Here is a 143737-nt window from a genome sequence, read left to right on the forward strand (position 1 = left end):
ATTTTATAACAAGTTCACAGAAACAGCTGTCCTTCACTTAAGTAGTCTGTAAAGAAATTTTCTTCCATGCCCTTTCGCTAAATCTTATCCGTTTTGGTGTCAGGAGGGATAAAAATATCCTTAACACAAGCCACTCTTTTCTGTAACCATCTTTGGCACAGGCAGAAAGGTTTGGGTTGGGAGCTGGAGCCTTGGCCCTGTCCGCAATCAACACCAACAACCACCTCCTCCGAGACCGAGCTCGTGCCCAGTGCTTGGAGGAGGCTGAGCAGTGCCTCTGCCCCTCTGACTCGATGCTTAGGTACGAGTAAGACATCCCCTCCACCATGACACAGTGCTGAGACCCCAAGCCATGCTCAGTGGCACCTTCTCATCGCCCCGGCGAGGCACCAGTTACATCACTGGTGCCCAGGGAGGCACCGCAACATCTCTGGGAGGGGCTGGTCCTGCCCCGGGCATGCAGATCTGCCAGAGACTCTTCAGCTTTTCCTTACGATTCCGTGTTGCTGACGGCTGTCACATTCCCTGGCCAATCCCCCACTGCTCTTGCTGTACAAACAGCCAGAGCCCAAACACCAACTGCAGTGGGCACGCAGGGAATCCCCCGCGTGTCCACCTCCCTGCAGCAGTCCCCGTACTCGCTGCCTGCTGGCAGAGGCAACACCCAGGAACTTCTCTTTGAGCTGTAGACCAGTAATGACTTGCAGTGTTCCTTCCCCAGTCCGCACACCGGAGCTCCCGGAGGTTGCTCCGGGATGGGTCTCTGGAGCAGAGTGCAGGATTTCTCCCAGCACGGAGCACGCCGAGCTTGCTGCTGGGGAAAGCGACGGGCAAAGAAAATTAAAAAGATGAGCCAATACAGAGTAATAGTATGTTTGTAAGAAAATTAAAGATTTGCTCTTCAGCTGTTCCACGCTGGAGTTAGGAGACAGCTGGCAAATGGGAACGATTGGAAATGATGGAATAGATCAAATTATTTAAACGAGAAAAAAAGAAATTCGCTCTAGCCTGGCCCAGCACGTTGACAAAGCAGCTCCCGGTCCGCGGCACGGGCAGCCCTTTGTCTCTGTCACCGAGGTCATTAAACTCCCGGCTGCGGAGCGCGGGCCGGGCGCCCGCCGCGGTACCGCCGCTGCAGCGGCCCCAGCCCCGGCCCCGGCCCCAAAACCCCTGCCCCGCCTTGCCCGGCATCCGCCGGCGGGGACGCCGGGAACCCCGGGGTCGTAAAGGACCCCCGAGAGCTTGAGGGACACCGGGCACCCCGCGATCTGCGGGACAGGGGCCCGTCGGGGGCAGAGGGAACAGGAGCACCCGGCGCTGCCGGGACCCCCGGAACCCCCGCGCCACCGCCCCGCGCCCCGCGGTGCCCGCCGAGGGTCCCCTTCGCCTCCCGCCCCGCGCCCGCCGCCGGCGCTGCCCTCGCCCCGGGGGAGCGGGCGGGTGCCGGTGCGTGCCGGGCTGTGTGTCGGGGTGTCAGCGGTGTGTCAGTGTGTCGGGGTGTGTGTCGGGGTGTGTGTCGGGGGTGTGTGTCAGGGGGTGTGAGTGTGTCGGTGTGTGCACGCTCCACTCCGGGGCTTTGCGCGAGCCGCGCATCAGCGGTAGGAGGGGACAGAGCCGCTCCTGGGGCGCACCGGCAGCCCCGGCTCCGCAGGTGCCGCCCGACCGGCACCGGCATCGCACGGCTCGGCCCGGCTCGGCTCGGCCCGGCGCGGAATAAACGGCCGGAGCTGTGGGCTCGGCGCGGCTGCCGCGGGACGGGCCGGCGCGGCCGCTCTAAGATGTGCCATGAGCCGCCCGGCCCCGGCGCCGAGCGGCCGCTCCGCCTGAGCCCCGGGCAGCAGCCGCCCGCGTCCCCGCTGCCCCTGGGGCCGTAGGGCCGCGCCGGCCCGCGCCCTCCCCAACGATGCCCCATCTCTGGCCGGCGCTTTGCCGCGTCCTCTGGGAATACTGGGCAGCGCTCCTGGTCGGCGGCTTCTGGGGACAGAGCTCGCACGGGATGCCGCATGTCATCCGGATCGGTAAGGGCCGGCGGCGGCGGGAGAACTTCGGGGCCGGGGCGGAGAACGCGCTGCCCCGGGGCCGCGGCGGGGGATGCGGTACCGGGGCTGCGGGATGCGCTGTCCGATACCGGGGCGGAGGTTCCCCCGGCGAAGGATGCCCTGGCCGGGGCTGGGGACGCTTCGCCTGGTGCCGGGGCGGAAGGTGCCGGCGGCGAGGCGGGGGCTGTGTCCCAGAACGGATCGGGCAGCGCTCTCGGTGCGAGCAGCCGCCCCGGGCACGGTGCGAGGGGGGTGCTGGGCACCTTGCGACGAGGAGAGGAGAATGCTGTACCTCCGGAGAGTGGGGTGCTGATTCCCCGGAGAAGGGGAATGCTTTGCTCCCGGAGAGGACGAATGCTTTGCCTCTGGAGAGGGAGGATGCTGAACCCCCAAAGACGAGGGATGCCGAGCACCCAGAGAGGGGGGATGTTGATTCCCTGGAGAAGGATGATTTTTGGTCACAGAGATGGGGGATGCCGAGCCCCCGGAGCGGGGGGATGCTGAGCTTGTGACGAGGAGGGCTGCGGTACCCGGTGTGAGGAGGGGTGTTGAGCCTGCTGCAATAGGGTGCTGTGCAGAGGTGCTTTGACCCAGGGCTGAATGTGCCCAGCACAAGGGACAGACAGCCCGGGGGGGGCCCACGGCACAGAGTCCCACTGCCTGGAGGATGCCAGTGGACTGGCTCCACTGCAGCTGTTGCTTAAAACCAGGAGTGTTTCATTAAATTGCTGAGGTTCTGGGGAAAATTAATTTTTAATAATGTTACATAAAGTAATTGCACAGATAACATCCTGGGAATGAGTCTGCGATCTTTCTTTTTCTAATTAAACGAGATACTTGTTTTAATCATGTCATGTAAAGAACAGCGCTGATTTCTGTTACATCCCATGCACTTTGCCATTGGTACACATTCCTAGGGATTTGCTGTCTGCCCACTAAAAATTACAAGGACGTGTTTACCTGCCTTTTCAGGGTTCAAATTTTAACTCAGAGAAACCAGTGAAAACTGAATGGATTTGTGAATATTTTAAACTGGAAAAAATGGGTCTTACTTATCCCAGTGCAACTGCACAGCAGCAATATGAAAGCCAGAAAGAGAAAAATGCCGGTCCTGAGGGACAGGTGCTTTTTGAAGTGAAACACTGTCACCTCCAGCACGGCTTGGAGTGGCTGCATGGCCCAGAGTGTCTCATGGACAAGGGCTTGGTTCCTGCAGTGTGAGCATCTGGTCTCCCCCAGACTTCTGTGAATGGGGCGCTCCAGGCAGATGTTGTCCCGTGTACATCGTAGTGCCAGAAATATTGGTGGAAAAGGTTAATGGATCTGCCTCCGGGGCCTTGGGCCCTGGCGGCTGATGAACTTTCACTAGAGCCAAGCTTCTTAGTATGCTCAGCCTCCGCCTGGAACAGCTGGAAATGTTTTGTGCCACAGAAACCCACTCCCAGGAAGGCTCCGTTGCTGCTGACAGGGCGCGCTGGTCCCGCTGCAGGAGCGGAGAGGAGGCGTCCTACTGTGTGAGCCCCCGCCTCGTCTGTCACCAGCCTGTTCCCACCAAGAGCACCGCAGTGCTGTGGCGGAGTTTCCCTTCCCGACAGGTCCCAGGGCTCCGATCCCCATCGTGACCGTGAGCCGTGAGCGGGGGGGCTGTCGCAGCTGGGCTGCTGGGCTGGCAGCTCCTCCTGCTTTCGGCTTGGCAGCAGCGGGCCTGATTCTTGGTGGGCAGAGCCGGCTGCTGGCAGGCTGGCCCTCCGAGGAGGCGGGCGAGGGGCAGCTGCAGCTGTGGCAGATGCTCGCGGGGGAACGGGCTGAGGCCGCTGGGGCTGGCGGGTGCTGAGACTCCCGGGAATACTCGCGTGGCTCATGGGGGGGGATATTCAGGCTCTGGAGTGTCCCTGGGGTTCTGTGGAGATGTTTAGTCTCTCAGTGCCTCAGTTGTCCTGAAAATGGATTTTCTAGGCAAGGCTCAAAGCAATTGCACGAAAGGACATAGTCCTCAACGCAGAGACTGCTGCCAGCCCTCCACGGAAGCGCTTGGGTCTGCTGCAGCTCTGCTCCCCTTCACCGGGCAGGCGGGTGGGCAGGCAGGAAGGCAGGGATGGAGGCAGGCAGGGGGGGTGGAGGCAGGCGGGCAGGAAGGGAGGAAGGGCTGCCCGCTGCAGGAGCACACTGCCAGCACTGCCGTGCCTTCTCTCTTTACCTGCTGAGAAATCCCACAAGTCAGCCCCTCATCGAGCTACCTTCTTGATCATTTAAATAAGAAAAGTAAAATATAAGAAAAAGGCTTTAATCGGGGCTGCAGGGAGATCTATGTTTACCTTCTCTCTCAGCTAAAGCTGGCATCATTTTGTGACCTCTTTTTCAGCCCACTGGAAAACTGCAGCTTCTTGCCCTGCATTAATTTGTGCAAAGCTGCCCTGGCTTTCAAGTAATTATTTTAATTATTAGGTTATGCCAAGAAGTGGAGAAAACGTAACTAACTGTTGGTTTAGCACTGAAAATCAAACCAGAGAGAAAGCAGGTAACTTCTCAAAGCTCTCTTTTTTTTCCCTGTGAAGCTGACTATTAAAATAAATACAGGGAGAGATATCTAAGAAAGGGAAAGAAAAGCCAAAAGCGCTCTTTCTCTCACCAGTAAAATATAAATATTTAATCTACACATCTAAACATAATCTATACATGCACTCGTACAAAGAAAATCTGTGCCTTGTTACTGGATGGGTTTTTAAAGCAGGAGTTTGTAGCTGAAGCTTATTCAACAGCTGCTCGGTTATTACGCAATCTGTTAAATATTTGAAAATGCCGTATCAGAAACACCATCCAGAGCTGCTCCAAGTGCTCAATTCAGCTCCGAGTTACTCCGGAATAGAGACAGATAAGGGCAGTGGTGTGAGGAGCTGCCCCGTGTTTACACCCGCTGACGGAGCCTGCGCTGCCGCCAGTCCTCACTGCGGCTGAGCTCCGGGAGATTACACCTGGTATGACGAGCTGCACGGAGCAGCTGAGTTCTTGCAATATCGTGCCCCTCGTATCTAGAAGCAGTGAGAGCGAGGTGATTACGGGACCGTAGAGAGCCCATTTGCCTAACCTTTCACTTGGATTAAAAAGCGGTAGTAGCACCCTTCAACGCGACAGACGAGAGCTTGATGCCATTTTGCAGAGCTGATGGCACCGTCCCTAACAAAGCAGGGCGGGATGACTGGAATCAGTGGCGCAGGTGGAGCAGGACTGGCGGCTCCAGCAGACCCATTCCAGCCACCTCTGCTTTGCTGAAGCATCCTCAGAAATTACTCCGAGTGACTATTTTGACGGATGATGTGTTAGTGAGACACACGTGCGGATCAGATGGCAATGGGTTGAGATCAGTAAATTGTAAAGGACAGACAGACCCCCGACACCAGCCAGGCAATGGAAGCTGGATGCGGGGATTCCCGGGTGGGTTTGCACTCAGGTGCTGCTGAGAAGGTGACACCGCTGCCATCACTGCCCTTGGCCACCTACTGCTGCCAGGAGTGCAGCTGATGTGGTGCCTGCCCCCCCCGTGGGCAGGAGGACAGGAGGGTCCCAGCCCACCCTGCCCTGCCCTTGGGTCATCCCAACCCCAGCTGTGTGCTCACCTTGCCTCTCTGCAGGAGGAGTGTGCTGGGCCAGGGAATGGGCTCATTTTCCTTGCTACATTTTAAAAGGCATCTCCTCCACTTTTGTGCCAGGTTTTTTACTAAGGTTCTATTCCTGCTGATATTTGTGGCAATAATCCCGCCTCAAGCATGTCTGACAGTCCCACTGCTGTATCTCTGTAGTCGCTGTGAGCAGGATCAGTCTTCAGCAAAGCTTTTAAACAAACAACCCCGCATGAGGAATTTATCGGATTTTATTTCTTGTAGTGTCTTTCTAAGCTGTATTTGTGTAGAGAAGGGGTCAGAGCATTGATTGTTTGTATGATTTGCAAGTAACACAGAAAATACAATCAAATTGGAGTCTGTGTGAGAAAAATATCATTGATTATTTTATATAAATGCATAGAAAACAAATTCTGTGGATAATTATCCTGCTCTATGTGATTGACTTTTCTGAGGCTTATTATGCCTGTCAGGAATTTTATTTTGAAACCACCTTCCCACACTCTGCAAATGAAGTTGTATTTTTAAAAATAAAGGCAGAAACAGGCTTTTCCAGGCTTAAAAGGCAGCACCCAGGGGCTGGGAGCTGCACAGCCATGGGGACATGAATGCTGGAGTGGGAATCCTCAGAAAGGCAGCTCAAGGGTTTTTCTGCTCAGCTCGTGCCTGGTGACCAGAGTGGCTAGTGTTCTTTGGGGAGGCTGGCAGGATGGCACAGCGTTGGATGACACCAGGGTGTTTTTAAATCACTCTATTGCCCTTGTAGCTTCTCCTGCATTCCCTTGGGCATTTCTGTGACCATGCACCCACTGCTCAAGCATTTAATGGTTGATAAAGTTATTTCAGGTCATGAGACGTTTTGTGTGTCAGATAACACATTCTGGTAATTTCAGCAGGATAGGAGGGCGGCAGTGTAAATTGTTTGGTGGTAAATTAATTCTGAATACATTTGAATAACAATGTTAACTCTTTATCGCAGAATAGTCCAATTATTTGATCTTGGCATTCTCTTGAGAACTTCATACAGGAAATGAAGATCAAACCACAAACCAGGAGAGAATAGACTCTCATTTATCACAAGGCAGGAGAGACACCAAACCAGGCAGTTCAGTGCTGGGCTGCTGCCTCGGGGCACATGGACAGCCCTCGGGCTGGAGGCAGCAGGGTGTGTGCACAGCTTGAGGGGTGAAGGAGCCTTGGGTGGGCTTGTTGTGTGAGGAGAGAGGTGGATGCACATACTTGGCACCACGACACACTGACACACCCTGGGACACACTGACACACACTGGGGCACTCTGACACACCCTGGGACACACTGACACACACTGGGGCACTCTGACACACCCTGGGGCACACTGATACACACTGGGCACACTGATACACCCTGGGGCACTCTGACACACCCTGGGGCACACTGATACACACTGGGCACACTGATACACCCTGGGGCACTCTGACACACCCTGGGGCACTCTGACACACAGTGGGACACACTGACACACCCTGGGCACACTGACACCCCCTGGGGCACACTGATACACACTGGGACACACTGGCACACCCTGGGCACACTGACACACCCTGGGCACACTGACACACCCTGGGACACACTGATACACACGGGGACACACTGACACACGCGTCTGTGGCATGGGAGCTGCCTCTTGTGCTGCAGTGTCATGTCTGGTTTTATCACCAGCAGGTGCAAATCCACCTCTATGAACTTAATCTCTCCATCTCTGATGTTTTTATTAATGAAACTAAGCAGCGGTTGCTGTTAGGAAAAGATTCCTGTGAAGCCTGCACGGCGCAGCCACGCACGGAGCGACACTAAAGCCATTCTGTCTCCAGCAAAGCTGGGTCCCTTTTTTCCCGGAAAACGAAGTGCTCCTTGGGTACAGAGGAGCAGTTTCCCTGAGCTAGCACTCCTAAAGGAAGTTCGGCTTTCCCGCCTGTCGCGACATGCCGCTGGCGCCCGGCCGGGCCCCGCATCGGCAGAGGGCACTGCCCCGCCACCCTCCTCCCGGGCCAGCCTTCAGCACGGATCTCCCGGCACTTGCCAGCAGAGCTGCGATGCTGGAGTCTCTCCTGGAGACACGGTATCAAATACGCTGTTTGCAGCCGGCATTAAGCCTCCTAATCCAGTGTAATGTGCGTCTCCACCAGTTTCGCCGTCTCCTTCCCCTCCTTTTGGCTGCAGCTTTAACGCGATGCTTTTCCCTTTGCGCACCAGAAGACGGGCGTGGAAGTCTCTGGGAAAGGCAGATAGCGAGTTGAAAGCACCAGAACCATGGGCGAGGTGGGATAGAGGCAAATGTTGAGAAGAACTGAGGGCGGAAAGAGAGGATAAGAACTGCTCTACGGCGGTGCTGCTGGAGGGAATAGATGTGGAACAGGAGAGCTGTGCCTCTTGGATATTCCAGCTCCGTTTGCCAGGCAGGGATTGCTGCAGTTTGGGCTGATGCAGAGGGGATTCAGATGGGATGGGGGTTCATGCATTGATACATTGATTTGTGTTATTAACAGCGAAAACAGGGATAATCTGCTGCCATTTACCACTTGTAATAAAGACTAAAATAGATGCAGGTCCTTAGCACAATCGAGAGCTCTTAAAGCAGGTGGAGGGCTCAGCTCATTGCTTTGTCTTTGCTCCTCCACCAGCTTTTCTTTGTGGTTGCCTTTGTTAACCCCTTCTGCCTCCTCTCATCCCCTCGCTGTGCTGCCCCCAGGGAACCCACAGCTTCACTGCTCAGGTTTGCACTAGGAGACTCTCACCATGTCAGTGTTACCTGGGTCCTTGTGCTTTTAATCTGCAGTGAGACACTGAGCATGAATACACAAATAGGGATGTGACTGCTCTGTTATTTCTGGCAGGGAGGATCATCAGGGAAACGTCGTTCAGCTGCAAACGGCTGAGGAGAGCGTGGGGTACCCCTGCGTCAGAGGCAACCCCAGCGCTGCTCTGAGCTTCCCCCACACTGCTCAGCTCTGCAGCACCGGCAGGAAGAGAGGGAAGCAGACACCAGCCGTTGGTGAGAACGGCCACCACACTGTATCTGTATTATTTAATATTTCAGTCCAGGGACCTCGTTAGACTTTGGCTTTTTCGCTGTGCCCCAGCCAACAAGCAGCACCCCTCTGTGTGGGGTCAGATTCATAGAATAAAAATCAGAACTGGGAAGTAGTAAGGGAGCAACCGGCACATTCTGTATCAGCTTGTTGTGCCTGGGACATTCAGCACAGCAGTGTGACCTGGAAAGCAGCAGGAAGGACTGGGCTTCCAAAGGCATGGACCATGTGAGTAGGTTCAGAGAAGTTTTTAAGCAGACAGATAAACCAGCTAATACCAAAGGCACAAAACAAAGACTTAAAATTACATAAGTGTTCAGATAAGTGCTTGAATTTGGGCCTTGCACTTTGCTCATCATTCTGGAAATGGCACTGGGGATCCCCTCTGAGGGTACCCAGCTCCCCTGGGACTGGAGCACTCACTGTTAAACAGGCTTTTGAGACAGATTTCCATTTCTTCCTTGGCTCCTGCAAGCAGCAGCTTTAGGAGCAGCAGTGGTGTCCCTGCAGCAGCTCGGTGGAAATGGTGGTTCCTACCTCCAGTAAGGACTGGGATGAGGCCATTGACTGCTCTGACAGAGGCCACTGGGCACTCATCAGCTGGTAATGACATCTGATGGCTACAGCGTGTCTTTTGTTCAGACTGGGGACTTGGAGGTGAACAGACCAGATCTCTGAACTCACCAGCTCCCAGGTGAGTAGGAACGTACGTCATTCCTAAAATTACAGAGCTGGTACTGCAGAATCCAAACTCGATTAGAGACGTGGAAGTGTACGGTGAGAGAACCAGCATCGCCGTGGGCGACTTCCCCCCACTCTAATGAATAGACGGCTGTCAGCTCATACTTTTCTCCCAGGATGAAGCAGTAAATAAAATCTGGTATAACCCACAAATTTAGCTGAGTTATGGCTGTCTATTGGGACTGAAGTGTTAGACTTGTTGGTTAGTTTTGCACTGAATTCAAAGCACTCTGAGCGAAGTCACAGCAGTGATTTTAAATTCCACCCCCTGTGAGACACCATGCCTGCCTGGGCACATGGGCTGAGGGGGCTTTTTCCTGGCTGCAGCAGAAGTTTTGTCTTGGGAGCAGGGTGGATTTTGTTCTGAATGGAGCAAACAGCCACAGCACCTGCTCAGCAGAGGATACGAGGCTGGATGTCATAGAATCCCAGAATGGTTTGGGTTGGAAGGGACATCAAAGCTCATCTCATTCCACCCCCCTGCCATGGGCAGGGACACTTTCCACTAGACCAGGTTGATCTAAGCCCTGTCCAGCCTGGCCTTGGACACTTCCAGGGATGGGGCTGATGTATCCCTGCGGGTCTGTCAGATCACCCTGCCCACTGCTGGCACGCTGCACTCTGCAGAAACGGCCCCTTGGCCACACGAGGGAGGTTCCCTTCCTGGAGAGCCTTGGGAAAGACACCAGTCCTTTAGCACAGCAGAACTCCAGGATGATGTTCTTTGATTGGATGTGCAGCAAGAGGTACATCATGATTAACCTTAAAAGCTTAAGCTTCTTCTTTGCCTGTGTGAGATAGACTTATAATATTTTCTCTTTCTTTTTTAATGCTGGATTCTTAGTGCAGACAGCGATTTATTGAATAATCAATCTCCTTATCTATGTAATACAGTCAGGTGATCCATCAATGCCAGATAATCAATCCAGCTCAGGATTTTAAGTGTATATAAGTATACTTGTATATATATGTTCCTCCTGCACTGTTGTCAGGCCAAGTAATGTCTCCCTTTCTGTGCTCCTTTTCCAGTGACTTTTGTTTATGGTGTGTAAAAGAAACCCCCGATGTTATATTACACCTTGTAAGTTTTACGGTACTTGAGAGGTTTATGCGCTATGAATGTAAAGGGCAATGCAATAACGCAAAGGGCAGTGAGACATTTTTAAGCGCAGAAGGATATACACGGAGCTGAGGAGATAAATCTGGGCGGATAATCGTCCCACTGTGTCTCTCCTATTTATGAGAGGAAAAGACATTCACTGCAAATCATGCTTCAGGTCACTTGTGCCCTGGTCTCTGCTCTGCGCTGCATTATTGGCTGCTTTAACTGCTCTCAATCTGCTTTGGGATCTCTGCCCTGGTTCAGAGCTCTGTCCAGGCCCAGTGGAGGGGGATCAGCCCAGGTGTGATGTGATTCCCCATCACCTGGGTGGTACATTGGTCTTGTGCAGCTCAAGGACTGGGGTGCATGGAAGATGATGTGTCTGTCCTCCGTGAGTTGGGAAAGGGCTGAGCTAGAGAAAGAACCGTAGGAGGAAGGAAGAGGAGTCACATTTGCCAAGTCTGAAGCTTATGGGTGGTTAACTGGGGAAGAGGAGCCTGGGTGCAGCCTCCCACAGTCTGGGTGTTCGCTGCTGGAGTTTGGGCTGCGCAGGAAACTGTTCCAAGAATAGGTCTGGGAACTTCAGCAAACACTGCTCATAGGAGGAGAGGAACTTCTCGGGGCAGTTTGCTCTTGTTAGATTTCTGAAACAATCAAGCCATGAATCCCTCTCAAATGTGAATATTCAGAATTCAGCATTTGCAATTAGCAGTAGAATTGGAGACAAAATGCCATTACTTTCAGAGGTCAAGATAAGTTGTATACAAAGGTCATTGTTCCATATGCTTCATTCAAAATCCAATTTGTTTTGTGGGCTCATGATGGCAGAAACACTGATGATTTTGCTATTGCCACATGTTCGGTACTTTCTGTGCAGGAAAAGATTTTGCCTTAATTACTTTCAGTTTTAACTGTCTGGCACAGAGTCAGGACTTTGCTGATTTGAACCATCTCATCAGAAGTTGAGAACCTAACTGAGACTGGAAACCTCGTGATGTAGCAGAGCCCCTTGGAGTTCCCAGGAGCAGGAGCTGATGGCCGGTGTCCTGTTTCCCATCATGACAGCAGCTCTCCAGAAAGTCCCTGCGATGGGAGGAGGGGAGAAGAAGCTGCAGGAGAATCCTCTGAATCCATGTCCCTCCCATCCAAACAGTTCTGCAGATCCCAGCACCTCCTGCAGCTCCAGGTGCCATCACTGGTGCCATTTGTTTCAGCAGTAATGTCCATTACCATTTTAAGCTGAACCAGGGACCTGTAAAAAGGAGGTTCTTGGTTTAAATCTCTGGTCTATAAAATCTTAAAGACCCGCTCTTCCTTTATGGGGAAAGAAAACCATTTTCTTCCTCATTTTATGCACTTTTCTTCTTGCGAATTTTTATTTCTGCAAAAGCAATTTTTGTCATCTTTGCTTAGACAAAATTCAAAGCAAGACCCTGGATGTTTTGCTTCAGGGTGGTGTCTCATCTTGGCTCACAATATTTGAATGGAAACAGGATCTGTAGTTTTCTTTCCTATTCATCTACATCACAGCAAAAGGGCTGTCCGGGATGGGTGTTGCAAGATCTTAGATAAAGCTGATAATATTTTTTGAAATGTAGGGCTTGCCCCTGCACAGTTTACCAAATTCCCTTTAGGTTAAAATTTCTAATGAAGTGTTGAATAGAGGGAATGTTCAATTCTTTGAGCAGCTACCTTCTACCCTGTGGTGTATTCCAATAGCCAGAACTGACTTTGGATGTGTGCCCATCTATCTACAAAGGATCAGTTAAAAAAATAGTTAGAGCCATCTTTACTTAATTTTCTTAGATAATAATGCAGTGGTTTCTATTTGAGGAACGTTTTCTCTTCTGCAGTGTAACTTTATCTATGAAATGTGGCAATTTCAATTGCTGGTTCCATTTCCTCCAGCTGGAGGGAGAGCAATGGCACACAGCACCCGGAATCCAGCCTGAGCTGCAGATCCCCCCTCTTTACACCACGGATTTGCATTTACTTTTAGAATTTTTCAGAGGCAATTCGCACCTAGTTGACTGTCACTCACTTTCCTTCTCTCTCTTACTCCAAGGATCACACACACACACACGCTTGGTGTGAAGAAACAACTCATCCTTATGGATGAGCCACAACCAAACCCCACGATCCTTCCTCAGGGCTGAACCTGGCAGGTGTGACCTGCCCTGGAGTGCTCCCTAAACATCAGCCCCAGGCCCCTGGCACAGCCACTCCCTCTATCACTTTCATCTCAGATGCTGAACTCCCCTCCTCATCCCCAGGCCTCAAAAGAGGGAAGAGATGATCACAGTTGAAATCCTGAACAAGCTGTACTTCCTGGTATTTTAAGAAAATTCTGAATTTTAAGAAAATTCGGGGTTTCCTCAGCAGCTGGATGGCATTTTTGCTTATCACCAGTGCTTGGGAACAGAATGCTCAGAATGTTCCTGGCTTCCTAAAGATCCTGTGAGATGCCACCAGGCTGGGTGACAGCAGTGGTGACACTGATCACCCACACCGACCTCACCACCACAGGCACAGGAGTTTACACGGAAGTTTCCCCCCAGCCTGGTGACCATCGATATTTAATGCTGGCCCAGGCACCTGGTCTCTATATTCTGTTATTAAGGTCATTCCATGTGCTTACACGACTCTTTGTGCTTTGTGAGTGTTTGTGGGGAAACCAATTTCCATATGAATTATGGAAGTTGATACCAACAGGGCTGTAATTCGTAAATTGTTCTGACAGCAACATTTTGTAACAGAACACAGAGAAACCAGGGTAATAAAACTTGCCATTAAGGGAGTGGACTTGTGAGTCCTAGAAAGAATTCTTGTCCAAGGATTATTTATGATCATTGCACACCAAAATGTGTTTTTGCATTTTTATTGCTGGCAAATTACTTGTAAACCCACCAGGGAGCTAATGATTTTTCCTCCGAGGCCATGCAACTTCGTTTTGGTTTATATATATCCATTTCTGCGACCAGTTAAGCCGTCACTTTTGATTTATAATAACAATAATTATTTCAAAATAGCCCGGGTGTTAAAGGGTTAACTGTCCTTTTACTCCAGCTGTCAAAATCTACAGGACAGTGATTCCAGAGGAGAATGGCTGGTGGTGCCTGGGCAGGTTTTCCCTGGATCACTGTAATGGTGCTAACTACCTCTAATGGAGAGCACCGATTATTTATGTTCTTCTGCAGCTTCTCATTAATTTTTCAGAGCACCTGCTTGAAGAGTTCCGACTTCTTGGCTTCTTCACTAGTGTTACCTGTTCAACAGTGTGGAGCAGTGGAGGTGACACTTCAGCAAGGAGCATTTCAGTTCAGGCTGCTTTACAGGAGCAGGAAGCTCCAGGCAAGAATGTGGGAGCAGGGGCAAGATTTTGGTGAGGTTTTAGTCTCCCCAGAGGGGCTGGCTGGTGCAGGGGCTCAGTGCCCCGAGCCTGCCCAGGATTCCCATCGCCCAGGGCCGGTTGCCAGTGCTGAGCTGTCCTGGACACCCTCCGGGGTAGTACAGCTGTCCCAGCCCCCAGCACACAGTGGCTTTTCCAGCCCCGCATCACTGAGGGGTCCCTGTGCCCAGAGCCTCCGGTGCAGCCATCACTGCTCCTGCTCCCACCCTGTCAGCCTGAGCTCAGCTGTGCCACCCGTTATGTCCTGTCCCCCAAATGCCATGGGTGCCTCCGTGCCACTTTACAGGACAGCAGCTTTTGCCCACTCCCTCCTCGGGATGCTCCGGTCATTCACAGCAGGAACACCCCGGCTGCAGGGAGCAGCAGGGAGCTCAAAATCAGCCTTACAAAGTTTAACGGAGCCCTAAATCATTCCTTGCCATGGGTGATGACACCTCTTTTTTGTGATGTGCAACCTTGGACAGACTTTCCTGGTGCAACAGAGGCAAGAGATGCCTCCAAGGATCACTCAGTGGTGCTCATCCACCGTTGTCATTCCAGCTGGCATTCCCTGGGAACAAGTAGCAAATGGATGGAGATGTTTGTTAGGTTTTGGGGGTCATGGAATGTTTGTACTTTCATTACCAAAGTCAGTAATGACTAATTGCATTTTTGATCGTAACAGAGGAGTTTGTTAGAGCCACATTTCCTTTATGGATTTTCAAAGCCTTATTTTTAGAGAAATATTTTTTGATCTATTGTTGGCTCCTGTTCTGCTCTATTACAGACTCCCTGCATGACTTTGAACAAATGACTTTGCTCTTCTGTGCCTTAATTCTGTACTTGTAAAATAGGGCTGAGCAGACTCCCAGCTTCTCTGGGCTGTGGGAATGGGTACGGTTTAAAGCCTGCAGATGTCAGTAGCCGAGCTTGCCACACCCAGCAGGATCTTTGAGGCAGAACAAACAGATATGAGCAGCCACAACCCTATTACCAGTGAAATACTGAGATTATAACCCGGGACTCTCTGACTGGAGCAATTCTGGGAAAAATGAGAATATCCTAAATACACTTAACTGCTTATTTAATGTAGATTTTAGAAGTTATTTATCGAAATTTAGCAACTGTTTACTCAATCTGGGACTGGAAAGCCTTTAAAACATACTCTTAATAATCCCTTCGTATTTAACTAATGTACAATAGCGTGTGCTATTACATCGCAATTACATCCTATTTGAGACACTTAATTAAAAGGGAGGCTGTAATAAGCTCCCGATGGTTTGGCTCCTCAGCCAGACCCACACGATGGAGGATTTTGCCTGTCAGCGGGTGCCAAACGCATCCCGGAATGACACGGTGGCAGCGTGGAGCCGGTCCCTGTGGGGCTGGGGCTGCGTGGGACTGGGTCTGCGTGGGGCTGGGTCTGTGTGGGGCTGGGGCTGCGTGGGGCTGGGGCTGTGTGAGACCAGTCCATGAGGGGCTGGGTCTGCGTGGGGCTGGGTCTGCGTGGGGCTGGGGCTGTGTGGGGCTGGGGCTGCGTGGGGCTGGGGCTGCGTGGGGCTGGGGCTGTGTGGGGCTGGGGCTGTGTGGGGCTGGTCCATTCGGGGCTGGGTCTGTGTGGGGCTGGATCTGCGTGAGGCTGGTCCATTTGGGGCTGGATCTGTGTGGGGCCGGTCCATTTGGGGCTGGGTCTCTGTGGGGCTGGATCTATGTGGGGCTGGGTCTGTGTGGGGCTGGGTCTGCGTGGGGCTGGGTCTGTGTGGAGCCGGTCCATGTGGGGCTGGGTCTGTGTGGGGCTGGGTCTGCGTGGGGCTGGGTCTGTGTGGGGCTGGTCCATGTGGGGCTGGGTCCGTGTGGGGCTGGATCAGCAGGGTGGTGACCCAAGAGGGCTCTCAGGCCTTGAGGATCGCTCCTATTCCAGATGGGATGGCTTCAATCCCGGGATGCTCTGGGAGAGAGGCTGGGCCACGTTTAGTTTATGCTTCTCGATTCCAGAGCTCCCCAGGACTGGAATGTCACTGCAAGGTCTAGGGTGCTCTTCAGAAGCAGCTGCCCATCACAGCAGCTCTGGCTTCATCGCTGCCATGGGAATCGGCACCAGCCCCTTCCCTGCAGGGGCCCCCTCCAGCTTTGGCCAGAAGTTCTGATGTGGAGGAGCAGCCTTGGAAGGTGCACCAAGGCCGAAATGCTGCATGGTGTTTGTGGGAACCCTGGAAACCCTGCACTGCTGCCTCCCTGCTGGGTGTCTGAGCAGCACATGGTCTGCCCTGCTCTGCCCTGGTCTCTCCCAGAGCTGGGAATCATAAATCTGGCACACAGTGCCATGCTGGTATGATAATCCTGCTCTGTGCCAGGCTGTCACAGGCAGGCTCCATGGAAGAGCTCTCGGACATCTGTCTGCAGCCAGCTGCTTGCCATCCCACCAAGTGACTGCTCTGCCTTTCTCAAATAAAAAATAATAATCCAAGCCCCCTTTAATTCTGTTTGAAATCAGAATTGACAACAGCTTTGTGCTCGCTCAATGGCAGGATATGAAATTAATTTGTATAAGTGATTTTTTTGCTTTTAATTTATCAGCCTGAGGTTCAAAACCAAGGAACACGGGGAGGCATGAGGAATGCCTGAATCTTTCAGGGGTGGAGCTTGTTTATCCAAGTGCTTAAATATTGCTCTTAATTGTGTGGCTGATCCTACATTATAGGGAAAGGAAGGCAGGATAAGAGATCCTTCTGCTCCCTGGGTCACTGTCCAGGCCCTCACTGTGGTGCCTGTGCAGCCCCTCAGGGGTAGCGAACCCCAGAGCAAACCAAACACTTATCCTACAGAGAACTGATAAAACAAGTACAGAGAGATCTGTGTGTGGCAGCTCTTTGGGTTTTGCAGGGGATTTCAAGGCCAGCCCGGGTTTATGAGCTGCCCATGAACCCAGTGCACAGAGTCTCATAAAAATCCCATTTTCCCCTCTCAGCTCTGCAGCTGTATTTAGTTTGCAGTCTAAGTCTAATAAGAGGATCAACGGAGGTTTTGGCAGGGAATGGTGCCAGTCCTGAGAGCGGTGACCGACGCAGCCACATATTGGCTGCAGAAGGGAAATTCGGGGTAGCAGCCCTTCCCTCCCAGCCATGGGCCAGAGGAAGCTGTTCCCTGGGATTTTGGCTAGGAAAGGAAGGATGCTTCAAAGTGAAAGGGAAACAGAAACCTCGGTGTGGTTTTTGTTGTTCCAACTGCTTTAAATGATGTTTAGATTTCATGTATCGGTAATTACAAACACTTGGGTGGTATTTAATGCCAGCCACTGATGGATGCACTATAATCCTATAGAGAGAGAACACGTTTGTTTTCTGAGGCTAACTCCATACAATCTGTTATTGTGTGATGTTGAATACTTTGAGGGTTGGTGCCTTTCAGTGTTGAGCATAAAAGCCAGGCCTCCCCGACAATAACCTCCATTAATCAGGCTTCCCCAGTCCGCAAGCCTCGGAGACTGCGATGTCTTCTTTGTACACCAAAGCTTGCCGGGATTCCACAGTGAAAAACCTCCCACCGATCTCCTGCTCTTTCATTTTTCCTTTATTTGGTTTAAATGGGAAAATATCCTCCCAGTACAGCTCCCACTGCTTTAGCTGCATCGCCACACATTTCTTTTAAGCTAACCGACAGCTTATGGTGAGAAGGAGAAGCAGCTGCAACTTGCTGGGAGCACGGAAACTTCACTTCCAGAGGATTCAGCTCCTTTTGTTTTCTACAAGAGCTGTTGAGTGCTCAGAGCTTTAAAAAATACGGCCACTCATTCAGGCTCCTGAAACATGGATTCAGGGGAGAGGTGTTCTGCAGGCTTTCCAGAGAGCTGGAAGCAGGAATGAAGATCCTCCAGAGCCCCACTGTCTGCTGTACTTGGCTACATTTCCACAAACTCCCATGGGAACTGAAATTTTGGTGCTTCAGCTCAAGTTTTCATCTCTGTTGGAGTCCTCAGCTGTGCTGTTCGATATGTCCCAAGCTCCCCAACTCCTCTGAGCGAATGGGAATGACAAAATGCAGGATCACTCCAAAGGGAGCCTGCTTTTATTTATGAGCTGAAGTCTGCCGGGGCTTTCAGAGCCACGTCCCGAGTGGAATCACTGCAGTGGCAGGGCCGGGCTGAGCTGGGACAGCAGCTGTGCACTGAAGGGAATGGGAATTCTGGGCGAGAGGGAGCAGGACCACAGGGCTGGGGAAGGAGGCGTTGGTCACCTGGCTGAGAAAGGGGGTTTGAGGAGAGCAGACGGTGCCCCAGGGCGGCTCGTCCTTCTTCTCTTGGGCAGCTCCAGTGGGGGTGTGCAGCGTCCCAGCTTGGCCACCAGAGCACAGCCAAGCCCCTGCGGTCAGCCAGCTGGCCACATTCCTTCAGAGCAGGAGAGGAGATGGGTTTGGGGTGCTCCTTGGGGAGAAGTGCCCTCCACAGTGATTTAAAGCACTTTGGAAAAAGCCAAAACAAGCAAGAAAAGCCAACCAAACTTGGACTGCAGCTGGACACTTTGGTCTTGAGCAGTGTGTAACCTTGACCTCATCCAAGCTGTATTTTCCTCCTGAAGTCAGTCCCTGCCTGTCCTTGAGGGGCAGTTTCTCAATGGAGAAAAGACTCCTCTGAGCTGCCAGCCAAAATAAACCTAATTGTTGCATTGTGTCTGAGCAACTCTGAAAGTTGCCAGTAACAGCTATCTCAGACCATCAAAATCAACATAATTTTAGTCTTAATTGCTAAGTATTGCTGTAGAAAGACTGGTTGTCTTTCTGCTCCAAGTCTTCACAGTTGCTCTCCCAGGTTTCAAGATGCAGCGAAAGTTTTTGGGCTGGTTTTTTTTTTCACACTACGTTTCAAATGCTTCATTGTCAAACTGGTTAAAAGCCCTTATTTATAAAACGTGTGCGTCTCTTTCAGCTTAACTGAAAAGGCATTAAAATAACTGCAGCTGTGGAAAGAATAATTACAGCGAGATTTTGTCAAGGACTCTCTTGTCTGATGTTGCCATCTGTGACATGGTGAATGCAAAGATCATTTGAAACATAGGCGGTTAATGTAGAGAATAATTTCAGAGCTTTCGATATTTATGGTAAATTATTTAACTTTATTGTTTGGTTTTATGGCCTCATTATTCCGTGTCGTAAGGATCTCTGCTTTTTGTGTTGTTCTGCACTTCAATTTCCACTTTGTGAAGAAAAGTACCCTGCAGTAAAAGTAACATTTCACACATTTCAGAAATGTTTCAAGGAGACATCATACTAATCAGATTATTTTCATGCACCTAAATATCATCCTTGATGCCTTTTAAAAAAAAATCTGCAGAGAAAGATCTTATTGACCAGGTGTTAATAGTCAGTCCTTCAGGCATGGGCAGTGACAGGGGCTGCTAAACACCACATTGTTGCATTAATTTTCTTCTGTCTCTTAGAATATTGTTTCTGAGACTCCCTCTGAGAGGACATTGCTGCATTATTTCCTTCAACAACCCCCGACCGGCCGAATTAGGAACAGACTGTCGCACTGGAAATGAGTAATTGGCTGCCAGAGACACAGAAAAGGGGACTTGGCTTCCCTGAGACTGGCTGCTCTGTACACAGGGCTCACGCTGGAGCCAAGTTCATGTGCTCGTTAGTCAAATGAGGGCAGGCTGAGGGGTGCCTCCTGCGTGGGCACTGCTTGGCTCCCCGTGCTCCTCTGGCTGTGTGGGCTCCCATGTCCCCTGCACGTCCTGCCCCTTATGGAGGTGGGGGAAACACCCGTGGGAGTTTCCCTCGTATGCCCAGGGTGCAACTCCCCCCACTCAGCTCTGAGCATGGTGTGAGCAGCTGTTTCCAAGGAGGGTGACTCCAGGAGACTGCGATGGGGTGAGGGTCACCCTGGGTACAGCGCCCACTGCGCCTGTTCCTCGCTGGGGCTCCTTACTGCAAACCACCCCCTCAGCCTTACTGGGTAGTCCAGGGAATGGTGCTGCTCACAGAGGATGAGGTTTACTCCTTCTGGGGAACCTAACGTGGCTCCATCTGAAAAGCATCCACCAGCACTTCCCTCGGAGGGGCCGCACAGCACGCCTTTAACGGCACTGTGAAGCACAGCAAGTGCCTCCATCAGCCTTCCCTGCTCTTGAAGTGCTTCCACAAGCCCAAGGATACCTGACACAGCCCAGCAGAAGTATTTTGTCTGATGTGAACTTTTCAGTGGGATTGTCTTTCTGACAGCTGAGGGCAGCAGCTCCATTGTGTGGTGGCTGTCCTGGGCAGCCACTTTGTAGAATGAGGAACAGAGTTTGGGAGGGATTAGGAGCCACCTGTCTGTCCCTGCAGAAGAGTCTCTTCCCACCAGCCTGCCTTCTGCACCGACTGTGTGTGCCCTCTGCAGCTGTGCAACATCTGGATCTCTGTCTGGCTCTGTCCATGCTAAGGAGGCAGGGGCACCACAGCCAGAACACGAGAACAGCTCCACCTTCTCCATGGACCGCTGGGGAGGGGCACGGCTGCACTGGGAAGAGGCACAGCTGCTCCAGCCAGGAGCTTTGCCCTGCAGATACATGTTTGTCTCCAGGAGATTATTGTGGGCAGATCTGGAAACCATCTGAGGGGGCTGAAATGCTGCAGGAGATGGGAGGGGAAAGTCAGGAGCTCGGGGTGCATAGATGTGCAGCAGCAAGTGTGCAGAAACTTGAGCTCAGTGCAGCCAACAGGGCAGAGGAGGCAAATCCAGTTGCTGTGGGCCTACTACAAAGGGATCTAAATTGGGAACAAATGTGTAGGTCAGGGGCTAGTAGATAAGAAATCAGGTAACATTTATTTTCCTATCCATAATACAGACCTGAGGCAATTCCCTGTTTGCCCTCAGCCATCCAGGGGCACAAGAACCCCTCAGGAGGTTCTCCTGAGCGTCACTTCCCACCTCAGGCTGTACAGAAGGCTTTGCCACATTTAGCTCAATCTTTCACATTTCTGTACCTAAAATTAGACAGTGTGCTCCATCCCTGCACTCCTGGAGTTCCCAGCTCTAGGGAGGTCGATGTGCAAACGTCTGCATGCACATGAAGAAATATTTAAAGAACAACATTTGCAGACCCCTGGAAGCCAGACACTGCCAGGTGTTCCTTTATTTAGTGGAAAAGTGAGTTTGTGTACGCAGGTGGTTTATGCTTTTTAGTAAATTTTGGTAATTTGTCTATCCCTGGTAACTTGCTTTGCAAAACAATGCAGCTGATTTCAGAAACAAATGAAGCAAATGGATTCAGAACTGTGCAGCTGATAAAACACAGGCAGTAGTCAGGACAAAACGGTTCCCCACTAGCAACTTTTCCTTCCCTCTGAGCAGCAATAGTTTCTAAGCAGTAGCATCTCAGAGAGTGAGAGTTCCCTGTCCAGCTCAGCCCCAGGTGGAACAGGAACCTGGTCCTGCAGGGCTCAAGTCTCACCAGGATGGGGGGTAGGAGCCAAAAAACACCAGCGGGAACAGGAAAACTCCGGAGCTCCAAGACAACCTCAGGTATTGACAGCAGGAGCATCATCTTTGGGATTCCTGAAAGACTGACTGTTTTAGTGATGGGAATGTAAAGGCCCCAGAAATCTCTCCATGCAGTGACGTCATCCAGTGGGATTTCTCTTGCTCTGCATTGTTCAGGGCATGCGAGGCAAAAGCCTTCCCCCTTTGCCAGCAGTTCTTTGGACAGATGGACACAGAAGCCAGGAGCCAGCCATGGTTCCTCACCCTGAAAGGCTCTTTCCTGCAGCCTCATGGTTTGTGTATATAAGAAAAGCCTGTGCAGGGTTTGCTTTGGCCCTGAGGAGGTGGAGCAGGAGGGACAATGGTGAATGCAGGCACCAGGTGAAGCACATGGTGACGAGGGCCAAGTTGGCTCTGTCCAACTGCTGCACGTAGGAGGCAAGGTCAGAAACTTTCCTACACCCTCCTTTTGCATCCTGAACTGAGGTTTGTTTGCAGCCACTGTCTCAGCCCATGAGGTACCACTGGCTGGTTTTGACACGATCCCGTTTAAAGCTCTGAGAGGCAAAGCCTTTCTCCAGGGATCCCAGAGCCGCGGGTCTCTGCCAGCAGCATCGACTCCCTTTGTCCATACGTTTCTTTTCCCCGTGCACAAAGGCACAGATGGCCAAGCCCTGGAGACAGGCACCCGAGGTTTGCAAGGGCACGTGCGCGCTGGGTGTGCGTGTGAATGCACACTTGTCTGAGCAGAGCCCGGAGCCTGCGCTGGCTGCTGCCACTGCAAAAGGAACTACCCAAAGCGCCAGACCTGGTGCTGTGCTGGTGCTGGCCCACAGGGAGTCCTGCAGCTCAGTACAGCTGCAGTGAACGGTGTGTGCAGAAATCTCTGTGTGTGGTAGCCAATACTCATCGCACGCACTGAGGTCCTTGGACCTGAAAAACAGATATTAGGAAAAAGCTTCTGCTCTGCCATTCCTGGATGTGGCTACACCAGGCCTGCTGTCATCAACACTGAAGGAGGTTAAAAATTTCAGGTACTTCTGTTCTCTCTGAGTGTGACTTTGTAGCTTGACACAATGGGAGCTGGTAGGGCAATGGAATCAGACAGCTCTGAAACAGCCCTTGGAATACCAGCTGGCCAAAGTGAAGCTCTACACCACATCCATCTGCAGCGGGGCAGTGGAACAGAGAGGTGCAGGAGGACATCCGTGCCACCTGTGGGCTCACGTTCTGCCTGTGGACATTTACAGCAGGAGCGCAGGGGATGAGCAGGACAGTGCTGCCAAAACAACACATGGACACAGGACTGTGCCACCTCTGCCTTCCTGGCCCAGCTGCTGCACAGCCCTCACACATGGACAGAATTCCCAATGCTACACCACAGTCAGGGAATGCATGCCAGCAGAAACTGGGGCTGCCAGCCCAGTTACCACCAAAAACAGGCAGGAAAAACTCTGCACTCGCTCGTAAGCAAAGAGTCCTCATGCTCTTTGGTTTCTTTTCCTCTGGCTCTCATACTTGTTAACTCAAATTAACATTCATAATGCAGAAGCCATTGGAACATGCCTTCCAGACTCACAGCCATTCCTGTTATGGTCAGGATTAATCACATGGGATAATTAGAGTATTAAAAGAAATAATTATAACATTATGACTCTAATAACCAAATTCATGGATATTAGCTTCTGAGAAAAGACAAATAGAGGAACCAGAGAAGTTTCGATGGATGCCTCTAGCTGCATTTTTTTACTTTGCATTTTTGACTTAAAATTCCCAAACATCTCCCACACTGAGACAACTCCCTGTAATCTGAAAGGGCAAGGTAGGGTTGGGGGCAAGAGGGGCTCCTGCAGAATGCCCACAATGTTTGCTGCTGCAGAAAGCTGAGCACCCCAGGACCAGGGAGTGGTGAGGACCCTGACTGCCCCTGCACCAAAAAGCCCCAGGGCTGGGCATCCAGGAGGGGAGACAGAGTTGCTGGAATGGTGGAGCTGGTACCTACAGAAAGATTTGCTTGTGTGGCAGTGCCAGTGCTCCTGCTCTGCTCTCCAGCTCCACCACCTCCTGCCAGCTAGGAAACGCTTGGCAGGTCCGGCTGGAGGCCAGGTCCAAGCTCAGCCAGCTCAGCTCCATGGGACACCAGGCTCTGGCAGCATCTCCTGGCCGCAGGCATTACCTCCTCTGAGAAAATGGAGATTTCCTCTGCCTCAAGGATGTGATTATCGTATCTGACAGAGCCCTGAGTGCAGCCAGGCTTAGCTTGTCCTACAGGACAGCTGCTGTCCTCCAGGGATCCAAACCCTGGTGGTCAGGGCTCCTCGGAGCCCAGGAGGTTTCTGTGGCTCTAATGTATGCTCAGTCTCTCTCCTATATTCTGTGTCGTGCTACAGAGGAATAAATGAATTCATTAAAGAATTACGCAATTGCAAATGTTTAAAAATACCAAGTACGTACATTTCTGAGAGCCTACACAGCACAGCCCTGCGAGGGGCTGGATGGGGATTGGCACATGTCCTCAGGGAAGGGAAGGGAACGGAAAGTGCTGCTGGGAATGCAAACTCGGGTGCTCAGTGCTCTGCAAACACTCAGCACAGGCAGGGCACTAAAAATGCAGAGAAATCTAAAATACACAGACTAAGCAATGTCATCTTTTCAACAAGCGATATTAATTCTAGATAATAAATTGGGATTTTTATCATATGATTCCTGGATGATTTAGAGTACAGCCAGATTTATATTAATATTGAATATTTCTTCTCTCAGGAGACAAAAGAGACAGTTCCTTTTGGTACCTGGAAGCAGTTCTCAAGATCTGGGGAAGGAATCATCTCAGTGTGAACTACTACTAAGCCATACTCCATATATAACCTGGTATCTCCATTTGCAGTCTACATATGCCAGTCAAAGTTTTAGTATCGCTCAGTTCCAAAAAGAGACAAGACTTGGGGAGCAGTTACACATCAGAGCATGCTGCACATGTCCAGGCTCCCACGGGCCCTGGCACTCTGTGCCACACACGCCATGTCCCTGCACACACTGGCTCAGTGCACACCCCTGCAACAGCCTCGGCTTTGTAGTGATGTGCCATTCTTCAGTCCCCTGCCTGAAGAATACATTACACCACTTTAATTCCAGATTTTCTTCATAACATTAAAGGATTAGAATTTTTTGCAGAGTTCTGACAAAGCAGTCAAAATCCAGTTGCAAATGCTCTGCTGTTTATTGATAGCTCCATAATACAGGCGAGGTAGGATGCCAGACAGCTGCATTTCCTGGCATTTAAAAAGAATTCACTGTAATGTATTGTAATGCATTAGCATAATAATTGGTAAGCATTCGCAGATGAATAGTTTACTGACTGATAGATTTTGTACAGAAACTGTGAAGGTTACATGGAGGGTGAAAACATTTCACTGTGTCAATGAACATACTTAATTTTTCTGGAAGTGCTATTTAAATTGTGCGGCGCTGGGACATTAGCATAACAAAGACACAACGCACGAGTTTGTGCCGTAATAGGGAACACTGCCCTGCCGGGCTGCGGCAGGTGACCCGTGAAAGATGGGGCTCGGGGTCTTCCCAAACCCGGCCGCCGGCACGGTCAGAGGCGCGGCTGCAGCTGCGGCTCCTCCTGTCCCTCCACTTCTCCCTCCTGTCCCAGCCCTTCTCCCTCCTGTCCCAGCCCTTCTCCCTCCTGTCCCTCCACTTCTCCCTCCTGTCCCAGCCCTTCTCCCTCCTGTCCTTCCACGTCTCCCTCCTGTCCCAGCCTTTCTCCCTCAGGTCCCAGCACTTGTCCCTCCTGTCCCTCCACTTCTCCCTCCTGTCCTTCCACTTCTCCCTCCTGTCCCAGCGCTTGTCCCTCCTGTCCCAGCCCTTCTCCCTCCTGTCCCAGCCCTTTTCCTCCTGTCCCTGTGCAGCTCCTCTCCTCACCAGCACGGGTCAGCTCCCCCCCTCTTTGCTCTACCGGGTGACAGCGTTTGGGTCCTCGTTCGCTCCAAGTCTGACGAGCAGTGGCTGACGGAGCTGGGGGTGGGCTCAGCCTGGAGAAGAAGAGGCTCGAGGGGATCTTCTCACTCTCTAAAACTCCCTGGCAGGAGGGTGGGGCCAGGTGGGGATCAGCCTCTGCTCCCAGGGAACAGGGACAGGACGAGTGGAAACGGCCTCAAGTTGTGCCAGGGGAGGCTCAGGTTGGACATCAGCAGGAATTTCTCCATGGTAAGGGTGGTCTGGCCTTGGAAGGGGCTGCCCAGGGAGGTCTGGAGTCCCCATCCTGGAGGTGTCCAAGGAAGGCCTGGACGTGGCACTGAGTGCTCTGGGTTGGGTGACAAGATGGGGATCGGACACAGGTTGGACTCGATGCTCTTGGAGGTCTTTTCCAACCTCAGCCATTCTGGGATTCTGTACTGGTACGTGGCAGTGGGCTGGGCAGCGCTCCGTGCTCAGCAGCCGCCCGTGGTCCTGACCCCTCTCCCTGTGGGTCACCACAGCTCCTCTCCCATGTCCCCAGAGCCACCAAAACTTCATTCTCCAGAGCTGAGCTGTGGAGCCCTAGAGTAGGGCAGATGCAGGACCAAGCAGAGCAGGGGAAGGTGAGCAGCACCAGGAGGGTTGGGCTCAGGGGAAGAGGAAAGATGCAGAGAAGCAGCTTTTAAATATACATGAAGTGTCGTGTGTGTGTGTGTGTGTGTGTGTGTGTGTGTGTGTGTGTGTGTGTCTGGGTTGTTCCTGTCCAGGTACAGCGCCCTGCTAATGGACAAAATGTCATCCCAGATTGGGAGATCTTGAAAGGCTTGCACTGACTCCCAAGTTTTTCTAGGTCTTCTGAGGTCTTGGGCATGAACAGACATCACCTGGATCCCCTGGAGAAATGCACATCTCTGAATAATTCACAGCCTTTGGCTGCTGCCTCAATCTCCCCCCTGTTGTACCACAGACTATCACAGTGACAACTCTGCAATTAACTCTGAGAAAACCAAAAAGCCAATTGGAAGGGACAGAGCTGAATTTTTTTGACAGAAAGTTTACGGAAAGCATTTTAAATCAGATTTTCATTTGCCATTATATATGTTAATCCCACTGCCATTTAGAATAAATTGGGGAAAACAGATGCGAGGAGGAATGAGATATTCCAGCATGGGAGAAGACAAAGATTTCATCTCCACTGGCACCAGGTGGTGGGAGATCCAAAAAATCTTCTTCATCACAACCATCTGACCTGTAGTTTCTACGAGAAGCAAGCAGATTTTAAGTGTTTTAAGATTTCATCTGAAAGCCTCGTGGACAGGTAGAGTTGTACAAGTACCTCATGAACTGTGGTACAGTTCAGTGCATTTCAGTGCAGGAAGTTCCTATGGCATATGGGAGGGGGGAAGGTGCAAACAGGATTTGTACTTGATTTCAACATTTTTCATCAACAAGATGCCTTTCTGCAAATTTTTAAAGCCACCCTAAAACATGAAACACATGGGATATAAATAACGGATTAAGAAAATCTTCCTAGAGGTAAGAAGATGTATTTGCTGGAAAAGGTTCCTTACTTGAGAGCAGGAATATTTAGGATTCTGAGGAAAGCAAGCCACTGATGAGGAGTCCACAGACAGACACCTCCATCCCAACCAGACCCTTTTGTGCCTTCCCTCGAAAAATGCAGAACAAACAATTAAACAGCTCTTCCTCTTGGTATTTTAACTGTGAATCTTCTTCCTGATGAGCCGTACACAAACATGACCCGTTTGACTCCCTGAGTCTAACTGGAAATAAGGAAATGGAAATGCAGTTTATAGTAACAGATTTCTTCTGAGTTTGCAGCTGCAATGTGTTTCATTAACACTTCTGCAGCAATTTGCACTATTAGGGACACATTTGCTTCCAGTTAGAAGAGAGAAAACGTACCACTGTGGAGTGCAAGGATGGTGTCACCAGCCGCTGCCTCCATGGGCTCCAGCGGGCCAGGGAAGCTGTGGGATGGAGGTCTCTTGGGACACACGTCATCACTGTAGTCCCTCAGCATCACCAAACAGGGCAAGAACCCCACAGGACAGGTTTGACACACCCAGGCCTGGTGTGGGATGGAGGTGACAGTGGGTCCCACAGGCGCACACTTCAGCACAGAGTTATTTTTGGGCAACATTTTGAGAGGCGTGTCAATAATTACACTGAGGGGAAATAGAATTTTTCTCATTCTTTCTTCCACATTTTCTCTTCTGTAGTATACCACTGTCACTGCTTCACATTTCTTAATAATTTCACTACATTTTTAATGTGAGGGAAGAAGAAAAAACACCTTCCCCAGAACACTCCAGAGGAGCACTGCTCCAAATCCCATCTCTCACTGCCTGGACACAAGACCTGACGCTGTTGTGCTCTAGCAAGGCAGCACCAGAGGAACCTCGGGCTCCTTCTGTTCAGTAAAGATTTCCAAGGAGTTCAGACACCAGCAGGAACAGGGCAGGATCTTTTGGGCTGCTTGGCGCTGCTGCCTCGGCCTTGGCCCTGCCTGTGGCATTAAGTGATGCAATATAAATAATTATACTTAATGCTGCACATCACATTTTAAAAGAAAGGGTGTGATATCGTGAGATGGTTTGTAACAGAATGTGCTAGTTTGAAAACAAACCAGTGGGAGGCACTAAGTCAGAATAACAATTTAATGGAAATTAAAGAAAAGGAAAAGAAAGTAAAAGAAAACACTGACAGAGTCAAGATACAGCCCGAGTCCCTGTTGGGCAGGGTGGTGGTAGCAGTCTGGTGGAATGGTGGCTGCAATCCTCTGAAGCCGTGATCCTGTAGTAGAAGGGGTCTGCTCTTCCTCAGAAAGTCCAGCAGTGGCTGTGTAGCTCCTGTCCTCTGGAAATCCAGTGGGAAGGTTGTCTCTGGTGTTCAGAGTCCCAGATTATATCCAGGATGGGATGCTTTGTTCCTCCCCCTGGGCGGAGCATCTCACAATGGGGTAATGAGTCATGAGGCCAAGTGTTGATTAGGCTCATTAACAGCAGATAGTCCGGAGGGAGTTATCTGGGAGTCATTAACAGAAGATAGTCCGGAGGGAGTTATCTGGGAGTCATCAACAGCAGATAGTCCGGAGGGAGTTATCTCTGAGTCATGGGCAGGACAATGATGGGCCATTAACAGCAAGATGGTCTGGGGGGAGGAGGCAAGGAAACACTGCCCCTCCTGATTTCAACAGCTCATGAGGATGGTGATAGAATACACTGCAACCCAGGACACAGAAACACTCCCTTGTTCCTGGATAGAACTTCCAGCGAAGGCATGAAATTCGCTTGCCAGGAAGGGATGGAGGCAACTGAGGGCTCTGGGGGAAACTGGGGCCTTCCCAAGGGGCATGAGGTCTTGCAGTTTGCTTGAGAATAGCTATAAAATGGTATTTTTTAGCTGAGGACTGGGTTTTCCATTTGGCTTGACGGCAAATGGAAAAGAAGCAAAAGCACATGGCCAAAGGGAGTCTCAGTGTGCTGGGCGGGAGCGCAGGATGGCTCAGGATGCGTTAAGGGACTGCAACTTCAGAGGGAAAAACACATCCTGACACCAAACGCTCATTAAATTTTACTTCTGATTCTTTAAAGGAAATCTATTATTTATTTCTGTTCAGATATATTTAATAATTAGCATGAAGAGAAAGCTAGCAGCAGATGGGGACATTCCTGGGGACAATTTCAGTGCTGAATGTTTCATGATGTACAAATGTAACTCGCAGCCCTTTGCTTCAGACAGAAGGGGGTTTGTAGAAAATGTGGGAGGTGGCAATATTTTTTTTAAATGCTGTTTGTTTAGCAAATAAATTGTACTTTATTAAAACCACAAATTTTTAAGTCGTCCTGAGGAGTATGTTAAAATCCATGTTAACATCTTCATGTTTTACACTAGATAAAAGCAGATCATTCCTGCAAATGAAAATGATGCTAATCCCTGGATAATGCAGACAAAATCCTGAGTTCAGCTGCGAGTGGGTTTGCCTGTGACAGCAGCACTTCCTCCTCTCAGGAAATCCCTGTGATTTCAGGAGAGTTGGCACTTCTGCTAATTTTAAACACGAAGCTCATAGTATTTTGCATTCAGATGAAGACCCCTGGGGGGGTGGTCTCTGCTTCAGGCTGGGCTCATCATTCCTGAACAGAAAATATGATTCCAATAATTTTTATTAGAAGAGGGTGGACCTTGCAGAATCAAGCTTCAGTAAAGATGTGTGAATGGTCCCCAAACCTAGAAAAACCACTATTATCAGTCCATTGCTTCAGAGTTACTGGGGAATGACACAGAAAGGGAGCTGATCCTCCTCTTTGTGTTTGGATCTGGAATGATGAGGAAATTCCCGGTGATAATTGTGACATTACAAAGAAGAAAGGGAGCATTCTGCAATGCTCATCCTTTCGAGGCCAGTGGGGCACAGGGGACCACGGACTCTGCTCTTAATGAGCTGCTGTCCAGGGGCCGAAAGCTGAAAGCTCGTTCTTGCCTTTGTTGCTTTGGGTGCCTTGCTGAAAGTATCAATGGCCATGGAGGATGACAACGTGCCCATCTGGCCACAGGGAGCTCTGCAGGGCCAGGAGAGGGATGAACTGGCCAGTCTGGCTCCTGTGTGGACATGGGTTCCCCTGTCACTGGTGGTGGCTGCACCAGGCAGACATCAGCTGCTGACTCTCCCAGCCCAGAGCACATTAGCACCCTGAACATGGGTCTGAAACCCCACTGAGCAATTACCCCAAGGCTGATCAGATCTCCAGCACACTTTTTCAGGAATATACATGCTGTCTCCCTCAAAATTTAACAGACTTTCCTCCCTCCCCTTTAGTATTAAAAATCCTCTCCAATTTGAATTGTTGAAGTTTGAATTCTGTCAGTGTTGTAAATATACTTTGCCAAACCCACTGATGGTCTGTAACTGCAAAGGATACAAATGCTCCAGGAGCTCTGACCCCTCCCAGAAGTGCTACAGCTGGGACAGGAGAACAGGTCTGGGGGATCCTGGGTGCTCCTGCAGGATCTGTCTGGTGCTGGGAGCAGGGTCTCTGGTCCCTGGCTGCAGACAGACTCCCTGAGTGGCACCCAAGAGGTGGCAGCATTGGCAGGCCTGCCCAGGGCACATCACTGCCATGTGCCACGCTGGCTGGGGGTGAGTTAGTGCCCTCAGCACTGAGAACATCCTAGAAAGGCAAGAGTGTGGACGCTGGGAAGTTGTATCGATGTTGGATGCTCCACACAACACACTTGGCTGCCCCCATATATATTGAGTAATAAATGCCCCCTTGGTAGGAGGAGACGGTATTTCATTGCAAAAGTAAAAAATAATAACGAGGGAAAGTGCTATCTCAGCTTGCTGCATAAACAGCTCAAATAAGCAATATGCAGGCATATCATTTGGAACCCAGATTAATAATTTCTGTTCTGAGTGGTGGTAGCTGGCCTGATTTATTGCGGTGATGGTGTTACGGCCTCAGACTTTATTGTCCTTTAAATTATACTGCAGTCTATACAGGAGGCAGACAGGGATCTAAATCAAGTGTTATTGCCTGTAAATTTGGAAACAAATAGTAGTTTTCCCCCCTTTAAATCACTGAGTTTGTGTGTTTTATAAGGTGAACGTTACGACTTTTTATGGGACCGAAGTTTTTGTTTCCCTGCCTCTCTCTCCCAGCGCATGGAGCCCATCCCCGGCCCTGGGGGATTCACAGCCACTGCAGCTCTGCCTTTCCCTTCATGGCAGGAGGGGCTGAGTTCCACGCCTTCGGGATTTCTGCTCAAGGAGGTGCTTTTTATCCAACTCAAAGCCACATGCCTACCTTGGGGTGGCCAGTGGGGTGCTCCTTCTCGCGGGTGGCAGGGACCCAACCTCAGCACCCATGTGCATTAATATTAATACTGATTTTGCATAAAGCAGATCCACTGTGGGTGCCCGCTGGCAGGGTGAAAATCCTGAGCTCCAGGTGCTTGGGGATGGAGCAGCCCAGTGAGGAGGTAACTGGGAAGCCGGTGGGTGAAGCTGTGCCCTCCACAAGCCATCGGTCCTGCGGGCAGCTGCTGAGCCACAATTCACTCACAGGCACTGGTGGCTGCTTGTGGTTTTGCCATCTCACACCTGGATGTTGGCTCAGGCTCTCTTTCTGCCCAGCCCTCGGTCCTGCTCAGTGCATTCAGAGTGTCCCTGTTTGTGCTCCCTGGGGGCACAGAGCAGAGGCATGGTGGCTCTGGAGCACCGAGGGCAAAGACAGGGACCACCCACAGCAGAGCCACCAGAGAGATGGTCCCTACTTCCAGCACAGGGACAGGGACAGCGAGAGGCTCTGACAGCAAAAGGACCCTGTCACAGAGGGGCCCTACAAACCCAGGCAAAAGGCAGCCGTGGCTGTGAAGAGCTTTTGGGGTTGTAAATAGGTGAGGGAGAGGAAGGAGGGAGAGGGAAAGAGAGAGAGGGTGGGAGCCTTGTGATGCAGATGGAGGGAAGAGTGGCTGGAGTGTGGTTACCAAGGGATAGCATATGGCACATTACGAATCCCTCTTTCTTCAGGCTTCCCAAAGCACAGCATTCCAGCTCTCAGTTCAGCACAGAGGGACCTGGGCAGATCTCTCCTTACCCACCCAGGGACTGAGGGACCTCTGCTCTGTCCTGCGTGGCAGAAGCCTTGGACAGTTACAGGGAACAGGCAGGGCAGGGACACTCGGAGTCCCCAGCCTGTGGTGGGAGCCACGGGCAGAGGATTCAGAGCGTTTTCACACATCACTTATGGCTGTGATGCTGCTTGCAGACCTGGTGATGATGTATTAGCCTGGCCTCCTCTCAGGCAAGAAGAAAAATGGGGTAGGCAAAATGTTTCTGTATCTGTAGGCTTGGAACAAATCACTTTTATGTTACCAGAGCAGCTGTAACCATTAGGGAATCCTGATGGCCTGAAAGAGCTGCTAAAGGAAACATTCCCGAGCTCCTGTGACACTTCAGAGGAGATGCTGGGTGTGACCATGGGCCAGCCAGGGCGCTGGGGACCCTGTGGCCATCCCTTGAGGTCACTGCCTGGCACCAGCACTGCTGGGGCAGGAGATGAGGGGAGATCCCCCCGCTGAGCAAAGCAGGGCAGCACCACGGTTTGTTTGCTCACCCACCTGCCATAGCCCCATCTGACATCTGCTCTCCCAGCCCACCTCCACTGCCAAACAGCTCCTGGCAGAGCTGCCAGACACAGCCCTGGCACCCCCTCCCTGGCACACGGGAGTGAGGACATCCCTGTGTGGGGAAGGGAGGCAGGAGGGATGGGATTCCTGTGCCTGATGCCTCCAGATGATCTTCAGCTCCCAGCCCCTGCAGCAAAGCCATCCCGGGTCAGGGGCTGCCAGAGGAGCCACGCAGGGAGGAGAATCCGTCCGGGTGAGCTGCACCCTCCCCTTCCCAGTGCACTGGTTTCATTAACAAACAGATCTGTAGTAATGCCTCTCCTATTCAGCACAGCACCAGCCAAAGCCTTGCATATAAATAAACATGAGGAAAGACTTCTACCACATCTGCATATTTCAGTTGAGCAAAGGTCTGAGTTACACACGGAATGAAATGGCCTTAAACTGCAACAAGCAGGCTAAAATCCTGCTCAGTGACCCTTCCTGATCTCTTCAGTGCTCAGTGCCCTCATGGCAGAGAAACAACTGTACCTGAATATGTAAATTTCCTGAGACTTCTCCTGGTACTCATTGCTCCTGCCATAATTTCAGGCAATTCAGCAGCTTCTCACCCATGCTGTGCTTTAGCTGAGAAGCAGATCCAGAGCGCTGAGCATCCCCCCCGTGAGCTGAGCCACATGCAGAGGCAGTACAGGCAGTTGGCCTGCTGTTCTGTGTTCTGAAGTGGAGATCTGTACTCAAGAGCTGCAAAAAAGGTGTAAGATGCCACCTTTCCAAGGCGTCAGTGTCCTACGCTGTCCTTACACAGGCAAAAACAATGCTAAGAGGCCCCAGGCCTTGGATGCGGCTGCCAGTGCCTTACCTCCCCTCATCTGCCTCTTTGTTCAGGCCCTCACAACGATGACACAGACACTATCAAGGCTGAACTTGAGATAATAGCCAAGTTTTGAGCCCCTGCTTTTTGAGTGGGTTCATAAATTCAGCATCACATGATTTATTTTTTCCTTTTGAGATCTATAAAAAGCAGAGTGCACCGTGCCCCAGCAGGGCATGGGCACCAGAATGGTGCCATTGTGAGAGCAATCTCCCCTGGCTCCTACTTTTAAACAACCTCCTGGAGTCCCTTCTGCCCACGTTCTGGTGAAAGCACTCCACAGCTTAACAGGTTTGACATTTTCATTTCTGTTTTCCTTGAAATCCTTAACATCATCTGATTGAGCATTACAGCGTGTTTGCATCCTGTTGCCTGCGAATATCTATCACAAGCCCTCACACTGGAAGCACGAGGTGTGAGGCTGTGACAGAGATGTCCTGATGAAGTGAATGATGGCAGATGAGCTGCTGCACCCCCCTCTCCGAGCTGTTCTCTCCTCACAGACCATTCTGTAGATCATTTGCTCTCTGGCTAATGGCTCCTGGCAGGTAGCACAAGAGCCTGTTTTTATTTCATGAGTGCTCCGAGGCTGCTGCCCGGGCTCCTGGGCTCTGTTCTGCCAGGAACACAACTTTTCACTTTTCCTCCATCAGCTGCTGCTGCAAGGGCATTACAGGCCCTGTGCTGCTTTGTGTTACCCCTCAGCATCTCACCCGTGGGTACAAGCAGTCGGGGGGTGAAACGCAGCCTCCACCAAGTCATCCCTGCAGTGTCAGGAGATGGAGCCCATCCCAGCCAGCCTCACTGCTGGGAGCTCCCGACGAAAGAGCTGCTGTTCTGTTATTAATACCCCATATATCTACATATTCAGAGATTAGCAACCTGCTCCTCACAGCTCCTCTCAGGTCTTGTCCCACAACTCTGAAACACCCTGTTCCACGAGCCCAAGTCTGCAGCTGTAACAGACCCAGCTGTGGGGTGAGGGGAGCTCGGCTGCCTCCTGCCACTGGAGACCCATGTGGCAGCCACAGCGCTGCTCCTGCGCCTCCCCAGCCCAACACCTGCCCAAAGGGACTGCCAGGTCGGGGGCCGAAACAGCACCCAGGTGCCTTCAGAGTTGCACCTCGTACCCCAGCCCTCATCTCCCCCATAGAGCCTGTTCTGCTCCCCCTCTGCCCTCAGCTTCAGCAAATCTATCCCAGACAAAGCCAGGGCTACAGAGTCCCTGGCAAGCAAGAAGCTTTTCCAAGCCCCATTATGTGTTCAAAGGTGCTGGACATTAGAAGGACTGTGTCCCTTTCATTGCATAGCAACTAATCCTGCCAAAATTATGATGATCATTGCCACAATTTCAGAGCTGTGGGAGTCTCCCCTGGAACAGCAGCACAGCAGAGGAGCAAACAGACCATCCTGTGTCACCAGGGACAGGTCAGTGCTCCCTTCACGGGATGTCTGGTCTGTGTGCCAACACATCCAAGGGATCCATTCACCCTTGATCTGCATTTCCTTTAACTTCTCATCTCGTGAGCAGAGATTCAGATCTGGGTGTTCTGCCAGCCTTTGCTTCGGTGACCTGCCATGCCCTCAGTGTAGGGGTTTATACATGGGCAGCCCTGGCAGAGATGGCACCTCAATGGCTGCACCCCCTTTTTCTTCCATTTACTTGGGGGCCCAAAGCATGGCAGGGCTCAAAAGACCCCCAGTGTCACGGCAGCACGCTATCATCTCTGGGAGCGTGATTATAGCCAGTACTGAAAATTGCACAAAATACCTCCCCAATGATGAAGATTGCAGGGAGGCTGGAAAATTACCTTTTTCATTATGTCTTAAAAACACTGCAATCTCAGCCTGTGTCTGAGATTCCAGGAACTGGTGTGTTGTTCAGAACAGCGCTGCTGGAGTGGGCTTGCAGAGAGCAAAGCAAATGGAGCCTTCTCTCAGCCAGGTACATCAGGACCCCTGTGACTGCTGGTTTTAAATCCCAGTACTCTGAATTTTCCATGGTTGTTGAAAGCTTTCTGCAGCTCCCACTAAACGGCAGGAAATGCTGGAGGAGGTTTAAAAGAGGAGAAATTGGATCCCCACAGATGCTTTTGCAGGCTCTCAGAGGTGCTCCACTGCCCTCCACTAACCCAAGGCTGGGGCTGGAGAGGACCCAGGGGACAGGACTCCGTTGGAGAAAGCACAGGGAGGAGTCTCACAGCTGGTGGCTCCTTGCTGGGTCTGTGTCCCCTCCAGGCTGCAGAGCACTGGGAATCATGCAGAGTGGTGGGATCATGCAGCAGTTCCTCCAGCAGTGCAGATGAAAGGACCCATAATTCCCATTAGCAAAAACCCTCTTGTGCCAAGTGGCAGGAGGACACACACTGAGGTGGGAGCATTGTGCTGCCAGCCCGTGGGTGCTCCATGCACTGTCCCTCCTCCCCTGAGTCAGGATCTGGCAGCAGCTCTGCCAGCTGCCTCCTCCCCATCCTCGGGGCTGCCTGCTCCATGGGCATGGGGCAAATGTGTTCTGTGGACTCCATCCAGGCACGGGCAGAGCACGGATGTGGGTTGATCAGACACCCATGAGGGTGGACACAGCTCAATCCCTGTCTGGCTAAAGGAAGAACCTGCTCAAAACTGTCTGGATAATGTGCTTCAGAGCCCCAGAGACAACTACTTCTTTGTGCCAGCCAAGGAGCTCTACTGCCCTGAGCTGTGTTTGGGCTCTGGAGTGAAGGATAGGCACACAGGGAGAAGACCTTGCCCACAGGGAGTTCCCTGCAGTGCAGCACCCAGGTTCTGTTGTTTAAACATCGCTGTGTCACTGCAGAGGCTCCGGGGGCTGAGATGCCGCTCATCCAGCTGGTGAATCTTTCTCAGTAACTTTCTGGTCCTGCACAGCTGCTCACACAGCACTGGCACCACCGCCCCAGCCAGCAGCTCCCAGGACACTGCAGCCCCCCAGCCTCGGGGAATGTACCAGAATGTGGAGATACATTTTCTTCAGCAAATCAGAGAGGAAGGGAGCTTTGGCTGGGAGCCCTCCCTGGCTCATGGCTGAATGGGAGCCAACAATGAAATTAAAAGGCAGAAACAAACCACAGAAAGCATTGTTGAGGAAAAGGAAAAGTAGCAAATTGGTAACAATAAAGATAAAGGAGAAGTAAAAAATTGATAAAATCTAAAGGCATCCTGATAGAATATCCATGGTCAGCCATGCAGAGGAGAACAGGTGAAACCCTATGAAACATTACTGAACTGATAGAACATTATTAGAGGAATATGATGTAATTGTTGTCACCAGTGCAGAGGGACCCAGAAGAATATTCAAACAGATTTCCTGATCTTTACATGGAAAGAAAAGCAGCATGTAGTGGCACTGAGGGAAGCTGAAGTGCATTCCTCCCTTTCTCCCTGTGGGCATTGGAGAGAGAGCCCAGACTGCGGTTTCAAGGAGAGGCTAAAAGCCCAACAGGTGCCCTGAGGCCTGGGTGATGGCCAGGAGCAGCTCTGGGTGCAAGGGCTGATTCCAACAAAATGTGTAAGATCTGGGGAGCTCAAGGAGCTGGGAAAGAGCGGTGTGAAGGAGAGGAGAGCAGGATGAACCCGTTAATGTAGGCTTGGCAGAGCTGATGGGAAAGTCAATGACTGAAGCGTTTAGCAGTAGTGTAATGCTGCTCCGCACATTTCCATGGAAAACAGTTGTCAAATAAATCTGACTTCGCTCTCTGATGAGGTTTGGGATTTGGGTGATACAGCCTCTCTTATCCAGTGTTGGAGTTTAGTATTAGAATGAGCCTGGAACAGGCGAGTGGCATAAATCAGTGTGAGAAGCCATTTGGGAGGATGGTGAAAGGCACAGAAACTGCTGAGGTGCACCTGGTGGGGCCTGTAAGGGGCAGTTTGGCGTTTCTTGCTTTCCTGTCTAATTTTAGGGGAGAAAAAAATCACTGTATGACTAACTCTGAAGCCTCCCTAGAAATGACATCGCCTTGGAGGGGTCCATGGTACGGGTGGAGAGTTCACACAATTCTGGGAGCAAGGGATGACGTCTCTGGTTTCTACAGTGGGAAGAAAGTGCCAGCACCAACCACGGCTTTGGACACCAGAATGAGAAATTGTATTCTGGAAGAAAAGGCACTCAAGGGCTATTTCTTCTCCACTTTATGTGGTTTAATCATTCTTCCCCCCACCCCAACCGTTCCCATCGCTGGGAAGCAACACGTCCTACGTGTCCCTGCACCAAGAACTCCAAACAATGCGCCGTCTTTAGCGGACTGTGAACAAAACAGGAGCAGCACATTTGTGAAGCATTTACTGGTGCTGCTATAAAAAGCACTTCCCATGAAGTGTGCTAGTGTGGCACAGCTGCTCGGGTCACCACTGGTGCTCCAGACACACTTCCTCTGCCTGAATCAATTTTTTGTGTCATTTTTAGCATCCAGTGAATCTTATTTCTTGCAGCAGTATAATAGTAGGGCACTAAATAATCGCATTAGGGGAGGTGAGAACAGATGCATCTTGTTTTTGAAAACATTATTTCCAATTGAATCAGCCTGGCAAATTCATGCTCAGATATTCTGTGCTGTAGGGACACTTAATAATAAAAGTTCCTTTTACTTGCTTTTCCAAGGCACAAATCTAATACATGACTGTCAAACTCTGGTCACTATTGAATTTGCACTGGCTTTTTTCCTGGCTATCAAAAGCAACAAAAGTGGCCCAACTTGAGTGATTCGTGGCTGTTCGGAAGAGCTGGAGTTCCCCTCTCAGCCACACACAGGCGTGCACATCTGCACATAGTTTAGAAGGCTTCAAATTGGTTTATAGAAGTCAAACTCTTCCAGGACAAGGGCAAGAACCCAGGAGAGGGTTGCTGCCAGACCTCCCAAGGGATGAGGGTCCTGGCTGGCGGTGGGAAGGATCAGACAGCGAGCGGTGGCTCTGGGCTGGGCAGCACCCAGCGGGACCTGGCACTGCTCACCAGGCCACCCACTGGGCTTCTGCTGGCTGGGACCAGCCTCAGTCCCTACAGGGCCAAGTGGTTTCTCCTTCTGCCAGAATGAAGTAAATACCGTCCCCCTGGCTGGAGGCACAAGTGGAAAGGCCCATCTCAGAGTAACACGCATAAAAAGCCTTTTTTAGGCGAGTTTCTGAAGACGCGGCATTTGAAGTCGGCGTCTCCGATTAGTCCCGTGGCAGCTGAGCACCTGTGATTACGTGCTTTCATTAGATTTTTGTGTTAATTGAAAATGCTTTTGAAAGCCATGGAGTGTTGTTGTGCTGCAGCCTCAGTGACCTCAGCAAGGTCTGAAAAAATGAGCTTTTTCCTTTGAAGCACCCAGGGAAGAGAAGTCTGGCGCCAAGATGCTCAGAAAATTTGTTCTATTATTATTTTAGGAGCAGAACAAACAGATTTGGCATCAGCAGCAGAGAGCCTGGCCTCGGTCAGTGTTTCTTGCCTGGGCTTTTTCCATTCCCACAGGATCCTGCACAGGCATCTCCCAGCACTGCCAAATGTTGAGGGGCTCCAGGTACCCAGAGAGGCACCACAGCTGCCTCAGTTCGGGACAAGTTCTGACTGGAGCTGAAAGGACTTTGGAAAGGAGATGTCCTCCCTCATTTTCCCTGGCTGGAGAACTGCAGTGAGTCAAGCTTGCTGAGAGTGATTCAAGCTTGCTGAGAGTGATTCAAGGCTGGGTTTTACCCTCTCAAACACCTGCATTTCCTTCTTAGTTAGTGGGATCCATCCAAAAAGTACTCAACAAAGACACGGGGTTTCATGCAGAAATCAAGTAAAAGCTATCGTACAATTTTGCTCTGATGGGAGGCAAATACAGAGTAATTTGGGATGAATTTTCCTTTAAGTTTCTTCAGAATGAAACCTGAAATGGCAAGGAACAGGAGGGAAATTGCTCCTCTGTATCCCTGGGAGCTGAAATTGCTGAGTACTGCAGAGTTTCGCCAAATCCCCTTATTCAGGACACACTCTTGCAGCATTGGTAGACGGGACAGGACTGAGATTTGAGAATGTCACAAGCAGCACGATGAGCAGGCAGGGGCTCTTTTCTATCCACCATGTGCACAACAACCCTGGTAGGCATGACATTTTCAAATATTTTCAATGTAAAACTCATTCTTTTAAATGAATCTGCTTGCCATGTACATGCCATGCAGATAGATAAGGGATAAAATGTTCAACAAAGGTAATTCTTCATCATGTGAGCTCCTACCGTCACAGAAAACCTGCAGCTGAGCAAATTAAATCTATGCAGGCCCCAGAAATACCTATTTGGTCATCCAGTAGAGCAGAGAACATGCACTGGGCAACTTTCGAGGAGTTCAGCCTTCTGTATGTCATGAGGTGACACGATCAGGGGTCGGTGGCCATTCCTTCAGCACATTTCCACACTGTCTAGCAGACAACTGTCTGACTCTGAGTCAGCACAACAAAGTTTCTCCTTCCTTGAGAGGAGCACCTGAGCACCAGCGTGGGAAGGCTGTGGTAGATACTGGGACGTGCTTTCTCCAGGTCAAGGTTGTGGTGGGATCTACGTCCCTGACAGGGTTGGGAAGCAAAGCTCATCTGGCCTTCGGTCACTTCTGACGGCACTGTCCTGGGGCAGAAGGTCCCTCCAACACCCCACACACAACATGCATCAGCAGGGCATTTTAAAGCATGCACTTTAAAAATTAAGACACAAAAGTGCCTGCAAATCTAAGATACCCTGTACCACGTACATGTCCGTGGAGTTTGAGAACAGGCTCAATAAATAATGGAGCATCTGTTTGCAAGAAGCAGACAAAGGGAATAATCAGGCCTGTACTTATTTTTATATCATAATTCAGTGCCGGAGTGTGAGTGTCTGTGGCTGGACTCCTGATCAGCAGCAGACAGGCAGGACGCGGTGACCAGCTGGTGCTGCTGGCACGGCTGCCTGCGCTGCAGCAGGGCTGGAGCCCGGCGGGACGGAGCGGGACAGGAGGGAAAACCGCAGCGATTCCGTGGGACAGGAGGGAAAACCGCAGCGATTCCGTGGGACAGGAGGGGAGGGGCAGCCACTGAGTCACAGCCCTGGAGCACAACGCGTTCACCTCGATCACCGCGTCGCTGTGACGCTCCACGGGTGGTGGTGGACCCCGCAGTGCTGTACCCCACACCAAGGTACCCCGCAGTGCTGTACCCCGCAGTGCTGTACCCCACAGTGCTGCACCCCACAGTGCTGTACCCCACACCAAGGTACCCCACAGTGCTGTACCCCACACCAAGGTACCCCACACCAAGGTACCCCACACTGCTGTACCCCACACTGCTGTACCCGACACGGCTGTACCCCACAGTGCTGTACCCCACAGTGCTGTACCCAACATGGCTGTACCCCACACCAAGGTACCCCGCAGTGCTGTACCCCACAGTGCTGTACCCCACAGTGCTGTACCCCGCAGTGCTGTACCCCACACTGCTGTATCCCACACTGCTGTACCCCACACCAAGGTACCCCACACCAAGGTACCCCGCAGTGCTGTACCCCACACGGCTGTACCCCGCACTGCTGTACCCCACAGTGCTGTACCCCGCAGTGCGGTACCCCACACCAAGGTACCCCACAGTGCTGTACCCCACAGTGCTGTACCCCACACGGCTGTACCCCACAGTGCTGTATCCCACACTGCTGTACCCCACATGGCTGTACCCCGCACCACTGTATCCCACACTGCTATACCCCATAGTGCTGTACCCCACACGGCTGTACTCACACCGCTGTACCCCACAGTGCTGTACTTGCACCGCTGTACCCCACACGGCTGTACTCACACCACTGTACCCCACACCACTGTACCCCACACGGCTGTACTCACACCGCTGTACCCCACAGTGCTGTACTTGCACCGCTGTACCCCACACTGCTGTACCCCACACCACTGTACCCCACACTGCTGTACCCCACACTGCTGTGCCCACACTTGGCCCCGAGCCGTGCCACTGCTCACAGCCCCTCCACACTGAGGGCCGGAAGGAAGGCACACAGGACACTAAAGAACCGGGAAAGCAAAGTCCTGCCAAAGAGAAGAAAAACGACCCAAATATATGTGACAAGTAGTGTTTGAATAGGAAACAGTGTCTCGCTGAACTCTGCACATAAAATGAGTGGAGAGAGTGGAAAATGTCTGAAGCAATTTGCAGGAGTTTATTGAATCCCCACAGGGAGCTCCAGATGGTTTGTGTGGCCAGTGTGGCATTTGTTGCTCATGCAAAAGCTGCCCCTGAGTTTTCAGGAGCATTGGTGATGGCAACAGTGTTTGCTTTCCTCTCTCCCTCTCCCCACAGACACGGGGGTTCTCTCCCCACAGAAGCCCTACGGGGCCCCTCTGTCCTCCCCTCTGTCACCACCAGCACTGGACAAGAGGGACGTGTTGTCCCTGTGCAGCACACGGGTGTTTCTCCCCCGTTCCCATGTTCTTTGGGAGTCAGAGGCTCATCCTCAGACCTGCCCTTCTGTTTTTTACAATGCTTAAAGATGTTTTTGTGGGGTCTATAATGAGACAATCTGTTGTCATCAGGCTGTTCCAATGGGTTTGTAGGCATATTAATGCTCTGGCACAGCATTTCCTCGGGGGATGAGATCCGTAGGGCTGCTCCTGACTGCTGTCACAGCTTCCTGTGACAAAACCACTACACGTACAAGCCTCCATCCTGTCCCCACAGTTCTAATACTGCATCACCCACGAGTTTAAAAGCATCAGGTTTAAACCTACAAGATTCCCACACAGTCCTGTCACGTACAGTACAGCCATCCCCTGCAAATCCTTCCCTGGGCTCCATTTCCATGGTCTCTCAACCTCAGGTTGGAGTACCAGAGCCAGACATTCAGCTGGTGGAGAGCAAACGACTTCCAGGATCAGGGGAAGCAGCAGCTCTGGGGCAGCCTGTGGCTTTGCAAACCACCTCTGAGGCAGAGAGAAGTCCTGAATAAATTATACATCCAAGCTATTCTTTCCTTCCAGTTTCTGATCAGCCCCCGCCATATGCTCTGCTCTCACTGCACTCTACCTAAAGTAGGAAAAAAAGTATTTGAGGTTTGTTTTCAGTTGTGAATTTTTAATTGGACTATAAATTCCACTTTGTTGTGTTCTAGAATGTTATTTTTATTTTCCAATAGAATTGTCTCTTCTTTGATGAGGGCAGAGATTTATTACCCAATTTCCATCTTTATGTCTCCCTTTCGGTCTGTTGTTTTAGCTGTTTCCTACTTATATGGACAATCCCTTTTCCCCATCTTTTTATAGCTGAATTTCCTCAAGTCCTTGTTTCTGTATTACTCATTAATACTCACTTCTTTTACCCAGTCTCCTCAGGATTCATCCTGGATCCATCCACAGACCTACATTTCCATTTTATATCTTCTTGAGGATGTCTCTGAGCTTTCCATAATTAGAGAAGATACTGTCATTGAGCAGTGTGATGTTATAGTGATTTTATGGCCATGTTTATGCTCTGTCCCCCTGCCCAAAGCCTGTACAGAATTACTGAAAAGCCATTGCATGTGTTTTTTACACACCCATGGAGAATGCCACATCACAACCTTCAGGCCAGCCTCTGGTTCTTGGTAGGTGAAGCCACAGCCTCTTGTCCAGGACCCTGTCAGGAGGCTGCACCAGTAACTGGTGTTTTAACTGAGTTTGTGCAATAGAAGGAAAATAGAGCCACCGTTAATTTAAGCACAAATACCTTGTAACCTGCTAATTAAACCAACTCCCCAGTGCTTTGCCCTAAAATGCCTCCTCATTTTTAGGCACAGGCAGCACGGCAGTAGGGACACAAGTAGGACACAGCTGTGCCCTGGCAGAGGGGTCTCCTGGCTTGGACACTCCCACCCCAGTGTGGGGTGGGCATGGAGACCTCGAGTACCTGCTCTGCACACCTGGAGAGCTGAACTGCCCCAGTGCCACTGATGCCTTTTCCTGGTCTTAAAATCAAGAGTCACACACGGTTAGAAGGGGAAAAAGGGATTTTACCTTGGTATTTATTTTAAGGATCCTTAGGTGTATAGGTCCAGGTCATTTGCATCGAGATGCACCCTGCTGAGTCTATCCATGTCTCTGTTCTTCTGTCTGACCCCCTCCCCAACATTGGGTATAACATTATAGGTGTTACTAATTAGCAGATCCATCAAAGATTCCCCAATGAGAGGCTCAAGTGAGCCCCCCTCCCCAAGGAGCCTTCCCCTGGATGGTTCTATCTGAGTTTACAGAATGTGTTCTGGAGAGCACCTTGGGCTCTGGGGCACACTGATCCCTGGCTACGAAGCTTCTAAAATGTTGAGTCTTTTAGCTTGACAAACAAGTCCAAGAATGGAGGCAAAAAGCACTGGGAATACAGAAGTTGTAAAAAGGTATAACAGGGGTATAAAAGAAAAGGCAAAAATCTTCATGGCATCACCAAGGGCATGGCTTTGCCTGGTCCCAAAGAGCACAGCAAAACCCAACCAGGGACAAAGCCCAGCACATATTGGATGCTGGCCATGCTGTAGCCAAAATCCAGGCCAGGGTGGGCCTGGTGTGGTGAGGTGACTCTGAGAGGGCAATTCAGGTTTTAATTCCAACCCCTGCGCTGGCTACGGGGCTCAGTTTCTGACCTTTCTGCACGGGATTGCCATGTTTATCTAAGCAAAGCCTTTTTTTGCTTCTAAACTAAAGAACCAACCCACATCCTTCACTATTATTTTAGTCTATTTATACAAAGTGTAGCTCTGTGCAGACTTGAAAGGTCACAGGAAAACCTAGGGAGTGGATTGGCCGCATCAGTTCTAATACTGCTGTGACACTGGGAGGATTCCTAGTATTAAGCCAGGAAAAGGCACAGTTATTAGTATCTGATTCCACTTTAAAAATGAAAATTTGCAGAAAGATTCAGAAGAGAGAAAAGTCTCCCCCCTTCCTCTGGAAAAGTGTTTCCAGTGGGGGTGGGTGAGCAGCAAGAGGAGGAGAGAAGTTCAGGAAGGCATTTGTGTTTATCCCTTTAACTCCACAGACAACTCCCATGTTCTTCTGTGACCTTTCACTTACACTCCTCCCGCAGAGCCAGACCTTTGTGTGTATTTATTTCAGCATTTCAAAGCAGGGATTATTCAAAGAACACCCAAGGAAAAATTAAGTTTCTTACATTCATGCAATATACCCCGTAAGAACGTGTTTCAAATTTGCCAGCAAAATATACTTGAGCAAGATCAACAACCCCTGCTTGGATGAGTTCTGGGAGGGAAAGATAAAAACAACATTATTAACAATAAAATCTACAAAGGACAAAGCAACACCTCAGCACACACATGGCGGCACTGATGACTGTGGCCCTTCCTCAGCTCACACCCCATAGCCGTGACTGCCCACCCCTCTGAGCCAAGCCACCAGCCCATGGGGACATGTCTTGGCATCCCCAGCAGAGCCATGAGTGGGGCAGGGGAGCCGCAACATCCTCAGCAGCCAAAGCCACATGTGTGACACAGGAGCTGTGGCATCCTTGGTGGCCAAAGCCACCTGCCCCCGAACCACCGTGCCCCCTGTAGCACCAAGGTGAGCCTTGAACTGTGAGTGCTGCCAGCCATCCCTCCACTAAGGGATAAAGGAATGAGGGTGGGGTTATCTCTGACCAACTCCAATATTCACCCTTCCTGTGGATTCTATTGACCGGCTGCAATTGCCAGAGAGATCAACCTGGCTGCTCCTGGGCTTTGTGTCTGGACTGCTCTACTGGAGGAAATAAAGAGTCGTGGGGTTCCTTAGGTGAGGGGAGAAGGGAAAGATGAAACTCACGTCTGAAACCCACGTCTGAAACCCATCCAGTTGTTTTAGCAGCATGTTAATGAATGAAGTTCAGAGCAGCTCTTGCGAGCAAAGGAAGCCCAGCTGGAATAAACAGTTCTGCATGCTAATCCAGTCAGGGTTTCTGTCTTCATCTCCAAGGGGACTGCGGGATCATTACTGCATTAAGGCTCAGCTAAACAAAGCCGGAGGAACAGAGGTTAAAGCTGTGGGATTTTTGGTTTCATCAAGCCTGACATCTCTTAGATAACACATCATTTTCATCTCCATTTGAAAGCGTTAATAAAAATTTGTTAGTTCAGCATGAATGCTTTCGGAAGAACCTCCCAAATCCACAAAACTGAACAGAGAGCTCAAATGCACTGAAATTAACTCCTGTTTATTGGGGTAGAAGCATTTTATTACTGCAGGATGGGAAAGGATCACGCCTGGAGCTCCAGACAGCACTTTCTGCTTCATACCTGCCAGGAAGGAGAGGATCCCCACTGAGCCAGGGTACCCAAACTCACTGCTGATCTTGAGCAAAGAATCATCTTCCTGGGCCTTAATCCTACTGCCTGCAAGCTCTAAAAGTCACATCCCTTCTCCCCTTGCCTTTTAGCTGGTGTCTGGTTTTTCTCTTTGCACTATAAAGCTGGAGAACTCTCTTTCTACTACAAAGCCGAGCGAAGCACTAAGTGGGTTAGGTTATCCCAACTCATTGTCTGGTGAGATGTGACTTAGGTCAGGCCTTGAAGTATTTCCATAAACAGTATTTAAGAAGTAAAATAATTCACACTGAATTTCTTGCAAGTATTTGCCTGAGAGGGACCTGAGCAAAGCCTGGAGATCCACAGTGCTCCCCGCTCCAGGGAAGGCAAGGTCACCTCCATGGCTGGGGCATCCCCATAACTGCCACTCTCCTGCTCCAAAGACAAGGGCAGCAGTGAGGGGTGCAAGGACAGACCCCCATCTCACTTTATGGTTTAGTTTCAGATCTCTTCTGCATTGTTTCTATATTTCAGCAACAAGGCCCACCATAGGAGCAGGAACACCACCACTGACTCCCAGTGCTGCCTCATATATCCTCATTATTACAGCCCCAAGATGTTGATTTTAGCTAAGGGAATCCCACAAAGCCAGAGAACTGCACACACTCACCCTGGCAGAGTAGCCAAGGTGAATAGCAGCTGTAGGAGAGCAAAGCTCAGGGCAAGAGGATGCAACTTGAAACCCCTGTGCCCCCTGTCCAGCCCCCTTGCTGGAGTTTTACTGAGACTCTTGTGTTTGCAGCAGCTTAATTCTGGATTTTGCAGAGGACAAGTGGCAGTGACCCGACACTTCATCTAATCAGATTCACGTGCTGTTGCCCAGCACAGTCCCACTTACTGCTGGGCCAGAAGATGCTAGAAGCATCTTTTCCAAATAGCCTTTAAATATATTATAACCTATAAAATATATTATATTTATATAATATATATATATTAATATATTAATATATTAATTATATATATTAATATATATATAATATATATATTTAAATATATTATAGCCTATAAATATATAAATATATATAACGCCTCAAGAAGAAAGTGCTGCATAAACCAGCGGCTCGGCACTGCAGCAGGGGGTGTCTGCAGCATCCTCTCCACATTTGCTTTCACATGGACTGTTCTACTTATTAATTTTGGGTTTTGTCACTTAACTCTGAAACTGAAGATATTACTCAAGTTCTGCAGTAGTCACCTGTAAATGAGAGGTAAAGTCAGGGACACTCCCTGATTCCAATCCATGTCCAGGCACGGAGCAGTGACCCCCATGGGGCTGTTCCCTGGCTGCTCATCCCACACACGGGAGGAAGAGGAGGAGGATTGTTTTGCCCAACTTCATGTGGTTTCCCCCCAGACAATCTGCTTACTGTACAGCTCTTGTGAGAGGAGGATGCCAGCTCGTGTTCACTGATTTATAAATAGGGTGGGAAATAGGAACTCTTCACTCCTCAGTTTTCCTGTCAGAAATCTTTTCCTTCAATATGCTTTTTAATTAAAGTCAAATTCAGCTCAACTGCATGCTCAGCTCCTTTTGCATCTCCCACTCACCAGTATCCCTTTTTCCCAAACTTCTTCAAACCATTCTTCCACTGAATTCATGCTACTCCCAGTTTACAGCTCCCAGTTTACACCATTACAAAGGAGATACTGACACACCTAAAATATAAGAAATGGCAGAAAAAACCCTATTCCAGAACAAAAAGAAGTTTCACTTCAGTCAGTAGATCCATTAACCCTTCCAGAGACCTGCCTGCTCCCTGGAGCAGTTTGCTCATTGGTGCTAACGAGGCATGAGTTATTGCTCATGTTTATGATAGGGCGATGTATCCCATTAATTAGCTCTGCATGAATCAATGGAAGCCACTGAACACATAATCCTTGGTAATTCATAACACCGGAGCAGAGGAAACACTGTCCTTAGCGTTAAATAAACAGTGATCATGATGATGAATCTCAGAATTCCACAAAACATCGAGGCTCCGGGGTTGGTGTGAGCAGTTACAGGGTCAGGTCAGTGCAGAGCTGCCAGTGGCACAGTGACATCCACTGTCCCGAGTGACAGGCGGGTGTGAGAAGCCCTGCACAATGACTAACACCCAGTTTTAACGGGGTTTGGATCTCTTAATAAAGTTTTCCTCTTCCACCTCCTGTAGAATTGGAATGTTTCTCTAATTCCCCCTTTTCTGATGTACCAATTAATAATTTACCCATTTTAATTTGTGATTCACTGTGTTTAGCCATAATAATGAATATTCAGCCTCATTAGCAGATACTTGGTTCAGTTTCTACTGAGACACTCAGCTCTGTCAGTGTGGCAGTGGGATCACTGGCAATGGGATCACTCTGGCAGTGGCATTATTGGCAATGGGATCACTCTGGCAGTGGGATCATTGGCAATGGGATCACTGGCAGTGGGATCACTGGCAATGGGATCACTCTGGCAGTGGCATTATTGGCAATGGGATCATTGGCAGTGGGATCACTGGCAGTGGATCCCTCTGGAAGTGGCATTATTGGCAATGGGATCACTTTGGCAGTGGGATCACTGGCAATGGGATCACTCTGGCAATGGGATCACTGGCAATGGGATCACTCTGGCAGTGGCATTATTGGCAATGGGATCACTCTGGCAATGGGATCATTGGCAATGGGATCACTCTGGCAGTGGGATCTGGCAATGGGATCACTCTGGCAGTGGGATCACTGGCAATGGGATCACTGGCAATGGGATCACTGGCAATGGGATCATTGGCAATGGGATCACTCTGGCAGTGGCATTATTGGCAATGGGATCACTCTGGCAATGGGATCACTGGCAATGGGATCATTGGCAATGGGATCACTCTGGCAGTGGATCCCTTTGGCAGTGGGCTCACTGGCAGTAGGTCCCTCTGATAGTGGGATCACCCTTTGGAGCAGTGGCCCCCAGTTCTGTGCAGGAACACGGCGCCCATGGCACTGACGCGGTGCCCATGGCACATGGTGCTCGTCACCTCTCCAGAGCAGGGTGCCCACAGTGGGGTCTTGCCCTCCCCAGAGCTCAGCATGGGGCAGCTGAAGCCCCAGATGGTGTTCGGGTTTGGTCCCCTCCCATGGCACAATCCAAAGCCCTTTTCCCGTGGGAGCAGAGCTCAGCACAGATGGGATCAGGACCCCGTTCTGCTGTGAACACCCAGCTCTGCAAGGGCACGTGCCAAGCCCTGACCCTGGGCAAAGAGGCAGGAGCAGGATAAACCCACACCCAGGGCAGGCTGGCAGCAGGGCTGGGAGCAGGCAGGGCACCCAGCACGGTGACTGGGAGCCACGGCCACACTCCCTGAGGCCAGCACAGCGACGTGCTCAGCCCATGGCGCCAGCACAGCCCCACGCCAGCTGCTCCTCCGTGGGCAGCCTGTTCCTCTGTGAGACAGAACAGGCTTTTAATAGCTGGTTTTGATCATTTAGGGAATGTGGAACTCCTTTGGAGCCGTGCTGCTGGGCAGGTCCAGCACGTCCCTTCGCATCCCCTGCTCTGTGTGTGGCTGTTTGTAAACCAAGAGTACAGATGACAGGAAAATAATGAAAGCATTTTTCAGAGCAGATCCTTTTGTCGTTCCCTTTTTTCCTTTCATTCTCCGGAATAAAGTGGTGCTTTTAAGCCAGCAAATCTTTCAGCTGTAATTACCCTGGGCATTCAGAATTGAAAATTAAGAAATTGGGGGGAGGGTTAAAACAAAGGGAGGGAAAATAATAATTCATAAAATATATTGAAGATTGTAGGTTTACAAAATGCCCTCCCCAGACAGATCTTTCCCACCATAAAAGATATCAGTTAAGGTAGATTGGGAAGGAATTTGTAAAAAATTGTGAGCTTTTATTCTCAGCAAGTCCCAGGGTAGGCCCCTGTGCTGCCCCCACCTCCTGTGCCCAGCAACCGCCACATCCTGGCAAAGTCTGGTTTTTCCCTCTGCTTAACAACATTAAAACATTAAAATAGGAAGAGGAAAAGGCAGAATCGGTCTCTGAATCTCCCAATTACACCTTTGGCTGCCCCAAGCACCAGCAGCAGGGGCAGGTCAATCCTGCAGAGCCCCACGCTCCCTCTGCATCCCGCACTTCCTGGAGACCTGTTGAAATCTATTACAGACCTTTGATCTCTTTCTACAGAAAGGATTTTCTGAGGAGAGGAGATGGGATTAAGCAGAAACAATTTTCCCAGGGCACGCTGTGGGTTTTTTTTTCCTTCCCTGCTTTCATTTAAACAGAAGATGCCAACAGCAAAGATCCTGACAAGGATTTGGGACTGTCAGCTCCTGAATGGAATCTATTCCATCAGTCAAATTTAGCATCTATCAGGAGCAAATACTCAGCATGTGGCACGAAAATCTTGTAAAATGGAACTGCTAAATATTTAGGGCAGATGACAAACAATATGTCATAATATTTGCAGAACTGCATTTGCCATTCAATGCATCGTCTTAGTCAAGGCTCCAATTTTTGGAAGCATCAATGCAAGAGTGAGAAACAAGCAGTTGACTGTCGGTGTTTGGCTACACTGTGGATGGAAAACAGCATTTAATGTAGGTTTCTTAAGTCTAATATATGCTACATGCCAGGTAGGTATTAACATCTATTAGCTGGGTCTTAGCAATGAATATTGGAGAAGAATTTAATTAACATACAATAATAATTGGCATTTTCATTCAGTTTGGCAGGTCTGTGTGCAGCCAATGGGCTCTCCCAGTGCGGAGCTCAGAGATTTGCAAAATCCAGTTTACCTGAGAAGGCAATTTTTTTTTTTCCCAAATAAGTGGTTTTGGTTTCCAGCACCCTGTATTCAGTTCACAGTGAATTTTCACAAATGAACCAGTTGGATCCAGTTTGCACTGGGATAAATGGGAAAAACAGTCACCTGCTCAATGGGAGTGTGGCTGGGTGGGGAGCCCCAAACGGGGGAATGTGTGCAGGGGGACACGGGGCCAGCCCTCAGCTCTCCAGCACATAGTAAAGAGAAATCCAGAGTATTTTATTATCCTGCAGGCTTTGTTAGAAGCTGGTCACTCCTGGCACAATCTGGGATTTATGTTTCAGTGTGGCCTCACTCCCTGCTCCATACCTGGCCCAAGCCGTGCCCCGATGCACACCCCAGATCCCTCCACAGGGCAGTGAAACACCACAGAAAATACACTCAGCCCTGTAGTACAGATCTGCAATAATCTGAAGCTTTCAAATCCTTTTCCCCCCCATATATTACAGTGTAACACGTGATCTCAGCCCAAAGCACTGCCATAGAAGTGACATTTGAGTGTGCCTGATTTATCCAGCCATCAGTGATTCCCAGCACACATCTGCTGAGTTTAGACTGTTTCAGTGAGGTTTTGGGGAGGAGGGGCCCATTGCTCAGAGCAGGAGGGCAGGGGTAGGTGTGGGGGAGCCTGGGGCTGATGGCACAGTCCAGTCCAGCTGCCCCTCCTGGCAGTGAGGTGGCAGAGAGTGGAGGCTGGAAGTGACACCACGGTTTAATTCTGTGCCTGTGGCAGCTCACACACAAATGTGAACTGGTAAATAATCCCAGGGAGCCCAGATACCTGGTGAGGTGTCCCACAGTGATAACAAGACAAGCACAAGTAGCCCAAAGCTGCCAGATCCCCCTTTTGCAGAGAAATAAACCACTCAGAGCCTGTGGGAGCCTTTCCCAGCCAGTGCTGAGGGCAACAGTGGGATTGGGGGTCACTGGGAGATCTGCCCCTAGGGGAGGTCTCAGGCTGCAACTTCACAGTCACTTTGGGAGATTTGCATTTCCTGAGCTGAATATTGGGTAAATTAAAAGTTTTGTGGCATTTTCCTTGCCTTTATCTTGATGGGAATCTGTTCCTCTGAGAGTATGATGCTGCTTTCTTTTTTTAAATTAATTGAGCCTGCTTAAAAAAAAAAAAAAAAAGCCCATTTCATTTTAATCATGTATTATGCAAATTAGAAATTTAAATATCATTAAGAAATCTGTTGCTAACTTAATTTATTTCTGCTGTAGCACCACTGAAGGCTTTTGATCTCAGATTAGCGCTTTGATCCACTCCTTTGGTCGGGGTTACGCTCTGCCACTGCGGTAAACGCTCTTCCTCAGATGTCAAACGTGCAACACCAGAACAGCTTGTTCAAAGCATGGCAGAGGAAACGCTGCCAATTAGGCCAAACGAGGAGGGCTTGCAATGAGGAGAAGTTTGCTTCTAGGAGTCACAGCCTGTTCTGCCATGCCCTGGCCATGCCCTGGCCCATGGGGACGAGCAGAGCCAGTGTCCAGCCGAGGATGCAACAGGTCATCCCTAGGAGCAGTGACAAACCTTTCCAGACCTTCCCTATCTACTGTTCATTAAAAACACAACCCGCCATGTTCCATTAATTCCTCGTTTAGTGCCAGTAAAGTGCTGATACATACATTTTAGCTCCAGTGGTTTTAATCAGTTAATTTAACCAGAAGCATTAATAATGTATTGCTTTGCCACTTGACTGCTCATCTGTTAAGCAGCTTATACATAGAAGAATGTCACCCCCTGTGACATGAAGTGCCTAATTCAGAGCAAATGAAATAGGATTTTGCATATTCAATACCAGAATGAGAAAAGAAGGAGACACCGTCTCCTGGGAATGGATCAACCTGCTGTGATGGGATTTCTGTCCTGGCAGGCGGGAATTCCCTCCTCGCGGGACACACTCACACTTTGCGTATCTGATTTTCTGGTTGAATTCATTTTCTTGGCATTACTCAGCAAGTACCTGGCTCTTCCTCCTGCTGCACCATGTGGTGGAATCAGAGGCACTGGGAATGTATCTCTGTCCATCAGCTCCTCTACGAGCCACCGTGGGGTCTCAGGGACACCCCCAGAGTGACCAGTGTGGGGGCTGTGGCAGGGTGGTGACAGCGGGACTGTTCCCACTCAGGTTTGGTCCCATGATGCAGAGTCACAGCAGCTGAAATAGAAATGTTCCTGGTCACGTTTGAGGGTGTCTGGGGACAGCAAGCTCCTGGACGCTGTGGGGATCAGCCACCCCACTGTGCCTGTCCCTCCTCTGAGCTCACGGGGGATTCAGGCTCCATGTCCTGCCTCTTGGAAGGGTGCTGGGGAGCAAATCCAGTCAGGTGTGCTGGAGAGTTCAGGAACGCCCAAACCCAAGCCCACAGGGGCTGTGCACAGCCCCTGCTTGGCTCCATCTCTCTGTAGGGTATCGTGGACCCAGGGAAAGCTCAAGGATGATCAGGTGTGTCATGGGCTTCATCAGCCCATGGAGGCAGCATGAAACTGGGGTCCTCAGAAAAAACCAGGTGGAAATGCCTTGGACCTGAGAGCCAAGGAAGCTGCCAGGGTGGGAGCAGCTCAGGGACAGGCTGGTGCCTTTGTAAGAGACACACAATGAACGCAGGCAGAGTGTGAGCGTAAGTGATCCAGACACGCCGGCTCGGAGGTTAATCCTCTCCCTGTGTTGCAGGCAGATCCCGCTCCTGGGTTTTTAGCAATCAGCACCCAGAGCGAGGAGCTCCCGTGGGCAGGGCCAGCTCAGCCCCCGGGCCGCCGAGCCCCGCGCAGGGGCTCTCTTGCGTGATGCGTGTTGATGAAGCCTGAAATTGCTTTGGATCCGTGGCTGTGCTGCATCACATTAAGCAGTGCCATGCTGAAGTGACAGGGCCAGTGCATGATCAGCAGCAGTTGAAGGGGACAAGGACTCAGATCCTGCCGCTCTGTCAAAACCAAGAACCCACTGACAGACCACGGGAATTATTTTCAGCTCCTTCCCAGAAGGTTTGTTTCAATCAGTTTTCAAGTTGTGCTTACTGCCTTGGCATGGAGCGGCTCCGTGGTCCTGCTGCAGGGCACATCCCAGGATGCTGCCATCTGGCATGTAGGGCTGGATGGGAGCCTGTGGAGGGCTGGGGCACGGGGACCCACTGCACCTCTCTGTCGGCAAGGGCTTCCCAGGAGTAACAAGGGCTCTGGTAGGGTGGGAGCCCCCAGCGCTCCTGCTTTCCTCACTCATCAGTTTATAGGGTGGGTTTGTTTCTGTTTCAGGAGCAGCTGGCATCGACACCAGACCTGGGGCTCCGCTCCATGCCAGGCTGAGCACAGGACCAGCTCCTTGGAGCATGCTCGCAGAGCATTTCACAGTAGCAGCTCCTTGGAGGAAGGTGCAAAGAGAGACCTCGGAATAAATCTGTCATTGCTTTCCCTTTTTGTTTTGCTGATATTTATTACCTTCTGGATTTTGCTGCTCTCACTGCATCCTTGTTATTGCACCTGAGACTCTCACAGTCCACCAGGATGGGCAAGCTCTGGGTGTTGAAGCCCCATTCCCAACCTCGTGCTCCAGGGAACTTTTTTTCACTTCCCAGCAGTGTTATCTCATTTCTCTATATAATGCTGCTGTATAAACAGCAGCTCTCAGGGGACTTGGGCCATGACAGTGAGATTCTCCCCACTGGACTTGTCAGCCAAGCAGCAGTGTCGTTCTCCAAGCCTTCCCAGGGAGGCAGCTCTGTGAGGAAGACTCTCCACAGATTCTCCATTCTCTGCCTCAGGGACCTGTGGAGCAGCATCCTGCAGGAACAGGCACTCAGTTCTGTGTACCTCTCCTGATCAGCCCATTTGCTAATACTGTCCCCAAAACAGTGTGATTTGTCCTCAGAAGAGGGCAAATCCCATGCCTCAGAAGGCAAGAGGAAAAACATTTTATAACCTCAGAGAAAAAAACCACAAAAAATACAGCTCTGGGCATGGAAGGGCTGTGAGAGGGAACGGGAGCTCCCGTGTCCCTGCGGAGCTCCGCTGGCTCCATCCTCGGTAAGAGCTGTCTCAAACCAGGTATTCCTTCCCGGATGTCACACGGAAAGAGGCTGTCAGAGCTGTCTAAATGTGTGAACAACACTGTCAGCGGGGGAGAGAAAAGTGTTATCAGAAATAGTTGTTCTTCAAAGCTAAATAACTCCATGATTTATAAGGAGTAAAAGATAAGAGATCACACCACACGCTGAGGGCTGCTGGAATTTTCTTTCTGAGAATGAAGCTGTTTGTTTTGGTAAAAAGCAAAAGAAGGGAGAAATGAAAACCTAAAATACATTCTCCTTCTTGACTTAGCTCTTGACAAAGCTAAAAATAACTGCGCTGGCACTGAGCCCATGCAGCCACGTTCTGGGATCACTGGAGTAGTGGAGGATGGTTCCCAGCTCATTGTCCAGGTGTCTTTCCAGCTCCATTCTGGGGCCATTCCCAAGGTCTTCCAGCACCACCCCTGGGGACAGAGGAATGCAGTGCAGCTTTGCTGGATGCAAACAGACCTGGGCCTGTTCTGATTGTCATCAAAAGGATTTTAGGTGTTCTGTGGGATCCGGGTTTTACCCTGAAGAGAGGCTCAAGTTCTGCTACTCCGAGTGAGACCCTCTGTGGTTTTCAGCCAAACTTCCCCTTGTGCCAGGCCAGGCTCCTTCTGCCAGCCTGGTCCCACTATTGCTCCTCTGGTCTAGATCCAAAGGGAGTTTCAGGCATTTGCTCTGGAATCTCATTTCAGATTTTGGAAACTCCTCACCTTAGCAGCAATGTCGAGGTCATCAAATAAAATAACATAAACCAGTCAGACATGAAGTTGATTGTAATTAGTGTGTTTTCCCATATGCTGGTTGACACTCTCCAGAGAGCAATTAGTCTGCTTTAAGAGTAAAAGACAACTGAATAATTATTTAACCTGCCTGGGATTGATTTTAAAATCCAAGAAGTCAGATATAATAATGGATGACTTCATAAAAAACTATGGAAAAGTAAGCCATAAGGGTTGAAAGCCTTCATCAACAGCTTGAGTGAGGCATCTCCTACAAGGCTGACTCCAGTCCCAGATCCCACTGCACCAAAGGCGCTACAAACTTGCATAAAAAGAGGGTTTCCAGGGAAAAATATCTGTGCAAACAAAGTCTACCTGAATTGATAAACTTCAGCATGGGTTGAACAGCACATGGCGCTGCAGTGGGGAGTCCACAGGCTCTATTGACTGGTCAAGGAACAGCATAGATAAATCAGGCAGCTAATCCTCTCACGAACCTCAGGAGGATGTCACAAAGCATGACAGACTTTGTCACGGCCATCTTTTATCTCTCTGCCAAGCAATGGGAGGGAAAGAAAGAAGGAATGAGAAGCTGAGACCTGCACAGACAGGAAATAGTGGGAAAGGCCATGAGCACCACAGAGCATCCAGTGATCTCCAAGGCACTGGAACTAGCTTCCAAAATAGGGCAGAGGTTTAGGGAGGGACAGCAACACTAAAGGAGCTTTAGTTTTCCTCTCTTGGGTGGGATTTGTTGACAGGTGGTGTATAAAAGTGGAGACTGTTTTGTTGTGGACTTTCACACCCAATGACTCTTGTTTGTGAGTGAAGCCAGATGAGGTTTCTGCCCAAAGCCCACGTGAGATCACTTGCAGTGGAGCTACCCACAACTGCCCAGCCCTCAGAGGCAGATTGCCCAGCCCTGCTCCTTCATCTCTCCTGCTGAGGGTTGCAGGGGACCCCTGGGGTCCCCCAGCCAGGCCATCAGCCAGCTGATGTCACATCTCTCGTGCTCTCAATACCACGAGCTGAGCGCCTCCATTTTGCTCAAATGGAAGAACTGCAACAATTATTTTCATAATTAGCTGGCTTTGCAAATTAATGCCAGTTATGCTGTGTAATCATGATGAAGATTATGCATTAATCAGCTGTTTCAAGCTAGTTATTAGGCTCTTTAAATAATGATGGGAATGAACGTCTCTGAAGGAGCAGCACAGCAGCCAAGAGGGACGGGAGTGTGGGATGTGAGGATCCGACGGGATGCGCGGTGCCAGCAGTGCAGATCTCACATCAGCTGCTCCCAGTCTCCCCAGTTTTGGAGCAAAGACCAGGCTGGGGCATGTGGTGGCTGCCCACAGCATGCTGGCAGCTGTGGGAGATTCCCAGTGTCCCAGTGTATTCCTGGTGTGCTCCCAGCAATGGGAAATACACAGAAATGCATCCCTTCTGCCTGTCAGCTCTCTCATCGCCTGGCCCTGAACTCAAGGTACTGGGTGGCTGCACAGAAAATTCTTTCCTGTCAAAAAGCCTATTATATCCAACTATATATAGCTGGATGTCTGGAATGGGAATTTATTTAGGATCAAACACCAATAATCCACATACCCAGCCCCTCTATACTCTCTCATAATAAGACATGCTCCAGCGCAACTCTGAAAGTGCTGGGCTGGGAGAAAGCCTAATGCTAGCTAGTGGATAATCAATGTAACATGAATCAGTTATCACTTCAGTAAAAACAAAAAATCCCTTTCTAAACAGTCTGGACAGTGAAGCTTTGAACAGAAAGACAGGGGTGAATCTCAGACTCACTTTAGTTTTGTTTATTGTGTCTGATGTATATGAACCTTCTTCTGCCCTAAGAAACTTAAATTGAGCTGCTAGCATGTGCAAACTTTGATGTGGATGAATAATTTTTCTTTGCACCAGTCAAAACCCAAATGTTTTGGCATAATCCAGTGAGAATGGCACGTGGACAATTCTGCTACACTCCTGCCTACGCTGTTCAGCATTCTGGATTGAAAACCTGCCCATGAGTGACTGGCTGAAAATCACGTGAGACTGAAATGATGCTCCAGAATGAGCATTCAGCCTCTTTTTCTTTATTCTTCTGCCTATTACCAAAATTAGCACCGAGTTCAGTGTTTTTTTCTAGCAGAGACATGCAGGGAACAGCTCAAACTTTTTTTATGTCTATGAATGTAAATTAATTCCCACACTCAATTCACAACTGGGGACACGGATGCACAAAGACTGCAGAGGAAGAGGAGGAAAGGGACTTGTCACGATGAAGGGGAACAGAAAGTCAGAGGCCTTTTGCAAGTCCTTCTGCTTCTTTGCTGAGAACATCTCTGACCATCACTCCTGTGCTTCCTCCACTCCATGGCTCTGGTCACATTCCTGGGAGGACACCCAGAGCACGGCCGTCAGCAAAGCTGTCAGCGTGTCTCTGGCCAAACTGGCACTCCTGGCTAACACCAAACTGCCACAAAACTATAGAAAATGTGCTCTGGCTGCTGGAGAAGGATTCATGGCATTGCCTGAAAGCCAGGGGGGCTGAGACATCTGTTGTCTACAACAAAACATTTGAAGACTATCTTAAATTGAAGAGGAAGATTTTCCTTCTGCTAATGAACCCTGAGACCATCTGTTACCAATTGTACTTGCTTATCTCACTCATCCATTAATTATTTTGGTTTACTTTTGAATAAGATAGAGCAAGGTTTGTGTCTTTCTGTGGTTCTGCGAGGGGCACGGGATGGCTCCTGCATCTCAGAGACGAGGACACATCGTTACATAACCCACGCCTGCACCAAGTCACTCCAGTTAGCGTGGCTGTCAGTGGGAACTGAGGACAAGACTCACAAACACGGAGCCAAGAAGCCCAGCGATGCTGTGACATGAGCTTGTTGCCCTTGGGGAGGTGTAATGGCATTAACAACTTTTGGACACAGGAAAGCTGCATCCGAGACATGCATTACTGAGCAGAGGAGCTGTAGGGTAGGCAAATCCAGAAGTCTCTGCTGGCCTGAATTAAGAACATGGAGAACTAAACATGAGGAACAATAAAACAGGAGAAGGGGACTGAAAATGGCACTAAAAATAGCCAGCAGCAGCACTGCCGTGCCTGTCTCTTGTGCGAGGACCAGAGGTGGGTGATGAGGCAGGAGGATTTCAAGAGGAGGGCAGTGCCAGTTTTGTACCCAGTAACTCCTCAGAGCACAGACCTGGAGCCTCCCTGCAGCTGGGCAATAAGCCTGTCCACTTCCCAAGGTCTGGTCCTATAGTTTTATGGGAAGCCACTTATCTGGCTCATAAAAATATTCCAAGACTTTAAACTGCCTCTTATTGCCCCACAAAGCTGCCATCCTGAACATTCTCAGGTACATCAGGATATAAGAAAAACCCAAGTCCTCATGTCTTCATTTCAGTACAGGACAGGTCCTCAAGCAAGCCCTGCTCCACCTGCAAACGTTCCAAGAGTTTTCTCATCCTTGCTGCATAAGTTTATGAAACAAACTGCAGCTCAAAGGTGGATTTTTTTTATCTTGCAGGAGGAATCTTTGAGTACGCAGATGGCCCCAACCCGCAGGTGATGAGTGCCGAGGAACATGCCTTCCGATTCTCCGCCAACATCATTAACAGGAACAGAACTTTGCTGCCCAACACAACCCTAACCTATGATATCCAGAGGATACACTTCCACGACAGCTTTGAAGCAACTAAGAAAGGTAAGAGCAGAGCAAACTTCTGAGCAGCTTTGTGGCCATTTGTTCAGCGTAAGAAAGGTCTGGTTTCCAGACCAGCAGCTTGTTCTGTCCTGCTCTCACCAGTGATCTGGATGAGAACTCCTGCTGGAGCTGACCTTCCACAGGCATTTTAATACAAGGGGAACAACTGCCTTTTTTCCCTCTGAAAACCTCACAAAACTCCTTTCAGCGTTTGCTCTAATCCTGAGCGAAGGTCTGGAGGCCATGCCTGTGTTTGTGTCACTGTATCCCTGGCAGTGTTCACATCCATCGCATGGATGTTCTGTTCTCTTAATAACAGTCACTTTTGATTACTGGATAACAGCAGCACACTTGAATTGCCGAAGGGGAGGGACTGCACAGCAAAGGCTGCGAGCTGGTGACCTGCAGGCTTGTGGAGTTTGATTCTGGTTGGGGAGAAAGGAAACCTGCTGCCTGAGCTGGCTGCTGCTGGAGGGACATCACCAGGAGGGAGCTACCTGCTCCCAGCCAGCCCAGTGACCCCCTGGCCATTTTCAAATGGTTTTGTGCTGGTGGCTCCCTCAGAGGAGCCTGGGACTCCTCTGTGCCTCTACCCACTGGTCCAGACCCAGCTGGCATAACTCCTCCTCCCTCTGTGCCTCCTCACTGCTGTAATTAACCAGTATCTGTGCTGGGTCAGTGCCCAGAAGTGTCTGTCTACCCACTGCCCCAGCCCAGGGCAAGCAGCAGGGCTGTGCCTAGGGCTGCCTCACACTCAGCCCCCCAAGGCTTTGCTGACAACTTCCCTCCCTTCCCCCTCCAGCCTGTGACCAGCTCGCTCTGGGGGTCGTTGCAATATTTGGACCTTCCCAAGGCTCCTGCACCAATGCAGTCCAGTCTATCTGCAATGCCCTGGAAGTCCCCCACATACAGCTCCGATGGAAGCACCACCCTTTGGATAACAAGGACACTTTCTATGTCAACCTGTATCCTGATTATGCTTCCCTGAGCCACGCCATCCTGGACCTTGTGCAGTATCTGAAATGGAGGTCAGCCACGGTGGTGTACGATGACAGCACAGGTGGGTAAAGGAGGGGTTAAAGAAGGAATCCTGGAGATTTTCTGGTTTGGGTCTCTTTGGGAACTTTCCCAATGAACCCTCTCAGGAGCCAAATGATGCCCCCGTGCAGTGACAGGTTCCCAGGAGTTCTGAATGGTGCTGTGGGAGGCCCTGGGATCTTTCTCAGCATTTCATTCACAAAGCTCTCAGAAAGTGGGGAAGCCCTGGCTCCATGAGCTGGCAAAGGGTCATGGGGGGGTTCATTGACATGGGGTGACCATCTCATCCTGGCTGTTTTGGGACTGTGGTGCCCCTCTGCACCAGAAAAGCCCCTGTCTGCAGTGGCCATGGAGGGAGCAGTTCCCAGCTAAAACCAAAAGCAGTTCTGGAAAGTTTGTTGTTTTCTGGATAATTCTGTAACACAGAGCTGGCAAAGTTCTTCATGTAAGGAAATCTGTTGATGGTTAAACAAAGCAAAGCACTGCACAGCGCTAGATATAGACCCCCCAAAAAACAAAAGCCACATTGGATAGCCTGTCCAACCTAATTTCACTAAACCAAATGGTTTCTTTAGGGAAGGGCTGATGAGAACACAGTTTGACATTCCTGTTTTGCAAATGTGGGTCACAGTATGTTCCCTTCGTGGCATATTCTAATGTGTTTCTTCTACTATGCAGAGGGACACACTTCTCCCCTTTGCAATAGGCATCTGCTGACATTCTCCTTGCAACACCAGATTCCAGTAATTCCTGTTCAGCTGCATCCACCAGGGCTCTTTGCCTTGCACAGGAAACAGGAATGAATTCTGAGGGTAGTAGGAAGTTACGAGTTGTGATTAAGTGACCGTTACGATCTACGCGACTCATAAATCCAAGCGCATAGTCACTTTTTCCTTTTGCTGCTGTGCCTGGTAAATATGCAGATTTTAATTTGTTGTGTAGCTGATTATCATATCCTGTCCTTTCTCAAGGGCACATCTGCTTAAGAAAATTTTTTTGTGATCCCAGAAGTGTCAGAGGTTAGGACCAACCTGCTGTTCTCCCCTTCCTACCTAGTGCAGGGATCCCATCCAGCTCTACTGGCTGCAGCAGTGGCAGGGAAGCACCAGGAAAAGCCATTCTGCCCTAGAACAGCTGTTCTGGGGTTAATGGTTGATGTGTGACACCTTGGCTTTGATACCCTTTAGCAATGGCCATTTGAGGGAGGGAGGGAGGGAGGGAAGGAGGTCCTGGTCTCATTCCATGGGGAACATGAGGTGCTGTGGCCCAGCCTGTGGGGAAGGCAGAGCTGTAACACTGTGGGTTTGTCTCTATGTGACACCTGAAGGCCTCATACGGCTGCAGGAGCTCATCATGGCCCCGTCCCGCTACAACATCCGCCTGAAGATCCGCCAGCTCCCGCTGGACACCGACGATGCCCGGCCGCTGCTCAAGGAGATGAAGCGGGGCAGGGAATTTCGCATCATCTTCGACTGCAGCCACCTGATGGCAGCTCAGATCCTCAAGCAGGTGAGCAGGGACGAGGGGGAAAGCAAAGTGGCTGCCGTGGAGCCCATGGGTGTGGGGTGGCCCCACACTGGGGTGCAGCTTTCCCTTGGGCCACAATCCACAGCCACACTAAAAGCTACGGCATGCCCATCCTTCAAGGACACTGTTGGATTTCTACAGAAAATGGAGTTTTCACAGAAAAACTGGAAGTACCAAACAGTGGCTGTGGGTAAGAACGAACAAATGGTACAGGAGGAGAAGGGGCGGTGCCGAATGCAGCGCCAGGCCCAGGCTGGTGCTTGACGATTCTGTGCCTTTCCCTGCAGCTGCACAGCCCCAGCCTTCTTCCCTCTTCCCTCTTCCCTCTTCCCTCTTCCCTCTTCCCTCTTCCCTCTTCCCTCTTCCCCCTCCATCCAGATTGGTACCTGTGGCTCTCCCAGCCAGGCCCAGCCAGGAGGGACGGCATCCTCTGTCCTTTCCCCAGCACCGTCTGCAATTCTTGGACTTTAAGCCAGATGTCAGTGATTTTCCATTCATTTAGGCTCTGTCCTTTCTTCCTCCACAAGTTCCTCCACTGGCATTCTTGCTGCTCACCCCAGCTCCTCCTCATTCCCAAGTGCCTTTGGGTTTCAGGGTCAATATGAGGCAGAGGAAAAGGCTCTCACAGAGCTGCTAAAAACCAGCCAGTGGAAGTGTTGCTCCTATCAGCTCAGCACAACACCACCACACAGATTAAATAAATCCCTGAAGGGATGAGAAACTGAGCACAAGGCAAGAGCCTTCTCCTGCAGCCTGCTTGATGCAAAATGAAGGGAAATGCTCAGAGAACTTGGAAAGCCTGGGAGGGATTATTACAGGAAGCAATAGAAGGAGCTCATTGTCTCCTGCCAGTTATTTTCCCGTGCTGGTTGTGTTTGGTGCTGCTCACTTATTATGCAGTTTATTATAGTTTATTGTGCCATCTGCTCAGCTCATCACCACCAGTGCAGTGAGGAAGATGGAGGAGAGGGGGGACTAGGGGAGACAAGTCTCTCTAAGTCTTTCTGGCTGGGTTTGTCTGTGTGTCGGGGTTTTGTCAGGACCCGAAGCCGTGGATTTCAGCTTAGCAATATAACACAGTGTATTTTTACTCAGGGAAATACTGTGAAGTATTTTCAGAGTCTGGGGAGTTGCACAAACCCAAACCACTGGCCTGGCCACTCTGGTGTGTAACATCAGGCAGGCTCAGAGCAGTGCACCACAACCTGCAGGTCGCCTGCATCTGCTGAAGATTAAGAAGCTTAGAAACTTTATATTTTCCTCACTTTTCTACCTGTAGGTAGAAATGCATGTCTAGAGGTGCCACCTTCATTTGTGAAACAGCTCTTTTCCACTCAAAGTACGAGCTAGGCAAAGCCATCTCCTGGAGGAGGGGAGTCTGCTTCCCTGAGCAGTGGTAGAAAAACAGTGCACAGAACAAATAATGGACTGCAAAAAAAACCACCAGGGAGGAAGGCCCAGACTTCTTTTTATGCCAGAATCAGTAATATTCATATTTTATTGCTGTTATGTGCCTTTTGTAACATTTTGATCACTACACCAGCCAGCTCTGCAGACATTTGGCTGGACAGAGTCGAGTCTCTTGGCCCTGCTGCCACCCCCATGCAGCCTCGTGGATGGCAACAAAGTTCTCACAAGACTTGTGCTAAAATTTCCCCTCCTTCACACTGATTTTCATTGCACATCTTCAGATAACACAGAAGGTTTGAGCACCTACAGCCTGTGCTGGCTGAGGCACCTCTGACTGAGCAGTGCACACACCATCATGCCAGTCAGGATCTTGCTCCCCAGGGATTCAAGGTTCCATGCTCCCACAGCACACCTCTGATCATTTGGGCAGGTTTTTTTAACTGGAGTAGTGAATTAGTAATCCATGAGTAACACACAGGAGCTGGCACGACTGTACAGATGATGCTGTCAAGTACTGCTCTAGCCTGGGTCCCTTGGAGTGACCAGACATCAAACCATTCATTATTTTGCCCTCTTGGAAAGCAAATCATGTAGAAACCTATCAGAGAGTGAGTCCTGCTTGTGAGGCTTTCCCATTCTACCCCAGATTCTTCAGCCTTGCTCAGTTTTGGTGCCTTGTTATCACTCCAGGTCTGTTCCCAGGCTTCCCCACGCTGTCCCAAGCAGCCGCTGTGCTCCGCAGGGCACAGCTGTGCCTGTCAGCTCCTGCTCTCATCCTGGCCACTGCCTGTGGCTTATCCACCTGGAGGATCATTTATTCATTTCCCCACAAACCCAGATGCATCCTGCCCCAGGCTGCCAGTGCTGGGAAGCTGGAGCTTCCTTCTGGCAGTGTGTCTGGGCTCCTCAGCTATGGCCAGAATGATCCAGCTGTAGAACCTGAACTGGGATCTCATTATTTGCTCCAGATTGGCTTCCCATCACTAACTGGTGCTTCGCATACTGAGGTACCACTCCCTGCTTCAGCTCTTTGAACCAGGGTGTGCAGGAGGGAGGGAGCTACACTGCAGCCCCCTGGATCCACTGACCAGGCAGGGATTGGGAAACAGGATGGTGAATGGCCACAGGGACAGCCCCCAGACTTTCTGAAAGCTACTTCCAGAGCAGGAAACCTGGGGTGAAATCACACTCCAGAATCAAAATATCTAGGCTTGCAATCCAGACCCTTTCCTTTTTGCTGTTTTTTTGACATCTCACTTCTTTTCAGACTGTCACTTCCTTCCTTGGAGGTAAATTCCGCCCTAGTAATTTTAGCAAAAAACCAAGGGAAGCAAACATTTCCTGGGGGGACTTGAAGTCGCTTTCCCATCAGTGGGGATTTTAAAGTGCTCTTGCATGTGTTTTCTCCAGAAAACATGCTCACACAGTCAGCATCCCAGCCAAACCCACAGGAGTCTTCCTCTCACCAGCCACCAGCTTCAAGGTGACCTTTCTCATAGACTGAAATGTTCTCCCCCATGTTGTGTGGGGCCTGGACATGGTCATCCAGCCAAGACCCCTTCAGCCCATGGTTGTTCTCTGAAAGAGTTCCAGGACAGTCTGCTCTCTCCAGTGCTCAGTTATGCAAATCCCAGCAATCTGCAGGAGCCCTCCTCCGTGCAGGGGCTGGCAGAGAATCTCAAGCTGTGCAGTCCAAGGGCCCTCTGGACCATGATCTCCAAAAGCTGAGGGATGGGGTATTCCCACTCCCCATCCTTGTGCCTACACCTTCACTGACCCACTTCTAAACCAGGCCCTAAGTTAGGATCTGAGTGCTGTGCCCAGGAAGGAGGGACAGAGGCAGGAGCTCCATGTACTCACTGCACAAATGGGATTGAAGGTGGGCATGCAGAGCCTCAGAATTACACGTGTCAGGAATCAAAACCCTTTCAGCTGGCTTCCTGGCCACTACATGGATGTGTAACTATAAGAACAGGCTATTTATGGCCAATCTGCACAGGTTTATGGGAGGTTGCTCATTTGGTACTGGAGAAGGAAAGGTGACCCCCTTTCGTACAGCTGTGCCAACAGAGCCTGTGGCCCTGGAGGATCCTGCATTGTCACATGCATCCATGAGCATGGAGAAGTGCCACCGTCCTGGCACAGCCAGGGACAACCCGTGTCACCCAGAGATGCCACCAGCCCTCATGGCAGCTGGATACTGAGGCTTTGCCACTGTTTCAGAACAGTTTGAGGACCACAGCACAGCTCAGCACTTGAGCACGTGCCTCTTGCTGACAAAGCATGGCTTAACTGTTCCACGAGATCAATCCTCAATCCAGTCCCAGTGCTTCTGGGTCTCTCCTGCCACATTCACCTATGAGCTCTGAGTTTTATGTTGCATGGCTGTTGTTATATTCTTGTATCCACTTTACTAACCTCTTTTCCCTACTCTCCTTAAGGCTATGGCAATGGGGATGATGACAGAATATTACCACTTCATCTTCACCACTCTGGTAAGTATCTGTCTGTGCACACACCTTGTACACTCCTGATGGGGGGTGGAATGTGAGGGGGCAGCTGGAGCAGGAGGGTGGGACTGGTCTGATCCTGGAGTGCACTGCACCGTGATGGGGTGGGAAACGCAAGGAAATGGGAGATCTGGGACCCTACCAGAAGGAGAGAGCAGGGCTGGACTTCGCTGCAGGTCAGGGTCAGAGCCCAGACCTGGCTCTAACTGCTCTGCAGCATTGCCCAGGTGCTCAGCCTGAGAGACAGCAGTTCTTCCTTCCCCTGCCCTTGCACGGGTCACTCCTTTGCAGTGCACAGATGTGGGTTCTGGTTTTATTTTCTCTTCCAGTCATTTTGACTTCAGTGCAGCTCCCCACGCACTGACAATGAGCACAGGGAGAGTGCAAGGCTGCAGCCTCCACCCAGGATTTGGTGGGACCCCAATTCAGCAGGAGCTGGGGATGAGCCCCCAGAAACCCCTCTGCAGCCAGGAGCAGCCCTGCTGTGATCCAAGCTTCAGTCCTGAAAGTTTATTTTGCAGGAAGGGAACTCAGCCTGACATTAACTCCCCTCTGTTAAGCATGGGCCAGTTCCTCTCTGACTCTGAGAGGCATTTGGCTTTCCTGACAGGGTCGCTTTTGTCTCCATTTGAGATGCTATTGTCTACTCTACTGTTGAATTTTGTGTGATTTTGAAAATCCAATTTATCTTTTTGCCTTTAGGAAAGAAACAGACTAAACTAACCCTTAAAAACTACAGAATTTATTTTTCAAATGCAAAAGACATTTTAATTACCCCTGCTGCCATTATCTATTCCAGGCAGCTTTAAGCATTTCCCAGATAACCTCCTATTAATCAGCCCCAGCTGAGCCTGGAGTACATTTCATGTGTAGGTACAGCCTGGAGGTGGGAAAAGAGGAATTATAATAAATTAATAGATAAGCAATCACAATTAATGCCACTTTCCTGAAATAACAGTTATATCATGGGAAAGATATTTTAATCTGTCATTCCTTAAGGCAATGTTTTCCTAGCTTGCAATGCCTGTGCTTCAGCTTCCCCAGTACGAGACCCATGGGGTGCTAATGAATTAGTCTATTATGTTATACTGAATGTTTCTAAAAGGTCCCCAGTCAATACTGAGCACAGTGTATCAACACTTGGCATGAAATGCTTCAACATTTTGCTAGGCAGCACGACTACAGTTCACTGACTCCAGCATGAAGAGCCCCATCAGCCTTTTCCACCACAGGAGGAGGACTTGGAGGAGCAGGAGGAGGATCTCTGATGAGCCCTGGTCTCTGTCACATGCAGATTTTACACCCAAAGCCCCTGCAGGGAGAAGCCCAGACCTCCACTCTTCTGGGGCTGTCTCAGCACTCTGTAAAATGGGGCTTTGCAGACACAGCCAATGCCCCCCTGCCAGATCCCGGGGCACAGCTCTGGGGACACCTCACCCACAGGCAGCAACAGGGATGCCCTTCCTGGATACCCAGCTTCCCACTGAGGATGTGGGATGCACTGAGGATCAGTCCTCAGCATTGCTGCCACCACCGAGGAGCCCGAGCTGGGCAAACTGGGGACGGGGGAGAGCATCAGAGAAACACCGAGAGTAAAATAAAGGGTGGAGGGGAGAATTAATCTGCAGTACTGAAAATAATGAGTGAAAGGGAATGTAGATGAGGTGGAAAATAGAACCAGATGTTTCAATTTGTGGCTGTGCAGGAGCAGAAAATCCAGAAGAAACTGATCTGATGATTCCCATCCACACCTCCCCACATCCTGACACTCAGCTGGTATTCTGAATTAGCCTCTGATTCCAGGAGGTGATAAATCAGGCTGCAGCTGAGATTCAAACTGGAACCAAGGGGGGGACCTGATGGGAGGTTGGTTTCTATAGGAACTTGGTGAAAGGAAGGGTCAGTGGGGAGCAGCAGGGCAGGGACAGCACCCAAAATACTGGGGGGATCTGAGAAGTGGCCAGGGCTGGTGGTTTGACAGATGGGCAACAGAGACCGTGGGGTCTGGAGCTTGGGGGATGTGATTTGTCATAAATGGTCACATTCTGAGGGGGAAATCATCGGCTTTTGCAACCAAAAATTATTTCCTCACAACAGTTTCTGGGATACAAACTGAAGTGTCTGATTAAAAATGAATCTTGAAAAAACGGATCCATTCCAGCAGGTCAGGCACAGAACTGCTGTCCCCCCTCACAGCCAGAGACGTGAGCACCTGTCTGAGGTCAAACCACTGTTATTTGCCCTCAACTCCCTTAAGTCATTTAAAAGTCAACATTGTGGCCTGGTTTTCCCAATGCCCTTTAACAGAACGTGCAGGTTTGCACTTGCAATTTTTCAGGGGAAAAAAAAAAAACAAAAACCCAAGCCCCGACCTCCATTGTAGGGTGATTAATGATTTGGTCCCTGCTGCACCTGCAGATTTGAGCACTGCATCCATCAGCAGTGAGCCCTGGGGCTGCAGAGGCCGGGGCCAGGCTTATGGAAAAGATCAAACCCCCAAAGCTTATTAAACCAAAACAGCCATGAGAACCCTCACTCCCTCATGGAGAATGATGTCTCAGTTGCTGACAAGTGCTGCTGTTGTTCTGCTTTGCTTAGGGCAGCATGGTGTGGACTTCACCAGCCCTCCGTGGGCAGATGGGTGCTGTAGCTGGGTGGCCCCACAGTGTAGCTGTGTCCCACCAGCACAGCCCTATCACACAGCACAGACCAGCCCCAGCACAGCCACAGCCACAGCATCTCATACCATATTGAACCTCTTTTTGATAAGCCATTGTGATAAGCAGTGAATGCCACATATGCACCCCACGCTCTGCTGCTGAAGACTTGTGGTGTTGCCTTTCTGCCTCCCCACACTTATACTGCCATGAAACACTTGCAGAAATTGTTCAGGATAAACTGATTAAATATGTCCCATCCAACAAATGGTTCCCATTAACCAAGCCACCCCTGGCTGCCATCTTACTGCACTCCCTCACTCACCCCCTTGGGTGAGCAGCCAGGCTTTGGGGAGCAGATCAGCTGCCACATGCTCCTGACATGCTGTCTAACCCCAAACTACTCAGACTCGTTCCTGAGCACTGAAGCTGATATTCAGACATGTGGAAAGCCAAGAGCTGCACCACAGCAGTGCTGCCCCAGTGCCCCCCAGTACCCCCAGTGCCCCTCGCTGTCTGCTAAGTGATGCTCGCAGGCTGGCAGCCAGCAGGGCTGAGCACTGCCTGGCTCTGGTTTTTACATCGTATAAAGGGCACCCTCATTCATCTGCAGACTGTGTAGGCTGGTCGGAATGTCAAGAAATGCGTCTTAGTTCCTCTTTGAAAGTCTGCAAATCGGTGTTTTGCATTCAGAGTGACTCTGTCATCCGCAGCACCCTGTGGGCCTCAGCACTCCCAGTAAATCCTCCATGGAAAGGCCCATGGGAGCTTCAGACACAGAAATCCTGCCTTGTCCCCCCTCCCTGGGCTGCAGGTCTCTTTTTTCAGGGTCACAGGCAGTGATTCTGGTTTTCTCCCCACAATCCACTCGCCTCTTTCATGCAGAGACCAAGTTCTTTGGCTCTTTGGTAGGAGTTCCCTTCTGCTGCGTGTGGGGGAACCTGCACATACGGCACCCAAATTCCACCAACACCTACAGGCCTCTGCAAGCAGCGACTGACGGCAACAGACAGCACAATCCTCTGAATTCCTGAGGGATATGTCCTCCCTCCCACCTCCTGCAGGCTCTGCTGTCTCACTCCAAACACAGACATGAACCGATGCAGAAAACTCAAACAAAACAAAGCTAAACAAAATGTTTAAACCGGTTTCTCTCTTTTAAGGATCTTTATGCATTAGACCTAGAACCATATCGCTACTCTGGGGTGAACCTGACCGGCTTCCGGATCCTCAACGTGGAGAACCCGTACGTGTCCTCCATCATTGAGAAGTGGTCCATGGAGCGGCTGCAGTCGGCGCCCAAGGCAGAGCTGGGGCTTCTCGATGGTGTGATGATGGTACGGGCAATTCAAACAGGGCACAGGGGTCTGGGAAGCAGAGCAGGGTGGTAAGGAAGGCAGGAACAGTCATTAAGGCCTAAATGTTACTTTTATTGGTTCTTGTACCAGTAACACCTCATCCCAGGTATCTGCCCTGAGGTATTTTCTTGCATTCTTTAATAACTGTCCCTCAAAGTCTGGGGTGAAGCCCACGCCCCACTGCTGTGGTAATGCTCCTGCTCAGGCCCAGCTGCCAACAGATTTGCCACCAGACAAGGCAGGTAGCCAGGACCTGTCCCAAAGGGCTCCAGCTGCCCCCGAGAGCAGCGCAACACCAGCTCCCTGGGCTGGGAGCACAGCACATGGCCAGGCTGGGCCAGGCACTTTGCCAAGATTGATGCAGGGGGAAAGCGCCAAAGCAATGCCCAAAGATGAGCTGTGCTGCAGCTCTGATGACTCCTTTTAGGGTCTGATGGCAGCTCTGCTCTGCTGAGTTACTGCTCAGAAGGTACAGCACCTGCTCGCCCATCTGTCTTCCCTGCGAGGCTGTCTCCGACCCCCGGAATTGCTGACTGGCTCCCTACTTCCCTCTCCTTTAGATCTGCCAGAACCAGCCCTGCAAAGTGGCAAAGTCTCCCAGACTTTCACCTTGAAATGGCTCCTCAGATTCCTCCTGTTGTTTTAGTTGTTAGAGGAGAGACCCCCATTCTCCTGCAGGCTCCTGCCTCTCCCCAGGCTGCCCATGGCTGAGCCCTCCTGTGCCTGCAGCAGCGCTTGGTCCCCAGCACTGCCTTTGCTCCCGGCCCCTCTTTGCTTTCTCAGAGGCATCCTGCCTTTGATTTCTGTTTGCCAGGTGTCTGTCCAGTGGGGCCCTGGACTCAGCTGGGCATTACAGTCTGTAATTCACCATGAAATTGCTTGGACATATCCTTGCCTCCCCTTTCCCCCAGCCCCAAACTCACAAACCTGTCCCTGCTGTGGTCCATACCCGCCCACGGATGCAGGTGGGGCTCCTGCTCTTCATGCTTGGTTGATGAGGGAAGGGAAGGTCACAGGGATGGCTGCCAATGCTGGAGGATTTTCTCCATGGCTACGTCCTGTTCGATGTTTGCTCAGTTATTTGCTGTATTATTTTGTTTTATTGTGGTTTATTACGCTGCTGCTACACTCGCATCTGTTTCGTGGCTCTGTGAAGCCAGCAAATAATGTATTTTCACTAGGAGGTCTTACCACATCAGAGTGAAAAATAAATCAAATTCTCTTGATCAGTGTTTGGAGGTGAGATGGGGCATCTCAAATTGAATCTAAAATCATCACATTATATGGAGAAAAAAAAGTTCTCCCTAGGTCAGATCACTGAAATGCTGGAATATGTTACAAAACCATGAGGTCCTGATTTTGGTGACAGTTTGGGTCATTTTTGGAAAATTCTGTGCCCACAAACATCTCTGTTTCTTATTTTCCCATGTAAAAAATAGTGTGGAAAATATGTTCTCATATAGTTGTTTTTTTTTACACTCAGACAAAACAGACTCAACAAGAAAACTCTGTTACTACCTTCTACATTTAGAAGTCGCTGCCTCCCTCTTTGACACCACAGCAGGAAATGTGCAAGAAACAACCCAAAGAGTTGCTCACAGACAAATGACACTTCCAGAATCGCTGATTTTAGACGGAACCCCGAGCTTTTGGTCTAAAGAGCCAAGGGATGATCAGCAGGGAACACGGACAGAGAAACCCTGGGGCTGGCAGGGGGTGACACAGAGGGGGTTTTTTCTTTTCCTACAACACCCCACGGCCACCAACGCTGTTCCCCTTCCCTTTAGACAGACGCTGCCCTGTTGTACGACGCGGTGCACGTGGTGTCCGTCTGCTACCAGCGCGCGCCGCAGATGACCGTGAACTCCCTGCAGTGCCACCGGCACAAGGCCTGGAGGTTCGGCGCCCGCTTCATGAACTTCATAAAAGAGGTAAAAGCATGATTTTTTTGACCATAAGTGCTCCCCAGGAGGAGCAGCACAGCCGGGGGGGGGGGTGCCAGAGGCAGGTGGTGGAGGCTTGGAAGGTCCAGGGTTAGAAAACATACCCTTGCACGGGTGGGTACAACTGGATGGAAGCACAGACATGCACCAGGCTGCCGAGTGCACCCAGAAAGGAAAAATCCTGCCTTGGTCTTCAAAATAACACCTGTGCAGCCATGCCAAAACATCCCTGAGGAGCTGAAACCTCCCATGTGTCTCTGAGACTGGCTCTGGCCTCTCCAAGCAGCTGGACCACTCCGTCCAAGGCTGTTCCATACCTGAGCAACAGCCATTTGTCTTCTATTGAAGCAGTTTTTGGGGTCCACAAAGGGCATTCAGTGCCTCTGAACCCCATGGCCAAGCTAGGGCTGTCCCTGCCCGAGCGCCAGGGAATGGCATTGGCCAAGGGAGGGGTTCAGCAGGTGGGGGCCAGGGAGTGAGGGGGCAGCTTCTCTCCCTCTGTGATTCCAGGCATTACCATTTCTCTGTTCAGCCCACGGAATTGTTTATTGGCTTAATGCCCCGAGCTGGCTCAGAGCAGGGTATCAGCAGCAGTGGGCACTCCAAGGGAGCACAGCACAGGGACCAGCCCTCCCAGTGAGCCCCCCGCATACACCCCTGCACCCACACCTCGGGTTTTGCTCTGTCTGCAAAAAGGAGTCCTTGCCCATCGAAAAATGAAAGCAGAGCTGCAGGGAGACACTGCAAACCCTGCCACAGCCGTATTTGTGACAAACCTCTTATCTGCAAGTCATGGAATTGGCTGCCGTGCTGGTCACTTGACTGGGCCATGTTCAAAGGTTGGGTATGAAACCCCCAAAGTTTTCAAACTGAAGAGTGGAGCACGTTGCTAATTGTTACTGTGGTCTGTGCTGCCGTGTCACCTGCTGACCCCAGCAGATCCATCCATGACGTGAGATTGTGCCCACCTGGCACTGCCCGAGCTGCATGGAGCACACGGATCCACGGCAGGAGAACGGGACCGTGGTTTCCATTGCAGAGAGAGAATGAACTTTTCTCTCAGTATGCACTGAGGACCGAATCTCTCCCCTCTCTGCCTCTCTCCCCTTTCCCATGCTTTGTTCCCTTCTGCAGAGCACCGCTCCAGCTGGTTGCCAAAACAGAGTGTACATAATTTGTTTGGTTGGCACCTTTTGCAAATCACCCTGCGCCTCACACTCCAGCCTTGCCTGTTGTTTTCCTTTCTGGCACCGTGTCAGCCCGTTGCAGGGATCAGCCTCCTCCGTGCTGCCACGGGAACGGAGGAATTGCTCTCTCCAAGCTCCCGTAAACTCAGAGCAGCGCGGGGGACGCGCTGTGCCCCGGCCGCGCTCCCGCAGTGCGCGGTGCTCGCAGCGCAGCTCTGCTGGCTCCGGCTGCGCACCCCAAACACGCCGTGTGTTCCCTGGCTCCCGGGGGCTCCGCGGGCTGCGCGTCCCACAGGCACACCACCTGCACGCCCAAATGAGCAAACACGAGCCTTCCCAGGACTCCAAAACGGCGAGGCTGGGAGCAGGCTGTCGCTGCTGCTCGGGAATTAATGAGGGAGAGCCAGAGGAGCGTATTTACCGGGAGAAATGCCAGTTATTCCCCCTGAGAATGCATTATGCCACCTTGATCACACTGGAGTATTTCAAGCTCTGCCACCCATAAAGGAAACACGTTTCCCCGTGAGCAGCCTGCACGGAGCTGCTCAGGGGAGAGACCCCGAGGCCCAGCTCCCCACTGCTGGGATGTGATTGCTGAGCAGCAAACTGTGGCAGCAGCCTGGCGTTCCTTCGGGAGCATCCTCCTCAGGAGAATGCTACAGCACATCCAGCACCGCCCCCAGGCATCGGACACCTCGCTGTCCCCCAGCTCCTGCTTTGCTGACACAGAGCACCTGGCACTGGGGGTTCTATCACCTCCTAAATCAGAGACATTCATTCTAGGCGTGCTGCAAAGTGAACAGTGGGAAAGAAAGAGAATCACAGAGTAGTTTTTGTGGAATTGAATTTAGGCATCTTCACCCCACGCTCCTGCTCCTGGTCCCAGTCAGACCGGGCTGTTAAGGACCTCAGTCAGCCAAGCACTGAAAATCTCTGGGAACAGGATGTCCCCAGCCCCAGTGGGCACCTGCCCCATCCTTATGCTGCCAAAAACTGAAGTGAGGCACCAGCAGCACGTGCCCCCAGACTCCTGTGCCTGTTTCCACACCTCAGACCTTGCTTGCACGGACACGTTCTTGGCCTCTTCTGCTCCACTTTGCATCTGGAAGGACAGAAGGAAGCACTCCCAGCATTTAAGCTTCCACACACCTTGGAGGCACCAGCAAGTTCATGCACTAAGGGATAACTTCTGACTGGAGCTGTCCCAGTCCCGGCTCCCTGCAGCTGGCGTTTATCAGCACTACAAGGATAAACGCAGCACACAAGGATGCCATGATAAATGCAAGTCGTTTTCTACTGAGTCATCATGTCCTGCAACAGCTGGTGAACACAAAAGGTGTGAACAGAAATTGTAGCAAGGACTGCAAGGGAGTTAAGGAAATCTCCAGCTCTGTCTGCGGTCTGAGCAGTGACGGAGGGATTATTAATTAATCAGGCTCTTTAGGGAGAAAGAACCAGCATAAGGACTAATTAAAAGAACATACAGTGGAGGGCAAAAGATTATTTATGATACTAAGTAACAGCCCTGCTACTTTTTCTCCCTTCCACAGGCCCAATGGGAGGGATTAACGGGACGAATCGTCTTTAATAAAACCAGTGGTTTACGGACAGATTTTGATTTGGATATCATCAGTCTCAAAGAAGACGGCCTTGAAAAGGTAAGTAGGGTTTGTCTTATCTGCATGTGGCTAGGATAACGCTGGTGCTCAGTAACAGAGAAATGGCTGGTGTTGTATTGATTCCAGGTTTCTGGGGTTTATATAAATGGATATTCACTTTGTGGGATTTCTCAGATCCTTTTCCATGCTCAACCATGACTCACTCACCCTGAAGCCAGTGCGTGGGATTACAGATTGCAGAAGTGCTTGTGGCACTTTCCTGGGATAGTGGAGGCAAAAGAAACTTTCTGAGCATCCATTAACCCCTCTCTGCCCTAAGCAGGCAGGAATGACGCCTGTCCCACTCCCCCTTGCTGGCCTGGTTCACAAACCCTCAGTTCTTCCCCAAGGAGACCATAGCTCTCGAGATCATCATCTGGTGTCATTTCCCATTATGAAATTGCCCAAGGCTTGGGAATGGCTCCAGTTTATTACAGCCTGGATTTCGCAGGAGGATGCACTGGGTATTTTTTTTATTATCTAAGGGACAATAAGGAAAAAAGAAAAGTGTGGTCTTGCCTGGCTGGCTGAGGGTGTCATGAGGGTGAAGGGCAGGAAGGCTGCAGCCTTGGGTCCTCGAAATTAGTGCAGAACTCCTCTGGGCACAGTAAAACCGTGCTAATGTGCAAATCTGATCCCAGGTGTGCCTGGGGACTTAATTTCCTTCTCTTCAATTACTTAAAAAAAGCAAACATAAAATAAAAAGGCAACATGCACAGCCTCAAAGCCCTTAGAACCCAGGTTTCAAGGTGAGATCGGTTGGTGACAAACAGAGCCGGAACACAGGGAGTTGTGATTTCCAAGAAGTTCTGTGATTCCGACTACTCTGTGAGCAGCTCTGTGCCCCTGTTCTGCTACAGGTGTCTATCACCTGTACAGGAGGAATTTGGCAGGGCAGCAAGGCCCTTTCTAGAGCAGAGTCTGCTTTCCGACAGGTACAAGGTGCCTGTGGCAGCCGGGCACGGTGCTGGGCCTGTGCCTCTGGGCAGGGGGACAGGTTCGGAGCCCGCAGGACACCCGGCTGGCAGCAGGGAGGGATTTCAATTACCTGTGCATGGCCCCAGAGCACAGGAGACTTGTCCAGGGAATTAATCACTCGGCACAGGGAGGCAGCCCCAGGGCTGAAGGCAGCCATGGATCAATCCTCCATTTGGAGGGGACGGATCCTGCACCATGAGGCTCCCGGGACCCACCAGCCTGTGCCCCATCCCCCTTCCTCACCGTTTGTTTTTCCTGGGCTTTGAAATGAATGGCTGCCACACTTCCCCACCGCAGCAGCAGCAGCTTGGTGCCTCAGGTAACACAGCTCAAGGTCACCACAGCCCTCTCCTGCTGAGGAGGTTTTGGTGTCAAATACAGAATAAAAGAAACCATTTCAAATCAACCCAGGGACCTTCAGTCTCGCTGCGATTGAGAAAGGAGGCAGGACGGGGCTGGGGAAGATGCTGCTGCCTCGCAAGAACTGAGCAGGAGCTGGCCTTTGTAGCCTTATTTTTTTACAAAATATTTTGTTTACAGAGTCTAACCCAAAAATAACAACACATCTTTTTGAAGTCCAACAGCACCGACACACTGCTGGAGAGCTGTGTTGGTCAGGTAATAGAAAACGTGCCAGCCTTTGATACCATGTGAATCCAAATGTTTAAGCAGAGCCACAGTATCCCCTGTCAAACCAACACCCCTCAGGTGTGCTGAGCAGAGCTGGCACCAGCTGGAGTTATTGCAGTCCTCTGTCACATCAAGCCCACTGGAAGCTGCCAAACCTCGACACAAACCCCATCAACTTTTGTCTCCAATAATTCAGAGATTTCACAGTTCCCACTATTATTTTTCTGAAAGCTTCGTGTCAGCTCCAGAGGGGTTTTAAAGTATCGATGTCAAATCTCTGTTGAAGCTGGAATTCTGTCAATAGTTAATCTGAACTAACAAAACGCCCAACTACAAACAAATCCCAGCCGGATTGTGCATTATGTATCACAGCTTATGTTTGTTGAGCTTTAGGATTGAACCCCTGATCCTCATACCTCCTGGATGTTCCAGGGATTACAGGAGTATTACCAAATCCTAATTACATATAGTTTGACTATCTGACTCACACAGTTCTCTTAATGCACTTTTTCCTTTTTCTTCCTTTTTTAATATTTTAAACTGATTAATCCAGTCTTAAGTGCCATGCATTTAATTTTCTTAAAGAAAACGTAGCAAGGCAGAAGTGATTGGGGCTGCAGTGCAGCAAGTTGGGGCCTCTTGGCCTTGGTTTTTTCCCATTCACAGTATATAAAAAATAATAATTTTTGACATTGCAGCTGTTGTGTGATCCAAGGCAGAGTTGGGGGATTGCTTCGGTTTTACCTGAAATATTTAAAACCTTTCACAAAGTTCATGGAAACTCTTCTAGAATTTATGACAATTTTTTTGCCAGGCAGCATTGCTCATTACAAAGTCTCTTTTTGGGGATGCAGTAAAACCAAGTTCTCCCCTTGGACTGCTGAAGAGGCTGAAGAATCTTAAAAACAGCAATAAATAAAAGATGGGAAGCTGCTGGCTCCCCGGTGGATTGAGCTGGCTGCCTTTGGCTTCTCTCCATGTCCCACCTTGCAGTTTGACCCTACAGATGGATTGTTCTGTTCCCATTTCCAGGTGGGGTTTGTTTTTTTCTTGCTGTCAGGCTGGCTCCATGGCCACCCTGCTCCATTTGCTGGCAGCACTCCCATATTCCCCCAGCTTTCCTGACATTTTATCTCACTGTCACAGTCCTTTAGCCACTCCTGCCTTCAAAGTTTGTCCCAAAGCCTCCCCTGCACCGTGGAGATCAGGTTAACAGGCTTAGCCTCGCCCAGATGACTTCCTTAAACAGAGACATGTTTTACCATTTCTGGATCAATAGACTTCTTTAAAGTCTAATAATTTATTAAATTTAACAGCTTGAGAAAACAGAGCACCTGAAATGGAGCTGATGTGCCTGTGCCATGCCTGGGAAGGGCTACTGCCACCAACTCCTCCAGGTCTGCAGCCAGGATTGAGACCCCCCCATTGCAGGGATTTGCCAAAGGGGGGCCCAGGGCCCTGCCAAGAGATGTGTTAGAAACCTCCAGCTGATTTGCCACGGCACAGAGAGCAGGAATGGTCCCTACCAGGGATCTGCAGAGCCGTTCGAGTCATTTTTAGTCCTCCCCACCAAAGCAAATTGGTGGGGAAATAGAAAAGAAAGAAAATGGACTCCGATTTGTGGTTATTTTTCTTTTGTTGTGCTTTATCCTTGCCCAGATTTGACTCTTTAGTGTGGTTTGAGTGTTGCTGTATACAGTGCCTTTGCAAATTGTTCATTCATTCAGCCCCTAAATTCCAGTCCCTGCAGTTTCATCCACTGCAGCAGCACAGGGACTGTGGAACACGTGCCACGGGAGTGACCTGCAGCTGAAGGGTTAATGCAGATTACATGGTAATTCCAGTTTTGCTGCTGTTTACTGCAGACAAAAGAAGGAAGCTCCCTTTTCCAGGCCTGTAGGATGCTGGGAGCAAGTAAGGAATGCAAGGTGGGGATTAAGGAATGCAGGTAGGGATTGAGGAGTTTGAGATGGGGGTTCACTGTGTTGGTTTGCTTCATTTCAGGTTGGAGCATGGAGCCCTTCCGACGGTTTGAACATCACGGAAATCTCCAAAGGACGAGGGCCCAACGTCACGGACTCTCTGAGCAACAGATCTCTAATTGTCACCACAGTGCTGGTAGGAGACTGCCAGCCTGTCACCGTCCTTCCCCCTCGAACCCCAGGGATATCCAAAATCTCTGAAAGCTCACAGCACCCCAGTGCAGATCTGCTGGGAGAGGCCCTGCACGTGGGCAGGGCTCATGGCGCACCCAATCCCCATGTCCCTGCACATAGGTGACCTGCAACATCCCTGATGCCACCGCCCCTGAGCAGGCTGCCAGCCCCCACGTGGTGGCCAGTGAGGCTGGCACAGGCCAGTGGGAACCACGAGTGCTGGTCCTGGCCGAGCTCCTCCACTTCAGCTGCCCCTGTCCCCCTCGGGCGGCTGCCCTGCCCAGGAAGCTGCTGCTCATCCTGGCTGAGCTCTTCTGCTTCCTCTGCCCAGCCAGGTCCCTGTCCCTTGTCCATCCCTGCATGCTGGAGAGTCCTCCTCTGCCCATCCCTATGCCAGAGGGCCCATCCCCTGCTGATCCCTGCATGCTGGGGGTCTGTCCCTTGTCGATCGATCCCTGCATGCCAGAGGGCACAGGGGGCTGGCACGCGCTGAGCTCCAGGACAGCCCCGTGTCACCGTGCCCCCAGCGCCCGGGCAGGCAGGGCCACAGCAGTGGGCACTCAGCTGGCCAGCACTGCCCACCTCAGGTAGGAGTGTTCTTGGTACCAAAGAGAATACCAAGAGCAACCAGAGCCCCTGGCTCAGCTGTGACACTGTCTGTCTGTCCCCCCCGGGCACGCACTGCTGAAGGGGGGAGGACTGATGCCGTCATCCAGCTCCTCTCCCAAGTGCCACGCTGTATTTTGTTCTCCTGCTCACTCCTGGATCTGACAGCAGGTGTTGGATCTCAGTGAGTTTTTATTGACTAGTTCATGACTGGTGGCATTGGTTCCTGCACGGCTGTTACACAGCACGGGCGTGGCACCGGGAAGCAACAAAACACATCAGCTCTTGGCCAACCTGCCCAAATCTGGACCTGAGTGATGGGCTTGCCTAGGGATATTTTTCGGCCCTTTTGTGTTCCATGTTTTCAGGGAATGTAAAAGAGCCAGCTAGGGATGCATTCCCCAGTCTGGAGCAGTGTGAAGCCTTGTGATGTCCTTCCCTTCCCAAAAGGATGTAACTTGATGCAGTGGGGATTTGTATCATAAAAGGAATGGGACCAAGGCGCCCAGAGGGGAACAGAGGAAGGGAACTCTTGGTCTAGGGCAGAAGAAGGGCTGGAACCAAAGGTCTTGTATCCCTCAGCAAGGGGTTAGCAGGGTGGAAGCAGAACATAAGCCAAAGACAGATGATGCTGCAGCTTTCCATGCAAATCAGCCACTCCTCCTACTGAACTTCCCATCCACCACATGGCATTTTTTCCCATGAAACATTTCCATGGCTGTGGAATTGTCTGGGTCCAGGCCATGGTACCTACCATACCTCAAAGGCCGGGGCATAATGCAAAATGATGGAGCCAGGAGGGGACTGTCAGCCATCTGCCTTTGACAGGCTTTTTTCGAGCAGCATTTCCATCTCATGCTCTGCAAGCACGTACAAATTACATAAGGCACGGGGTGATATCAGTTCCCATTAATTGTGCCACTCCATGGGCCTGCACACGTGCCACAGGGCTTCCACCTTGGAACCACAGCTGTCCTGAATCCCCGTGCCCACGGAAGGAGGGAATGTGCTCAGACCTGAGTTCTGCAGTAATTGCACTGCGTATGCTGGAGTCTAAAACATAAAATACAACCTTAGATGTTATTTGCATTTGCAACACCCCTTTGTAGTTCTGCACTGCTGTAAATGACGAGAGAAGAGCCATAGGAGGAGCCTTTAAAAGAAAAAGCATGAAAGGTTATTTTTTCCCCTTTTGCTCATATTGCAGTGACTTGTTGGAAGAGAAATATTACCCCAGCAGCCAGCGCCGCTCTCCCCAAGCAATATGGGAACTGTGAAGTTATGAAATTGAGGGCACCTTCACTGAGAAATCGATTAGCAAACTGAGAGAGCTTGTGAATTGGATGTCTGGCCATTTTCAGTAATAAATTGTGAAATAGTCCGTGAATAAGTGGTTCACAGAGTTCAGAATTACCCCCTAGGAAATGTTTGAGACCTGGAGATACATTACTGAAGCGAGTGGCGTCCTAATGTTCAGCGCTTCGGCTGTTAAATATGTATGTAATCCCTACAGCGCTTCCCAAAATTAATAGTGCTTTATGGCTGCTCTGGAGCCAGCGTATTTATATCAAGATCCATAGATTCAGCTGATTCACAAACAAAGCACTAATTCCAGAGCAGAAAGCCGAGGAGGCGGTGGGGGAGCGCAGGATTGAGCCGAGCTGCACGTGCCAAGTTAAACTCCATGGGCGTGATGTGATCAGTTGGGCTTTAGAACTCTGCAAATGGGGCTTCATGTGCTGCCACGTCCCCTCCTGACCCTGCTGCTGGGCCAAAGGAGCAGCTCCTGCCTCTCTGTGGGAGCACAGAGCCCCAGGGCAGAGCTGGGAGCTGGCAGGTGGGCAGAAACAAGCACCACCAGCCTCCAGGCTGGCACAGCCCCACGCTGGCCCCCGAGCCACCTCCTCAGAGCACCCCCGGGCAGGGCACCCATGCCCCACCAAACCAGGCAATGTGACAGGGCTCTAATGAGGGCTCCAGACCTGCCCTCCCACCTCTTCAAGCCCCCTGTGCCTGAGCAAAATCACAGAGGGTGTTTGCCAGCATGAAGCATAGCCCTCCCTCACCCTCCCTCTCTGGCCACTCCATGGCAAGGACAGGCACCCTGCAGACACCCCCAGTTTGAGCCAGGGACTTGCTGTAGGTACCTCACCCTCCTCTTGCCTTCCAGCTCTTGCCTGTTGCCCACCATCTTTTCCCATTTCCATCTGTCCTCCACACGTTTTTCCCTCGGGGTCCCCAGTGTTCCTCGTCCTCGGTGGCTGCCCAAGCCTGAGAAGCACCAGAGGATTCTGGCTTCGCTGTGTGAGTTCACCTGCCAGCCCCTGCTCAAGGGGAGGGATCCACAGGTCACTGCATCAGTTCTCTCCCCTGTGCGGGTGCTCAGCTCTGCTCTGCTTCAGACACCCCCAGCTCCCCCAGGGAGCCAGAAGTGCAGCAGACGGCACAAAGTTTCCCTGGGCAGTAGCAGGGCCCCGTGTCCATCAGGTAGTGCCAGCAGAGAGGAGTGCCAGTGAGCTGAGTGGAGAGGTTTTGGGGTGGCCCCAGCCATGCACGGCTCCCTGACCCTGAATTTCACCCACCAGCCTCCTTCTCACTGTGGTGAATGGCAGCTACCGGGTGCAGGGCTCGGGGGTGAGTTTATCCTCCCCCTCTTTTACTGTTTCTAACACTTCATTTTCAGAGCATGAAATGGTTATTTTTCTCCCTGAAATCCTACCAAATGGAAAACAGTTGGCTGCTCAGAAGAGACAAAATTAAATTTTGTGGGGTAAACAAGGTTGCTAATTAGCTGATGTGCTGTGCAAAGTTAATTTATTCCCAACATGTCACAGTGCCAGCCCTGCCTGGAGAGCCGGTGCCTGGCGGCTCGGGCTCATCCGCAGAGGTGGCCCTGCCTCCAGCTGACCCTGAATGGGGACTTTTTGCTTTCCCTGTGCAGGAGGAGCCCTTTGTTATGTTCCGTAAGTCTGACACAGCCCTGTTCGGGAATGACCGCTTCGAGGGGTACTGCATCGACCTCCTGAAGGAGCTGGCCATCATCCTGGGCTTCTCCTACGAGATCCGGCTGGTGGAGGACGGGAAATACGGGGCACAGGATGAGAAGGGGCAGTGGAATGGCATGATCAAGGAGCTCATCGACCACGTGAGTGAGCCCGTGGGTGGCTCCCGAGGGTTATCTGTGCCGGGTTGTGCCCAGGCTGTCCCTGGAGCTGTGCCTGGAGCTGTGCCTGGAGCCGTCCCTGGGCTGGCTCTCTGGGGTGGGACAGGTACCATTTCTCACTGGCTTGGAATACCCACAGCGAGCTCCTGACCCCGCCTGGCTCCTTGTCACACGGGCTGTCAGAAGAATATCCCTATGTCTGGCTCTTCCAAATATTCATTTGAAATTCCTGAAAACAGCCATTCTCACAGCATAGAAATGGGCTCTGTGGCTCCAGGCACAGCCTCTCCCTGCCGGATGCTGCCCACAGAGGGACACAGGCTGGCCATGTGGAGAGGGGAGAGGCTTCCCCTGGGCCCGGGGCACACTGGCTGTCCTGGGCTGGCAGCGTGAGCTGCTCTCACCCCCGAGGACAAACATGGGCAAGGGCACAGCATCAATGCAGCCTGGGGACCCCAGCCATGTCCCAGACACAGCCCAGTCCAGAGGAGGTATCCAGACTGCGGGAGCAGGTGTGCGCTGGACAGTTTAATTTTTTATTTTCTATAAAAGCAACTTATTTTCTAAAATCTCCTGGGACATGGAGCTCCCTCTGCCACACAGCAGCTGTGCTTCTCCTTCCACGGCCACTTCCAAAAGCCCATTAAACACCAGGGAACCTGTTGCAGCAGCTTTGCTCCTGCAGCCGCCAAAGCGTCACCGAGTCTGACACTGCCACTCGCGGCCAGAGGTTGCTCAGTTTCCTAATTAGATATCTTGCCTCCAGCACATCCTGTGATCCCAGGGGCCCAGATATGGAGGTGAGGAAAGCTGGTGTTTTTCTGAATATCTGATTCCCAGAGAAGGCCTCTGGAAGAAAAGCTAAGGACAAAAAGAATCCCTGCGCTCTGCAGCCCAGGCAACAGCACAAGCAGTGCACAGTGCTCTCCTCCTGAGTATCCTGCTCAAGGGGGGCAGCCCTTGACCACCTCCAGGTCCTGGCTACATTCTGAGTCCACAGCCTAAGCAGCAAATAATCCCCTGTAGAGCTGTGATGCTCTTACCATCCATGGGAGAGGTATGTGTTTGCTGGGTGAGTGAGCCACTGTGATGTGTGGAGAGTCAAGCAAGGGGCTGCTGAGTGGCTCGGGAGCTGGGCTGGGCTTCCAGATCTGCCTTCTCTGCCCTAAATGACATTGGACAAGTTGCTTCTGTGCACTGCTTCCTCCATCTGTAAAGTGCAGATGATAATGATTATGTCCCTTATAGGGACAAAGTGACGCTTAATCAGTTTGCAACAAGCGCTGCAGCCCTCGGCTGGTTCAGCCCAGGGAGCAGGAGAGCAGCAGGGGCAGGCAAGGACAGCCCTGAGGAGCAGGACACTGTCTCATGGGGGAACATACCACCGGTGGGCTCTGCAAACCTGCCTTGGTGCTTTTCCTTCTGGAAAACTCCATGCAGCCCAAAATACAGACTTTAGAGCCTCTTACACAACAGCCTTGCAGAGCCAGACAAGTGGCAGTGTCCCAGCGGAAGGCGCTGGTGCTCTGGCGCTCCGAGTGATGTGCGTGACACAGATCGGAACCGACGCGGAGCGGCGGCTGCGCCCCTTGGCAGAGCCCCCCGGGACACGGCTCCTCCGCCCGGCACCCGCTGCTGGGAGCAGCCAGCGGAGCTCTCGCTGCAGCGCAGGGCTCGCAAGGAGCAAATCCCTCCGAAGGGAGTAGAAGCCAGACGGCCATTTAGCCCAAACCATGTCACTTCCAGTGTCCTGCAAGACATCACAGGGCTCTCAGGGGGCTTCAGCCATTCCTGAAGCTGTGGTCAGTTAACTGAGATAGACAAGAAGGAGGTTTGGGAAGCAACCTCATTAAATAACACAAAATTCGTGGTCAAACCTGCATTGTGGTATTTCTTGGATAACTATTTAAAACACAAATCAACACACAGCAGCAGGAAAGGGCCAAACCCCCTTCTTGCAAGTTGTGCTCTAATACTGAGATGCTGCTCTTCACTCTGTCCTGCATGGCTGGGCATTTGCCTGCAGGGACTGATGACACTGCCCAGGCCCCACATGAAGCCATTAGTTCCTTTATCTGCATGCCATTGCTTTTTATAGCTGTGTTTATGTAAAGCCTTAAAAAGTGAAATTGCAACCAGATGGGCCCTTCCTCAGCAGCATCTTCACATGGTGTGGAGAAAGGCACAAGCCATGGACACTCTGCAACAGGCAAGATAAAGCTTATTTCAGGCACAGGAGGAAAAGTGTTAGAGACAGCATTCAAATTGAGTTGTAGTGATGAAAACAGGGGTGCCCACTTCCAGAGTTTGGTATCTGAGCTGGCTTTCCTCTGTGTTCGGTGTCTCCTTCTCACAAACAGATTGGAATCATTCAGGTGGGAGCATAGGGCAGGCAGGATTTTGTGAGGTCCAAATACCCAGGTCAGGATTAATTCACCACAGAAAGTCAGTGCATTGCTGAAGACCCACTTAGCTCAGGAGGTGGAGCCCCCCTACTGCTGTGACACAGGTGGGCAGAGCTGCTGTGGGCAGAGCTGCTGTGGGCTCCCTGAATGCAGAGCAGGGGGTGCTCCTAGGGTGCAGTGATAGGCTAAAATGCTGGTTATTTTTGCTTAGAGGGCCTGGGAACTGTGGAAGTGGCAGATTCTGCATACCAGGAATCGGCCAACTCAGCCTGAACTGAGGCTGAAATTTGGAGAGGAGGAGATGGGCAAAGCAAGGGGCACCTGTCCCTCACGATGGCCTTCATGGGGCTGGAGATGCACCTCAGAGGAGATGGGCAAAGCAAGGGGCACCTGTCCCTCACGATGGCCTTCACTGGGCTGCAGATGCACCTCAGAGGAGCTGGGATAGGGTGGCCCAGGTGGGCACATGACAGCAGTGTCTGGGGGACAAAGGTGCTGTCACCAAAGGGGTAGATCGTGGCACCCCAAAGGTAAATCACGTGCCAGGAGAGGTGTTTACAGAGTGAGCTCTCTGGGCTTGATGCAGTCACGCATCCTCCCCCTCCCCTCTCTCTGATCCAGCCATGCCTGGCCACAGGCAGGGATGCCTCAGGCTATGATCCTTTGTAAAATCCCTGTGTTTCTAGTCTGGCCTTAAGCATAAACAGGAAAAGCAACAGCAAGCAGAGCAGCCACAGCATGACCCTGCCGGCTGGTCCCCAGTAGCAGATCCAGAGACAACAGCCTCATGCAGCTGAATGCAACAGCCCTGCCCCGCTGCCTTTCATCTGCTGCTCATCCTCAGCACAAAAAGTCCCTGTTTTGAGGAGTTCAGTCCATTCCCTGGAGAAGTAGCCTCTCCTCACTACAGTCTACTGCTTATTGTCACCTCTCTGGCCATTCCCGCAGAGGAGCCTTGATTAGAAGGGCCATGAGAGCTGAACTCGGGTATTGAGGGAGGTCTGGGGCACCCAGGTGATGCAGAGAAGCTCCTGAGCCTTTTATTCATAACAAACAGGGAACCTGACAACTGCCAAACCTCCTCCTTTCAGCAACAGTGAACTGCTATTGATGTTTATTCATAGAAATTATTACTGATACAAGCAAAGCTCCACTGCACACCGTGGCCCATCCATTCTGATTTATAAATTCCAGTTGTCTGGCAAAGCAACGCCTGCAAATCTTCCCTATTGTTTGTGGGCAGAATCCCATAAAACCAGCAGAATGAGTTGTTCTGGACATTTTGCACAAACTTGTTCACAAATAAAACTTGTCTTTTGCTGCGACAGTGCACAACAAATTGCCACTCAATCTGAAACTTCAGGTAGGAATAAAACAGATATGGCAAACACGGGGGTTTCTAATGGAAATCCCTGCCAATGGTAACTGCAGAGGAGTTGTAATATCCATCCTTAGGGACTATTCCTGACAGTTGATTTAACTCTTTCGGAATAAGTGGACATTTATTGACAGTAAATGCTGGCAGAAATACATATTGCACCCCATTGCCAGCTCCCCATTAATGCTCCTGCACTGGTGGATGTTTTATCTCAAGTGTCATGAACTGGGGCTTCATTTGGATGTCGCTGGGCCAGGAATAGGGAAGAAAACAATTTCATTGGATGAAGTGTCCTCCACCTTTTGTTTAGACACTGCAGGACCTCAGTGTTAGGGACTGGATGGAAATAAGGCAGAACAGGTTTTCCTTTTGTGCTCAGATTGTTAATTGGGTCGATTCATAACTGGGTCATACTCAGGGATCCAGGTGAAGGATCTATGTGTTGGGAGCTCCGAGTTCTCTGTGTGCCTCAGCAGGTGTCCCTGCCCCTTGCTGGCTGGTTCACCTGCCAGGAATCCACAGGATAGGGCTTGTCTCTCACAGCAGTGCCATTCTCACCGGGCTCCTCCAGCCTTCACATCCCTCAGGTACAGTTAATGGCAGTTCCAGCTCTGAAGAACTTCCTTAAAGTGAAGATTATAAAAGCCCCGACAGGACCTCATGGCCCTCATTCCTCCTCTTCAGCTCGCAGCTAGGTTCTTCCTGCTGACATCTGTTCTTAATTCACCGCTGATATTGAGTAAATCCATTGACAAAAATTATGTCTAAGACTGAGACTGCCAGAGCAGCCGTTAAGAGCTGGAGTCAGACAGTTAACACTGACCCTGCTCTCCTTGAGCATCTCTGCTCCCAGCGAGTGCTTCCCTGTCCCTGAGCAGGCACAGGGCTCTCACAGAGCACTCCCACACCCGCCCCAGTAGCAGCCCCTCGTCTCTGAGCCATGAGCTGCAGGAGAGCCCAGGCCCCCTCGTCCCCCACCCCCCAGGACACCCGGGGCTGCTCTGCTGCAGGAAAAGGTGCAGGGAGATGCAGGCACGAGCCCAGCAGACCGTGGGGCCAGGGAGCAGGAGCAGGGCACAGCAGCCAAGCAACTAAAGTAGGAAGTAGAGATAGGACCCAAGGCAGAAGCCCCAGCGCTGGCAGTGGCAAGAGAGACCGAGGGATGACAGCGTCGATGCCGCCAGACCTGGGTAACAATTAAATCAGTAAAACACACACACACTATTTCTGTCTTGCAGGCAACACACACATGATTAGTTTATGTAAATACCTAATGCAGATTGGCAAAATAAGCACAGAGGCAGCTTATTTTCTTGAATAAATATTTATCTTGGTGCTTATGCTCTTGGTGGGCTCTGCCATGACCGGCCACTGCCCACGGGTTGGCTCTGGCCGAGGTCAGGTGCTGCAGGATTCCCACAGTGACCGTGGCTGCACAAGAGCTGTCCTGACCCCCAGGCCACATTTCCCTGATAACTGAGAACTTGGAGGTAGGACTTGGCATTTTCTGATGAAAGCCAAATATCTCTGCAGCGAATACGATCATCCCTGTGCTGAACGCCCAGTGAACTCACAGCTGTTGCAGCCAAGTGAAGCGCTGTAACTGGGTGAATGAGGAGATCTGTGGAGATACTTACAGAGATCCAAAGCCTTGGAGGTGCGTTGGAGAAGTGTCTGCATTTGATGTGTAGCTGCCTTGGTAGAATTCATCTTTTTGGCCTCAATTCAGCAGAACACTTAAGAACAGGCACAAGACTTGGAAGACGTGTGAGCTCCAGTAAAACAGAGGTGTAGGCTTAAGTGGTTTTGCTGGACAAGGGTCTTTAAGCCACTGGCACTTGCTCTAATTCCTCATCTCTAATAAAAACCACCTGACTGTGCAACAGCACAAGAGTCAGGGCTGAGTGAAGGAAGCAGCCAGAATCTGGTAATTGACTGCCCAGTTTGGAATGTCAGAGCACGACAAATCAAAGCTTCACCCTTGGTGGGTTTGATTTAGATCCTCTCTGTCAGCAAACCCTTAATTAGAGGCCACCTTCAGAAAAATCTGCATTGATAAAAAGGATATGGAAGTGCAGCCTTGTGCTGCCTCTAATTGCTCAGACACACCCCAGCCCAGGCTCCTGAATCCATGCTCTGTCCTGCCTGCATGTGACATTCCCTGCAAGGACACGGGGCTGGGAGCACATCACAGGAGCTGCTGGAGTGACACAGTAAAATTTTATTTCTGCACTAAAAGCAGTTGGATCCCTGGGCATCCATGGAGATTTCTGTCTCTTCATTTTCTGTGGCAAAGCACAAACTCCAGGCCGTTCTTTAGCTCACTGTATCATTCTGTCAGATTTGGCCGAGGATCCTCCAGCCCAGCCATCACCAGCAAGCTCTGACCACAGAACATTTGCTCCCTCCTTCAGAAAACCCCGTAGCCAAATCCTTCAACATCTTCTTCGCTTTTCCCTGGTGAGTCAGGACACCCACACAGGAGTGATGGAGGAGGGAAAATGCTGCATTTCTTTTGCCATTTCTGCCTTGTGACTGTGGGGAGCACTAAGCCAGAATTGCCAGGTGTGCTGTAAGGTGGTGGAAGCAGCCAAGCTCCAAACCTGCCAGGATGGCCTCAAGGGTGCAGAACATCCCCACCTCAGGCTAGACAGCCACCAATGCCCATCCACTTCCAAGCCCCTTCAGCTTCTATCCGTGTCACCACAACCACAGCTGGCACAATGGGCTCACTGGGAAAACATTGTTCCCATTTTCCACAAGTTTTGACAAATGCCAGTTACTGAAATGGGCTCTTCCTGTACCAGGCTGATGTAAGAATGTATTTCCATTTGGAAAGTGAGAAGGAAAGGAAACCAACCAGGGTGCAGCTGGAGAACCACGTTAGAACAAAAATACATCATTTTTACCCTTGTTATATAATTCCTGAAGGCCTCTGTTCAGGAGCTCTAAGGCTGTACTCGTTGGAGAGGGGCTCCCTTACACACACGCACACACACACGTGTAAATGGACAAAAGCTCATGCAGAGATTCTTCTTAGAGTAAAAGGCCCAGATTCCTCTGTTTATAAATATTGCACTGACTTTCATCACAGATTGGCAGTGCCAAATGAAACCATTAGTACAACCTTTATCCCCAGCACAGGCCAGGGATCTGCTCTGGTTCCTACAGTGAACCCCCAGTTCTTGCTGGAGCAAAGCATGTTCCAGCCAGTATTGATTTAAAGTTCATGAATAATGACAAATCCACCATATCTCTAGGTAATTATCACTCATTTAGAATTTAGAATTTTAATTTTCAGAACCAGATGTTAAATAAATCTTGCCCAGGCTCCTGGCATGGGGGGAGGCTCTGCTCAACTTCAGAGCTGTAATTTATGTGTCTGCGTTTCCTCAGAAGTTCACAATCCCAAAGAATGATTTGCAAAGCTCAAGCAAGGCGGGTGATATTGAGGAAACCTTGGATGTATTTACTTGTGGCTTTTAAGAACCTGGATGAATGTTTAGTGAGATGAATGAACGCAGCTCTTAACCGACAGAAAGAGGGTGTATGTGGTCACTCGCTGAATTAGCACAGAAATTATTAAATAACAGAAATAATAGAAACAAACACAATTCATACAAGCTGTCAGGATGAAGAATATGCTCAGCTGAAATTCTTCATGGAGCTCAGACCATTCCAGCAGGGTGGGCTGGGCAGTCCATCATTAAATAGTGCTTCTTCAGAGGGTTTCACCTCCACACCTCCCTCCCTCCCACCCAGCAGGCACCGAGCATTCCTGCCTGAGACTGAGCCTCTCAAGTTGTATCATGAAATGACTGAGGGAAAAGAAATTGAACCTTTTTATCTCATGCTGCCACAGTATGGCTCCCTGCAGCTCCATCCAGAGTAGCCTTCCTCCACACCCTCCTCTCCTCTTGCATCAGGGTGAAAGGCAGGACAACAACAACAACAACAACAACAACAACAACAAACCACTGCTGCCAGCAGCAGGGTTTACACACAGCCTACTCACTGTTGTAGAGTCTTGTGGTGAGGAGCAAGCACAGCAAGGGTCACTGGCACTTTAGAACACGGTAAAATCTGATTTTTCTGACCATTTCAGAAGAGCTCATCACATTGGGGCAGAAGCTGCAGAGGCTGTACCGCCTCCATTTGGTTGTGCTGTTTTTACGGTGCACACTGTACCCCCAACATCTGTGTATGACAGCAAATGTGTACCACATGTGCAACAGGAGGGGACAACCCCAGGGCTGCTCTTTGGGGCGTTTGGGCCTGTTTCAGCTGTGTGAGAGCTGTGGTGTCTCCAAGGGGATGGAAACCCCTCGGTTTGTAACTCCTCCTTTCTCCCTGCCTGTGTCCCCTCCCTCTGTGCTGTTTGCAGAAAGCTGACCTGGCCGTGGCTCCTCTCACCATCACTCATGTCCGGGAGAAAGCCATCGATTTCTCCAAGCCCTTCATGACCCTGGGGGTCAGCATCCTGTACCGGAAGCCCAACGGGACCAACCCCAGCGTGTTCTCCTTCCTCAACCCTCTCTCTCCTGACATCTGGATGTACATCCTCCTCGCCTACCTGGGGGTCAGCTGTGTGCTCTTTGTCATAGCCAGGTAAGGGGACGCTGGTCCCTGGTGGGAGCTGCAGCATCAAACCCGTGTCACGGCTGAGATCCCCTCTGGTCCATCACCATGGGATGGCTGCTCACTTTCACACAGTTCCAGCATGAAAGAATTTTAAAATGGACTTTCTTTCATGATTTTAGAAATTTTGCAGCCTTTCCATCTCATCAGCACCTCCTGGCATATGAAGGGTAGTTCTCCTGCTCTGTATCATTGTCCATTCGTGCTCCTGTTCAGTCACTGCTCACACCCTTCCCCGTCTCTCCTGGGTCCTGGGCACACAGTTCCTGTCTCCCACACCATTTTCCACTTCTGTCTCTGATCCCTCCACCAGTAAAGCTCACACAAGCCCTTCCCTATATCAAAAGAATGGAGAAGCCGTTGCTATGGATCAGACAATGTGTCTGTTTACAAAATTAATATGCATCTAATTAGCATGTTTAAATCCTCTATGTTTAAAGGAAGAATTTGCATATATTTGCATGTCTTGTTAATTCCACTGAACCTTTGATGAGACACAGTCCAGGATTGCTCTCAATCCATGATCCCACCTTTTCAAATCAAAACAAAGCACTTGCCCCCTCGTGCAGGCAGCTGCCCTCCATGACCACGCACACCCCTCGATGGAATATTTTGCATAAACTCCATGTCCAAGAAAGATTCCTCAGCCCACTCTGCACTTTGATTCATTTCTCATTATTTCCAGTTGAATTTAAACCAGTGGGGATATCAGAACCACCCCTGCTGCCTTGTTCTGGGGGTCCATGCAGACCCTCTCCCCCAAGGTCTGCTGTGCTCCATGTTCCTGGGAGCAGCCAGCCTCCTCCCTCATCCACTGACATTAGAGAGTCAGAGGAAAGATCAGATACAGAACTGGAGCAGGCAGACTCCATTAACCCCGATGGTACGACAAATCTACAATTTTCAGCATCCCTCAGGTCCAGGGTAGCATTTAGAGCAGATTTCCTGCGTTCACTCTGTCATATTCTAATTACACAGAACAGCAGAGTGAGCTGGGCGTGAGTGCTGTGAGCACCTGGAATGCTCACATTAGGGGCTTATTTTTTCCACCTCATAATAGCCAGATCCAGCCCAAATTGTCCAGACCCCACTTTCAAAGCATATTAAATGTGCATGGCGAGGCAGGTACGTCTTCTGGTCCCTCCTCTGCACAGAGGCAGAGCTGGACATTGTGTTTTCCTCTCAGAGGACATGGAGGGCTCTCCCTGATCAAGATTCCAGCTGCAACTGCCCTCCTCCCTTGTCTTTGCCATGCCTCCTCACCCAAGGGTGTCAGAGATAACCAGGTGCTCTCGGCAGCGGAAGACTCTGCCCTGGAAAAATGGAGCCAAGGTGCATGAAGAGGAAAATCCTGTGATGGCTGATAGAAAGCCCTTGGCTGGCTGTCCCTATCATTCATGCAGGGCACAGCTGAGTGGGCTCTGCTCCCACAACGCCGCTGGCTTTAGCAGCACCAGGCACCAGCCTGCTCGTGTGGCCTGCAACGATAATTCAAACGCAATTTTACATTTATGAGCTTATTTTTCCCAGCTCTTAATGACCAGATCCAGCCCAAATTGTCCAGATCCCACTTTCAAAGCATGTAAATGTGCAAATTGTGTGTGCACATGAAACACTGCAGAAAGGCTGAAGGAAATGCTGGGACAGGGCCTGATGTGAAGTCCCTCAGACACCACTTTGCACAAACAGGGATGGCCAGATGCTCTGTCCGAGCACGGCAGTGTCGCCTGGCCTTGGCTTTTGGCTGGTGTTGAGGGATGAAAATCTGAAGAACTGGGGCTTTGTCTCAGGTTTTATTCTGAAATGAGCCTCAGCATCTCCCTGCATCACATCAGTTATGATGCAATAGAACAATTTTTCCCTATCAGGCTATTTTTTGGATTAAATTTAACACATAAAATATTGCAATTACAGTTTCTTTTTCATGTTTTGCTCTTGACGTTTCTGCTGTCATCCTATTCTTTAAAGAACACCAAGTATTCGGGGTAATTAAAGTTCTGCAGGAATGGTCTTTTAACACACAGAGATGGAAAGCAAGAGATTTCACAGGGAAAATATTTATTGCATTCAGAAGTAATGGAAACAATATCTGCTTTTGACCCCAGCAAGGCCTCTGAAATCCAATTCTCAGAAGAAAACCGCAATCAAAATAGAAAAGCCTTAATTCAGAGACATGAGTCTTCTGAACTAGGCCCCAGAGTCCCCTGCCCATGCCATAACCATAGGTCAATGCCACTTAAAACAGACTCAGGAACTATTTAGAGGCAGGCAAAGGATGGGTTTGGTCCATCTGTCTTTTTAATCAGTCTTTCTTCGCTACTGATGGAGCCCCTGCTCCTAACCCCCAGCCCCCGGAGAGCCACCCACACCGGCTGTTCCCAGGGCTCTGTGGAGCTGATGTGTCCGGAGGACGTGGTGCCCAGCTGGCCTGAACTGCCTCCCTTCCTCGGGCTCACACAGCCTCCAAATTACACCAAGCCCCTTCGGCTGTGTGGCAGGGGGGGTGGGTTTAATATTCATCCTAATTGCAGCGATGACTGGGTCATCCATTGGAAATTTCTCTGGAGATGCAATTTAGACTCAAAAGTATTTTGTGTTAGATCTCTTAAACTTCTTCAAAATGCTTCAATTTCCCTGCCAAAAGGCCGAAAGAGACAGGAGAATGATCCTAGATTTTGATGAAATATTTCTCAGAGCCCACTGTGCACGTGAGGATGAGGGAAGCCAGCCACGGAGAATCCCGAGTTCCCCCATTGATTTGAGCTCTATGGGGTCAACGAGCTCCTCTCCCTCCTTCCTTCGTTACCTCTTGCTTCCACTAATGGCTTCTCTGCTCAAACACTGGAGGCTGTTGCTGCTTTGCAGGTTTTTGAATATTTCTCTGTCATTTGAGCTGCACCAGTAGGTTTTCACTCAAACCTTGAAGTTCTCCAGTGTGTCATCTCACCAGGCTCATTGATCTTACCCATTCCCTTTCTTTTTCATAGACTTTCATTGGCAGCCCAAGAAAGTTTTAATCTAATTCCTGAACTCTGGCTTTATCCGACAGAAAGGACTGAGACACCATCCTTTATCCACCTCTGGTGTGGATTTATAGCAAGTTACAAGGAATAAGCAGCATATAAAGAAGGCCAGGTCTGAGTTCAGCCTGGTTCTTGTTTCCTCGCTGGTTTCCTCTGATTTAGAGAGCAGAGGAGGGTGAGCAACAAGGACAGCCCAACCATCACCTGGATGAACAAGCAGGAATGTCAGGGTGCAGCCTGAGCAAGACCTGTGGTTCCACACCCCAAACTCAGGCCAGGGAACAGTCCCCACCTCAGGAAGGTGAGATAACCAGGGAGGAAAGGAGACCTCATCAGACTGTACCTTGAAGGTGGAAAACAGAAGCAAAAAGTGGGACAGCTGTGCCCAGGGTAATCTTTTCTAAAGCCACAAGAGCCGTGGGCTGTGCCTTGTCCATCCTCTGGGATGGTTTTCCCCACAGACCCCTCCCCTGCTTGGTGCTGCTCCGGTCACATGCCAGGGCCACGGCTCCACGCTGGCATATGCCCAGGGCATGTTTCAGTGCCAGGAGGGACCTGGCAGAGAGCTGGGGCCCTTCTCCAAACACATCCAACTGTCTGAGTGAGGGCACCCCTGGAATTGTGCCACAAACCATCTCCTTGGGTGGTGGCGCATCTGGCAGAGAATTACAGAGGGAAACATCTCCTGATACAGGCTGTGGGCTGGGCTTTGAGAAGGGGCTGTTGTGAATCTCCAGGGATTCCAGAAGGAAGCAGAGATGATAATTAATGCCTGGTTCAAAAGCAATTATACCAATTATGTTTTAATTTAATCTCTGCAAAATTTGGGACTCTCAGAAAATGTAAATAAACAGCTCTAAAAATATTAACATCTCTCCTGTTGAGCACCCTCCCCAGATCCTGGCTAAACGAGCTCGTTCCCAGCAGTGCTTGCCTGCCAATCTTGGGCAGAATTTGCAGAGATATGCCTAGAAAATTCCCTCAGTCTTGCTCAAGAACTACAGGGCTATCCATGGAAATACATCCCCACAGGGAATAAGTTTCTCCCACTACCCACCACAGGGCCAAGTGACACAGCAATTCCCAGCGAACTGTCACCACATTCCAGTGTTCTGCCAGTGCCCTGACTGGGCCAAATTCCTGCTTGTCAGGATAGTGGAAAGTTCTACTTTTCAGTGACCTAAATCCCACCCTGATTCCCATGCACATTGGTGGGGGAATCTCCTGAAATACCACAGTTTGTCCCTGCTGTTGCTGCAGAATGACTGAGGCTTCTCCCATTTCCCCCCATGTTTTCAAACTGCTACATACGAGAGGTAACATGTCTGCACCCCATCCCACCCCACCCCATCCCATCCCATCCCATCCCATCCCATCCCATCCCATCCCATCCCATCCCATCCCATCCCATCCCATCCCATCCCATCCCATCCCATCCCACCCCACCCCACCCCATCCCACCCCACCCCACCCCATCCCATCCCATCCCATCCCATCCCATCCCATCCCATCCCATCCCATCCCACCCCACCCCACCCCATCCCATCCCATCCCATCCCATCCCATCCCATCCCATCCCATCCCACTCTCACAAGCTCCAGGTGCTGTTGTAGGATACAGTATTGAAGAGATGATCCAAAGTGACCACAGGCTCTGGAGAAGCCTGAGACACCTCAGGAGAACTTGGCTTCCCAGATCTCTCTGCTCTCCGGAATGCAGGACACAGACTTATGGCCATGTGGGTGACTTGGGCTGAATTTGCCTTTTCCTGTATAAAGCTGCTCACCAGAGGGTGGGCAGCCCCTGCACAGCAGCACCAGAGGCATTGAGACTCCTTTTTTCCAGTTCCTTTAGGGTCTTGTCCTGCCACATCCCAGCTCTTTCACACACTCTGCTTTCCGTGTGTGCCGCAGGTTCAGCCCGTATGAGTGGTACGACGCCCATCCCTGCAACCCGGGCTCGGACATCGTGGAGAACAACTTCACCCTCTTGAACAGCTTCTGGTTCGGGATGGGAGCGCTGATGCAGCAAGGTAGGGCAGCACCCACCTGCTGTTAGGGGTTTTTTTAATTTAAAATTTGTTTTGGCTGCAACCTCCTGGTACTTCCTGGCCTCTGCAGTGCTGAACACACACGCAGCCTGCTCCAAGGAGGTATGCTGCCTTCATCTCCCTCAGCTGCTTCATTCACCCACATCCCAGAGACTCTGTAGATTCCTATTTCTGTTTATTCAAATCATTTGTTCAGTTTCAGGATCTCTGACGTGGCTCTCTCTGTTCTAAATCAACTTTTCCAGCAGACAGGGTGTTTTGCCCTCTGCTCCATCCCCATTTTTCCCCTCCCCTGGTCACTCTGAGCAGTGTGAGATGCCCTGAAGCTCCCCCAGCCCAGGGCAGAGGCGAGGAGCTGCCCCAGGAGCCTCTGCCCAGCAGCCCCTCAGGAGTGCTGTCAGTGGCACTGGTGAGCCACCATGATGACAGGGACCTCAGAAATGGGATATGGATGGGATTACATTCCTGTGTGTGAATGGAATAGAGCAATGGAATGAGTAGAATAAATCTGTTCAGAAAGCAGCAGGGGGGGAGCTGGGGAGCAGCTCTGAATAAGGAACAAAATTCAGCTGTGATCTAATTGCAGAAAATCCAGGAATAGAAATAAGTGGAAAATGTCAAACATTTGTCACACTTTAATTTACCGTGTATCACTGGTTATATCCAGAGAGCAAAAGAAGCACAGCCTTGGCTCAGTGGCAGGCACAGAGCTCCCTGCTCCAAGCTCCACTGCCACCGCTGCCGCCTGTAATAGAGATTCCTCCTGGATCTCGGCTGCCCTCATGGACAGTGACAGTTCCCAGCAAGATGGTTTAGCAGGATGAATCATCCCTCTTATCAGATGCTGATAAATGAAAAGAGCTATATTCTTTTTAACTCAATTCTGCATCTAAGAAGAAAAATATTTCAAAGCCAGACTGATGTCACAGCATCCGATGCATCAAAGGGCCGGAGATGGAAGAGGGAAGAAACAGGATCTTGAGGAGAACCAAAGCACCCTCAATATCCAGGACTTCTCCTCTTCCTGGTGTCTCCTTGCTGCACTCTGAAGGGAGCAAAACTACGCCCCATGCTCTGCTTTGATGCCACGCTGCCTAAAATTGCTTTGCAAAGCCCAATCTTTGTTGCACATTCCAGGCTGATAAATCCTCTGAGCACAGCTGTTTCAAACCCAAAGCTCTTGCCTGGCTTTAAAAGGTGTTTTGGGTGATTACAAAAATAGCACAGCCCATTGAGCCCTTCATGTCTGCTCAATAAAAGTCATTCCAGACCCACTACACCTTTTATGCTGTAACATCTCCTGCTTCTCCCCTTCTAACTGGCATTCAAAGCCCTGCACCCTGATAGTTCCTTTCACTCGCTGTTTGATTTTTTTCAAACCTTGTGTATTTGAACACACTCCCCAGAGTGAGTCTTTTGAAAATAATCTGTTTAAAAGCAAAGCCCTTTTTAAATGGCAGAACAAAACACTTATAAAAGTTCATAAATAGCTTGCTATTTAAATCTCATAAAAGCACCCCAGTTAATTACTTCAGTTTGGATGTTTCCTGTAAATTGGGCACTGTACCCAAGGTCAGTAATCAAGGGAGAGGGTTTTTCTGCAAATGCTACAAAAACCCCACTGATGTCATCGCATGTAAGATGTCTGGATAATTTGCCTCAAAACCAGTTGGCTTTAATTACATAGCTGGAACAGTTTTGACAGCAAAACCCCATCTCACATATATATATGTATATGAAATGTACATATGGATATATGAAATGGGTCCTTTCCCTCTATCTCCTCTCCCCTCCTTCCCCTCTCCCACCCCAGGCTCGGAGCTGATGCCCAAAGCCCTGTCTACACGGATCATTGGTGGCATATGGTGGTTCTTCACCCTAATTATCATCTCGTCCTACACGGCCAACCTTGCGGCTTTCCTGACGGTGGAGAGGATGGAATCCCCCATCGACTCGGCAGATGACTTGGCAAAGCAGACAAAAATAGAGTATGGAGCAGTGAAGGATGGAGCTACCATGACCTTCTTCAAGGTGAGACCGGGCAGAGGCTTTCTACCTTCCGGGCAGAGATGCAACATGCTGAGGCCATCGGGAGCCAGAACAAAGATCCAAAGACAGAAAGCTTCCCAAGCCACCCCTGCTGCTCCTTCCACACAGCTTCTTTCAGTCTCACATCTTGCCCACTGAGAGTGTGACTTACCTGAGTCCCACCAAGGCTAAATTTCCCTTTTCTATTGTTAACTGAGCTCACAGTTACAAAATTAAACTGATTTTACAGTTTTGGAGGCCCTACCCAATATTGGCTCAGTCACCCTAAAACGTAGCACATACCAAAGTGTAGTTTGCATTAAAGCCTTACAGAATAATCTTACATCCCCTAAAGCATCTTCCCAATTTCCACATTTGACCCACCCAGCTCCTTCCTCACCTCTGCCAGCACAGCCCCCTGGAGCCCCCAAAGTGATCCAGCCAGCCTTCAGGGACAGAGGAGAGCCCAAATGAAACCCACAGCTGGACAGATGGTGCAAAGTGCCCTTCCTGACCAGTATCTTGTACAGCTGAAATATCTTTCTTGTCCTTCAGGTATTCATATCAATGTAATCCAGTTTTATTAACCTCTGAGATCCAGGGCAAGGTAACACTACCCGTGCATCACAATCCAATTGCATTAACTTCTTCTATTTAAAGCATAATTAAATTCAGAAGTCAGTCAGATTCCACCGTTGCCTCAAAAATAGAAAGAAACTGAGAGATGTAAAATGACCTTTAAAACCACTACTGGCCTGTAAAAACCCAGCTTAAAAAGAGAGAGAATAAAGGGACAGAAATGAGGGGTGATTAAGGAATTATCACCCTGGCAAGGAAAGAGGCCCCAGGCAGATCCCAGGCTTTGGCTCAGGAATGGGGGCTGGCTCCCCTGCACTCCTGGCTCCTTCCCCCTCTGCCACCTTAATGCAGAAGGACACACATGGGACAAACACAGTTCAGGCTTTACCAAGCAGGTTGTGCCTGCTGCTGCAATATTTGAGCAGGCACGGGGTGATGGCAGCTTGACGAGGCCTTAGCAGTTTAATTGCCAAGACTCATTAAAGGAAATCAATATGCTGGATTTTAATAATAGAGAGAGCATTGTTCCTGTGCAACTTCTCTTGGCTCTGCTCTGGCTGAGAAGCCACTGTCCTCCCTGAATCTGTGTCCTGACTCTGACAGGCAGCAGCAGAGGTTGATAAAGAACCATGGAGGGGTTAGTTTGATCTTTAACGATTCTGGGAATGCCCAGCTGCTGCTGCGGCCCCATTTGCCTCCTGCAGTGGAGCTGGTCCATGCAGTTCTGTCCATGGCACAGCCAGATGCATGGTGGTATCTTCCAAAGCCATATAAACCTGGAACAGCCAGCAGGGAAAGGCAGGCTGTAACTGTGTGCTTTAACTGCGCTTTCCAATATGAATTTTATATGGGAATAAAAGGAAACTATCTCTTTTAACAATCATCAGGACACAGTATATTTATTGCTTCATATCATTATCCATCAGAATCATACTTCAGGCTTCTAACGGCGTTGGCATGGTTTATTGATGCAGCATATTTTCCTTTTCCTTTTTATTATCATTGTTGTATGGAGATGAATTCTCAGGAATGTCCCTTCTGACAAGCGTTTCCATTACTGGAGCAGTGGGAGCGCCCATGTGGGATGCTCTGTGCACTTGTCCTTCGAGTACAGTGGGATGCTCTGTGCACTTGTCCTTCGAGTACAGAGTACCTGGGAGACACAGGATTTCTGCCAGCCCCCAGCAAGGTCTTTGTCCTCGACTGGGTAATTCCTGCAGTGGTTTTGGTTCAGCTGCTGTGTCAGTGCCACCTCCATGGGGACACCTGTCACAGCACAGAGCTCCAGGCACCGGGTGTCAGCTGAGGATCCACACTCCCTCAGATGAGTGGCACTGGAGGAACAGCACATGGCTTCCCTCCCCTTCCTCTGCTCTGCTCCAGGGATTACCAGCAGAGACAGCCCACGCCAGCCATGGGTCCTAGAGCACTCCTGGACATCCAGAGCCTGAGCACTCCAGCAGCTCTGAAGACGCTGTCACTGCTGGGACAAAAGGCTGATGGCAGCACACAAATGAGGATCTCACCTGCTCCGTGGATTACCTGCTGTACTTGGCCCAAATTGCTGCCTGGCTCCTTGTATGGCTGTTCCCCAAAGTCATTCCCCTCATAGCAGGAACTCGCTCCTTCATCTCTCTGTGTTAAATCAGCTGCAAACTGCACACACCTGCAGCCTCTGTCAGTGCCCATCACAGTCCATGCTGGATCCCCCCCAGGAATGCAGGGGGAGAGCACCATCCTGGGAGCTGATCTTAGGGAGCAATGGGCAATGGGAGGAAGATGAAGGCAGATGCCTTTCCATGCTGTTCCATGAGACAGTTCCCAAAGCATTGACCAGTTCTACCTCTGTTCAGGCTGCCCGAGAGCTCGTGCAGAGCTCACCAGGGACACTGCAGAAGGTCCCAATGGAACCAAGACACCTCTGGGACAGCGAGGGATGCTTTTCCCACAAAATTTGGCCCCATGCAGCTGAGCAAACCAGCCATGGCAAATGGGAAGAAGAGAAGAATTTTACGAATGATACTGGCAGATTTGGACTTCATGAAAAGAACTTTTGAGAAGGTGTTTGCTCCCTGGCAATGCAGATTGAGTTACAGGAATAAACACAGATCACTCAATTTAGGAACAGCATCTAGAGTTCATTATAACTCATGCCAGAAATCCTTCCCATCCCGCAGAGGATGCTCCCTCTCTGAATGGAAGGCCAGGTCTCACGTGCAGTTTGGAGTCTGGGTGTGAGTGTGTGTGTGTGTGTGTACACAGATACTCACTCATACAGAAATGTTAAATCCTCAAGGCTAAGTATCTTCAGTTGGTGGAAATCAATTTATTTTTTCATACAGGATGGAATTGAAAATCTTAAGCCTGAAAGTTCCTTTTGTGCCAATTTGGCTGTTAAAAACGCGTATATGTCTTGGCAAGGTGCCTCGTAGGGGCTCCTCTAAACGATTCCATTAATTGATTTGGGTGACTGGCCCTGCAGAACTGCTTATTAAAGGTGGCTTCTGAGCTGTGGCTCTGAAGAATGAACTCGGAGGCGTTCTCGGTGTCGCTGTGATCGCTGCGTTCGGAGGGGCTGGCACTCGGCTTTCACACACACATCTCATTTAGCACTAACGCGAGGTGATTAAGATGCAGAGCACAGCAGACCAGATTCTGGTGTTATTTATCCTGAACAAATCAAGGAGAAGCTCCACTCACATGTGTCAGAGGGAGAGATGTGAGCAGGAGTGAGACTCGACCCCCCTGTGTGAGCCATGGCTGCAGCACCAGCCCTTGATAATTAGTAATATCTCCATCATTCCTAACGTCCCGGAGCTCCTGACACAAGAACTTCTGTGCCAGGAAGAAGCCAGTGTCAGACCATTTATCTTAATGCTTCAGAGCACCCAAGCAGTCCCTTCTCATCTACCTTTGGCAGCAAAGTTGTCACTGAAGGGGACCTGGGGACCCTCCAGAAAATGTAGGGGCACAGGAGGGTCTCTTTACCCACAACCAACTTCTTTAAGAAGCCCATAAAAGTAAATGGGGAATGTCTCAAGAAGAAATTAGCTCCCAGCCACAGCACAGCAGATACCAGATCAGACCAGTAACTAACTCCAGCAAGGATCTTTTAAGGTAAACAGTGGTAAAAGCAGGAGTCCAGCAAAATCAAATGCACACACAAATAAAGAACACAGAAAAAAATTCAGTAAAATAAACACAATTTAAGGCATTCTTTATTACTAAATTACGACTAAGATGGTTTTGCTTTTTTCCATGGTGCAGCCCTGGCTGACGACATCCAAATTCCCATCGATAAGCAACACCTTTGCAGTGTGACCCAAGTATTTGAGAGGAGGACGGGGAGAAATGAACTTTTCCCTCAACTATAAAACATGTTCTTTGGCTTAACTGAGTGTGAGCTGGAGCAGGGACACTCCTGCTCTCGCTGTTCCTGTGGTTTGGGATAGATGACCGACATCACTCTCACAATGACTGACAGCTGCTTCCAGGTTTTTAGCAAACTATCAGCCTGTGAGGGCTCTGCTGGAAATTCCAGCTGGGGAATTTTCCCTTGGAAAAGCAGTGTTCTTATTAGGTTTTAGAGATTGCCCTGACCAGGGCTGTGTGTGAGCTGCACCAATGGCCTGACCTCCCTCCTGGAGGGACCCCCCCCCCTCATCTTCCCTGCCAGGGTCTTGGCCCTGTGCCCGGATCTCTGTTCCAGCTGTTCATTAGGCACAAATGAGTGGTGACCAGCAGCTCCATTCTCGTGGCCAGCCCTTACCCGGGTGTGCCCCAGCTGGAGGAGTGCTCGACCCCTGGCACGGCCGGAGCTGGGCTCAAAGCAGCGCAGCCAGCACTGAGAAATCTGGACTCTTCCTGGCATCCCAAACACAATTAAATCCTTTCAAGCTGGTCAGGAGCAGTGATTTAAGAGAAGAAGAGAAAAGTGGTTTTTCTCTTCCAGGGAACCCTGTCTCATGTAATTTCAGTTGCCTGAAGAGGTCCAGTGCCTCATGCAAGTCCCATTTGCTTCACTAAATGCAGCCTATTGATTTTTTGCCAGTTTATTTTGCTCTGTGCTCTAAACTGGGAGAACACTGATGTTAAAAGCTCTGTGTCAACACCCAGGGAGCATTAAATGCAGAAAGAGAAGAAGAGAGAGGGACAGCCAAGGAACCGAGAGGCCTCTGATGTGAACTATATAAATGTTAAACAAGTCCTTATCAGGCAGCCGAGCACACGATTCATTTCAATTACCCATTGTAATGTACAGATATTTAATAATCCTTTTGGAGGCTACATTTCTTGCTGCTCTTTGAGGTTTGATAGATGCCACAAATCTACCTTACAGGCACTGGTCCAGATTTTCAAGCGAGGGAGATTATCCTGCCTCTTGAATGAAGTTTGCTCCGGCACATCCACTGTTGTGCATTCATCAAGTGGATTATAACAAGCATGAGCTTTAATGGAGAAGAAATGAATCCCTGGGTATTTCAGTCAGGAGTAGGGGCCCACAGGGTTAAAGGCAGAGGAACAGCCTTTGTTTGAACAGCACTGCACTACCCAGCTCTGGGGTGATGAGCTTTTGTTTAACTTTTGCTAAACACGCTGGAATAAAGGAGGTGGATGGGCAAAGCATTTGGAATACGAAGCATTACAAGGGACTTTTAGCTACCTCACCTTTATTTATTATGGTTTTATCAGAAGAACCTATGCTGGCACATTTTGGGTGATACTGAAGAAATGAGGGGGAGCTGTGGCAGCAGCAGTTGGGCTGGGCTGGGGCTCCATCTCCTGCTTTCTCATGGAAGGACAGAGACCGGTAGAGAGATAAACGACGGCTGAAGTCACAGCTCTGCAGCAGCGATTCCCCGTGCAGCGGCTGCTGAGCGGCCGCCCTTATTCCAGGCAAAGCACAGAGACTTATCAGCTCTCTGACTTATCAGCCAGCTCCAGGCTCGCTGAGGAGCACAGTGGAGGAGGAGGTTTGGCTGACTAAGCTGCCTCTTATGAAATAAGAAGGCAAAAAGAGATCAAGGAAAAACAAGAAATTGGGCAGAAAAGAAGAACGGTGCATAAAGGAGCCGGCAGCGGTGCAAACACAAGCCTCAATACCCAAGTGCTGTTCCAGAGCCCACTGGGGGAACAGGGCTGGTCTGAGGCAGAAGCACTGACCCACAGGAGCACTGGGACCAGTGAAGGGGCAAGAGGACACTGCTCTGCCTCTCTGGGGAATCCTCCAAAACTAAAGCCAGTTCTGACCAGCAGTCTGGTCTAGTGGAAGGTGTCCCTGCCCATGGCAGGAGGTGGAACTGGATGAGCTTTAAGGTCTCTCCCAACCCAAACCATTCTGGGACTCTGTGATTCTGTGACTTTGGTGATGACTGACAGAGACAACTCAGAAGGTGCTCGTAGATAAATGGTACATTTCAAATGTTATGGCAAGACGTAAAATAACCATATTTCTTCTCACTCAACACATTTTTCTAGAAGAAAAAAAACATTCACACAAATAGCAAGCTAGGAAACATATTCCTTCCTTTGCAACAGAATGTCTGCTGATAGTGAAAGAATATCCATGTTTATTTTTAGCCATAAGACAATCTTCTTGAATATCTCTGTGCTTCTGTTTACATGGATGCGTTAAATCTGTTTGGCAGTTGCACATATCTCAGAGGAGACATGTTTCCTTGCCATGCTTGAGGAAAGACAAAAATATCATAGAGTGTAGAGAAAACCACGTCCTCCAAAACCCTCCCTGTTCTCGCTGCATGCAGAAACATTACAGGGTAAACAAATCCTGGTTCGGAAATGAACACATTTAAGCAGATCTAACAATGGCCTGTGAGACAAGGGGGCCTGCAGGGCATTGGGCAGGGTCTCAGTTCCACCTCAGGAGCAGAAGCACATGCACAGTGGGATGTTTGCTGCAACCTATGTCTCACTTTATGGCAACATAAATCCAAACAATGTTGGACAGTGAAGGAAGAGAGGTATTTAAGACAAAGTCAAATTCATGGTTGCTCCATTGTGCGATCTGCTCTCAACTATTATTATTATTTACTGAAAAGATACCAGCTTTCAGCAAATGGATATTCATTCTTATTTTGGGGCTGGGGGATATCCTTTTTCCAGAAATCCAAAATTTCCACCTTTGAAAAAATGTGGGCTTTCATGAGCAGCAAACCCACGGCACTGGTTAAAAACAACGAGGAGGGGATCCAGCGAACCCTGACGGCCGATTACGCGCTGCTGATGGAGTCCACCACCATCGAGTACATCACCCAGAGGAACTGCAACCTCACCCAGATCGGGGGGCTCATTGACACCAAAGGCTATGGGATTGGGACACCCATGGGTAAGTGACAGCTCTGCAGGTACCCCGAGGGGGGCTGCTTACCGCAAACACAACAGCGGTGATTAAGATAGTCCACTCCCAGTAGCAAAATTCCAAATACCAGACTTTACACTGTCTGCCTGCTGAAGAGAGGTCGGAACTGCTCTGCTTAACACAGACACCTTCCCTGCTTGGTGGGATTTTAGTCCCACTTTCCCTCTGTGTATAATGGTGTTCCCATCCCCAGGGTCACCGTACAGGGACAAGATCACCATTGCCATCCTGCAGCTCCAGGAGGAGGACAAGCTCCACGTCATGAAGGAGAAGTGGTGGCGGGGGAATGGCTGCCCTGAGGATGAGAACAAGGAGGCCAGCGCTCTGGGCATCCAGAACATCGGAGGGATCTTCATCGTCCTGGCAGCCGGCCTGGTGCTGTCTGTTTTCGTGGCCATGGTGGAGTTCATCTACAAGCTGCGCAAAACGGCCGAGCGTGAGCAGGTACTGATTCCCTCTGATTCCCTCAGCCCCCTTAGCCCAGCCGGGGAGGGGTTTGCATGCTGACCCCAGAGACAGGCAGGGAGGGGGCAGAGGGATCCAGCCTGGCACCCCTAAAACACCATCCCCAGGGGCTCACTGGTCTGTCCCTCTGACAGCCTCCACTCCGGGGAAAGTCATGTCTGCTCCGATCAGGGTCATCTGCTGCTGCAGCAGCCAGACCAGGACACTTTTGTAGGGTAGTTTAGAGCAAGCTGACAAATAAATCATTAAAATATAGGCAGAAGTCCCTAGGAGGGGCCTTTCTCAGCTGTTACATCCACTTGAAATCACCTTGCACCTTCCAGGTGTGACTATACATGCCTTCTCCCCACTCCCATTCAAAGAGCAACGAGTCAGAGCCCACCAGGAAGCCTCACACTGTCTTACCAACTCTTTGCCACGCTCTCAGACGCAGCCCATCGGTGGCTGATCTGTTCAGGAAACAACAGAAGTGCTTTTATGTTCTTCCTCTTCCGTGGGTGTCCCGATGCAGTAAGTGGAACGTGCATTTGTGTGCACGACCAGAAATCAAAGCGATCTGCCCTCGCGCTTGACTCGATCGAGAAAGGAGAGCTGCCCAGTAGCAGAGGGTCAGACCCGGCCCCGCCTCCCCGCAGGGATCACATAGAGCCAGACCTGCAGCAGCCGCCTGCAGCCCTGCCCTTGTGCAGGATTTAGCCTGACAAAGGTACAGCCCTTGCCAAGGTGCCCACGCAGCCCCCGCGGTCCCGCAGAGCTCAGCCGATGCCTGAAACAGCCCCAAACCTCGTGCTCACCCTCCGCTGAGCCCCTTCCAGCCCCCCTGCTCGCAGAGGGGGGAGCAGAACACTGCAGCAGTAACGGAGCGCTTTGTCCCCCCCAGCGCTCCTTCTGCAGCGCCGTGGCCGACGAGATCCGGCTGTCGCTCACCTGCCAGCGCCGGGTCAAGCACAAGCCCCAGCCCCCCGTGATGGTGAAGACGGACGCGGTGATCAACATGCACACCTTCAACGACCGACGGCTGCCCGGCAAGGACAACATGACCTGCAACACCGGATTGGCACCTGTGTTTCCCTAGGGATTGGGAGTGGGGGGGCGGGAGGGAAGGAATTGTGGCAGACAAGGCTGGATGCACCCTTAACTAGGGAAGAATGGATTAAAAAACAAGGAAAAAAAAAAAAAAGAAAAGAAAAAAAGCCTGGTTTGTTCATTTCAAGAACAAGGCCTTTGCAACCCAGCTGCATCCATCACCACAGAGGAGCCAGAACTTCCAAGCACGGACAGTAACGTGGGTCTTGGGGCTTTTTGCGCTGGTTTTGTTACTTTTCATTCCTTTTTTTTAATGCTTCGATCCTCCAGGCCTCATGGAGTCCAACCACCACCCAGGAGTCTGATGTTTACACACTGAAAACACGCGGAGGTGAAGCAGAATTGAGCCAACCCTGAGCGGGTGAGGAGGAGCCCCGAGCGTGGCTCCACCAGCACGGCAATAAACAGGAACACTCGGTCAGGTGTGAGCACCTGATCCACACCGACACACACAGCACATTTTGGATACACTGTCCGGGAAAGGAAGAGGCATCTGGGAAGCACTGGGATGGTCGAGGCTGTGCCTGCCCTCAAAGCAGCTCGCGGTGGCCCCTCACCTCGCGGCTGTGCTGGCCGCAGCCATCCGGAGTGGGACGTCCACCTGGGAACATGGTGGCAGAAGGTGACACACGTTCCTCAGCAGAGCCAGGGCAGCCGACTGGGAAGGGGGGAGTGAGCCTGAATGGACCCAAGTTCCGGGCCAGGGAGGGCACAGCGTGGCATGCCCAGGACCTTCCGCACCTCCGAGTGACACCACTCACACTCCCCGTGCCAAGCTGCAGCCCAAGCCCAGGGTGACACCGTGATCTCCAGGTCCTCAGCTCCGTCTCTGCTCTTTCTGCAAAGCTCAGTCTCTCCTGCAGAGAAGCATGGGAAGCAACCAGGTCCACGGGCTCCAGCAGCAGCAGGAGCAGAGCTGCTTCCAAGAGCCAAAACTACCGATTTCCATGAAATTCAGCAGCGCTGAAATGCAACTCAAGACTGGGAGGGGACTGTGGGCCTGGTTTAGGACTGAGTGCTGTCCATTGCATCAAGGACCTGAAAGATGAATTTCAGCCTGCGGGGCCAGGGCTGGCCTGGGAGGAGCAGAGCTGCCAGAGCCAAGCCTGGGGTCCCTCCTGCTCTGACCACGAACTGCCATCCCTCAGGCAGCCTGTCCATGGGATTTCAGCAAACACACACTAAAATGTTTTTAGGAAATCCTCCATAATTGTGTTCTTATTTTCAGGTTGCTTAACCCAGAAGGTTGGTCCTGCAGATGAATTTAGGCAGAATTACCAAAGACCCCTCTGCTGACCTAAGGTAACACTCGAGTAGCGTCCCTCAGCTCCATCCCTGCCAGGGCACCCGCAGGCAGCCAGTGGAACACTGTGGATTCATTCACAAAATTAAACAAATGGAAGTTCCTCTGCCCACTGTAACCCAGAGTGTCACACGTGATGCAAAGGTGCTTAAAAGCTCTGATTTAAACACTGGTGGTGTAGAAAACAGCAACGCCCTTCCCCTGCAGGGGTAAGAGGGACAGTGACCTGCTGCAGGACCCCAGCTGTGCCCACCTGTGTGGAAGGCAGGCGGGGCAGGGATGGAGCAGCCAGTGCCCGAGCTCTGCACCCAGAGCCTCGCTCTGTGCCATGGGTGCAGTGGGTGCTGTGGCCACTGCAGGAACCGGCCGCTGAACTGACCCCGTTTGCCCTCCCAAGCTGCACGGCCATTCTGGAAATTTTCTCCTCGCCCCAAGGAACAAACCCATCTGTAGCTGATTTGGGATTTTTCCCCACCTGTTCCTCAGTCAGGAAGGTTGTCTTGAGCTGAGCAGAATTAGCAAATTAGCTCAAGGGGGAAGAGCTGCTCCCCCACCCCATCATGGAACACAGTTTGTCCCTATTTTGCTTTTCCATGATGTAAAGAAACAACAGAGTGACCCCAAACAAAACCCAGGTGATTTGTCATACTTTGACTCAAGTAAAGATATGCAAAGAATTTACATTCATTTCCACCTTTTCACAAAAACCATGAAAAATTAGGGGTGAAAGCTGCCAATGGAATGGGTATCAGATTCTTAATAGTTTGCTGCCCAAGTACCTTGAGCAGAGGACAGACTGAAGTGTGGGGCAGCTTCCAAAAGCTAATGACATGCTTTCTGTACTCCTCTGCAAATCCTTAGGCTTGTCAGAGTAGTAGATTTTAAGTTTTCCTTGCAAATTTCTAAGCTCTAAAAAAAAGCAGAGATGAAAACAAAACCTGAAACTGGCTTTAAATGTCCAGAGAGTAAAATACCACAGAAATCAGCATTCGTTTTGCTTCTTTGCAGATTTTTAAAAAATAAATAAATACTGTTAATACCACAAATCCCATTTATTTATTGACACCAGCCTGATTTGATTTTACTCACAAATGTGACAGGTGAGCATCTGGAATTACTGGTGTACTGCCAGCCAGATCAAACCCTGCAGATGAACCTTTTCCTTCTGTCCCTACACCCCTAAATCAGCCACCAACTGCAGCCAAATCCCTGCATCTACATTATGGCTTTGTGTTGAAGTTTTGATCCTTGAAACACTTGACATTGAATAAGGGAACCTTCTGCAGCGCCCAAAACAAAGCAGAGGAGCTGCTGGGACCCCAGCCCGGCACAGACCCTTCCCCCTGGCCCCCGCTCACTGTGACCTGAGGGGACGTGGACGATCTCAGCCCTCAGCCTTCCTGCGGGAGCCGGGGGCAGCTCACCCAGGAGAGCTCCCGGAGCCTCTCCCGTGCCTCCCTGTGTGCTCCTGGTCCTGGAGCCCAAAGCCATGTGTGTTCATCCCAGAGGAGGAGCAGCGAGCCCCACGCCTCACAACCATGTGCTGGGAGAATTGGGAAGGGACAGACCCCATGACAAAGCCTCAAAGCCTTCTGTGAGCGTGTCCGTGGCCTGGTTGGGACTAGCGACAACTCACGTCTGAAATCATCTGACTTCCAACGCTGTTTAACTTGGTTCCTTTCTTCACTTGGGCAGAGGGACTGGAAAACTGAGGAGGAAATACAGAAAAAAGCAGGTTTGGGTTATTAAATTGTATCTAAACTGTTGTCACCTTGGCTCACCGTCCCCTTATCACTTGCTTTTTCCCTTCAACTCTCCTGTGAGACAGAGCAGGGACATCCAGCAGCTTCCCTGGGGTGGATTTTCTGTTTGGAGTCAACCAACAGCATGTGTCAGGTCTGATGTCGAGGGGACAAACCCACAGAGAGACAGAATATGCAAAGAGGAACCAGCTCCAGCTCTGGGCACCCACTGCTCCACCTCGGTGGCGGCTGCTGGGAGCAGGATTTGGCCGGGTGCTGGCCCAGAGGCTCTCTGGGGAGGTCACAGCAAAGGGACATCGTGGATCCTGGTGGCTTCACCCAGTGTTTACCCCAGCACCCAGTGACCGTGGGGCACGACAGTCCACAGAGTGCTCGGGGCTGGCAGGGCAGGAGAATTCCCAGGCATTGGCATCACGAGCCCTCTGCTCTGTACCTTACTTTGACATGTTTCTCAAAAAAAGAAAAAGACAAAAAAAAAAAAAAAACGAACAACAAAACATAAAAGAGTGGGAAAAAGGAAAAAATAGTCTCCGTGACATTCAGGGGATTTTCCTTTGTGGACATGCAGAATTTCTATGAATATAGTTTTTTGTAAACATTTTGTAACAATTTTGGTTTCATAGTAACTGTGTTACTTGCTGATCATTCTAGGCTGATGTAAATACAATTTCCAAAAAATAAAAAAAAAAAAAAAAGAAAAAGTTCTGATTATTTTCCTTTTTAAGACACTGTGATATATCAAAGTGCACAGTTTGCTGTATGAAGTAATATGGTTTTAAATTTTAAATAAATAATTTCTAGAAAATAATGATGTTTATGCCTGTTTATACTCAACATCTCCTTTCCCTTTTGCTTAGATTCTATCCCAAACTCGCATTGTTTAACGACCTCCCAGCTTTTTCAGTCACAAAGCTGGTGATAATAAAACCAGTTCCCAACTGAACCCAAACACCTGGGAATTGCTGCTGGTGCTGCTCACCAAGGGGTTGTGGCACGTTTGGGGTGGTGGTGATGGTCTCAAGCACAACACATAGAGGGGAAGGGGAGGTCCGAATTTTGGCCAGAGAGACAGAAGAGACAATGAGGCTCAGGCAGTGCAGCTCTCCTTGCCCTCACACACCTCCCACAGTTTGATATCAGACAGGTAATTAAGCCTGGATATTCCAGGAAGAGCTATCCACAGGAGCTCTCTCCCACCGTGGTTTGCCTGGAGGCTGCCTGAGCTTTTCATCACAGAGAGGTGCCGGAGCCGGAGAGCCCCGACACGACCATCGGGTTCATAAAAGCTCTGTTTGCCTCTTCCCTTCCATGTAAGTCAAGAATCTTATTAGCCCGATAAAAGCTGAGAGCACCCTAAAGGCCAGCGTTTATTAGTCTGAAATCTTTATGACTCTGCTTTATTATATCAAGGCAGGGAGTTCTGCAGTTTCTGGGATGGGAGCAGTGAGTGTGGTCGGAGCTGTGCCCTTCCAGCAGCAATAAAACAAACCCCAAAAGCACAGGCAGAGCCCCAGGGGTGGCTCTGGGCTTCAGTGGTACAGCCCACCCTGCACACTGAGAAATAAAGAAAATTCCTTCCCATTTTAATTATTTTTAAGGGTCACCCTCAAAAGTCTTTCACATCTCTATTCACTTGAGCCCCCAGAAAACCAAAGCTTTGACGCTGGCGCCAAGGGGGGATCGGCAGAGCCGAGCCCAGCCTCACTTTTATGCTCTGAACCCTGATCAATATGCAGAGAACATGGCAAAAAGAAGAAGGAAAAAAGGCAAAAGCAACGGATGCCTTTGCAAAGCTGCTTCTGCATCACTTAGCATGAGAGACCTTCTCTGGGAACAAAATCCCTTCCCACGTGCCAAGGGAATGGCCGCTCCCAGCTGCTGAGGACAGCAGGGGCAGGATGGGGCAGCGCCGGCTGACCCTGCGTGACAAACCTCCGGCTGCGCCAGGAATACCAGGAATTGTCAACATAAATCGTTATCAGCAATAACGCGAGGCAGCAATTAACCTTGTCAGTCAGCAGCTCACCCTTTACTGACTGTGACCCACCGCCTCTAAGCTGCCAATCACCTCCGAATGAATAATGAATGAGACAACAGATTTCACTCATAAAACAGCAGTTTGGTTCCCTTTGAGCACCAATTAATCCCTCTGGGCAAAATATGGAGAAAATCAGGAAATGGTGAGAGGCATCTTCCCACCCTCCCACCTCCCAATCCCAGCCAGGCACCTTCAGACATTTTAGATTTTCAGCAGAGAACAATTTTTAACCCGGATTTCATCCAGCAAAATCGCATTTCAAAGCAGTAATTGTACATCTGCGAGCAGGTGTTTTCCTGACCCTGGATGCCAGTGCTCTGATGCATCCCTGTGCCCTCTCACAGGGACAGGCAGCTGACACTGGCCACCATGACCCCTCCACGAAGTCTTGCTCTCCATGAACACCAACTCTTTCCTTCTCCCCAAAACAAACCAGACAAAATCTCTGCCACTCGGGGAGGACTCAGGCAAGTTTGGACCTGAATGTTTTCACAGGTAAAATACACCTGATTTCCTTAATGGAAATTTGGGGATGGAACAGAGGGAATGATGGCAGCAGGAAATCCATTATCTCCTCTGGTGCCTGCCAGAGTGGGTTGGGCAGGACAGTCCCTGCACGGTACAAGAACTGTGTTTGCATCACTAATAGAGGGTCCAAACAACCATGGAAACAGGGAGCAGCACCTGCATGTAATGACTTTCCATTTAATAACACTGTTGTCTGTCCGGCATCGGGAGCCTTTCAGGATCTTCCTGAGATTTCCACAAGTGGCATTATCTCATCCCAGCCCAGCTTACTGAGCATGACAGGTTGATCCCAGTTCATGCCACCTCCATCTCCAGCTCCACAGATGAGAAATTGAAGTGACTTGCAGCACAACCAGGAGCTGTGGAGCCTCCTCCAGAGACCCCTCAATTATTCCCCTTTCCAGGGGGAACAGAATGGGAACAGGGTTGGCTGGGGCCTGCAGAACCAGGGGGTGATGCCAGTGAGAAGTGGAGCCCAGCAGAAAGGTGAATAGCACAAAAACAAACCTGCCCTGAGCCTCCAGACACACAGCCTGGATCCAAAGTGGATTGTGACATTTGGAAGAATTTGGTGACATTTCCCTTCAAGAATTTCTGTGCAACTTCTGCATCTGATGTTTTCCACCAGAAACTGAAATATCCCACCAAGCATAGGACTGGAGTTGTGCACTAACATTATGCTTATAACTAGAAAAAAACAGAGCCTCTGGCTTAGAGAGCTGTGTTCAGGTAAACAGGGAAAGAAAGAAAGCAGAAAACACCAAAAAAATGAAAGACATTGTCCTACACAGAAGGGCAAGGAAAGGGAGGAGAGCAGGAATCTGGTCCATCAGCAGAAGGGCCACATCAGCTCAGGACTGCACTGGGAAGGCCCTAGGGAGGCAGCTGCGCTGGGTGACAGGGACAGGCTCTGTGCGGGCTCTGCACGCCCCAGGAGCTGCTCCCCTGCCAGAGCTGGGCAGCACCGGCAGCTGCAGACACGTGCCCTGGCTTTCCTTGGTAACTCCAGACAATAAGAGCATTAAAAACCTAAAAGTGTGTCATCCTGCCCCAAACCAAGAACTGCCTTCCTGTCACAGCCGCCGTGGTGCCCAAGAACTGCTCGTGGGGAGATGGGGCACAGGAGAGCAGCAGGGATGGGTCTGGACCAGAGCAGGATCAGGCCCCGGTGCTGGAGGGAGTGGCAGGAGCAGCTCCGCTGGAGGTGTTGGTGCTCAGGGACATTTCAGAGCTGAGAGCGCTGAGCAATCTGCAGGGGCAGACAAGGTGCTGACACCTTTTATTTTAAGTAGTATCGATGGTGCTATTTAGCACACTCTGAGCACGCTGAAAGCATCAGCTTAGTAAACAAGAACTCTTTTGGCAGCGGTGAGGTAACATATGGGCTCTGGATATAATGTGCCTTGAAATGGCTGTCGTAAATTAGCGAAGTGACTGTGACACAGGTAACACCTCGGAGCCCAGAGACTGCACGGGTTGAGAGGAGGAGCAGGTCTGGAGAGGTGTCTTTTCATGGGCTTGAAAGGGAGGCAGGAGGAACCAGAGCACGGTCCCCAGCAGAAGGGAAAAGGGCACCATTAGAGGAGGGAAGGGGGCACGCAGCAGAGCACAGGGTTGGAGAATCACTGCGGAAAATACAAAAACGTGCTGCAGAAAGATTTCAGGCACAGACCGTTCCAGTCTCTCAGGCTTTTTACCCTTCAGCACTAGGTGTCTTATTTTCATCCTCCCCTGCTGCCCAGAATCTCTCTGCCTGTTCTCCATGCATGCTGTGTGCTCACATAATGGCTTTTTTTTCCATTAATGTGTTTATCTTGCTCCCTGTGCTTTGCTGGATGCACCATTCACTGCTTCTTTATAGCAAAGTGGCTGCAATACCTCGGGAGCCAGTTTTGCTCGGGGAACTTGAGGCTGGTACAGACACTGTGTCACTGCAGGGTCTTGATGAACCATGGAGATTGGCACTATTCTTACAATTCCCATAGGACAGCACAAGGAATGGTGGTTCCCAGCACCCCAGGGCCTACAGCCCACACCACCCCACCTCTGGAAGGGTGACCTGCCTGGGAGCGCTCACCTGTCCCCTCTCAGGACCTGAAACAGGCATGCCCTGAGCCAGGAAAAAGCCAAATGCTTTCATTTGAACAAAGGGAAAAGTTTTCGGTTGGAGATGTTGTGGAAAGGGAATGAGGTTTATTCCGAGTACTTCAGGAATACTGCTCTGCCTTTCTGTGGCCTTGCTAAAACAGCTCAGAGAGACATAATTGAAGTGTTTAAGAAGCATCTGTCATTATTAAAACAAAGTTGCTTTGCAATTTTACTATTTCACTGCAGTTTCATTATCTCATGCAAATGAGCTGCTCTTCCCCTCTGTGGCAGGGCTGGAGGGAGAGGAGCCCCAGTGAGGGAATTTATTACCAGTTCTCACTCTTGAGATTATCAGTTGCAAATGAAGGAGCATAAATACATCTTCTTTAGCTGCTTATGCCACATTAAGGAATGTGCTCCAAGCTAATGGCTTTGCCACTCTTGTTTCAGACAGGAGCAGAGCATGGGGACACAACACGACTCCTTTGCTTCACAGACGCATTAGAGAGGCTGGAGGAGCCAGGGCTTGCTCAGCAGGTTGTTACTACAACACTAATCCCAACCCATCCTGCAGATCACGCAGCTACAATAGGTAATATGACTGGGATAGTTTGTCTTCTAGCAGGAATTCCAGTCCCTGATGATCAGCAACATAACCACCCCTCCAGCCCTGCTCACACTTCAGGCTTCACAGTCTGTCCATACACGCATGTCTAATTTTCAGTTTCCCTTGCTGTCCCGCTACTTTCATGGCTCAGAACTCACCTTGTCTCTACCCCAAACCTCCCTGAAGCTGTTCCTGGCTGCTCCTGCATGGGCAGAGACTCCCAAGCCCACAGAGTGAGCCCGTGGGGAGCTTCTGTGGCTGGAGCAGAGAGAGGCCCTGCTCCCCTCCTGGCTGGAAATCCAGTGGGAACATGAGCAGGGTCCCTGTGTCTCTGGGGCTGGCAGAGTCCAGCAGCTCTGGCCAGGGCTCCTCAGACACCCAAGCCCCAGGAACCACCACCCAGCCTGCTGCTGGGCTGAGCAACCCTGGGGAAGCTGGAACAAAGAGGTGTGGCTGCTGCAGTCTTTCCCCCACACAGAGCTGGGGGGCACCAATTACCCACATTTTGGATCCCTCCCCAGCACCAGGACTGGGCTCGGGTACAACATCGGCCACCACCTACACTCACACCTACAAACCACAGGCACCACTTGTCATCCACCTCCCCAGCCTCGCCCTGGAGATCCAGGTGGGGAACAGCCTCTGAGGTGCTTCACAAGCCATTACAGGTGCTCCTGCTCCTGTCACCACAGCTCTGGCAGTGCCTGACTCCAGCAATGCCCACGGAACACCAGCAAAGAGGCAATTACTGAGTGGCCTGGCACAGACGTGCAGCAGAACACTGTCACCAGTGGGTGCTTGGCCAGGCTGCCACTGCCCAGGACCCCCAGACACTAAGGGGGTGCCAGGCTGTCCTTGTCCCCAGCATCGCTGTGGGGTCCCTCCACGTGCACAGGTCTCCACCAATGCTGGAATTACATTTTCTTCAGAGCATTTCTACCAGAGAGAAATAGTAGCTGATCCTGTGCAGTCCAAAGCTGGCAGCCTGCACGCAGCCATCCATCAGGAGTGGGTAATTGATGCTATCAAGGGCCAGTTTATTCCAATCCATGCAGCACTCGGCACATCGGCATTCACCGCAGCCCGCTCCCCTGCCAGAGGGTGAGAAAACGTTATTATCTAGACAAACCCCTAATTCCAACAAATTCGATTACCCAGGCAAATGAAAATAACACAAACAAAACCGTCTGAGGTTCTGAAGGCTGAGTCACTTGTTTGTGGGCTCGGTTTTTCATTTCCAAGAGGATTTACAGCACACCGTGGTCTGCGGTAGGGGCAGTTTGGACAGAGCAGCCTCTGGCACCTGCTCACCCAAACACAAGCCCTAATTATCCCAAAGCCTGTGCTCCAAATGCTCCTCGGAGGACCTGGCCCTTCCAGACTGGCTGCACAAAGCTTTTCCTCTCACTCTCATCTCCTCCAGCTCAGCTGCAATTCAGGGCTGTTCTGCGTGTCCGAGTGCTCCAGCTGGGACCTAAGGAACTATTAAAATGATCGTGAATGTTAAATACAAGATTTGGAAACCTTTTGAGTTTATTCTTACTCCTTTGAGGCTTTTTTTCCCAGGAGATGCTGATCACTAGAAAGGCCCTGTAAACAAGTGCAATCCTGAATGTTTTCCATCACAGTGTGATCGAGGTGAATGCTGCAGAACAGTCTCAGAAAATAAAGGTGAAATTTTTATTCCCCTGCAAATCGAGGTCTGATGAGACAGTCTGGACTAGCTCACCGATGGGCACAGGCTAGGCGACTTCTGTAGGCAAGGACAAGAACTGAAATTTCAATTTTCACACCCAAGCAAGCAGTCAGGGCACTCCTATGAATTGAGCTCCTGAGCAAGGATGATGGATGAAGTAAACAACAGAGCTGCTTGGAAAGGGCAATGTTCTTGCTTGGAGGGAATAATTTTCATTACAAACCCTCCAAAGAAAATTTCAAAACAATCTCAAATTGTTTAGATTTTCTCCAAATGTAGTAGTGAGAGAAGTGCCACTTTCCCTGGCAGGGCTGCGGGGACCCACATACTCACAGCTCAGCCTCCCAACACAATCTCCTATCCCAAAAAGACACAGATCCCACAGGAAATTGTGGAACAGCATTCCTGCCAGCCAGCCAGGGCCTGGCACACTGCTCTTGCCCTCTGGCTTTCCCTGCACTCGCCAGTTCCATCTCCCCAGGCCTCCTGTCTGAGCTCCTGCAATCGCAGCTCCCAGCCTTTACGCAGGATCATCTGGAAACGCCCAGTTTATGTTCCACACTGGGATATGTACAAAGTCCCTCCTGGGCCAGTGGCAGTGCTCTAATGAGCCCACCAATAAACCAGAACAGCTGCTCTGAAAGGATTCAGCTGTTCCAAGATGGAAAAGTCCATTGAGTTTATTGCATGAAATGCTGGACAGGGTTTAGATGGAGAATCGCTGCCAGATTACATAAACTCCCAAAGACCTGCCAAATGCAGGAAGTGGAGGCAGGACAGGGAGTTTCAAACCATCATTACCCCCGGAGGGAAGGGAACATCCTTTTATCTCCAGTTGCTACCAAGAAGCAACAAGTTTGATGAGATTTGTGGAGCCAGTGCTGCTATTCTTTGGCTGGGTTAGAAGAATGGAGCTTTGAGGGGAGAAGGGCTGGAGTAAAGACTTCTTAAAAGGTCACCCATGTGGGCAAAGGGACCTCAGAGAGCAGCCTCACAGGGACCATGGCTCAGAGGCAAATATGGAAATTGGAGTTAATTTGCCATATGACATGAAAATACATGAAGTAAAGCAGGACTAGAAAACCAACATGCAGTCACCTCGTACCACTGGGATATCAATAAATTACTGACTCCTTTGGTAAAGTTCCTTTGGGAAGTTTGAAATATAACTGGGAAGTTTGATATAACGAGCCACACAAAAGGCTTAAATGTTCTCAAGGCGTCGATGAGGGAAAGTTCTACTTCATTTGTTCATAAACATGAGAAAGCATACAGAGGATTAATTAGCAGCAATTAGCAATTAATGAGTTCCTCTGTTAATGCTTCAGGAAAGGAACACGTGTGTTTAAAGGATCTCAGCCCATGGCTGGGTTGGAGTGGAACAGCCCAAACCACTATCCCAGGAATAATTCCCACGATCTGCATCAATGCCTCAATCCTTCAGGAGACCAGTAAGCAGGAGACACTCTGAGAGCTGCTTGGTTAACTAAAAAACAAGTGGAAAACTCAGTGGGAAAGTTGATGCACATTCCAAGCTCAGAGACAGCGCCCAGCACAGAGCTGACCCAGCAGTGGGGAGCACCCAAACATCCCCAAAATGAATCTGGCCAGGACCAGGAGCCCAGCCTGCATTGGACCATGTCTGCTCACACCTCCAGCCTCCCCAGCCTCACCGAGGCACCGGTGGCAATTCCTAGAGACCACCTGCTCCCAAAATCTGGCATCCCAGGGAATAGGGAGCAGTGAGTCAAGGGAGCACTTGGGGCAAGGAGCCTTGGGAGGAAGAGGAGGAGGAAGAGGGTAAAAAGGAGGAGAGTGAGGAGGAGGTTGTTGCAGCCACTGAGGCACATCATCCATCTGCAGGAACAGACGAGCAGCTCTGCAGGACTGCCAGGATGCCGAGAGGAGCAGGAGGTGCCGCAGGCATCCGAAGGCACGGCACCAACAACGGAACAGCAGCTGCGGGGAGGTACCCGAGCACGAGACTCGGCTGCCCCAGCAGCTGCTTGATGATGGCAGAAAGGCAGGAATAAAGGAAAAAAAGGTAAAATGCCTCAAAGAAGTCCTATCTTTAGGAAAAGCTGAGCACTCGCCCTTGGAGCTGCCTATGGAGCTGCCTGCCTGGCGATGCTGGTGGCTGGGCACTCAGACCACCGGGTGTTTCAGCTCCAGAACAGCCCATCCTGTGCTGGGAAACACACCCTGCACCGGCAGCTCCAGCTCCAGCACCACTGCAGGAAGGAGCCGGGCGTTTTCAGCAACTACTTTTTATAACTAGCAAGATTCATCCATGGGGTAAAGATTCCCATCAAAACTAATAAATAAAAATCAAGCCTACATCTTATAAAAAAATCCTTTTCTTTCCACTTTGGGCCTGTAAATTCCCACAAAGCTGAGGAAAGAGACAGCAATTTTTAAACGCTGCTCTGGCAATAAAATCCTGATCTCTCGCAAATGGAATTCGGAACACACAACATGGGGCTATACATTATCCTGCCCAAAAACTCCCTCAGGGGAAATGAGGTTATCAAAATTTGGAGAACCTAATGCAAACGCTGATCCTTCTCCAGTGCAAATGAACACCGTGGCAGGTATTGGAATGGTATTTTCCTCTGCTGCAAGGAGGTTGGTTGGAATTTGAACTTGGTGAAATAGCCCCATCGCCTCTGATTTTTCATTCCTGCTGCAGGTGCTCCCCAGCACTCAGCATTTATTTATGGAAAGGTTCTTTCCGTGCCGTGCTGCCCTCCCCATTACAATACAAATTACTGCAGAGTTCATGGGCAAGGTTCACAGAAACACTCGACTTAAATTTGAAAATAATTCATAATACTGCAGGGGATTGGGAAGGATAATCCAAAACCTGAAAACTTGCAAATGAAATTCCCTCCCAAGGGGGGCTGTGTTTTCAGGAACATGGCAGGGAGGGCATGTGGCAGCGTGGGGATGCCCTGGATCCGTATCCAATGGAGGATGAGCTGGCATCGCATGGACAGGATGCTCTCAAGAGCCACAGCCAGTCCAGGCAACACTGCAAAGCAACAACTTCATATATTTCAGAGTTAGAATTTAGAATTATACTTCTTCTGCAAGTTTTTATTGGGTTTCCCACTGGAGGCTGACCTTGGTCTGACCAGAGTCTCTCCAGAGGACACCCAAGCCCTGTCATGTACCATCACTCCTGCCTCTGCCCGTGCAGCCGCTGACCCTCCACATTTCCATGTCTCCAGTGGCTGCTGGGACCACATCAGGACTGTCCTTATCCAGCTGTATTTTCAATTAGGGTCTGTTTTGCTTCTCCCTGCTCAGATGTCTGCTGGAAATGCCATGTCTCTCTCCAGGGTGCCACAGCAGACTGACACAACGCTGCTGTATTTCTTTTCATCAGCCGAGACAGGATTTTACCACATTCAGCAAGAGGAAACTCGGAGAAACAAAACTGAATGAGCAGAAGCCGAGCTGTAATTCGAGAAGGAGGTTTCACCTCACTACCCAGCCAGGTGCACCCAGGGTTTCACTGACAGGGGCTGCTGGATTTGCACTAAATCACTGAGCTCTGCTTTCTGCAAAGGGAAAGACCCAGCAATCAGAGGTGCTTATTCTCAGATAATTGTCGTGGAAATCATCACTTATAAGACACTCAAATGATTTTTCTTTTTCCACTAAAAAATGCTGAGGAGAAAATTTGAGAACGCTGGAAACACTAGAAAAATGAAAAAGAATGAAAAATACTTACCAAAGGAAATTGTTGAATCCTTGTGTTCTGCAGCAAAAGGAGACGCAAGAATTGTCTGATATGACATTTCTAGACTGAAACATTATCAGGATGTTTCCCAGGCTCAAAGACTGATTTCAGCATTAAGCTGGTCTAGATTTAATCAGAGAAAGCTGAGAAACCTCCGTAAATGGGTTCCATGTAACCAAAAGGGTTCAGTAACTCCTCCACCCCCAGGAACGACTTATTTTGTAGATTGACTTGTCAACAGTTTGTAACTCAACCAAAGAGCCGGAGAGTATTTACACGGCTTCCCTTCGCCAGAACCTCGTGAAAGAGATTTTATAGACATACTAAATATCCGCTTTAAATTATTATGAAGTGCAGTAAAGCACCCAAAACTATCAGTCACCAGCGGGAAATGAACTAAATTAAAGCTGGTTATGATTTACAGTCCAAGTTCCTGTCCAGCTGTTTAGGGTTTGTTGTATACCAAAATTAACTGTGGAGGAAAGCCAAATTTCAGGTGTAAGAGAAGGAATACCAGTAGCACCGATTCCTTGAACAACCGAAACAGCACAGGGGAGTCCCCATGGTAGTGCCAGGAAAAAAAAATGCAGATGAGAGAGGGTTTTAAGGGTTCTGGTTAAAAGCCAGTCCATTCCTAAACTTTTCTTGAATTTATTTTAGCCAGGAAACATACACAGATTTTTTTTTTTTAGGAGCCCCATGGAAACACTCATGAAAATCTGTGTTCCAGAAGAAATTAATAGCAAATTACATTTGTCAGGTTTTACTTCTTCTTGTTCACAATTAACGAGGCCTCATGTTAGCCCTAAAATGTGGAATGATTTCTTCAGAGATCTCATGAGACACATGAGACTTTCAGAATATCAATCCAATTCATGCCTTCCTGAGACTTTAAATTAATCACACTGATTACAGCTTTATTTACTCACCGAGGCCTGCTTAGTCTCTCCTTTGTTGCTGTAAAAAGCTTGTTACTCTCTTTAATTGAGCTGCTTTAGTAAACCACGAGCATTCACACTAATTATTTTCCTTGATGAGAGTGGAGCTCCTAATTACTAAAGCTCCCCGAAATCTGTCATCTGGCAAGGAACATTACAGTGGAACGTGGGACAGTTCTGGGGTAGGAGACACGGAGCAGATGGTGGAGATGGGAATGAGGAGCCGGCCCAGAGCCACAAGAAACCAAGAACAAGAACTCCACCAAACCTATTCTGCATTTCCAGAATACACAAATGTGAATGTTACTATATTTATAGTCTTCAAATGAAAGATTAATTTGATAAAGTGTTTCATGTACATCAAAATTATTTAATCGCTCGCGTTGCTTTGTTGAAGACATTTGCCTTTTAAATTTAAATTTAGAGTAAAAACTTTTTCAATTAACATTTTTTATTTCAGTGAGATACTTTTGAGCTTATATCTTGCAATCCAATTCTAATGCAGCATTAAAAGAAAAGTCAGAAACATTTGTTTTAACTAACAGAAACTAAAGTGCCATTTGGTCAAAAAGTCTGGGTTGTCATTTGGGCTAGAAATAAGTGGTTTAAGTGGAGCATTCCAAGTGGATACACATAGTTTTTAAGTTCAACCAGTAAAACACAAACACTTATTTGCATGAAAATAATTGTATTAAAAACAGAATGAACAGGAATCTGTTTCTTGTTGGACATCCCACAGCCCAAGAAGGAGGTATTGGACAGACAGAAGGACATCAGGAAGAAGCCTGGGCATGGAACTCTCATCAATCCGGAGGCACAAAAAACCTCCCCGGTTGTTTGCAATTCAAACCGGTAACAATTAAATCCAGGGGGCAGAGGGAAGGTGCACTGGGGCCTGAAATGACAGCGATACAGGCAGGGCAAGAGTTAGGAGCACTGGGAGCTCCTGGATTTCTCATCCAGGTACAGACTCGGCCCAGTCTTGTTTAACTCAGGAGAACCGGCAAGTTCCCAGTTTGCAGCGACTCCGACGCACTGTCAGGAGCTGTAAATACGTTGTACTTGCTTGTTCACATTATTTGTGTGTTTATTCTTCTTCCTGGCAGTTCCACAGGGTTTGGGTCAGTCAGAGTGCTGTGAGTGCTTGGTGAATGGGATAAAACAGCTTCTGTCGCTAGTCACATGCATAAAATACCAATATCTCATCTTTAGCTGAACACATTACCCAGGTCTCTTGCGGAATGGATCTGCTAACCAGATTAGATGCCATTTGAAATCTCCGGAGAGCACTCCTAAATACATTACAGGATTTGCATAACAACAGCCAGTTTAAGTAGCACACAGAAGGAACAGATGATGATCCACAAAACAAATATGCATGTCTGAAAACTCCCTGCTCGCTGGTATTCATCCTGCACAGCATCACCCTCGGTGCGTATTCATCCTGCACAACACCATCCCACATCCCAGCAAGCCAACAGCATCCTCTGACTTCATCTCAGTGGTGCAACAATAACCTTAAATAATGTCTCTTCCAGATTAATCAGCAGGGATGGGAGCCCACACCTCCTCTGCACAGCCCAGGCTGACATCACAAGCGTGTGCAGTGTTTGGTGATGGACAAGGAGGTGGGAACCATCAGCATGACACACTGCCCTGTGCTGATGGAGAGGGCAGGGGTGCAGACAGCAGCAGAACAGCACAGCTGGTGGGTGACTCTGAGGAGCTGATGCCTTTGGATGATCCTAGGACAGTTTATGTGATCAGGCTGTAACAGCCTGGAGACTCAGGAGGAACTCACTATGCCCTGTGCAAGAAATGCAAAGAAGTGTCAGGGTTTCCATCAGCTCTGGTCCATTCTGCATCTTCTCTGTGTTGAATGTTTTTAAAAGACTTATGGAAGGTTCATTTTGTTGGTTCAGAGAAAGCCGTGATCCCCTGGCAGTCACTTAAATAAACCTTATGTTGGTTCTGGAGGCACACCCTGAGCTGCCACGAGCGTTGTGCCGTGGACAAGTGCCAGGGTGCAGAAGCTCCCGAGCCAGCAGCAGGTCCCAGCACAGAGCAGCGGGTGAGCAGCAGATCTGGGCATGGGCACAGCTGGAAAATGCCTGGGGAAACAGGGGTCAGGCATGAGACAGGGGCCCCAGGGCAGCTGCACGGGTGTGCCAGGCTGAGAATGAGCAGAATTTGAACAGAGCTGGGGAAAGTGCCCCAGATTTTATCTGGCTGTCGCTCAGTTCCACAAACACTACAATTATCTCCTCATCCAAAGGTACAGTCTTCTTTTCAAGGATAATGTACTGGAAAAGACAGTTTCACTGTGACAAATGACCATTTGCATGCAATTACACATCTGCCCCTTTCCAGATGTGGCTGGCAAATTATACACTCAGCTCAGGGACACAGCTGGGTGCCATCTCCAGCCCCACGTCCTCCAGGACTAACGAGAGCTGTGAAGAGTGAGGCTTTGATAGCTCAGCACATCCCACAAAGAGGCTCAGGTCATGCCTACAGCCGGGAACATGTAAATGAGACGACTCCCGTTTCAGTACCCGGCTGCCTAAGTGGAGAGTTGCTATTTTGGGTAGACCCAGAGGAGTCCCTGGTGTATTGAGAGCTTTAAGAGGACTGTCGTGACGGGCAGTTCTAACGAAGCCTCATCTGCAGAGCTCTTTACACAGATGTTTCACCAGCACAGAGAGCTGCAGGCTCCACATCAGGACCTTCTGATGAATCCAGGCCCAATTATCTGCCAAATGTTCTTCAGCTTTCCTCTGACTAGCACTAATGGACCCACTTACAGCTACGCATAAAAATTGGTCAGTGTTAAATTTGAAAAAATACTTCTCGGTGCATTCATGGGTGGGGGCGAGGCTGGGCTGGAATAGCAGAGGAACAAAAGGAGCAGCAGGACGCGGCTGGATTGGCAGAGCATAAAGGAATGAAATGTGAGAACACTGCAAAAGCCCCACTTGAAGTGACTATCAAATCGTGTTTACCAGGAAAACTGTGCAAGGGCTCTGGAACGCCCTTCTTCAACAAGCACCCACGCAGCGCTGCAGGCGAACAAAGCAGAGACAGAAAACAGATGGAGAAATCAGCAATGAAAGGGAACGTTTCCATCTCCCCTCCCAGTCTGAATAAGCACGTACAGGGACACGGTTCTTTGTGCCAAGCAGCCCAAACCGAAGCTAACGCCTGCTAGTGCTCTCTGTGGTTATTCTAACACTGCCTCGGGCTAGAACAGCGAGCAGAGTTGTTGGATGACGTGGGATGCATTCACAGCCCTCTGCGGGAAGTTTCCTGCTGGCAGCTTGGATCTCACTGCTCACAGGTATTTGGACTCACTTCGAGGGCCAGCGTGGAAAACACCACATCCGCCCACACATCACAGTCCAGAGTGCAGGCCCCTGACTGAATCTTTATTTTCCTTCCTCTGAATTTTGTTTGGGATCTTCTTTGTGAATATTTTGCTCAGTTCTGATTGTACATAAACTGGTTCATCATTTTCTGTTCCACCTCTGTGTCTCCCCTCACCTGGGCACGGGGGCTCTGCCATTCCCTTTCTGGTGCTGCACTTCTTTGCATCCAACTCTTTGCTCTTGCACAATGTTCTGGAGTTTCAGATTTCCCTGTTTGCCTCCTCACTCACATGACTGGAACACTTCCAGGACAGTATGTCAAACTCTACAGAATCATCAGGATTTTGTGCACGTTGTTCCTCTAGTGCCAGGCCCAAAGGGGCCGAGTCTGTACCAGCCCCTGCAGGAGCTGTAATGGTGAGGAAAGAGGCTGCTAAAGAGAAAGTGCTTGTTCTGACAGTGCTTTAGACAACTGCCTCCTGCCAAATAATCCCACGTTGTTTTCCTGAAGTGCTTTTAAAACTGAAATAGCATTGAGTTAGAAAGCTCACAAATGGTATTTGAGACGTAAGGGGATGGAAATTAGCAGCTGATACAAATTTCCTGTGAGCAGTTCACAGAATCGGGTTTGACAGAACTTCTAATCCGTAAGATAAGTGTGTTCATGAACATTTCAGCTGCCAGGTCATGTCACAGCAGAGAAATAGGAGTGCAGCAGGGTTTGAAACAAGCCAACTTTTGTTCAGGAGTCAGGGCAAGTGCAATAAGCAGCCAGAGCTGAGTGAATAATGAATCATTTACTCAGGAACTGTCAGTTCACTTTCTTCTCCAAATTGTCCTGGCTTCCTCCAGTCTATTCCTTACCAGAATAATGTGTGTGATGAAGTATCAGCTGTAATTCACTGGAGAGCTGTCCCCTGACATCACAAACAGCTGCAGTTGGGTCCAAAGGCCACGAGATCCATCATGTCTCTGGCTGAACGAACACAACCTCATGGCCCTTGGTTTCAAGGCCAGGACTCGTCCTCTGCTCTATGTGGGAGGAGGATCTCACTCACTGGACCCCTCATCACATCTCTGGAGCCCAAATCCCCAGGGGGCAGGGGGAACAGAGGAACCCAGTGAGCCACCCCCTCAAAAAGCCAATTCAACACCACTCTCCCTTGCATGGGAATCACAGAATCCCAGAATCAGTGAGGCTGGAAAAGACCTCCAGGATCACTGAGTCCAACCTGTGCCCGATGCCCACCTTGTCACCCAGCCCAGAGCACTGAGTGCCATGTCCAGTCATTCCTCGGACACCTCCAGGGATGGGGACTCCAAACCTCCCTGGGCAATCCATTCCAATGCCTGACGACCTTTTCTATGAAGAAATGCTGGTGGGAGCCTCTCAGTGGAAGTGACCTACCAGTAACAGCTTTAGTCCAGCACTCAGCCACAGCTTGGGGCCCAGAGGAACTGACCCATGGCAGCTGACCTGCCATTAACAGCAAACGCTTCCTCCCACCACTGCTGCTGTACCTGAGGTGCTCACTGATCTGATCACTTTATTATCTCCGGGTGCCCTACGAGTTCAATGTAGAATTCCACCCCATGTATTTATAGCTGGCTAATCACAGCTTAATTACCAAGGCTCAGCAGGCTCTTGTATGAACACCGAGGCTGAGGCGGTTCCACCAGGAAACTTTTTATGAGATAAGCAGAAGCATCAAATTATTCAAAATGTGTGAGAAAAACCTATTTAGTGTTAATTGGGACAATTACCTTTTTCCTAATTTGCATGTGTCATGAATATTAAAATCATAATAAAAAGAAACCCCTGTCTCTGGCTAACTGCTGCCCAAAGAGATGGGCTGTGGGGAGGAGGGGACAGTGCCAGGCTGAGGGGAGGACAGAGGGGCAGTGATGGCCTTCCTGCAGCTGCCAGCAGCCTCCAGCAGCCTCAGGGCATCACTGCTGGGCAGGGAAAGGGGAAACTTCATGAGAACAAAAACCCTAGGGAAAAACAGCAGCACCCACAAGGTGTTGGGGATGTTGATGGGACCAGAGGGTCTCTACTGGAGCAACTGGTTTAGTAGAAGGTGTCCCTGCCAACGGCAGGGGGTTAGAACAAGATGGGCTTTAAGGTCCATTCCAGCCCAAAAGCCATTCTATGATTCTATCCTGTGCAGCTCCCATGCCAGAGGCAGCTCCATGAGCCCCAGCTGCTCACACAGAAAGGGAGAGATGCCTTGAGAGCCTGCTGCTCCTCGAGCTGCAGCCCTACCTGGTGACTGTCCCGTGCACCAGTGACAGGCTCATCCCCTGAAATTCAGCTCCCTCTTCCCTGCACAGCCCAGTAACCGTTCTGGGTTAGCAGCCCTGTCTGTTGGGGTGGAGAGGAGGAGGAGCCTCCCACAGCCCTCACCTGCCAGCAGAGCTGGGGTGCTCCCCCAGCACTCTGCTCCTCAGCCAGGAACCCCTTCCCCACAGAACCAGGCAGCTCCTGCACTTGCAGGAACTCGGCTGACATTCGGCAGATATTAAGTTCTGTTAAGCCAAACATCAAGCTGTATTGACCCAGAGTTAAATATTGACAGAGGCGATGCCGGCACGATCCCACAGGCTGCAGCAGGACTTCAGGGAAAACTCTTTATCAGCTTCTGTGAGCCCTCAGATGCTGGAGTTTGCACATGTGATTGGATTGAGCAATGCCTGCCTGACCTTCAAGGAGCGATGCAGAGCAGGATTTTCTAATTCCTTCTGACTTTCAAGCAAAGAATCTTGCAATGTTATTTTCTTCTTACTGATAGTGATTACTGTTGCTGCTGGAAACACAGCTGGGTTACTCCAATAACCCCAACCCAGACCTCAGGCCTTTCCAGGAAGGGGGGAAAAGCCCAGTGCTTTCCAAAATACCTGAATACATTCCAGAAAGAACTTCTCCTGCAGATAATTGCACTCAATGACATGGAAACAAATCATAAAAATGATAGGTATTTAAACAGTTTTAAAAGCCTCATTTATAAGCCTCAGTGGTGTTTCTAAACACATGTCCTACAAAAGGAGAAGGGGAGAAGAAACACGTGAGGCACTGGCACAGGTTGTCCAGAAAAGTTATGGATGCCCCACCCCGGGGGCATCCCTGTTCCCTATCCCTGTTCCAGGCCAGGTTGAACAGGGCTTGGAACAACCTGGTCCAGTGGAAAGTGTCCCTGCATGTGGCATCTGTGATTCTACTAAATTCATTCCCATGACCCCATGAACTAAGGTATCACAGAATTGTAGAATGGTTTGGGTTGGAGACACCTTAGAGCCCATCTCATTCTAGCCCCTGCCATGGGCAGGAACACCTTCCACTACCCCAGGTTGCTCCAAGCCCTGTCCAACCTGGCCTTGGGCATCCAGGGGCAGCCACAGCTTCTCTGGGCAACCTGTGCCAGGGCATCACCACCCTCACAGGGAAGAATTTGTTCCCAATATCCCCTCTAACTGTGCCCTCTGGCAGTGGGAAGCCATTCCCCCTGTTCTGGCACACACTCCTGTCAGCTCCTCCAGGACCAGGTGGGCTGGCAGGGCTCATGGGGCTCTGGGCTGCAAACCAGCCCACCCCACTGCCCCCCCCACCCTGTGTCATAATTCACTGCTCCTAAAGAAGCATAACAGAGCTATTTACAGCAGCCATTAAATAAGACAATATTTCAGCATTGATTTTGTGTCCTTCCCACTAGTGCGCACAGCTTTTGATAACTCAAACCTTATGGATTTTTCTATAAACAAAAAATTATCCCCTGCAGCAGGCACAAACGTTGGCTGGTTACAGCAGGGACAGGCCCTGTCCGTGGGGCTCAGTGGGGCAGGATAGACACAACTCCTGCATTTGTGGCTTCTTTGTCCAGGGATCAACAAGAAGCCAGAAGAAGATGCTTGAGAATCAGCAATGATACGCTGTGATCTCTGCCGACCTTTCAACTGCCCAAGAAACACTCTTTGTTTACTTTATTTATTTCTATTAATTTTTTTTACCAGAGAATGTAGTGACAGGACGAGGGGGGATGGCTTCACACTGAGAGAGCAGGTTTAGATGGGATATTAGAAAGAAATCTTCCCTGTGAGGGTGGGCAGGCCCTGGCACAGGGTGCCCAGAGAAGCTGTGGCTGCCCCTGGATCCCTGGAAGTGTCCAAGGCCAGGTTGGACAGGGTTTGGAGCACCCTGGGGCAGTGAAAGGTGTCCCTGCCATGAACAAAATGAGCTTTAAGGTCCTTCCAACCCAAACCATTCCATGATCCTGTGATTCTGTGAAATTCTAACTCTACACAGGGGATAGCAGCTCAGTGTCCAAGGGCCCAGGCACTCTGAGCCAAGGGGCTCTGCTCGGGCAGGAGGAGCCTGTGGATAAAGAGGGAAGCAAAGATCCTCCTTTAATGGGAAATGTCCTGCCTCCCTCCACCCTGCTGTAAGCCACAACGTGTCAGCACCTATTTCCACAGTGTGCAAGGGTTGCAGGAGCCTTGTTCTGACTTCCTACACAAAACACTCCGGGGTTCCCCACAAATACACAACCGGAGCGTGAAAAAAGGGGTTGCAAAACTAAAAACTCAAGTACAGCCAAGGGAGGGAGGCTGTGATTTGTAGGGGGGCTCTCTGGGGCTCAGCTTTGCAATGACTCCATGTGGTGACAGACCAAACCAGTGGTGGCATCTGAAGGCACCCTCCATCCCTCTGCATCAACCCACAGTCCCTCAGCTTTTTGCTGCATTACACCGAGAACACACATGAGAAAATGCCCTTTTCTGTGCCTAGCTGGAGTCTGCCCATTTTAATCACCTGAGCTCCTGAACAGCATCATTCGCTTCAGGGGGGGCAGAAACCAGCTCCCAGTCCATGGGCACTGGTGCAGGAAATTAAGACGAATTCAGTGGCTGCGCACAGGGAGTGGGAAGAAAATTATACATCTTGGTCTCATCTCATGTGTCTGTGGAATATTAAATAAATAAATAAATTTGAACACACACACACCCTCCAGCCAGAAATATTAGAGAAACCCTCGATGCACAGAGCAAGGGGAGGATTGGTGGGTGGGGCAGCGATTTTGTTATGCTGGCAGTGGGCTCCTTTCCTCTCTGCCCCAAGGCAGCATCCCCTAACCATCCCCTCATGGGACCCTTTATGTCTCATTCACAGTAAATGAGAGGCTCTGAGGGGTGGTTCAGCCGTGTCCAGCCCTGCAGGACCCTCAGCATCCAAGGATGTCTCCCCACCACAGGCCTGGCAGGAGAGCTGAGACACCAACACTTGGTGTACAGCACTGAGCCTATTAATGTTCTTGTTTGGGTGTTTGCAGACTGGTTTGGGTTTTTGGCTGGCTGGCTTGGATCACAAATCCCTGACTGTGACAGGAATGATTGCTGAAAGAATAGTGAGTTAAAATTAATAAAACAATAGTAAATTATAAAGCAGCCTTGCCGGGTGATTTTATAAAAACAAAGAGGTCAGGGAAGTGATTGTGCTGGTCACAATAAATATTTTCCTGGGTGATGACATTTGTGTACTGAATTTATTCCAAAACAAAAATTACTTTTTTTTTTTTTTTTTTTAACAAAGAAACCAGCTCATGGATCAGTCACTGAACGAACAAACCTTTAAGCCCACTCAGACTTCCCGTTCCTTAACAAGGCCAAGTAGAGGCAATACAGGCTTCTACAGCCCCCCAAATTCAGTGTCAGTTTGTCTGATTCTTTGTCATTTTGTTCTAGTCCAAGTCCATTCGAAGGAGTTCCAGGAGAAACAATGGGCAATATCCAGCCAAAATCTAATGGGGAAACCAGGCTCCTTCCAAAGGCCAGGTGTGAGACAGGCAGTAATGGATTTCACACCTGACTCATGTGCAGTTTGTGTCAGGCTGAGGATAACTCAGTGATAACAGTTTATCAACGTGAAAGGTAATGGCAACCACCAGAGCCAGGCTGTATCTCTGTGTGTTGCTCCAGGGCACTGCACCTCCCGATTCCAGGCCATTCCAGGCCATTCCAGGCCATTCCAGGCCAGCCTCTCCCTGCCTTGGTCCCCATCTGCACAATCTGCTGCAGGCAGGAGTCACGGTCCTGCACTAGCACAACACCTTTTACTGCTCCACACACATGAGCCTTCTGCAATCCCCATCCCAGGAAACTGCAGGACTCAGCAGCAACGGGCCCCTGTTTCAGGCAGCTTGGAAGGAAGGTTTCATACCAGCTCACTCCCAGGAAACCCCTCCAGAGAAGCAAAAGTCACCCCCAATTTCAACTGCACTCTTGATGTAAATAATACAAATTTCCTTTTACACATAGAAAGGAATCTGGGAAACTGCTCAGAGATCTGCAAGACCTGTGCAGCAGCTGGATTAGCAGTTCATGCCTTTGTGAAAGGATTAGCAGGATTGCACTGAGCTGAGGGTTAATTTGAAAATAAATTTGCATCTCTGAGATGCATAATGCAAAGTCCACTATGCACGTCCCGCAGCTTCCCAACTCCCTCTGTCAGATGTGTGCTTCAAGCACTGCAAAACATCAGGGATTACCTCCACCAGGGCCTTGTTCCAACAATACAGAGCTCTCAAAATTACGGATTTCAATCTTCACAGCACCGTGGGCTTCAGGAAACAAAGTGATCCAGCCCAGACAGCATCAGCTGGAAAAGCTCTTCTCTGATGTCTCTCTGTGGAACCCAGTCCCTGCCTGCTGTGACCATACACAGTGAAAACCACCCAAAACTCGCCCTGACCAAAGCCCTTTGCAGCAGCAGTGACACATGTGACAAGATGCTGCTCCTCCTGCTCACACCCATATGCAAACCCAGCAAAGTGTATAAATAAATAGCTGGTGTCACACGATTTATCTCCATTTGTCAGGAGTGACAGGATAACTCACTCGTGACTCCCCTGTTCCATCTTCTCCTCATTCATGAAGATTGATGCTCCTACAGATATTCCCCATCATGGATTTTTATAGCCTGCAGGATGCAGGAGTTCCGTGTTTGCTGGGGCTGCGGCAGCTGCTGGGGACCCAGGGCAGCCACGGGAGCAGCACCCACAGGGTCCCAGCTCGTGGCTCCAGGGCACTCGCCCCACCTGCACCTCCCAGGGCTTGGCTTATTTTCCCTCTGCATTACAGTGATTTCCAGAGCTTTGCTGCAGCAACTACGTATCAGCACGTGTTCCCCATCCCACTGTCCAGCCCTGCCTCAGCCCAGCCCCAACCCTCTATCAGGGCTGGGATAGAAGTGCCCGGGGTGCTGAGGGCAGGACAGAACTCCCAAGGATGCTGGAAGCAGGGCAGAACTGCCAGGGATTGCTCAGGGCAGGACAGGGCAGGCAGGTTCCACCCAGAGCTCCCTGCCTCCTGTCCCAGCCCTCCAGTTAGCACACAACTTCACTGGATCAAGGCCAAAAGAACCAGCATTCCCAAGGAGTTCCTCGAGCTGTCCTGGCTCTGCAGGCTCCAAGGTCTCACCCTGCGTCTGCTTGGTCCAGTGGGTTTGGAAATTACTACAAAATCTCCTTATTTCAAACACAGCCAGTGGTAAGGAAGCACATTTCAAGACTTCCTTATGGTCTGACCATATCCCCAGGGCTTTCCATGCCCGGCGTTATGATTGTCAGGGACACAATGGAATTAACAAGCAGCCTGATCTAACACACACCTGTGGAACAACAGCAGCAGGTGCTAGGTGGCACGAGGGGCACAGCACCTTCTGCAGCCTCACAGGGGCTCCATGGGCTCCGAATGACACCAGGGCCCCCTGATCTCCCCCAGGGCTCTGTGCCAGCCAGAACTCAGAGTTCCAGCGCTGCTACCTGGCAAGAAACATTTGAAATTCCCTGGAGAACAGAATGATCTTAAGGCTGGCATAAAGGATAATGACAAGATTACAACTCACATAGTGAAAATAATAATGAATTAAGGTGATGGTATTTCCCAATCTTATTTCCAGCCTGAATGAATTGAATTGGTGCCAATTTCTTTCCCTGCTGCTGGGCTGGTAGATGGGATTCTGCTATGGATGGAGAGTGCTGCCTGCAGCTCCGAAATGGGACAAGGTGGCAACATTTATATTACTAAGTTGGAGACAGGATCCTTGGAATTATAAATAAACCAAAAGTTCAAGTGTCAGTGTTGTAAATATCACCAGGAAACTCACCTAAATATTGATTTATTCATTACATTAAAAAAACTAACAAACAGAACTTTCTTCCTCTCCCTTGAAAACTTTCTGCAGGCCTCAAAACATGCCATCATCACTTACTGTGTTATTTTTTTAAGCAGATAGATATTTTTAATGCCACATAAACAGGGATTGGCACAGTCATCTGGCTCTTGCCAGGCCTGGTTCATGAGCTGCTCCCACTGCTCAGTCTGGAATTTTACCCATTCTCTGCTTCACCCTTACCCTCCTCCTCAATATTTTAGATTCAGATTTTCTCTATTGCTAGATCAGTACATACAGCATGCTCGCTCTTTTCTGGAGATGATGGACTGGGACGACAGTGATGTGTACAAAGTCAGGACAACCCCCTCCAAGGGAAAACCAGGATTGGGAAAATACACATTTCCAATAAGATTGCTGCACCCGACCTCGGTAATAAACATCCCAACAGTAAATGTTGGGCGTTAATTTGGCGGTGAGGATTGATGGTCATTAACCCCTCCTGAAGAAGTGCTGCGAGCAGCTGGAGCTGCCACCCCGAGCTGGCTCACCCAGGCCTGGCTTCACACTCCTGCTGATAGCAAAATGTCTTACAGTTAAGTTTTATTTAAAGACCGCTGTGGACCAATTCAGAATCAGTCCTAAACCCGTGTAACAAAACAGATGATAACTATTGATTTATCTTTGCTGCAAACTTGGAGACACCCATTTCAATCCCAAAAAATAACACCCCAGGACACGGGATCACGAGCGGGTAAAGTTCAGCGTGAACACTCAGTAACAGTGGGCATGATGAGCTACCAGATCTCTCCTCAGGGCCACAGACAACTGTCTCAAACTATGGGAGTGTTTTCTACACCTCCTGGGCCAGGGATTCGATCTGAGCTTCCACACCCGCGATGTCAAAGAGGACACCCTGCTCTCCCGAGCCCCCACGCAGCCTCCCCTCACACGGTCTGCGGTGGCTTCGCACTGTGATTCTTTTGCAAATGACATAATTCTCTGAACAACGGTATAATAACATTGTTCTTTATTGCCAACAGCCACCCACAAATGGAAAAGACCTTGAGCTGCGAGAGGTGGGAGGCAGCGAGAGCTCCCTCCTAAAGAAAATAAGGCATTTACCTTATAAATATAAAATGATCAAATAAAGCAATTAGTGCAGTATTGCACATATAGAGAGTGATTCACCTCTAATTGGGTTGTTCTCAAAGCAAATTAACTTTGAAATGAGGAATGTTAAAAAGATTTTAAAAAAATATGGAATCCTAATTACTGCAGGGGAAGGAGCTGGGGGAAGTTTAGCCCAACAGCAGCACAAAAGTTCAGGGAAACAGCGACACAATGCCCATACCTTCGCTGCTTTATTGTTAAAAACAAGATGATCAGAGGGCTGGAGCACCTCTGCCATGAGGAAAGGCTGAGACAGTTGGGATTGTTCAGCCTGCAGAAGAGAAGCTTTGCAGTGACCTAATTGTGGCCTTCCAGTGGCTGAAGGGAGCTGTAGGAAAGATGGAGAGACACTGTTTACGAGAGCCTGGAGTGACAGGACAAGGGACAGTGGCTTCCCACTGCCAAAGGGCAGGGTTAGATGAGATACTGGGGTGAAATTCTTGGCTGTGAGGGTGGTGAAGCCCTGGAACAGGTTGTCCTGAGAAGCTGTGGCTGTCCTATCCCTTGAAGTGTCCAAGGCAAGGTTGGAACCTGGGATAGTGGAAGGTGTCCCTGCCCATGGCAGGGGCTGGAACTGGGTGATCTTTCAGGTGCCTTCCAACCCAAAGCATTCCATGATTCTATAGTTCTATGAATGGCTTAAAACCTACTTCTTCCTCCATGAAAATGTGCCTCACTCCCAGCTCACTGGTCTAAAGCAGTTTCTGGCACACAGTTTTAAGTTTTAAGCTGGACACCTCTTGTGCCCCGCAGGGTCCCTGTGATGTGCCAACCCCAGCTGTGCCCCCATGTTGGGGTTTTAGGAGTTCTCCTAGTTTTTTTCTGTTAAAGGAATTTTCCCCATATGTGTTGCTAGGGGGACAAATTGCTGGGTACGTAAGAAAAACAAAGAGCTACCCATTGAGGGTGGGGTGCATCTGGCTACTCTTTTGTTTCACCTGGGTGCGTGGGAAGTCAGTTCGGAGAGGGAGGCTGTTTTTCGTCGGCTGCTTTTCCTTCTGCGGAGAAAGACCCCAGGATCCCTGGCCCACCTTCCCTGCCCAGCTGGAGGCGGGGCTGCGGCTGCCCTGCGCCCCCACTGCTTCGAGGCCTTGCTACGCTGTAGCCCTGCTCACCCTGCCTGCCCGACCTCTGCAGGGTTCTCCGTTTGGATACATCTCATCTGCCACCTAGGATTTGTGCTCGTCCCTGCTATTCCAGCCTGCCGTTCCATCCTGCTGTTCCCGAGGGTCCAGTCGGACACCGGGATCGGCTGCCCAGTGGTTTGTGAAATCTTTGTTCCACCCTTCCCCGGGATCCCAGGGCACCGGTGCCGCGTGTTCCCCGAGCTCGCTCCGGAGCGCCCCCTGCAGCCGCGGGGGAACCATCGCACCTGCCCTGCTCACCGGGAGCCGCCAGCGCCCCTGCCGGCTGCGAGCGGAACTGCACCCGAGGGGAAAGGGCCTGACAGCTGAGAAGGCTGGGACTGGGTTTGGGATTGTTTGCTGTTACTGCCAGAGTTATTGCTGTTTGTTCGCCCTGTTATACACATATAGATATATAATAGTAAAGAACTGTTATTCCTATTTCCCATATCTTTGCCTAAAATCCCTTGATTTCAAAATTATAATAACTCGGAGGGAAGGGGGGTCGCATCTGCCACTCCAAGGGAGGCTCCTGCCTTCCTTAGCAGACACCTGTCTTTCAAACCAAGACACCCCACAGCAGTCCTGGCCCGGGTGACCCGGGACAGCCCCTCAGTGGGGACCAGGAGGGTCTGAGATTCTGTGTGCTTGGAACAGGGCTGGAGGTCCCAAACCCCACCTCACCCCCAGCCCCACACCCATTCACATTCTCCAGTACCAGTGCCAGGTATTGGATTTGATCCAATCCATACCTGCAGCAATTCTGCTCCTTGACTGTTCCGAGTGCAGTTTATACATCTGCTCGCTGCTGAAATTACATTGCCTACGGCTCTTTATTGATGGACTGGCGAGGTAATTAAAAAGGAGGCTTTTCAGAAAAATCCTGTCTAAACATTGGGAGAAAAATCCATATGAATACTCTTTCAACTCGGAGAAGGACAGAGGAGAACATCCTCACAGTTACAATGATGTTCTCAAAAAAAGTCTATTAAACTGGGTAGTGTCACATATCTGATCTATCATGAATGTATTAATACGGAATCGTTTTTTTATAAATATTAATAAGAGCTAACATCTAAAGAAGGAGCCTGGGACTTACATTCTTAATTAATCCAAAATTCATATCACCTCTAAAAATACATATGCATTTCATTATTTTAGGCCAATGCCTAAGAGCAGATAGTTGTAAAAACACCCATCAGAAATGAAGGTACAGAGACACCCCACAAATTCCTTCAGTCCCTGTCTTAGCTTTTGCCGTGGTCCAAGGAGCATCATTGCTCCAAGGAGAGAAACAGGCAGGTTTGGCTCTCAGGGAAAATGATTCTCAGGTGAGGAGAGGACAATTACTCTGCTTTTGTTTAAATCATTGTCCCTATTCCTGTTTCATTCCTTCCACTGAAGTTTTCTTCAGGTAGCTCACCCCCTAACAAAGCTTGGGGAAGGTTCAAACCTCTCTTTTCAAATATTTTGCAGACATGAAACATTTTCCTGCCAGTTGATGCTGGCCATTGTCTAGAATTTGTGCTCATTTCTCAAGGATGCTTTTAAAAACCTTGTGAGAATGAGTTGCTCTGGATAATGCAGAAGCCCAAGCACAATGGCAAAAATTCCACCTTTAGTCACCGGCTGCAATTTAGAATTCTCCAGCTCAGAAGAGCTATTCCCATTAAACTGGGGCACGGCTTCATGTGAATGCTTTATAGTCTCTTTAAAACGGGATGATGTGGGCTTAACTCAGCTCAGTTGGGACCAAAAAATAAAAAGGCACTTCGTGTGTGACCAAAAGTGGAGCATCCTGCCTTCAGTGCACACTGTTTGGGAACAGCTCATCCTGGCAAAGGGCTCCGGGCACTCTCCAGACTCCTGTGGGCAGGGCCTTCCCTTCCCCAGCCTGAGGGGCTGGTTCAGACCCTCTGCTAATCAGCAAAGACAGCAATTAAAAATAATACTATAGAAAAACTTTTGCTCTGTGGAAAGTTGGTGGGCATGAGACAGGGTGATGTTTTTCCACTAACACAAAAGTGTAGCAGATGAAAGAAGAAACTGGGGCTAAGTATTATAAATTAGTGGTTTATCAGCATTTATTAAACCCTCTGAGCCTTGGCTGCACACAGCTCAGCTGCTCAGGTCTGGGACTCCAGAACTGCAGCCTGTGACCAGACTGATCCACAAGGAATTTCCCTCTCATTAACGTAAATCCAGTGGGGACACCTGAGAAGAAATAATAACTTCTTTGTGTCATTATTAAAAGGATTACAAAGACACTATTATGGCACAGTGTTTTACCGCTAAATGATTTTAAGACTGGCCTTATAGATCTTTCTCCATTAATCAATAAGATAAAATACTAATTACAACCACAGGAAGGGGTTCGAGTGAATGTGGAGCTGCTCTTGGAGGAACAGCAACATGTTAAATTATGGGCTGTTCATGGAGAGCAAATATGCTGGGAAAGCCTTGATCTGAATTATGTGGCTTTGCTCACATTTTATACAGCCCTGGAGTTACATAAAGGATACACCAATAGCAGCTGCTTTCTCAAAGGTTTGGTGTCTCATGCTTTTCATACCCACACATACATTTTTATGTTATTTCTGTGAACAGACAGGACACAAAGAACTTGAATTTATCAGCTTCCCATAGCATAAGTGCAGGTAATGCACAACTTAATTCATGCACCACCCCAACAACAGCCATCATTCAACAGCTCCTGGTTCATGGGAGTCCTGAGCTGCAGGAGCAGCAGCAACACTGAGGAGTCACATCTAATCAACACTTAAATATTAAAAGTTATTAAATCATTATATAAGTAAACTTAATAGAAACTGAACACAGCAGAATGAAGCATAAATACTTTTTTCTTATTTGGCCAGCTGCTGAATTTCTATATAGGTTTTATTTCAAGCAAATGCAGGATTTGGTGTTTAAAAATTAAATTCTCCCTCTGCATGAGTCAGTGCCTCGTTAACGGGTGACCTACTTCGCCGGCAGCCCTGCATTGTTTCGCTCTCCGGTCCCCATTGATCACATTTTTGCTGCAAGCACAATCTTCAAGACCTTCCTCCTGGGTTCACATTTAACTCATCTCCTGCATTTTTCACGGGTTATTCTAAAAGGCACTTTCACACTCTCACCCCACACAGAAACTGATGCCTTTTAGATGCCGATTGAAACGTTCTCCCCGTGCTGTCCCTGTCCCTGTCCTATTATGCCTAATCCTTGTTAGAAGTGCATTCAAAGCCATTTATGAGGCAGGAATACATAAAGATCAGTTCATCAAACCGGATGCTTGGAATTTACAGACACTTAAACATTGTACTTTCTATCAAAACCTGCCACATAATTAAACATGCACATCAGAGGTGGAACGAGCTCCATGGCAGCACTGTAATTCATTATCTCCGTAGATCCTGGCATTTCCTGAACACTTGAAGGTGCATTTGCCTTCATACCAGATTGCCCACATCAAACAAGGTAGCAAGGAGAGCAGGAGGAACTGGGGAAAAATGCTCTTAACAAGCTTTCCTCCCTGCTGGTCAGAACATCAGCGCCAGGGAATAATCCTTTGTGGGGTCTATTTCCCCCTGGATAGAGAGCCTGGATTTGGTCAGGGGTGGGGTGTGTTCATGATAAAACATTAATTAAAAAAAAACAACAACAACAAAACCAGACAAAAACCCAACTAAATTCCTTTTAATACCTGTTTGGCTTCTTTACAAAAAGATCAACAGTGAGATTATTCTGAAAGCAAGTAAACAAAGCCCAGGAACCACCAAATCTCCATTCTTGCAAGAACTGCCCCATCCCGAGGAGCTCTCAGCAAGGCCAGGCTGGACAGGGGTCTCAGCAACCTGTTCTGGTGGAAGGTGTCCCTGTCCACATCAGAGGGGTGGAATTACATGATCCTTAATTTTCCTTCCAACCAGGCCATTCTACAATTCAATGATTCCACTGCAGGCAATGCCCAGCTTTTCACTCCTTCAGGAGGTGAGGAACAGGGTGGGACTCCACCACCCCAATGAGACTGCCCAAAATTGAGCTGGGAGATACAACCTGTCTGTGTTTGCAGTTTGTAACTTCAAGGAGATCACTAACTCCAGCGATCCTGCAGTGAAGAGGGATGTGTTGCTTTCTGTTTCACTCCATCAACAGCTCCTTAGTGAAGTCTATTTACAAATGACACTTGGAACATTTCTCTGAGATTCCTCTGAAAACCATTCCTGGTGATCTTTCTGAGCCACAATTAGTGTGAAGGCCAGCACTGCAGTCACGGGGCTGTTACATCTGCTAAATGCCACTTTCTTAAATTTTTCTAAGGACCTTTTTATGTCCTTCTACGTTTCTCTCCTTGGTATTTCAACAAGATGCCCAGAGTCTCTTAGGAGAAAAGAGAACTGAATACTTATTCTGTAGCACTTCAGAGAAGTGGTCTCCAGAACCCCTCACCTCTACACCTCTGGAGACAGAACTAAATGTCACCAAGGAATCTCTCCTCTCTTGAGGCAAATTAAACAGAGGTTGGTCTCAGTTGCACATTTGACAGCTGCCATTCAAACTTCCAAGAGATCTTTTCTCCCCAGCTTCATGTGACACTTCATACTCTGCTGAATTCCCCACAGGTCAATGCCACCCACTGCTGTGACACCAACAGGGTTGGAGAGGAAATGTCCCAAATCCTGAAGGAATGTCACAGTCATGCTGGGACCAGACTCTGCATGGGCAGGACTGAGGGAAGGATGCCCTGGACCTGCTGCTGCCCAGTTCATCAGGTCACAGGTGCTGATTCTTGTACGAAATTCCATTTCCATTACCACACAGTAAGTTTTCCTTCTCTTAAAATGTTCGTTTCCGAAACAATCACTTTCCAAAGCCACTGTAAAACCCATCCTTTTTAAGTTACAATTGCTATTTACAATTTCCTAACTTTGCAAGTGTTAAGACCATTGTTTTACTGAGCTCTTTTTCCTTCTTTTTTGCACGGAATGATTGCAAGGCAGAACAAGATACACCCTCTCACCACTGAGTGTGTCCTGTTTACTCTGTACTGTGCCTGTTCTTACCGAAGGAAGTTACTTCACACTTAAAGCCCTTGAAATTCAGGAAGCTCAGCCCTGAGGGGTGACACAGTGGGCTTTTTCCTGCTTGACTTTTGCACAAGACAGCACCAAGAACACGCAGCTCCTCCAACAGTTCCTCCAGCAAAACGAAGGAGGCAGCTTCATCTGGTGCCCACATTTACTCTGGAACAGAAGCTACACTTAGCACCTGACTGGCACTAATTGATAGGGCCTTGCTCTCCTGCCTACTGTCATTAGGAATTATCTGTGTCCTGAATAAAATGATTGAATTTGCCATGCTCTGTCCCACTTCTGCAATGTATCTTCATCTTTTTTGCATTCATTTCCAAAAATTAATTTAAAGAAAAATTACGAAACACAGCTCATACCACATTCTTCGTGTCCTTCCCGTATGTCCTTACAGATCTGTTGAAATAATATCGGCAGAGGTTTTTAACCAGCTGGTTGGTAGCACCTCTGAAAAGTTAATGCCCACTGAAGAAGTTAAGTGATGTGACTGGGGCTGGAAGCTGCAGGAGCATTTCCTCTGGGCTCTGTGCTTGTCCTTGAAAACAATTTCTGTTAGGGACATTCTGTGCCTGTTAGTATACAAACCAAATTCATATATTTGCAAATGATGCAAAGGTTTCTTCCGGTGATTACTCCATCCTAGTAGTGTCCTTGGCAATCTCCCCTTGCAGAATATATAGCTCAGCCTGCAAGTGCCAGGGTGACAAAGCTGGAGCTCACACTAATGTGGCAGATCAATCACTTGACTGAAAGATACACAGACACAGAAAAGGTGGTTTATATCTGTCATATTCAAGGGTAAACTTGCAGCACTTGAGAAGGCTGCTCAGATAACTCTGCACAGCCGACAGTGTTGCTGGCCTCGGTGTCTAATCAAAAGAAAAATATGTTGTCTATTTAACAATACCAACAGTTTTGAGACTCCTCAGAGCAGTTAACCTGTGCGCAGCGATCAAAGGCATTTGAAGTTTGGCTAAGAACTAACTCAGATGATTGAAACCCCACGATGTAAATTTTAGTCATTGAAAAGTCAAGCTGAGCCATCAAACAAAAAATAGTGTCTCTATCCTGACATATCAGGGAATAGACATTGTACTTTCCAGGTGATAAACTACTGGGGAGCACAAGCTTCTGAGCAGGAGAAACCTTCAGGCTTTATCCTGCAGCCTGCATACATCAAAGGGAAAGTTCAGACAAACTTTATTTTAGGGTGTTTGGAGTTGAAGGTCATGCTGCATTTCACCAGGATGAAAAATTCTTATTTCTCCTGGAAAGTTCTCAAATAACATCTTGTGAGTGATGCTGCAATTGTCTACCCTGAAATAAAGACACAACACAGAGCTGATCTGAGCACCCACTTCTACCAGCAAGGACTAAGAACCTGTTGAACAGAAACCTACAGAAATGGCTCCATCAGCATCTTTCTTTCAAACAAAAGATGTTTTAAATTGTAGCATTAACAGAAAATCTCTTTGTAGGAATTTTTCTATTTTTTTCCCAAACTTCAGGCCATTTGCAGTGTTAGCAGCAGAGACATGAGAGCCAGGGCTGGGTGGCTCCTTGCACGGGTACCCGAGGGCATGTAGGGTCCTCTGTACTATTTTTTTCCGCTAAGGGAAAAGGGGACCAAGGTAACACAGCAGTGTTCATGGGAGTCTGTTTTCATTCCCTCTTCCTGCAGTAACCCCTTCATTCCCAGCCCTGTTTCTGCCACATCTGGCAGAGTACAGATGTCAAACTCTTGTTGCAACTGACTCCTCGAGAAGAGTCAGGAGACAGAGGAGAGAGAACAGCAGTACTACAGGGTGGAAGCCTTTAGCTTGTGCTCTGAGCTTTCAGCAAACACCAGAGAACCTCCAGGGGACAGGAACTGAGTAAGGAGGGATGCAGGATGGAGTAAGGAGGGATATGGGATGGAGTAAGGAGGGATGCAGGATGGAGTAAGGAGGGATGCGGGATGGAGTAAGGAGGGATGCGGGAGGGAGTAAGGAGGGATGCAGGATGGAGTAAGGAGGGATGCAGGATGGAGTAAGGAGGGATGCGGGATGGAGTAAGGAGGGATGCAGGATGGAGTAAGGAGGGATGCGGGATGGAGTAAGGAGGGATGCGGGACGGAGTAAGGAGGGATGTGGGATGGAGTAAGGAGGGATGTGGGATGGAATAAAGGAGGGATTTGGGATGGAGTAAGGAGGGATGCAGGATGGAGTAAGGAGGGATGTGGGATGGAGTAAGGAGGGATGTGGGATGGAGTAAGGAGGGATGTGGGATGGAGTAACAAGGGGTGCAGGACAAAGTAAGGAGGGATGCAGGATGGAGTAAGGAGGGATGCAGGATGGAGTAAGGAGGGATGTGGGACAGAGTAAGGAGGGATGCTCCAAGAGCAGGCTGAAGTCCAAGCCCACACCTCATTGCCCAGCAGAAAATCCAAACACAAGAGGTACCTCCCTGACAGGGATCGATGGGCAGCCCCAGTTAATTCAGCTGAACGTGGCACATCTTTCCCTTACAGCTGGGAAAGCAGCTTTTGTTCCATTATCCGAGGGCACACAGGGAGCTTCTGAAATATAATTATGCCAGAGCCAAAGTCGAGGCTCCAGGAAGGTTGTCAATAATGTGAAGGTTTGAGTTTGTTTCTCAGGACAGTGTTGACACCTGGCTGACACGCCCTGGGTGGCTCCTACTCCTCTCTTGCTGAAGTTATTTTTGAACACTCCGCAGTTTAAAGAAGCATTAAAGAAACTGAATACTGAGAGAATTGGGTCCTTTCCTGGTTTGGTGCTTTGTGGTGGTGCAAGTGGCTGCAACCACCCTGACTACTGAGGGCACCACCAGGAGCAACATTTGGTGGTCAGGCACCGAGGTTTAACAACTCACTCCGGTCAGGGTGAAAAACCATAATCCCCCAGTTCTGTGATCTACATGTTCTTATGTGATTGGTTCATGTTTTCCCCTCCCTATTTTATGTATAAAGTTGTAAATATTCATTTATCTTAGTTAATATGTATAAGTTCTAGAAGCTTCTATGTTACTCGACACCCCATTGGTTCCTTCCCTAAGTCCTTCCTACGTGTTAATCCCATTGGTTTTCTCAACTTCAACCCTGCCTCCTTCCCTTAATCTCATTGCCTGTATCCCTTATCCCCGCCTTTCCATCCCCACTATAAAATCCCTGGACACCCTGAGATTTTTGGCTCCTTGTTCGTGGTCCTTTCATGAGTCTTTGTTCCTGGTATCTTCCCAATAAACCTTCTCCGTGGAATCCATACGAGGAGTCCCCTCCCTCCTTCTTTGCCTCTGCCTGCGTGCTCTCAAATCCGGCTCAGAGACAGCTCCCTCGGGTGAGGAGCTCACCCACTCCGTGTATTTTTGTGTTAGCCACCTTGAACCAGAGGGGTGCAGCTAGATCTCCAGGCTCCTCCGTGGCTAGGGCACAACCCTCAGTGCTTATCACAAGAGAAAAGACAATTAGCAGCTGTTAAATTCCACTGCAGTTTGTCAGCTTTATTATTCATTATTTAATAAATCTTTTTGCGTTATTAAGAAGGAGCAGCTGATACCCCAGTGGTGAAGCATGACCTACTTGGACATGTGATTAGGTGCTGCCTGAGTTAATTTGCCTTAAAACTATTCCAACTTAAAGCTGTGTCTCTTAAGAACCCCATCCTGCAGTTCTAGCATCAGTGTACAAAACATTAAATTACATCAAACTTTCCTCACACCTCAGGAAAAGCCCAGAGTCCCTGGGAGCTCCACACAGATTAGCAGGAGGTGGAGTGCCAGGTTAGATCTTCCATTTCTGACCAGTGGTAAAGTCTTCAAACTGGGAAGGCACAGTGGGTGATGATTGCTGCAGGTAACAGGAAGGACAGACAGAAGAATCAAAATCCTGCAGGATCAAGAACTTTCCACACAGAAATTAATTAAAACGCCAGCATGAATTGATCAAATTTCATACATGCACATGCTGTAACACAGAAAATAACTTCGAGAGCAAATAGTCAAATAAAAACCTTTAAAACCTCTTCCAGTATCTGTATTTTTCTTTGTTACAGTGACCTCCAGAGGTACCAGGTAACAACTGAACTTCCCAAGTCGGAAGCAGGAGTTCACTCCCCCAGGATCATCCCTGCAGCTCTGGGCTGTTCGAGATAACGGGTTTTATATGGGAAGGGCAAGATGGAAATTCCACTGGGGAGCACGGGGAGAACCATCTGCCTGCAATTCGT

General features: G+C 49.9%; 1 protein-coding gene across 1 annotated transcript; it reads left to right on the plus strand.

Moving 5' to 3' along the window:
* The first annotated feature begins 1903 nt into the window (after positions 1-1903).
* GRIK3 (glutamate ionotropic receptor kainate type subunit 3) lies at positions 1904-105878 on the plus strand. The gene is made up of 16 exons (XM_069035866.1): positions 1904-2018; positions 58861-59037; positions 59840-60097; positions 61403-61584; positions 65454-65507; positions 69343-69516; positions 71325-71468; positions 74218-74325; positions 77938-78051; positions 81637-81840; positions 90026-90249; positions 95216-95334; positions 97166-97383; positions 104083-104305; positions 104532-104782; positions 105684-105878. The coding sequence occupies exons 1-16, from the start codon at positions 1904-1906 to the stop codon at positions 105876-105878; spliced, it is 2760 nt and encodes a 919-aa protein (XP_068891967.1).
* Positions 105879-143737: the final 37859 nt, after the last annotated feature.

Source organism: Aphelocoma coerulescens, chromosome 23, assembly GCF_041296385.1.
Source record: "Aphelocoma coerulescens isolate FSJ_1873_10779 chromosome 23, UR_Acoe_1.0, whole genome shotgun sequence".
NCBI classification, from domain to species: domain Eukaryota; kingdom Metazoa; phylum Chordata; class Aves; order Passeriformes; family Corvidae; genus Aphelocoma; species Aphelocoma coerulescens.

What these genes read in the sequence shown, in the direction of transcription:
- GRIK3 (XM_069035866.1), top strand. Translation starts at nt 1,904, where the DNA reads ATGCCCCATCTCTGGCCGGCGCTTTGCCGCGTCCTCTGGGAATACTGG. An exon ending in ACTTCATCTTCACCACTCTG is followed by an intron (nt 65,508 to 69,342) that starts GTAAGTATCTGT and finishes CTCTCTTTTAAG; the next exon opens with GATCTTTATGCATTAGACCT. An exon ending in TCATGAACTTCATAAAAGAG is followed by an intron (nt 71,469 to 74,217) that starts GTAAAAGCATGA and finishes TCCCTTCCACAG; the next exon opens with GCCCAATGGGAGGGATTAAC.